The sequence below is a fragment of the Corvus moneduloides genome, chromosome 7, assembly GCF_009650955.1.
Source record: "Corvus moneduloides isolate bCorMon1 chromosome 7, bCorMon1.pri, whole genome shotgun sequence".
NCBI classification, from domain to species: Eukaryota; Metazoa; Chordata; class Aves; order Passeriformes; family Corvidae; genus Corvus; species Corvus moneduloides.
This window is the reverse complement of record NC_045482.1, coordinates 9920125-10030534: the sequence shown is the minus strand read 5'-3', so window position 1 is coordinate 10030534 and position 110410 is coordinate 9920125. Positions and strand designations below refer to the sequence as shown.

The window sequence follows — 110410 nt, the reverse complement described above, 5'->3', positions numbered from 1 at the left end:
CACAATATATCTCCTATCTCACTTCAGCTGCTCTCCATTTTCTTTTGAACTCTGAACCAATAATCACAATTCTTGGAAGGACTTTCTTTTATGCATATGCTAAAAGTATGCTTTTAACCAGGGACTTCTGCCTGCATGTTCTGTGAAAGACAGTGAAAAAGGGGACAGGGAAGCATGGTGGGAATTTTCTCCCCCTTTTGAAGTCCTGCAGGGATGTGCTGCTTTGGAGGGATAGCGCTGCCCACCACTGAGGCTGTGTTGAGTTGGATGGTGTGTGTGTGTCCATATGCAAACAAAGATGCTCCCCTTCCCTTAGCAGCTGTCTAGTCAGGAATCCAGCCACTGCCATCAGCTAATTTTTATACAGGATGCAGGTAGGGGAAGGGCAAAACCATAGCCTGTCACCTTGTCCTCTCAGTGCCGGGAAGGGCCAGAAAGTGTTGAGCTGGGAAGGAAGATGATGATCAGATGTGACTCCCAGCTTGCCAGAGCCCTGCACCACCCAGCCCTTGCTCTGCTTGTCCTGATCAGAGGCCTACACTGCAAGGAGCAGGCAGCAGATCTTCCCTTTCTCCTGGGAGGAAAGTCTCATCAGTCCTTGTTCTCCCCAAGAACTATAACTGTAGGATTAGGATTTTGTCTTTTTTTTTTTAATGTAACTTTCAATTTTTTGCATTAGTTGGAAGAACGTTGAATACAATATGTTCTGATCTTCTTGTCATGCTTATATACATTATCTACATTTTGTTCTTCATTTATAAACATTATCTGTGTACACTGTACTTCCCTCACAGTTCTGTAGTTGTTTTAAGTTGCATAAGCATGCAATCTCATTTAAGTCCTGGACACTTATCCATGTATACTGCCTCTGAAAACACTACTGCTGCCTTTTACTGTGTCATAAAATTGTGTTTATCTTAAAATAGAAATTCAAATTTTGTTCTAAACACCTTTGCAGGTGTTAAAATCAGTGTTTTAAATACCAATTCATCAAGTATTGGGAAGTCTGCCTCTCCTAACCAGCATGTTACAAGGATCGTGAGCCACTTGCAGGGATTTCTGGGGGATGTGTGGTGCTTCTGAGTGTGTGCAAAATTAGATGAGATAGATTTGGGGCAGCATTTCCTTTTTACTGCCTAGACCCACAATACCTTGTTATCCTGTTGGCTGCCTTCAAGTGTTGCACTGAGTAATTCTCTGGAGTGAAAGCTGATGCTGTTGTGGGAGATAATAACAAACTGGGGTGCTCTTTACACGCATGGGTATAAGGCCACCTTCTAAGGGTGAGAATTTTTATTTCCTAGGACTTTTCTGGTTGGTTCTCAGCTAGGGCCAGAAGCAATAAAGAGCAAAACTCTGGATAAGGAGACTCACATCCAGAGTTTGTGTTCCCTCTGTTCAAAAGGAGAAGAATAGCCAAAACAATTGGTTTGAAGGATTTAGGATTATTAGCACTGTGCTAAGGTTGCCAGGCCATTTCTTCTCATGTAAATATAAACACTGATCATAAATGGAAAAGTCTGCAAGAACTACAGATTAGGAACTTAAACGGTTAACTTGTTGGGCTTCATGCCCCCCCTCTCCAAAAGAGAAGGAAGGGGCCTATCATGGATGTGAACAAAGTAAATGTCAAGAAAAGGGAGAAAAATGAGTGAATGAATATTTGCATATGTAGAGGAGAGAAAATCTTGGGCAATTTTCTTATGGCGTTTCTTTGCTCTTGAGATGAATTTTAAATAACAGGAAGTAATTCCTTCTAGGGTTTTCTGTAAATGATGATTTATATATTTTTGCCTCAAGGCAATTCCTGTGATATATAGATAAAAATATATCAATATTTGTGCAGATACATCTGCTATAGTTGATTCATATTTCTTCAATTAAAAATATATTCTTGATGCAAACATTTTCTAAAAGTTGTCATGTTCCCTCATTCATCTCCCGTTGCATCCTCCAGTTTTCTTACACTTAACAAGTTATTTTTATTAAAAGAAAATGTTTGCAAATGTTCTGGGGATTTTTGTTAAGTAGTTAAGAGTCAGTAATAAATTAATGTATTTTTATATTGTTTCAATGTCAACTCATGAATTATGTTGACACTGCAATCCTGTAGACTCACTTCTAAAGGAAGCAACAAGTCTGGCAGAGGATCTTAACTCTCAAACAGCTTACACAAGTCAGTCCCAGTCACAGATAGTGACACTGTTCTGGAATACTGCAAGTCCCAGCTGCAGATTAATTGAAGATCTGTACCCTTTCCTTCATGGGTGTGATTTGTGGTAAAAAAGAGCAATGCCATTCATAACACAGTGCACCTATTCCAGCTTTCCATTTCCATACATCTGTGCTATTGAAAGCAAATCTGCTGTTCCTCTTTAGTGGGATACCCAGCCAGCCTTGGATGAAACAATGTTTTACACAAATCTGGAAGGAATATGTAAATATTCTTTTAACACCCTAAATAAAAGGAGCACAGTATTCAACTCTACAGCCAAATACAATGGTAGGTTATATATATATATAGATATATATTTCAATGGCTCCCATCTTTGGTATTTGTTTGTACTTTTGGCCAATTGTTCTTGAAGCATGTTCTTGTACTTTCTTGACTTTCTGTATGCTTTAAAATTAGGTACATATATAATTCAAACTAAGAAAAACACAAGCTGACTTTGATCAAAGAATAATAACTTTCTAGGGATTTCTCAAGCTCATAGCAATTTCCTCAAATGAATGCATAACATAAACAGATGAGTTTAAAAAACCTTACACTTTTTGGTTACAAGAGGCTGGATGTTGTACAACCTTTTTGCTGGTGTTTTCAAGACCTTTAGGAAAATTTTCATTCACCAGAATTGGGTTTTCCATCAGGAATGTTTTAGTTTATTTGAAAATAAATCTTGGGGAAGTTGGTGAGATGCCTGCATACTATCCCAGAAAATAAAAAAAAAAAATTTTTGGAAATACTCAAATGTTAGTCTTTCATACAAAGCTCTTTTTTGAACAGACTGCGTTCTGTCTTTCTGCTTCCCTTGTCTTTTTATAGATCACCATATTATGCTTCTGTATAGAGATAAAACATTTACTTCTCACTTTCATGTGATAAATAAAAGAACCGGCTTCCCATTTTCAGTAATTCTGCTTCCTCAGTCATTTCCAACTGTTAATTAATGAGTGCGATCAAATAATTTCTGTAACATTATTTTAAGACATTGCTCAGCATAATTTTGAACTCAGAAGTCATACCAGTTCTGCAGCAACCTGTCAGATGAACGCTGAAGTGATTGGCTCCCTTGGAGGTAATCCCTGTTGCCATCATGGATCCCTGTCAAGGAGAACAGAGCACAGTGGGCCTCACCAGCTCCTTGCTAAACTAGAGAGTAAAATAAGGACCATGCAAAAAGAGTGAAACACTGGTCGAAATAAAGTAAAGCAACATTAAACCCTTCTAAGCTTGTGCTTCTTTTGGGTCTTGCTAATGGGCATTTTAGTCCCTGACTCCCTGCCAGTAAGGTAAGTCAGGGTCATTCTGCCTCCTTCCCAGCTGTGCTGCTGGAGCAGACACAGGCTGCAGCCAGTTCCTGGCCAGCCATGGGTGTCAGGAACAGGAGTCTGTGCTCTGTTCCTGGATCCTGGGCTGTCCATCAGATGGTGTCTGAAGTGAGTGAGTTTGCCATGTGTTCTGGGAAGGAGTCATTGGAAGGAGCAGGACATTCAGTTTTCAAAGGATGGGGTTTGTGACTTGTGAAGTTTCTCACTATTACAGATAATCCTAAGTTTTAGTTTCTTTTGTTTCAAAGGTAACAGAGGAAGAGCTAAAATACACTATAAATTGAAATAAGGAGCAGGTCTCCAGATTCTTCGTAGGAGAGGTATTGCTGTTGTGCACAGGGTAGAATGTGCTGTACTTTCCCTTTTCTCATTCCATGAGCCTTTAGTGATGAACAGACATATATCTTAAAAGTATTGCATTTGCTTCAGTAAAGCTGGATGTAGTGATACCAGAAACGGGTTCTGCAGGCTGTTGAAGAGATTTTTCATTGAAACTGGCAGTCATATTGGGAACCAGCTGTTGGCTGTAGGTAGATCATTTTAAAGTATTTTTGAAAAAGCTAGAGGACAATTCTAAATTTCTATAGCACAAGCCAAGATAATTCCCTGAGCAGTCTAACCAAGAAAATTGCACAGGTCCTTGACACAATACTACCAGATTCGATACAGCTTTTCTCTGTGATCCCTTGTACTGCAGAATTAAAGAAAGTGTAATGAATTCTGTGTGGGTATTGTAATTGGTACGCAGGGTGTGAAGGAAAAAAGTATATAGAATACGGTCAGGTAAAGTCTCAGGAAATAGTAAAACGTCCCTGGTTTATGGAGCCTGTCAAGGTGCTCTACTGCAGCTGGCCATTGTATTGATAAAATACATTTTATGTGATCACAGGCAAGTTCTCTCTGTGTTGAGCAAATCCCTCTGAGCTTTATAGATACAGTCGTATTTATCTACATTAACGGCTGCTTGGAGACTTTGAGGTCTTTGTGTGAAACTCGTTACTGTAGGAAGTCAAAATATTATTATGCAATCTTAAGAATAAAACCTAACTCCAACTCCCTGGGTGTTACCAGCTCAGAGAACTTTACCCAGGTGAATGACATTGAAGTGATGTGAATACAATTGTTCTGATAAAGTAAATAAGCTACCACATTTGTGGTTTAAGAAGGATTTAAACAAGTAAGGTGCCAGCTTCTCCTATTCCAGTCAGTTTAACATGAAAGCAGAAGCTGCTCCCCACCTTTCAGGTAAGCCAAAGTATATTATATAGTGTGTTTTGAGTAATAATTATTCACAGCTTTGGCAAATAAAAATAGGGTACCCCTAATTTTGTATGAAACACATTCCAAATAAATACTAATCTTACTGTTAGAAACTTCTTCACTTAGGCTTTCTCTTAGAAGTCTACGTCTTGTACGTGACTAAGACATAGAATCTTCAAAAATTAATATTAAAATAGCTGTATGTTTTGGAACAATAAATTAGGAACTATGGTACATTATAATAAAAGTAGTCTTCATTTGCATCTGCTAATTAATTTCTACTTTATTACATCAACATTTGGGAGTAGTAGCCTTATTAACAGGAATGAGTTTGCTTATAGTCTGAAACTAAACACTGAACAAACTCAGTGAAGGTGACCCTTTTTCCTTTCAATTATCAAGGTTAATTATAAAATTAATTAGGTCAATTTTTTACCTTTGACTAGGAGAATTTACCTTCCTTCAGCTTTGACACAGAACCAAAATCTGCAGTGAAAGATTTTGCCTTCTCTACTAAACTCAGTAGTTTTGTAACATCCTTCCTAAAAACTCTTCCATGTTTTTGCTACTCAGAAGATGTCAGATTACTGAACTCAAATTAGAGACTGTGTATTTGCTTTATCTTGTCATTATCCTTTTCCTGGTCTAATTCAATAATGGAATCTGGTTTTATGAAATAGTTTAGCAATTTAACAGGAAACAGCTTAAAAAATATTTGGTTTCTGTTCTTTTCATGTACTGTCATTATAGTTGCAGTTATAATCTAGAGCACTGACATGAGTCATCAATAGAATATTACCTTTATTTCTGATTTGCTTTTTCCCATAATCAGCTTGATTTCTGTTCTTTGGCTCTTACAATTAAAGTAAGGAATATCTGAGGACATTCATTTTGCTCAGATTTTCTGCTGCTGTCTGGTACATTCTAAAAGCATTAACTATGGTTTAATCCTGAGTGGCACGAAGGCCCCAACTTCGTAGATGTGCTCAGGGTAAGCACAGGCATTCTCCTCAGGAGCTTGTAGGCCAAATAAACACGGGTTAATTGGCAAATACAAAAAGGTCTGGAAAACAAATAATTATCTCATTTACTGGTGGGTAACAGAAATTTTAATTGATCTGCCCTCTGTGACAAATCTGTGCCTGGATCAATAGTTTAATCTGAGTCTGAAATTTATTGCCTTAATGAGAAGGACACCTTATTTCAGCTGTAATATGACCCTTTCCTGATTAAGCAGACTGAGACAGCATTAGTAGTTAACTTCTGCAACCTTCTGCCTCTTAGCAATTAACAGAGGGACTAATTCTGCAAAGTAAGGAAGGCTTTCTGGGTGGTGGCAAAATATTTCTTCCATTGCCGAGGAGTTTGAAGTCTTGGTGATAATAATAACAATAATAATAGAGAAATTCTGATGTATTGTCTGCTTAAACATGAGAAATAAAAGTGCCAGGTCAAATAGGCAAGGATTAGGAATTGTTTGCATCCAGATCACAAAAGATAATTAAGCATCTTGACTCCACTTTGTCACTGGAAGGTATAAAGGCATCCTGATGGGACAGCTTCCAAAGGAAAATTCTGGTTGGTCTCCTTTAACTCTGATGATCCACTTGCTTTCTCTGCTCACACACTTCTGCTATTCCCACATTGCATATTTCTTCTCATTTTTATTTCAGACATAGCCTTCTTCTATGTCTCTCTGCTTTCAAAGCATTTGAGATTGTCTCTGTCAGGAGTACATCAATAGTGCCGTTGTAACCCTATCTCCCTCTTCTGTGCAGCTCCAATCTTCAGGGCCTGGCTGGTGCTTTACTGCAGCCCACTCATCATCAGCCTAAAGGGGTGTGTGCTGCTTCTCAGTACTGCACACAGAAGCACCTCTCAGCTGCACCTTTTCCAAGTGTGATTATTAGCCCCCTGCATCAGAAATGAGTTCAGAGAAGAAAAATGGACCCTGTTCTCCCTGGAGCACCCAACACTCCAAAATCCGAGTCATTGTCTGTAAAGGTCTCGTACCTTGGTGAGTAGCTCCTTTTGTTTAACCTGTCATAGCCATTCTAGGAGCAGAATGGCCTTTTTTATTTTAGCATGACTGACAGGCAGCCAGTAGGCTCATCAACCTCAGTGAACTCTGCTTCTATATGAAGATCCATTTGACAGAAACCTTGAACTCTTTCAGCATAACAAAAGTCACTAAAATATTTAATATTCTGCCTTAAGCAGGAGGAGCAGTCCAGAAAGCATCAACATTTCTGCTGGGCTATTTGCTTAATAGAAGAGAGATCCAACTAAATGTGATTGTTTTCCTTATCTCAAGGCTATCAGAGATAGGGATCTTTAGTTATCATAATCTCCCTATGAGCAGTTAAAAGAGGACTTTACACATATATAGATATGTATATATATAAAGAAAGTTGCAAGAAAAGTTTAAATAGAACTCCCTTAAAATTTCCTTTTCCCCATTTCTTGTCATTTTCTTCCATATAAAGAAAATTCATTTTTTAAATTGAGATCATCAAAATCTCCTTTCCCACTCAAATTATCATATCTTAGCTAGCTTTTAGCTATTGAGCATTCTGTTTTTCCTCCATCTACTAGTTTGCACCTTTGCATTATTTCCTGCTTTCACATCATCGCTCCATATTTGCACTCCTTTGCCTTCCTGTGGTTTCTCAACTGTCATATCTTCAATATAAGAAAATCCACTGTCTTTCTCCTTGGCTATTATAAACTACATATGTTATTTCCTTTCAGTATTAAAAGCAGGAGTGTAATAAAATTCAAATATTTGTTACTTCATCAGAGATGGAGACCAAATAAATATGTCCATAACTATGCCCTTACATTTCACTGCCCATGGCATTGGGTAATAAAAAAAGATAGAGCAAGTTGTTTTCTTTTGTGAGCAATACTCAAGAACATCACAGTCAGTAAAATACAGCAAACTGGCAGGTAATTGCTTGGAATTTTGTTGGGAAGTATCTCAGATTCACCTTTCTTTACACTGTGGTGAGAGTCTGTCTTCCCTGTGCCTAAAGCTCAAGCAATCTGCAGGTATCACCTGAGGGATTCCAGCTGAGGAGGCTGCACTCTGCTTTGGTGCCACTTGTTCTGCTGACCTGTTTCCTTTTGCTGGTGGAAATTAGGGTACACTGGCACACCATGTAATCACAGGGCTCTCTCTGTGCAGTACAAGTCACAGGAAAGGAGCTTACATTTTTCTTTTAATGAGTGAAACCTGTTGAAGCATGTAGGGTCCTGGCTTGTCAGCTCCCTGCTTCTGTGGCTTAGCTTTGGTGCCTTGCCTTGTCCTCAGATGAGTCCCAAAGGTCACTTGCCTACACACCAAGCAAATGTCTTGTTTGTTAGCAGAAGGGGAACACTTCTGCTAAACTGCTGTGTAACCCTAAAAATGGAGCTAGAGGTAATAAAATCATGATAATTTCAGTCATTTTTTTATTCTTGCACTGAGTAGTTAGCAAGAGCTTTGAGGCTTGGAAATATTCTTGCCAGGCTAGTCACTTCTTGCCATATTCAAAATGTTTTTGAATGCAGTAAACAAAGCCCTTTAAAAACTCAGGAAAAATGGAAATTTACGGTTATTTATGGAATTGCAATGGGTCAGTTCCATTTTCCCCATCTACATCTGTAGAGAGTCATGATCACAGTAATACAGGTATGGGTGAAATATTTGTGTATTGACAAGAGAGGATGAGCGTCCAGCATCAATTTACAGTGACCAAAACTGGGAACAGACTTGGGTTTGACTGGGAGTGAAGATAAACCCAGAGGCCTGGGCACCACTGCCTAACTCTGCAAACACAACTGAATTAAGGTGGAAGGAGTTGTATGATCAGTAGTACATGGACAACACCAAAATGAACACATCAGGTATATAAGCCTCCCAATCATAGCCAACTTATATTTTTTTCCCTGTAATTAAACCTTTGTTTTATGGTTTATTAACTCACCATGCCCACAGAGAGGTGCTTTTGCAGGGAAAGCCACCAAGAATTACAACTGTGTGACTAGAGTGCATGTTTTAAATACAAGTCAAGATAATTTTGCAAATGGACAGTGCCTTCTCATTGAAAATTTAATCACTCTGTACATGGGGTTGATAGCTCGAGCAGAGCTAATGTCTCCATTCATTTATCCTTTCATCTTGGGATGTTGCAGCTCAGTATGGAAGAACTGCAGAAATCAGTGCAGTGACTTAGGCAATTATCACAATATTTACTGTGTTTCATGTGAACAAGACTGATTTATATGGTCTGCAGGCAGCCTGAAGGAATGGCCTACTCAATTTCCTTTCCCCTGGTGCAAGTTCAGGATCAATGCAGAAGACAAAAGGACCTCTACTACCCCAGTACCCTGCATTCATTCTTCAGGCAGACTGACCTCCAGTTTGCTGCAGGGTACCAAAGAGCTGGTAGCAGGTACTGCACTAGAACAGTCTTCACAAACTCAGTCAGATGGTGCCTATTCTGCTGGATTTCACTGAGAAATGATGACCCAGAAGTAGCAATGAAGATTTCCTCTGCGCAGTGAATATTGCCCGTTCCTTTGAATATGTATTTTAAAGTTAGAAATTAATAGGAAACTTTACAGTGTTTTCCCTAAGTTATCTTAAAACCTGAAAGAATGCTTCTCTGTGTGACATACATTGCAAAAACACAGGCATTTGCCTGACATTCAGTGTCCTTTTAACTACCTGCTCTTGGCTGACTGCATTTAGCTGCTTTTCTTTATGACTACTAGAAGGTTCAGACATTTTATCGCTTCACTCCCAGTCTAAGATCCCTTTTTTTTGCAGCTCAGAGTAATTGTGTGAAACGGCTTTCCATTCACTTTTATCAAAATATGGAGCCCTGCTGGGGCAGCAGCAGATCAGCAACACGAGTGATCTCTCTGGGCTGATAGGATGCACCCACTGCTCCTCATGCCCTCATCCCTCAGCTCAGTGAAAGGGGGACTGCAGAAAACTCCACTAATACACAAATGCAACTTGTTCATTTGGGGGAGGGGAGCTTGCTTGTGGTTTGTTGTTGTGGTTTGTTGTTTTGAAAGGCAAAACAAAGCAACACAGCCTTGTTTGAGGGAGCATCAGAATTCAAATGCAGAATTCTTGTCAATTAGCCCCCCTTGGAGCAATGCACAGTTTGTTCCTTTAACGATATCCTACTACTTTTGTGGAATCTTAACTAAGAGGATGGCCTCATTTTTCTGTACCAACACATTCAAGAAGGAAAGTTGTATTGCAAATACAGTAGTGACACATGATGAGTGAAAAGAAGCCTGGACAACCTTGGTCTCTGAGTGAGAGAGGGAAAGATGAAGGGACAAACCCAAAGTCACCCTGAGCCTGTAGAAAGCTGGCTGTAAGCATAACCTAGACATGATGATCAGACAAGTCTGTGCATCTGTGGACAAATCTGGGGATAAAAATTAATGTACTTATTCTAAAGAGAAGGAGCTGTTAAAGAGAACTAGATATCTTCATTAGGAAAGGAAAACATACCTGAAAATTTTTAATGGGCACACCAAGAGACTGGAATTATAAAACATTCCTGACTAACTCACCAGGATATTGAGAAGAGTTTGTATTCTGCAACAGAACTTGGGACAATTTGTGCTACTTTCTTGTAATAAAACACCATAAAGAAAGAAATGGTAATTACATGCACTTCCTTTATATGCAGCTGACAGATACTTTTAAGTACTGCAACAGCTTGCTAATGCACCCCTAGTATTTGAATAAATACGTGAAGTAAATACGTTGATGAAACCTCTCCTAAACTGCCAGGTGGGCAAGGGGCTATTATGAAAGTATCATAACTTGCTCAGTTTTGTCTTTGTACAAGCTGTTGCTGAGCAGGTCTGTATGTGACTGGATCAGAGATCACGGGCAGACACAGAGGTTCAAGGAAAACTGCAGTTAGTTTCATGATAGAAATTCACATAGGCTGCACCAGAATATCAAGACCAAATATGCCAAGGTAAATTCCTGTGAGTTGCAATTTAGTTTTCAGTAATTTATATGAGACTACTACAACTGTAATCTTCCTCACCAATTTTTTTGGAGGTCATTTGGAGGGCAGTCTGAAGAACTATTTGTTGCTGACTCAAACATCACAATGTGAAAATCCTAGATTCAGTCTTACAAGATTGTGTGTTTTAAAAGATACTGCTATCAATTAGAGGACAAATTTCATGATTAAAAAAAAAATCCCACAGTGAAACCTGTAACTTTGTTTGTAAGGTGTAGTAATTCTCAGAGCAGACAGCATGTTAGAGACAGGCTATGCTGTATTTCTCCTCCCTGTCTCCTAAAGGAACCAGCACTGAATTGAGCACCTTTTGCATTCTGGGTTTCTCACAAATTCAAATAATGATCCCAATCTGATTTGTTTTCTTCTTCTCCACCCCCCTCCCAACCCACCTCCCCGAAACATCATAGCAATCTTAAAATTTCATGTCTCAAAGTCTCATTATTCTTCTGAGAGAGTGACTATTTTCCCATGTCATGGTAGCTCACAAGGCTGATAGTTTTCTTGGAGCAGGCCGTGTGGGGCCAGGCATGCAGCCTTGGCAGGGCATCATGCTTAGGTAACTTTGTCAGTGACAGGGTGGCTGAAGAAGCAAGAACCTTGTGGCGGTGCAGCTTCTCCTTCTCCTAATGTGCCATTTCCGAAGTCTTTTCCCATAGAACCAATCCCAGCACTCTAAATCTGAGACAGCAGTCAAAATATCAGTCAGGTTTTCCTTCAGAGGTATGATTTTCATTCCCCATCTGCTGATTAGAGATCTTAATTTTGTAACATTAGTCATTTAAAACACTTTTTCTTGGCATGAGATGTTTGTTTGTTATCTAAATGTAAGTGGGGTTATGGATGCTCTCAAAAGAACACTGACCTTTAAGCATATGTACAACATCTGTAGGAAGCAGCTGGAAAACCTATCACGTGCTTCTTCAGGTAAAAGTGCAAAGTAGTGCTCCTGCAAAGCCTTTTTCAAACCCCTTCTTTTCACATCATGCATCACAAAGCAGTGCTATTCATTAAAAGCTGAAAAAAATCCTCCATTGGCCTGAATATTCTAACACAGAGAATATAAGGTTGCACGGCTGCCCATAGGTGAAATCGGTAGTGCAAAAAAGAAAAAGAAAACACCCAATGAACCTTTTTTTTCTACTACTTTTAGCTTTCGAGTGATCATTTGCTAAATAACCTCTGTTTTAGCATCCATTTTTCTCCCTGCTAAATACGTGCTACTAAAATGACTCCTCCTGACTAATCACTCCTCAAGCATTTAAACACATTAGCTAATTGGCTTGAAGGGGTTAAAGCAAGTGGCTGGTAAACCGCAGATAATGCTGACAACATCCAGAGGTTCAGACAATTATCCAGAATTTACCCAAACCCATCTCAGCCTCCCCTGGCTAAAAGCTCAGTGAGGATTGCCATTTTTTATCATTTCAGGTTGGCCATAAAAAGCAGCAGGCCTTTTGCTTGTGCTGCTGCCTTCCAGTTTTCCTTAAGACTTTCCATATAGACAAATGTTTCTTTTATACACTTCAGATTATACAGGTGAAGAATCTACCTAAGTGGATGGCAGAATGGCTTTGGGTCCTGAGTTTAAGGCATCATATTCAGGACTTGCTTATGCAACTGCGTCATGTGGCCATGGCAAGGCACCCATGGGTGGGCACACTGTCACTAGTTCCCAATCCCTCGAGTGCAGCCACTGCAAGAGCATCCACTCACTGCTGGTGCCCGGGCTTATGGATATTTTCCTTGCAGGATACAGCTTGTGACACATGAGCCCTGCATGGGGACTAAACCAAACCAGTCTTAGGCAAGGGGAAAGGTCTATAGATTTGAATGAAAGAACAAGCCCTGACCCTCTCCAGCCCCCATTTCCTCCGGTATGTTCCTTTGGCTGGACTGAATATCCAGTAAATCGTTCCAAACAATGTTTTGTTTCCTGAGGCGATTATTCTCTCCTTGCCTTAAGAGAGCTTGCTTTAACCTTGGCCACAATTAAGAAAAACCGAGCCCAGTTTCCTGGGCTACAAAGGCATTTCTCTGCTCTCTGAGGCTCTTTGTGTGCTCCCTGCCCTTCTGTTTTACTCAGCCCTCAGGGTCACTGTGGCAAGCAGTCACCCTTTTCTCCCTCAGGACAACCTCCCATGTGTCCAGTACCAGGCTGGCTCCGAGGGGGATGTGTGGGTTTGCTGAGGGCCACCAAGCCCAGGCTCCTGAAGCAGGTGTAGCCCAGCTCAGCCTCTGTCAGAGCAGGGGCAGGAGAAGCCAGCGCCTTTTTGCCACACTGTGTAAGTATGGCCCAAAGCACAGAGCCTGGGTCACTTACTCAGCGTCTTGCACTCACACCCTTTGCCCCTGCTGCTAAAGTGGGGGTAAAAGACATTGAAGAATTTGACTGTCCCCTTTGCAAATATGTGAGCACTCTCCCCTCTTCCCCTCTCCCTGAACTCTGGGATTGTATTTCATCACTATCTGAGTGATCATAGAAAGTTTAACCTGCAAAATTATGTGCTGTAAATGACAACCATTTTCCTCTCAAGGTGAAAGACTTGGGGACAGAGAGAAAGAAAGAAAAAGAGAGAACCAGTTTCCATGACAACCCAATGAAACTTATACACCATAGGAAAATGTCATTTTCCGAAAAAGACAGAACTTCATGGACAAGTGGTACAGTACATCAGAAAGGAAATTGCAGTTTTAAATGAAAAGCTCATTTGCATTTATGGTTTTGAGTTTCATTCTCTAGTTACAAGACCCAATTGTAGACAATTTAGTAGTGAAAATTATATTCAACATTTCAGGTGAATAATGTAGATTATGATCTAGTTCAGCCAGAAGTTCATCGTGACAGACTCAGGTTCAGAGAACACAGGTGTGGATGGATTCTGCTTTAGCTGGGCTTATGCTGCAGCGTCAGAGAAGTTACTGACATTTTACACCCTCTAATAGACCTTGCAAAGTCAGGATCTGTCCCTAGCTGTTGAGATTCCTGCCACAGTTTGCAATTTCAGCACCTAAAGTTATACCTTCTAGATTCCATGTTACCTGATACCATCAATCACCATCCACTGTAAGCCACATTGCATAGGAGAGCATTTTATGATGAGCATTAGCGTCGTAATATAGCAAAGAGCATTGTTAATGAAGCATGGAAAAAGAATAAATTCAGCTAATGGGTATATGTGTCAAATTTCAATTAGGGATATGTTGGAAAGTGAAAGAGAGCGACGAGCATACAAATTAAACCTTTGACCTTCAGAGTAAAGGGAGAAAAACCTGAGAGAAAAGGGGGATGTTCAAAGATGTTTTCCTAGCTGAATGCTGAAAAGTCTGCGTACAAACTTTGAAGTATCGTTTTCTCTTTAATTAACATTATTTAAGAAGTGACTCAGAAAAATTCTGTTTTGATTCAGCTGGTTTGTTGACAGGTATATTACTGTTTGTGCTATTTACTGTGAGGGGGAGAGAGGAAGACTGGGAGCAGTTTATGGTGATGGAAGACAAAGGTGTTTGTGAAGCCTAGGCAGAGGATATTAAAGCTTATCCTTCCCTGCCTGTGAAGTGCTACTGGAAAGAACCTCCTTCTCACTCCTCTTAGGCTTTCAAACAGGTCTTAGCTGAGTCAAAGCATGTTTTAATGCATAATCTGATGTGTATGGCTTTTGAATGCAAATAAACAGTAAGTGGGAGTGGGGGGGTGCAGCAGGAGCTCAGCTGAGCAAGCTGCAAGGGTTGGATGTGGCTCAAGGCACCTGGGAATTGGTAGCTCACATTTGCTTTGATAGTGAAGGGAGCAATGGTTCAGATACGCAGCAGTGGGTTCATACAGGTGCTGCTGCAACCCTGTACACGTGATTTAACATCAGCTGCTCTACTAAAGCAGTGTGGGATGAATTCAGCTTGTTTAATAAGGAAAGTTGCCATTACTTGTACATATGTCAGGGTTTAATTCGACTCATCTGTCTGCATGAGGAGTGAGGGTCTGTTTCACAGAGCACTGAGGCTTGTGTGGAAAACTGCAAAGACCTGAACCTCCGTTGCCTGGGCAAAAGCCACCGTGCTGATAATTTTCTGACTTGTTGACTGCTAGAAAAAGCTTCCCAGCTTTGTGTGTGAACTTGTGTGTGAAGCACACCTGAGGACAGTGCTGGAACAGACACTTCTGCTTGTGCCCTACCAGATTAGAAACAGCAGGCAGGAAGTCACCTCTCATTGCCTGCCTAGCAAGGAAACAATACCCACTTGTATTATTCTCCCACAATCAATTATTACAATTAATACTTCAAGGTTCCAAAACCAGTAGAACACTTGGCCCGGAGACCAACCCTTGATAGATCTCATAATGCATTCTTGAGTTGTTGCCATGGGATTTCATTTCCCACAAAAGTCCAACATTTTGAGGATCACCCTTATCTTTTGCCTTTTTTTAATCACAAAAGCCTCTGGATCCTTGACGGTGCAAGTCTTTCCTCTCATCTCTAGATCTCTCCTGCCACCCCACTGTGCTGTGGGTGTGTGCAGCAGGTTTTAACACAGTGCAGAGCTCTAGTTTGTGTCAAATTCAATACAGAAGGCAAGATTATAGTTACCTGCTGGGTAGTAAAACCTTCAAAGGATAAGGGAAAAGAATATCTGTCTTGGGGACAGTTCAGTGTCAGGCAACCGCAGGCTCACCAGGAGGAGCCCATGTGGGCCTGGAAAGACCTTGATGCCCTCTAGTCAGGTCTTTCACCTGTGGGTTTGGTTTCCATTTACAGACATAGAGCAGATTTTTTAAACATCACAATCCCTCTTTGCCAAATAATTTTTGGATTTGTATTAAGTATATGTAAATGACTGCTATCAAAACCATATATTACATAAAAAACTCTGTTTTTCTTCTTTAAAAGCTCATGTAAAGACTAGAGAAATGTTGAATTTATCCTTCATTCTGAATTACTAACATTTTTCTTTGTAAGTTTTCAACTACGACAGGTATCTCAGAAATACTGCATGATTATTCTTAGCATTTGATAATGGATATATGGATAGCTAATTATCCTGTTAAATCATATGACATCACTTTTGTTTCATGACTGAACGATGTATGTCTCTGTAAGTAGATAATACAGGAGATTTTTAAATTACAGAATTTTCTTTGACAAATCCTGCAGCCTGAAACCTTAAATTCTCCAAATTCCTCTATGGCAGCACATATTTAAGACTGGTTTTCCCTCTTTAGTATTTATTTTCAGTTGCTAAAAAGAAAATATTTTCAGAAGGGTATTTTCTCTAGTCTAATGAACATCTACATGTTTATTTCCAACTACATTGGTTTTAATAGCATAAATAAGTAACATTATTCTTATTGGATAAATGTAATTCTGTGGAAGCATATTTCCAGTGTTAATATTCTCATTTACAGGTTAGAAAAGGAGGAATCTTCTGTGAACTTCCTGCAATATCTGTTTTCAGCTTCTGTTTAAGTGAAAATCCTTGCCAGAAAACTTGTCAATAAGATATTCAGGGAAATTTTATTTGCTTTAGTGTGTTGAACTAGGATTATAGGAAAACATAATCTGATTTTTGGACTTTTAAGACCAACCCCACAATGAATAGAGGCTTTATTTAAAAACAAACCCCACATAAGCTGATGTTCTCCAGGCACTGCAATGCTCAGATACTGCAAAGGAACTCAGATACCTGTGGGCAGATGCAGCAGGTTGGCACAGGGGAATGAGGTCCTCCAGTGTCTCATCTGGACCTGACACAAGGATGGAGCAAGGAAAGCGGGTGAGGGATCCAGCGCTGTTATTAACTCACAGTTTTAACGACTGCGTCGGTGTTACCTGGAGGAATTTGTTCCTGTTTTGGCAGATTCTTTCCAAATACCTCCAAGCTTCAGATAACTCCTTTTCCTTTGCACAAGCAGCAGAGATGCTGAGTGCTACAGGCTTAGTCCTGTCAGGCAAATTGCCCACAACTACAACAATTCTTGCTAAAGTCAGGGCTGGAGATCTTGACCCAAAGATACAGCCCATTTCTCTCTTGCTAGTGAGGATGGAGACCTGCCCTACTTGCCAGCTACGGATTTCCTTGCTAATTAGAAACAATATCTAATGCAATTTAAATCTGACATTGGGGTGGTGTCACCAGACATAGAGACATTCCTCAGTACATTAGAAGGAGGAGTTGGGTGAGTCAGAGAAGAAATTAGCCTGCTTTAATTTAGGGCTGGGTATGCACGCTGCACCAAGAGCTCGGTATGCTCAGAGTCAAATAGATTAAATGCAGCAATTTATTGCCAAGATGAAGGATTTAAGCACAGCGCATATGTGTTTATGTTTTACATCTCTAACCTTGCCTCTGTTGTGCATACTTTAAAATTGCATCAGTGAGAAGAGGATGAGTAAGGCTATCTTCAGGTATAAAATGGAGGGCTCAGGAAATTTAAAAGACAGAAAAAATGAAAAATATGAGGAGTCCTTCTACCACTCAAGGAATTTTTCAGGGACTTTCTGCTATTTGATGCAATATAGATTTCTACAATACATTGTTAGGAGAATGTCATAAAACATAGATTAATGATTGCATTTTCATCCTTTTGATGTGCCATTTAATGAGGTGTATTCCCTTTCATACTTGACATCAAAAAGACAACTCCTGGAATTCCTCACATCAAATGAATTTTTGTGTTAACAGGTATAATCATCTAGGCAGGAGAATGCTGCTTTTATATCCACTGTTTTGCAGCTGATTTGATATAGACAGTCTAGTACTAGTGTTTAGTCACTAGAGTAATTGAAAATGTATGTGCAAGTTCTGCAGTTGAGCCCACTCTGCTTCCCAACCCCAAATGAAAGGGAGCAAGATCTCCCTATCTGTAAGTTAGATTAAGGTCGCAATTCAAAGAAATTCTAAGCATGTCCAGCATACTTTTACTTTACAGAATTTGTAGCTTCCATTTTAATCAATATTCTCCTCTTTAAAGGGTCCTACTTTTAACAGTTCCAGCTTTTATGATTGTGTCTATAAAGTGAATACAATTATTCTGAAAGCACTTGGCAAAAAACTTGTTAGGTGGTATGTTGAAAAGATGTCCAGCTTTTCATAACAGTGGATTTGCTTCTGCGGGTAACTATGACTTTTACAAAACAATCACACCACAGGTATCTCGAACAAGTTTGGGCTTGCAGAAAAAATTAACTCCTAGAAAGACCAATACAGTAACTGGCTCTGCTGTTGAAATGGTTTCATTTCACTTGAAAACCATGAGCATATTGGTTTTTCAGTTCAGACAAGTTTTACAAGTTTTATCACTGATTGTGCCCTTGTACTAGTCCAGACACCTATCAATGTTGGGAGAACATGGAGAAACCTCCTTCCTTCAAAGTATTTGTTCCCATTACCTTCAAGCAGTTTTTTAGCTGTTGGCTGGCTACAAGTGCAAGGTTTGATTTTTTACACAGCGTACCTGTGATTCTGTCTGGTCAGGCTCTCACCCATCCAGGCACTGTCTTGGACTTGTTGCCAAGTTTGTGCCATGACAATTTTATTCCCTGCCATTTCTCAGGGCTTCAATAAGGTTTGAACCAGCATCCCAGTAGATAGCAGTGTTGCCTAAAAGTGTTGGGAATTTGTATGAAGAAAGCTTTCTACTATATATTCCTAAAACTTATGCTAGACCTTGAGACTATTCATTCAAACACAATATGGGCAAATTGCAGGATGTCTCCCAAAATATAAGCTGTAACAAATATGGATTTCGACATTCATTCCTACACATTTCTGCATTTAATCAACTCGTTCTTCTCTATGCCACCCAGTCATTTAGTGCTTAAATTCTAAAGACATTTTACAAGACCTGTGGAATTATTTTTTAAAATATAATGAGAGAGAAAGCTCTGTTTTGTTTCAGGAAAAAACAAATTCAAATAATGATCTCTAGTCTCTTTATAATGATTGGATATGCAAAAGCTGGTTTTAAATTCTGTTTCTCATCTCCAGCAGCAGGCTCAGCCGAAGGAACACAGGAGAATTCTTTACAGTGTTTTGCAGATACATCATTTTTCTGAACTAAGGTGAAGGTTGGTTTGCATAGAGCTGCATGCAAGTGAATAAGCACAGCCAGTAGTACTGCTATGCAATTTGTTCTTCTGTTGTTTCCAGGAGAGAGCACAAGTGCTTTTCTTTTTTTAAACAAATATTGGGATTATATTACTACATGCCTATTTGTCACTGACTAATTGCTCATCTCTGACCGTAGCTTCAGGTTCTAAATTTAACTACTGCTTTCCCAAACTGGTAATAGGAAGGGGTTATATGGCCAAAAAATGTCTCATATCTATTTATGAGCAAACCATGCTCAGAAATAAGGTTGAGAATTGTTTACTTGCTTTGGTAAATGTTCCCCAATTTTCTTAAGTTTAATATCAACAAGTCCTCTTCCCATGATAATGTACTTTTTATAAATATATATCTTATATGCATATATCTACACATATATATATAAATTTAATATATGAAATCCTGTAATGTTACACTGAGAACTAATGCTATCTACAGTGTTTGAAGATTTGAGCTACAAGTCCATTCTTCCCACAGACCTTAGACTGACAGGTGGCTTTGAAAGAGTTTTTAAATATATCTTTGGAGATTTAGAAATAGTTTTGTACCAGAAGGCAAAGATAAAGTAGCTTTTTCTGTGAAGCTTATCTTTCGATTGGCAATAAATAGTGTATGGCTCAGGGATTTTTGATCTAGTTTGGCCTATCCATTCTGTTATACCTGAATGGATTGCTTTAATATACTATTGAGATGAGCTCCCACTCTGGAAGGTCATTAAATGGTAATGAATCAGCAGCTTTTCTTATCCTGAACTGAAGCCCAGCAGCTCTCTGAGACTGCAGTGCCATCACCAGGGGTCAGTGGGGAGAGGCTGGGGGAAGCATTTCAGGTGAGGGACTGTGACCTGTGAGCATGGGCAGCCAGGAAACCTTCCCTTTATCAGCCATGCCACGTCTTTATCACACAATAGACTGCAAGCCATAGCTTTTTCCTGTGACTTTCTAATGCTGACTTCATTGAGAAGGGTGACATTTAAAGTCTCATATTTTTGTCTTTAATTTTGTTTGAGATACTCTTCTCCCTCCCACCCCCTCAAAGTTTTTTGTATTTTTTAACAAGCACCCTATATGAATACTGTCTGAGGTAAAGGTGACTTAACAGAGAAACAGAGTTTTGGTTTGTCTGTTTTTCCTGAAGGATTATATCATATAACCATCATAAAGAACAACCAAATATGATTGTTCTAGGCCATATATAATGACCTCTAATTGAAAATTTTGTGTACCCCACGTCACCCTTTCTAAGCATAAATGGATACTTAGTGAATAAGATGTCTGACTTGAACTGAAATGAAAATTAAGGTGAATCTTGGTGAGCCAGGACCCTGTATTGTATACTGATTGAAGTTTTTCATTATTTGATGTAGGTAAAATAGCTTTTATTTCAGGATAAATATTTATCCTGAAAAAAAATAAAATTACCTCTTTCTTTATTCTTCTGGGTAATATGTGTCCTGAAGAAGACAGTCTGTGGTGTTAAGAAATGCCAGCTAATAGATGGCATAGAAGACTGAAGGTGAATTACATGTGAATTTCTTTTACACAGAACTCTTCAAATGCTGGCAGTAACACAATCATTCTGATAAATAAGCCAAAGAGTAATTACTGAGCACTGGGATGGTTAGCTACCACCTGCAGGCATAATTCTACAAGACAAATGCACATGGACTTTGACAACAGATAAGATGTCTGATTTCCTACACAGCAGAAAACTCTCCCCTCCTTACTGCTTTACAATAACATTACTTGTTTGATTATTATCATTCATCTTTTGCATTATACAGAAAAGGAGTTCTAGTGGAGGTAAAATACCTTAGAAATGACCCACTCTTTCTTTTTTATAAGTAAAAGCTATTTGTCCTTATACTATGCTCTCATACAAAATTCTTTCAGTCTGAGAGATGGGCCACATTCCAGCTGAGACATAGGGCTCACTTTCAAGTCCAAAGGAAGTTTCTGTGGGTGATCTATCTTATTACAAGACAGAAACTGAGCTGGCTGCTGACGTCTCACCAAAGCTGAAATTCATCAGGTTTCTTCCATTCTGAGTTAAGCCACTGTATCTGATTTACAAAATAGGCTGGAGAAAAAAAAAATCATGTTTGGCTTGTTCAGATACCACCTATAAATATAGTTAATTTTATACAAGTTAAGCATGGTTGTAAGGTGCCAGGAAAGTACATGATGCATAAAGCAGGCCTTCCAGAAAATAATTCTACAGTAAATTGTATTTTTGCTTATAATGAAGCTATATATAAACTACACAATGAGGCAAGTCATGCCCATATCGAACTGTTGAGTAGCGTGCCAAACCTGCGATTATTACTTCATTTTTCTTGATTCCCTTATTTCCCACATAATTCTCTTGTTTTCCACTTTAAAAATGTTATTTTCTATACAAAGCTCATGAAGGTCAAGAAAGGTTTTACTACCAGTATATACTGCAAATAGACTGAATTCATTGTCTTGTCCTTTCAGTCTTACAGAGTAACAGCAGGATCAAGTTTACATGATCCACAAATGTTTCCCAGGGCACCCATTAGAGACTTGGTGTGATAAGCAGGTAGAGTCTGCATTTTAACTTCTGCTTCCTCTCTGGTGGTGGTAAGTTTTAAAAAACTTCAATATGGGGATTATTACCTAACCTAAGGAGGTGAATGCATTGACATTCTCCATTTCCATTCTGTCTCACTGCATGAGAATGAATGAGGTCTTGAGAAAGTGTCACTGGAGAGGGGGGGCACTGCAGCCACTTAGCAGCTATTCCTGGTAAGCTCTGTGCATCCTGGCAGATACAAGTGTGGTTTTCATAATGCCATGTGCCTGTTTACCTAACAAAGATTAAAGGCACATTTTAACAGACATTTGCTTTCTAAACTTGCTTATTAAAAGGAAACAATGACTTTTTTTTTTCCCAGGTGATATTTTAATATAATGGGAATCATCACAGTGAGCTATCACTTTCTGAGCAGGTGCTTAGCATCATTACCCTGTATTAGGAAATGTAAAGACATGATATATAAAAATGAATCTCTGGCGTCACGTACTTTCTACTAAATGAAAAATAATTCCCCTCCTGTCAGTGAAGCTTAACCAACATTAAATTAGTGCAAATGAAGTCAGAATCAGGCCTAGAGATTATTCTATATATTGAAGAAGAGATAGTGAAGTGTTTTACCTGTCATTTACTTAATTTTTTGTTTCCCCAAACTACTCATATTGGCATAAAGTACACTGAATATATTTTAAATATAAATACCAATTTACAAACCTGAGTACACTTCATCTGTGTAAGCCATGAGTTAGAACTTTCTTTCAGCACTAGGACTGTCATTAGCAAGGTATTTAAAGGAAAAATTATTATAGGATTACTGAAGAAAACAGTAGCAAAATATGCACAGCTAGAAGACCCTTCATTAAGGAAACATTGTGCAACAGCAACATATACTGACACCCCCAGCTAATTGTTGTTAGAGCAATGTGCATGATGGAAGGATATTCTCTATGTAACACTGTAAATCCAAACCCAAACTATTTTCTTGCTAAATTTCCTTCAAAGACAATAACTGCTAAAATAATTTTGATGTAAAAACCAATCATACAGTATTATACTCTTAGATTTGGTCTAAGTCTCAGTGTGTCTGTATGAATGTTCTTGATTATTGCTTGCTTGAATATAAATTTCTATTAAACACAAGGACATAGCTGGCACACAAAGTTCACATTTATAAATAGTTTCTTATTCCCACAAGCTCTAACAATCCTTGGAAAAACTTTGGCCTCAAACTACTAGCCATGCAATTAATTGTTTTTCTGTGGTGATTGGAAGCCTCAACACATTTTGCTGTTTTTTAATCAGAAACTGTTTCCAAATTAAGGATTCTTGCTCAGAATTTGTGCCTGAACTTTGTGCTTTCCAAGAAATTAATCTTAATAGGAAACAATCAAGTAAATGTATATGTGCTCCAAAATCCACGTAGTTTAGGAACTATGGAGATTTTTCATGTGAAAAGCTGCATCTCAAATTAATTTGACACATTGAAATGTTTCCCACCACTCTCCCTGTCCAGAACTGCTTGGGCAAGATGGTGTAGACAGAACAACATTTCTCTTAAAATGAGGTTTTGACTGCATAGATACCAGGATGGCCTCACACAAGGCTGTTTTTATCTTTTACTCTGGTGACAAGGTGCTAGTCCGATCACTGTAATTAGGGATTCAACACATTCTAATATTGGAAAGCAAACAGCATTCTTAGTGCAAACCTTTACTTGGGGAAAAAAAAGAAACAAACCACTCTAAGCTATAATTCTCAGAAGTCTTTGGGAGAACATTTTAAAGCTGGCAGAGCAGAGATAAATGCAAAGAAAAAAAAACACTTTGAAAGTATGTTTTGAGCAAAACATTTCAAAGTTCTACCAATAGAAAACCAATAAAGACTTCCATTACCACATTACTTCACAGTTGTAAATCTATGCATATAATTTTTCTTAAAAAACACTCAACCTCCTCTGGGGAGTCACCACCCGAGCAGTCTCAACAGCAGCCATCTGGGAGTTCAAGAGTTTGGGTGACAAATAAAGGAAACCCTGCAGCTGCTGACTCACTTCACACAAAGGTAAAGATGACCTGAGCAAGGTCCTGCCTTGAAATAAAATGAGGAAAGTCACAGAAATGGGCTGAGACAGGTTCTGTGTGACAGCTGATAGAACAAAGTTAACTATCTCCTGGGTTTTAAGCCATTGGTGAAAGGAAGAACATCCAGCAAAATATCTGTACCTCTCGCCAATCAGAATTGAGAAGATTCAGATATCTGAAAATATGAGAAAACAAGTCTAAAGAACAATCTGCAAGGTGGGTGCAGAGCAGACACTGACTTTTGGATAAAGAAGGTCAAGTCCCATTTGTCCTCAAATGCTGCATGGCCCTGTGCAATGGCAAGATCTTACAAGGAGATCAGTCAGCAACACAGAAGCTACTAATTTGGGAAATTATAAATATTGCCAAAAGCATTGCCAGAGAGCATTTATTTTTCATATGTTCCCACAACTGATAGGGTTATCTCCTCCAAGCCTACTTTCACAGTTATGCACCATGACATTCAAGAATAGTAGAAGAAAAGCATCATCCTTCACACAAGAATTTGGATTCTTCTAACTGCTCTCACAGTAAAACTTCATACAAGTTAAAAAGGCATCATGTAAGTTGAAACCATATCAGCCAAGAATTCATTCTGTTTTCTTAGAGAAATGATGGATTCAAAAGAACTAGTTCAGCTAGGGTATAAATTGGGTGTTTTGGAATCTTTGAAGTGATAATCTATAAGCATCAGAAAATACAGGCTTCCTCTAAAAAACAGTAGGATCACAACAATACTAATGGTTTGGGGACTTCTGAAGGGGAAAAAACCCCTGGATTCTGGAGATGAGTCTAATTTCTGCATGCATTATCCAGAGACCCTCTATCTTAGGAAAACGTCTTTGCAAAAGCAAAATGAAGTTAGGATATTTCCAGGGCAGTTTAGAAGTGCTTGGAGCTACTACTTCCATTAGCACGCAAAAGCTGAAAAAATAAAAGCAGGTGGTATAGTAAAATATTTTGTGGATCAGACAGCTGTTAGCATTGGACAGGTGCACTTGGTGCTGCTTTCCAAACCCAGTTGTATGCACATGGTCCTGAATGCTGCAAAACACAGAATCCCAGAATGGCCTGGGTTGGAAGGGACCTTAAAGGACATCTAATTCCAACCCTCCAGCCATGGGCAGGGATGCCACCCTCCAGACCACATTACTCAGGGCCCCATCTGACCTGGCCTTGAACAAATCTCTCTGTATATTCACAGGTTCCTCTCTCTTCAACATGAAGGGAGAGCAAGGCACAAATCTTAGTTTCATGGATCTTAGGTGTCACAATATTGAGGGCAACATCTCAAAAATCCCACTGAGACAGATTTCAGTTCCTGATTTCCCCAAGGTGAAGACACACTGCATCTAGGGTATTTATTGAGACTTTTTGCCTCGGGGTAGGATTTAGTATGATCGCTTTAAGATGAAGGCAGCTGCATAAAGGTAAATTTCCTCCCAGATTTAGAACTAGCTTGATGACGGGAATTATTGATTACTGATGAAATGCTAATACCATGCTAAATGTAATTTATTCAAGAGGTAGCCATGCTGTTAATGAACAGAAACATTACTATGCCTGAAACTTACAGGATGATGTAAAAAGTAAAGCTCATGGTCAAGGTGGTTTTACAAGGCATTTGAAGATATTTTTTAGTCAAAATAGTAGATGAAAATTCTGGGCTTCCATTTTAAACACTGTATTGTTCCAAATTCTTTATTTGGTTGGGACACAGGAAAGAAGTAGCATCACAAGTGGGCTGTTTACTGATCAGCCTGGTGTGGGGCCATCCACAGAGCCTGGGGCCGGGTTGGGGTCCACTCCCTGGGTTTGCACCAGCGAGCTCTGGGATGAGACTCGGAGCCCGAGTCCTGGGACATGAGCTGTGTAGGGGATTTAGTCAGTCTTGAAAGGGAGAGAAAAGCAGCTGACTTGCTGACAATGTGGTTTTTAGGGGAAATGTGTAGTTTTGTGAGAACTACAAAACAGTCAAATGGAGCTCTGAAAGGTCAAGGAACTTGAGGCAGCAAAGTCAACCCTTCTCTGTGGCACTAAAACTTAGCATGGAAATTTTTGCAGATGACTTTTACCTTTCTGAAAATAGAACCTGATAATGAAACTGTGGACTTGAATTTAATGATCCCAGTGTGAAAGGGCACCTATAAAATGATTTCTCCTTTTGTTGGTTGCTTCTAACCAACAGTTTAGAAAAACATAAACAATTTAGAGCAACAAAAGGCTTTTTTTTTTTCCCTGGCCTGAATGCAGTAATTGCTACATTTATTTTATGATTCTCTTTTTGGAGAAAATAAAATAAAATTGATGATGAGCAGAGCAGAGGGCATGTGGAGCCAAACAAGATAAGTGACAGATGGTCACTGAATGACCACACAAAGTCATAACATCAGAGATCCTGGAAAGGACTCTGGTCCAGGCAATGAGTAACATGGCATAGTTTCCTAAACTTAAATAGGTACTGTTGAAACATAACTCTAAAATCACCCTGAAGTATTTTTAAAACTCCTCAATATTGTGCCTGTAGGGGGAAGCTATTTTTTGTGTGTTGGCAGTGATTTCAAGAGTGAATTTTAGCAAGCTCAGCTGAGTTCCCTCACTGCACAGTATATAGTAATGTTCATTATGATTCTATCAAATATCATCCATTTTGTGCAGAATTAAATTTGTTCTAATTTTGAAATGAATTCGAACTCCTAATACCCAGGTGTGTCCTGGAATCAGATTTTCCTTGGTAATTACTCCACAACTCCTTGATGGTTAAATTTTTAAATTTTGTACAAAACTCTCATTGCATTTTGCATTACTTATTTTTTTATGGAAAATATTTAACAGAGCAACAAATGGGTCCTCTAGTCTATCTTATTTGTTAGAGGCCAAGGAACCACAACAATGGCCCACAAAGATTCCCCAAGCTCGCTCAGTGCTTTGCTCCTGAAGAAGCAGAATACCTTTCCAATCTCCAGGGCTGAAGCTCTGGAGAGTTTTGAGTGTTAAAAGTTTCTAATCTTTTATTCTGCTTCACTTATCTGGCAATACATATTCATGAGGAAGGTCATTATAGCAGCACCCAGTAGTGTGGCTCCAGTTTCGAGCAGTGGCACTCAGCGCTCAACAGCCAAACACACAGAAGAGCTTTGCAGAGCTGAGCACCACAGCAGCCAGGAGAAAGCGATATTCTGAAACCTAATGAAACCAAAAAAGTTTTCACCTGCATTATTGGGCTACCAGGGGGAAAAGAGCTGTCAAACTTATTTGTGTCTGTCTTCCTAGGGATTTTATAAAGGCATTTTGCCTTGAGAGTGCTCTGGCATACCTGTATTTTTCAAGTGCCAGAGGAGTGCTGCACAGGGCAAGTGGGGACAGTGGGACAAATGTCATGGATTCAAAGAGCCTGGTCACCAAATTTCAGAGAAGAGGGGGCTGTAAAACAGTGCAAGGATCACGTTTGTTCTTCTACAGCGGTGGTCTGTGACCACTCCAGACACTGGTGATAATACCAAAAAACTTTTGGTGCAAGACAAACTAGCAACTAAATGATACTCGAGTAACAATTAGATACAGAACTGAGATTTTAGAGGAAGCTCCTGGGGACTCCCTCACACCACCTGAGATTGAAGGAACTTTGCATGTACGGGCGTCACCCCAATGCTGTCCACTGGCCCCAAATGCAAGCACATACAAATGCAACATTACAGCATCCCTCCTGTAAATAGCACTTCTCAAATACCCAAGACCCCAACACTACTTTTCAGTTCACTGCCTCACATCAGTCTATTTGTTCTCTCAGTGCAGTATAAAACAATTTTTCAAGGGATTTATAGTTTCATGATAGTAAAACTGTATGCAGATTAAAGACTAATATATGCTAGATAAAACGTTTCTAGCATTCGAATAGGCATATTTGTTCATACTCCAATTAAGCATTTAATTCAAATTACTGTATCATTACTGTATCAATATCAACACATTTCAAGGTATATAACTGTAGGTGTGTTTGGATGCCTGGGTGGCAGTAAATGTATAACCAGTGTATTTCAATACCACAAACTGAATATTAATTTCTTATCACCTGTTTTGCCCAAGCATTAGTTTGACTCATGAGACGCAAGCACCTGTGAATGTATGAGAGTCAAAGAATAACACAGAGAGGCAAAGGAGAGCATTCCTACCCCCAGCACGGAGGAGGAAGGCCATTTCCTCCCATTCTCACATATTTCTACCTCAACAGGAGGAACATATAATGCTAATGCTGGAGGCCGCAATGCATTTTCCTGCAGGTGGCTACAGAAGCAAACGAAAAGGGAAAAAAATTGCAGGGACTCCCTTGTATGCAGTCTGGGGCTACTAGGGTGTGACTAGAGATCCCATTCCCACTGCCTTTCTAGGACCTGGCAGCTTCTGGAGGAATCCTGCCTCATGCTGGTATCTCATTTTGGGATAGCGGATCAGGTCTGGGTCCTGAGTGTTTTTTCCTTTCTTTATTGTCAGCTTTTATCTTCTTTGCTCTGTGGGATTGGCTGCCTCTGCACTGCAGTCAGGGTCCCCCACCTTTGTATTTCAGTGATTACAGGGTAAGATTTTATTGTATACGTATCACTGCTGTGGTCCTGGACAGAGTTTCTGTACCTTCCCTCACTTCTCTGTATTCTGCCTATAATATTGATCTGAAAGATTGTTTCTTCTCCTCTGAACATCACCTTCCCTGCTCTTGACTGTGCCAAGTGATTGTGCCTGACACATCTACCCTTGGCCTCCCAACCCCTCCCCAGGCAATGGCCAGCTCACTGCAGGGTCACCTGAAGTGCATCTGGAGCATCCCTATCAGCCTTGTGGCAACTTGATTTTAAGTGTTTTGGAAGGAAGAAGTGATTTTCCACAGCTAAGATAGCTTTTATCAGAATATTCTTAATATTAAACCATGCCATTCAACGAGTTAAAACTACCACCCTCTAGAGACTATTCAAAATTCAGTAACCTTGGCAACAAAATAAAAAGCAATTCTGATTTGTTTAAAATGATGAAAATACACCCTTACATATGTGAACATATTGTTAACAGATTAGTTTAGGTTGTTCTTATTTTCCTAATTGTATGGCTTAATCCTACATTTCCTCCTCTTGCTTCCTTAAGCATTCCAGTATTAGAAAATACCACATTTTATTCATATAAAATTTGTCCTACATCACAGAACATCACCTGATCAGGAAAAAAAACCAAGCACATCTCTCTGAAACAGAGTCAGAAAATGGTGCAGGAGCCTACAGACATTCTTATCAACTGACTATAAACAGAAGATAACAGTATGCACTCAGGTGATTTTTCAAGGCAAGCTAAGTAGTCACTCATTATTATTTTCATATCTTATCTTTTGAAGAGTCTCTAAACTTGCTCTGTCCCATGAAGAAGTATGCATTTCAGGGTAGGAATTGAAACAGGAACATTCCCTTCAAAGCTGAAGCCTTGTATAGCTCCAGAAGATGAGCTGTGCACTAGGAGACAAGTTGGTGAGTTTGGACAGTGCTGCTAAACATGGAAATATCTGGGACTAACAGGAAAAGGTTGGGTGGCTGTGTGCCCCAGCAGCCAGCACCACTGAGGTCACTGGTGCACTTCACCTCCACAGGGCTTCACAACTGAATTTGGCTGCCTGAGATTTTGTATTTGCTCTTGCAAATTATACTGAAGTATTACCCTCAATCACTTACGAGGCTCGAGGCAGTAAGTTCAGGCCATCTAACAGCAAACTGCTAAAAGTGCTGTATGTTTTCTTTTGCTAAGTTTGTGAAATAATTTGTTTCCCCAAGCTAGTAATAATATGGATTTGGAGCACAGCTTTCCCAGATTTATTTAATAAAAGGTTACCATTTTTCTTCTAGCAGAAACAATCAGAGAAAAGAAAGCTATTCTCCTCCACACAATGGAAAGCAGGATTATAGAATAAGCGCAAGGGAGATAAGAAAGGTGAATCAATTTAAATGACCTTTACTCAAGCTTCATTGAAAGAAATGAATAAGAGGATTTATCTACCAGAAAATAAAGCAGAAATAAGAAAATAATGATTAAACAGCAAACTAAAGGGAAAATTCTAATTATATTGAAAGAGATTTGCCAGGGTTCCTTAGTTTAAAATTAAAAACAGCTTAGACTATGTTAAAACATGTATAGATTAAAACTGAGCAAACATAATAAACTCAGTTGGACAGCTAAGCTAGGAGTAGGACAGAATACAGTGCTTGCAGCTGAGAAAGGGCTTTGCCTATTTGCACCATTAACCTTCTAAAATTTAGTCCTCCTACCTTATGGATCAACTGTTCTAGAGATTAATTGGCTTGCTAATACCATAAAATCCTATTATTTTGATTTCTCACATAGGACAGGAGCCTAAATAGTCCACTGCAAAGCTAGGAAAAAAAGCATATAAGTGGAATTCTAATGGTGCCACAAGCAATAGCTGTGGGGCTCAAGGCCCAGAGTGTCAGCTAAGCCCTACCCTGGTGTACGGGGTCCTCATCCTGACATTGGCCTGGCTGTGCCAAGCAGAGGCACTCCTGGGACAAATGTCAAGTGTGCAAATCCCTGCTCTCTGGAGCTGGTGGGTGCCAGAGAGCACCAACACCCCAGCAGCTCCTGGAGCCCACCCAGGACCTTTGCTGCCCCCAGTCAGCTCAACACTGCTGCTGAGCACCCTGAACAGCATCTGCCTTCCACAGAACCTTCTGTGGGGCTTTTTTTCCCCATAAATATTTTCTCATATTTGGAAAAAAACACCTTAAATTAGCAAACTGCATATGCAGTTCTTCGGTGCCTTTTTTGTTTGCTTAGCTCAAACCTTAAATCTTTGCTTCCTTTTGATATAACAATCAACCAACTAAAACCATTAATTACATGGTGATAAATTTCTTTCAGTGCACAGATACCAGGGTAATAGGTTTAAGCAAAGTCATGGAATTTGGCAGCTTTCCTTTCCTAGCAAGATTATGTCAGTTGCTCCTAAATCCATTGATCCAGTGAAACAGTAATTAGTTAATTTAATGAGAATCAAAGGATTTTAGCCTGCAGAATTTACAGTACTAACAAGACAGGTTATTTTTGGAAACTATTTCCAATAAAAACACTTCAATCAGCCAAAAAGAGTATTGTCTCTTGATTTAAAAAATGGAGAATCATTTATCGCTATCACCACAGGGTTAGGCTAATGCTGGAAAATATCCTGTGCTTACACTGGTGTTAGCTACAGTTAGACTGCCTGTTTTGTTTTAAGAACATTAATAAGAATCGTCTTTGTGAACATCTTCTTAGGGTGCAGCCATGTGCATGGATGGTTCTGCTTCTTCTCGTTAATTATTTTCCCCCAGTGAGGAGATTTCCGCTGGTGCCTGATTGCTGTGGCTGCCAGAGAGCTGCCAGGGGCAATACAGTGGGCAGGGGAAACAAGGCTCAACTGCAAAAGGCAGATTTGCTTCTCAGCGAGATACGCCCAAGAAATACTGGTTTCAGCTGAGGGGCTCCATACAAGCCAAACATGCAGGAAAACTGTGCTGAACTTGCACCGTCCTGGAGACTGCCTTTGCCATATCTGTAAAGCACAATTAATTGTTCTAACGAGACATCCCAAGCCTGGCATTTAATTTAACTCTGCAGAGGCGCAGCACTTCTGTTGTTAACACAAATAAGCAAAGAAACCAAAACCATTCTGCAAAAGAGCAAACCAAATAAAGCCAACCAGGAGCCAACTAAAGGAAAAATGCAGCCCATGAGCCTCTATTCATTCACCTGTGCTATGCAGGCACAAGTGTAAAAGCATCTGAGGCAGACAGACAGCTGGACATACCCCACGTCCCCCCATTCCCTCACACTCCTCCCAGATTTTGGCTGTGCAAGGGACTGCTGGTAAACAAATATTTTCTGTGGAGAAGTGTCTTCTGCAGCTGCAAGAAGTCAGGGGTAAGGTGGTCTCCACAAAGTGTGAACTACTGGAAATGCATACCTTTGCTTTTGTTAGACCATGCTTGCAGCACATGAGCTGTGCACAAAGGTGCTGTGGAAACTGGAGTTATCACTCATCTCTGGAACTGGCTCTAATTTTGGCTTTCACCACAAACTTCACGGCTTCTTTCATGGGTGATTTTGCTTATTCTCCAGCACCTGTGTTGCAAACAGCCTGAGCACTTCAGATGGCTCTAAGAAAGAAAAGTGAAGATGAGAAATATTTTGTGGCAAATATTATATTTATATATTATACACCTATATGTTATATATATAGGTGTATATATATTATATAATATTTATACCAAATATATTTTTGTGGCAAATATATATTTAGAGGGGCATAAGTTCCTGAGGTGTTGATTTAAAAGCATCTTCAGTTTCCAGTCACCTCCAGAATCACTGCATAATATCCCCATCACAGAACTAGTAAGTCAGTTTACACATAAATATAACAACTTTTTCTCTTGTATTTCTCTTTGCTTACATAAAACAGACATTTGAGTATAAAAATATTGTGATTAAATTGGGGGATTAGTTGGATACTTAAACACTTCCCCTACCAGAAAAATAAGAACTATTTAACCAAAAGAGTCAATGTCTTCTCTGAGGATGCTTTAAAAGATTATTTAAATCTTATAAATATTTAAAGACCTACATAGAAGTTAATGGATTTTTAAAGAAAAACAAAACAACATGTTCATGAGCAACACCATCTTATCTTCCACTAAACCAATTAAATAAAAGAGTAAATCCTATGTTGTGACTGTATTTGGAAAATTACCTTGGTTGAACTAGATTGCATCTCTGTTGAGATGCAGTCAGGATTTTGCTCGAAATAACACAGATGTATTTCAGCTTAAACAGGTAAAGCTCCTCCTACAGGAACATCATATGGCCTTAAAGAATCAATGTGAGGATGCAGTTTTCCCATCCGTCCCTTTCTTTGCTGCAAATAGCAGGCCCTGGCCAGTATCTGATTCCCATGCTCATTTTACATGCCTGAAGACCAGACCTTCATGGTTTAAAAGAGTAGTCATAATGTTTCTGAAGGGCTTAAAAGAGGAACTAAATCTGATTAACTTTGTAAATAAAACTACTCGGTGCAATCACTTGTTTCTCCCTGATGGTAGTTACTGAGTATACTGAATATTTAAAAGTTCGTTTTTACACAGATCCTTGGGCATTTGAAGGTGAGCACAAATGCAAGCCTGTGGAGTGCTGATTGGTTAGATGGGGGCTCACATGGTGTATCTTGGTCACTTGTGAGGAAAGCTCCCCAGTTTCTACAAAATCTCAGCTTTGACAGAAGGAAAATAAATACAAACACCTCCCACTTTTATCATTCAAACACACCTATTTCATTACTGTTCTCTGTGATAAATGAGCATTTTCCACTGGGTAATTAAGCTTGATTATGAAGACAAAAACATCATTTGCACATATTTTTAAGACAAAATAGTAGTCTGTTTTCATTTATTCAGCACAAAGCTGGTGTGCACCATGTCTAAGTGAGAGGAGAGAAAAGGCCTTGTTACCATTACCCTTGAATCTGTAGAAAGTTTAAAATAATGTGAATGATGTGGGTTTTTTTTGGTTTTTTTTAATGCTCTGCTTTATTCTCACTGAACGCATTGACAAATGTTAAGATGAAACCTCAGCTGAAGGAGATTCTGAAGAAATACTGGCGCCCTAGCAACACTGTTACTATGCACAAGGAGTACATAAAACCTTATTCCCCTAAACCACCATGTTTGAGAAGGGAATAAAATTTTATTTTCTTTTTAAATAAAGATAAGGTGCTTGCAAACGTTCCACGTACCTCTAAATACAGTGTAAGCACAATTTGAATAGAGATAGGATTCATAATATAGACTCGGAACGATGACTGTGGTACCGAGGCAGATAACTAGTGGAACCAGAGATACAGATCTTTTCTGTGAAAGGCATGTTTCCACCACTATGAATTGGGAGAAACAGAGCATTTGATTTTGATTCCAGAGAAATAAAGAGGACAATAGCATCCACAAAGGGGAGCTGCTATAATAAGGGAGGGCACGTGGATGGGGAAGGCTTTTGGCGGCCTAGTTATCGCCCAGGAGAGGCCTAGGCCTGCACAGAGAGGTGTTCCACAAAAGGCAGTCCTGCAAGAAAGCACAGTGAATAGGAGCGGAAAATGAATCTTTTCACTGGCCAGATGAAGGATGCACTCAGAACAATGCACCTCCAGGAATAAATCCTCTTTCTCCTCTCTCAGCAGCTTACTTAGGAACCAGAGCCCACAGAGTACTAATGATTGCAGTGAGCTAATGAATACGTGCTGCATTGGTTCAGCTTATGAAGCATCCAGCAATTTTTTAAAACAATGATTTATTCTCCAAACTCTTGCTAAGGAAGAATCATATCACTATACACCTCTAAGGAAATTCTTTGAATGTGTTGCTTTTAGTGATTGCATATTTTCTCTTTATTGACCAAAGTATTTGTGAGTGTGTGTACAGTGCAGTACAGCTCTCACCATGCTTGTGAAAACAATTTCACTATGATGCATAGGGTTGTATCCTTATACATTTGTTCACCAGAAAAAAGGGGGTTCTTTCTCTTCCAGCAGCACAAATGCACACAAAAAGCAGACTGGGCTGCTGAGAACTTAACTAAGGGTCATCCATGTTGATATCCTGGGAAGAGAGACCCAAGCTCTGTAGCACTCCATCACTGTGAACCTGGCAGGGCGCTGGCACTGACCAGCTGTAGTGCACAGTGAGTCATTTTGATCTTTGGAAATGGCTATTTTGCACCCATATTTCCCATGGAAACAGAGGTCTGAGTCCCAAATAGGTGTACTGTAGAGGCCCAGCACTGCTGCCATCACCACCTGGCAGGGACACGTACCCAACAGGTTCACCAGCTTCTGCCACATCCTGGCAGAAAGAATATGAACAAGCCTTAGGAAAAATGTGGGATTTTTTTTCCTCTAAAAAACCACCGTTTCCAGCAGCAGGCTTTGCAGCTTGTTTTACTTTTCCAGTTGAGCAGACCCAGTGTAGATGCAGCCTACGGTAGTGCTTTTCATTTTGTACACCCACATTCTCAAGTCTCTCTCATTGTTCGTGCTTTCGACAGAGGTTACCAATTATACTGCGTGTCTTACATGGCAACTGTTTACAGGAAAATTACATTGTTTACATATTTTTCCTACAGTTAACAAATTATCTTAAATGTCAAGTTGCTTGATACAGAAATAACGGAGCCTACTGTACATTTTAAAGCACTACAACTGTTGGTAAATTGCACTCAGCACAGAATTATAGACATTTAAACATCATTCGGAAGGAAAATACTTTCCCAAGGGATTCATCTGACATAATAAACTATGAAAATGAAGGCTTAACCATTTATAAATGTCAGCAGAACAAAACCACCCCATCTTTTGAGCACAATTAGTCACGTGCAGTTAACTGTTTAACACTTGCACTGTATATTGATCTCTTATTGCTTTCATGAAATTAATTTGATAGCTGTTCATTTATCATTAATTGTGCTGTGAGCCTCAGAGGGGATTGAGAGCACGAAGGAGGCTGTCTCACAGACTGGACCCAGCAGTTTTTGCCATAACGAGTAACATGTGAGCCACATCTATCATTCTGCATGTAAGAACCATCCATAACCATCATGCTTGTCCTCACCACTGTCTTCTGTGTCACTCTGGCAGCACTTTTTATCAGCTAGGGCCATTAGGCATTTAAAAAATCAGTGTTTTCTGTTTTCATACAGAGGTGTTGCCAGTCAGGGGCTGTGGCTGGCTTACAGGTGCAGTTCAGGGCAGCAATGAGCCAGCACCTGCTCCTCTGCTCAGCCACTGCTGCATGGTAGGAGTATCAGTACAGCAAGTCCACCTCAGCTCCACAGGCAGGTTGGTGAATCCCAAGAGCTTTAGATAATACCCACCACTCCAGGAAGTTGTTGGTGGTACACTTGTTTCACTGACCAGTGCCTTTTCTCCTCAAGGCTGATTCCCTGCCTTGAAGATGTTGTGACCCATCTGGAAACCTGCCATACTACATGGGTGTATGTATGGTTGCCACTTCCCCTCACTCTCCTAATAGTCTTCCATAAAAAAATTCAGCTCTAGTGGGTAAAAGTGCCTCATTTCAATGCCCTTGTTTTCCTCCTGGAGTCCCCTTTGCTCACATAATATACATGAGAAGAGATGGTCTCCTGCCTCCATGCCTACCACTTTGCTTTCCGACACTGCACTGCTGTGTTTCAGCAGATGGAGAGTATGGTCTCTTCCATAAAATAACAACTTGCTGGTACTTAGTACTTCTGATATAAATCCTTGTTGTTTCCAGAGTTACAATGATAAATCATAGATGTTTGCTCTGTCTTACCAATGAGTATCAATCTAACGTTTCAGAAGAGCCTCATTAGTGCTCTTGCCTGTATTCACCCTACTTAAATGGAGTAGCAAACGGGATGGACAATTCACACAAAGTTGCTCTAGTAAGCCATAACCCATCCTTGTATCACACTTCAGTGGTGTTTTTCTATGCTTTTCCAGCAGCAGATCATCAGCCACTGCAGAAGGAGCTTTATTATTAATTATGATGATAATGTGGTGTGATTTCCACTTGCTTCATACATATTACATATTTCAGATAGATAATAAGAAGTGTAAATACCTGAAGAAAAGGCATAATAGGTTATAATACCTAGACAGGGATTCCAGAAAGAAAGAAAAATACAGTTGTTGAGAAATATTTTGAGGAAATCTTAGCCAGTCTTAACAAAACCAACTGCAGAAACAGGAATTAGAACAGCCCCAAGAAGCATGTCATTTCCAAGTATTTCTTTTCAACTAACTCGTGGTTTAGAAGATGAGCGTCCTATGTAGACTGGCATTAAAAATGAGATTAAATTCGAGAAGGGAAAGGAGAAAGGGGGAAAAATGTTCAAAAAGAGGGAAAGGTGAAAGAGATGCAGGCATTAGAAGCAGTAAATTGTCACTCAAGTGACAGTGACAAGACCATGACAGGTAAATAGAAGGATTTTTTTCCCCAACAACAGAACCATTTCAAGAATATTTCAGTGTGTCTTCTTATTTACATTAATATCTATTTGATCATTACAGGCTATGAAAAATGACAGTAACAATTTTCTTCAGCTACAAGGACAGTCAGTGCTTATGAAGGAAGTTTGGTCTACAGCAGCCCCAAGTCCACAAATAGCTGATGACAATTGGCCAGTCCCAGTCAAGCCTCTGCTCTCCATGTGTCCCTGTTCTACAAGCTGAAGATTGTATTTGTTATAGCTTCTTTTCTCTGAGCTTTTTATATGGGATACCAGCTCATATATCAGATCACATTTTGTTATCTTTTATGGTAATGCTTGGGCCATATATCATGTTTTCTAGTAAGTCTTAGCTTTGCCAGCCCAGCAGACTATCATAATGTTACCTTTCAAAATACTGCTTTCAGCAGTGGATACACAGGGCTGCACCTTTCACGTGGGTTTTTTGTAGTTTATCAAAATGAAACATGACAACTACTGTAAATGATATTCCCATTTAGTGCTTAATGATACATCTGCTTCCAATCATCCACAAATTCTGATGGTTTGCTAAACAGATATTTTGTTTAGTGACATCTTCAGCCTATCAGCAATGGAAGCTGATGAGTTGGGATTATGAGCTAAAATAGCTCAGTTATTACAACAACAACAACAAAACTTACAAATACTGGATTTAACACCACGCTGACTTCCAGAAAAAAAGATTAGCTTTAAAATTTGAGCACTGCTATTGTTTTGCAATCTAAGGGAAAAAAAATGGTGCTCTGCCAACAATAACTTGACACAGAAGCAACCACTGTTGGACACATTCAGAATTTCATGGGATTTGAGGGGCAATAGAGCATAGAAAAACTTGTTGTTGCAGCCCCAATCTGTGCCCTGTTCCACAGTTTCTGGGCTGGTACCACTCTCTGCTGTCCAATGGGCAGCAGGGCTCAGCACCCAACATTTAGGCAATCACTTTCCAAGGACTTTTGACTGGCAGAACATGAAACTTACAGTAGACCTAAAGCAAGGTGTAATTTTTGTAAGTTAAGCTGTAAAAAAAAAGTTAAATGCAGTTTATTAATTTCTGTCTAAATTAACTTTATATTTATTCCTTCTGTTTCCCTCTTAGACTCTAGAATTTTTCAAAGACATTTTCTGAACTTTGATAGAATCAGTGGAAGTCTCAGTGGTGTAAATTAGCTCTTACCTCCACTGAGACAATAACCTGAAGGAGTTAAATATACACGGTTTTATTGTCAGGCGTACTCAGTAAAAAACCCACAGTTATCTTGTAACTGGTATCCTGACTGTATGTCCAGAAAAAAGAAAAAATCTCGTTTCATCACTGGCTTTTGGCCAGGCTGGTGTGTGGGAAGTGGGCACTGCCTCCTTTCTCCATTCCACTCACTCTGGAGGTCATCCTAGGGAGCACGTGGCTCTCTGGCCATCACTCACAAGCCTCACTCACACACCTCTCTGACAATGCATTAAGCTGTTACAGGCTGACCATGATCCTGATCATCCCGGGGACACGGCCTTATCAAAATAAAGTCAACTTCTGAATGACACTCCAAATATTAAGATATCTGAGGTGCTACAGGAAGAAGGCAGAAGGTTTACTTAATGTGAGCCTTTCAGCTGAATTTCCAACCACTGCCATCCTGATGTCTGGTTAAAGGAAGGAGACAAATCATTGTTTTTTATCTTACCTGTCACTCAGTCCATTTCCTCCTTAGAAAGCTGACAGCTCAAGAGTCACACCCTTAGAACAATGTTTTGGCACCTGTTCCAAGAGAGAAAATACCAATGCATTGTTTTGAAAGATACTTTGACATTTCATGAGAAATTTACGGTGTTTTAAATATTACTTCTTCTAAGTCAAAACTCTACAGCCACTTGAGAAGACCAAATCTACGCCCTTGCCCAAAGTCTCTAGCTCTGCTAAGTTCTCTTTCTGCCAGGATGATCTCTTCTTTCCTGACACCCCAGGAAGGCTGGGAATGAGGCAGTTGTGATGAGTGCAGGTGTTTCTACACATCCTCCCCTAGACTGGGGACTGAAAGCTGGATCCTGTCTCCCATCACACCCAGGCCACCAAAATGATGCCCATTTCCCTGTGCCGTGGCTGCCTTTGTCTCCAAAGTGACACTGGTGCTTTAGCTGTCACCTGAAGGTCATGCCTCAGCCCTCTGCTTCCTGACACGACTCCAGCCCCACTGCTGTGTGCCAGGGCACAGAGATGCTGCTTGGAGCTAAATCACCATGCTAACATTGCATTTGCCTTCATTTTCCACTTGCTGTTCTCCAAATTGATTTTACTTCTCTCCCTCCAGTTCAGCTGACAAATGAAGAAAAAAAGTAATAAAAACATCCATTACCTCAGACATGTCCCACGTAACTCTAGTTCTTCACTGCATTCTCAGACCCATCCTGGAATTGCATGCAAACCTCTGTTGTTATTAATGGAAATTCACAGGGACAAAAATCTCCAACTCAGCAGAAGAAGTTACATTAAAAAGAGTTTGTCCATGTAAAGCTCTTGATGAAAGGAAAATGTGACAGCCAAATTGCCTTCTCTCATCTGTGTTCCTCCTTGGCCTGGCACAGACTCCACAAGGTGAATGGAAGGGCTCCCGTTGATGTCAGCAGGCTAGGGATCCAGTTCTTGATGTCCATGCTTTGAGGGACAAGAGAGTAAAGAGCACCTTTGTACTGCCTCTGTCTAGGTAATTTGAATTGTGGCAGTGGAGTGAAACAGCACCTGTACCTGAAGGATAGAAAAGGAAATGTTAAAAAGGGGTTGTAAAGTGCTGCAAGACAGGGGGAACTGCCTGTCAGTGAAAATAATGAGGAGTCTAGGAGGTGTGTTTGGAGTGTTTTTTAGAGAATGTTTAAAGAGCTGCTGCCTCTTCTCTGTGTAAGTGTGGTGTTGATTTTAGTTAATGTGTACAGTGGACATGTATGTTCTTCCTTACTGAGCTGGAGATACCTGTTGCTCTCCAGCTCTCCTCCCTGGCCAGCAGCTTCTGCTGAACACAGCTCCCAACCTCTCTGTTCCCAAGAGCAGGACCTAACCACCACCTATCTGCATCTATATGCAGGGCAATTTCCCCCTTTCAGTCTCCCATGGGAATTGCCCCCACATACATTATCTGCAAGACCAGCCTGAACATGCTGCATATCCCTGACAATATAGGGAGCACATGCCTAGAGAGGATTAGCAAGGGCTTCATGCCACAGGGAGCTGCAGCTCCTGCAATTTTCCCTCAGGACAGGAGATCCAGTCTATCCTGCTGCTTGATCCTTAAAATAACCTCTATATTTTCCTGCTTGCAGGACTAGTTTGATTTTCTGAAGATTAAATTCTCTCTACATTAATGATGAAGGAAATCCACTTTCTTGCAAGAAGTTTCTTTAACATTTCCCTCAGCTGCAAACAAATGTAAGCTTTGAGAAGCTGTCTTTTAGCAGGAATGCCTGGGACTTGGAAATGCTCATACTCTTACTGGTATTACAGGTCACTGCCCTTCTCAGCACTTACCAGAGCTGAAACACTAAACAGCTTGTTATTTCAGTTTAGAAATGTGTCTGTGCTTGCACCCGCTAGTAACCCTAGTGTAGCAAGGAAAGATTAAACATTCAAGCAATTTAGCTTAGTTCCAGTTCATTTTCAATTAACAGGAGAAAATCCTCTCAGATGTAATAGGCTATTTTTGGTTGGAGGTTAGTTTATTTGTCAGACAAAAGTAAGCATTTGGGCTTACAAGCTAAACTCACTAATGTTGTTACAAATGTAGTTTATTAAATAAAAAACATTCAGAAAAAAGCACAGAAAATTAAAACACTGATTTCAAAGGTATTTCCCCTTTTCAGGAGGTTTTAAACTAGTAAATACCCCTAAATGAAATCCGTACAAACCATTTCAGGGAATAAATTCTAGTATTATTGTACAAGGTTTTATTTCCTAACCTCTAACCTTTCTGTATGTTCATTTGCTATACTTAGAATGTAAAACCTGCTCTGGACCAATTAAGCAAAGTCAGCTTGTCTTTTCTGATACCATGACAAGCTGGGACGGTTTATCCAAATGCCCATTTTCCCTAACATATTAGGCAAGATGAAGTCTTCTGAAGACATCTTCCTGATTTTACAGGCAAGACCAATAAGAATCCAAGGAAATAAGGAGGTTGGCTGGCCAACACCTTCCATTAAGGTTTAATATTGTGTCATCTTTTCACAAACTGATGTCAATTTGTTCGGGAAGGCAAAATTCCTGTTCATGTGGCAAATGAAGTCCAGCAGTTTCCACAGGTAGAAGATCAGAAAGTGCAAGGGTGAAGAGGAGAGCAGATGCACATCAGGATTTTTGAGTAAAATGTCATATAAATAACTAAATTTAAAAACACACATATCTCTGTTTAACTGGTTTTTCTATTAAGGAATCCTTTCCAAATGACCTTCCCCCCAAATCAATAAGAACTCAGACTAGAACTTCCAGCTTCACCCACTTCCAAGCTGCTTTTATGTGTTTCTTTTGTTTTCCCCTGTCTTTGAAAATTTATAAAACCATCCTTTAATATTTTTTTCATGGAATCATAGTGTTTTCTGTAAAAGACGGAAGCCATTGATGGGCATATACCAGTGAGCTGCATTTAGAAAGGTGGAATGAAAGAAGGAGGATAAGAAAAAAACTGTGAAAAATGCAGAAAGTCCCAGAACATTTATAAGCTGTCTGAAACACTTTTGATTTACACATCTGGCAAGAACTCTGGTAAAAAGTAATGAGAAAGTTACAGAGGTATGAGGAATCAGCAGTGCAGAGGACATTTTGCATTCATGAGAAATGCAGGAAAAAATTCCACCATTCTCATTGAAGCTGTTTTGACAGAATTAAAAAGGAATACTTTCACAAAACAAGAAAGCATCAGAGTCACCTTTCCTCCAGCAGTTCTCATTGACCAAGCATTTCCTCTTGCCTGGTGACAGAAGGAAAAACTGTGTATCCAGCTCCTTAGAGACACAATATGCTCCAGTTCCAGGGCAACCTGTGTTTAGGAAATCAATTGAAATGAGAACGACAAACATTTAAGATCATTGGGGAACTAATGATCCTCTTACAGCCCAAAGACACCACAATTACAATAATCTTTACACAAGACTGAGGACTGCAGCTCCTATCCTGAGGACACATGTGGGAGACCTCCCACGGGGCTGAGTGCTCCTGACAAGCCAAGGTGTCACAAGAGAGCTGTATCAGAGAGAAATGTAGGACAGCCACTCTTCTGGGGTGAAAGGGAGGTCTGGTCGGTGCCATGCTTATGATAAATGGACACATCTTATCTAGAAGGTATTTTAGTTCCTTTTTTGTCCTTTCTTCCTTATCCACCTGTACATTATTTTGGCATCTTTGTGCTTTGCCATCCCCCATTACAAAATGCAAAGATGAGGAGACAGGAAAATAACCACTCTGGGACATGGCTGGCTGCAACTAGGCACAAAGCCTTGTTATGGGGGCAGGTTTTTCCTACAGAAACCTGCTTCTTTGGGGTGCAGTTTCCCATACAAAGCTGCCTTGCTGCCCCGAGATCCAGCCTCTCCCATCACCTCCCCATGCCTGGCCATTTCTCAGACTCCAATAAGGAAATGCTAGTAAGGTTCAGATGTGGAGTTGGCAGCCATAAGTCCCAGTCATGCTCTGCCAGCCAGAAAGCTTCAGAAACCCAAACATGCTGAGATTTAAAGTATTTCCAGTGACAGAAGTTTGATTTTTCTTTGCTTTAGAAAATCTATTTAGTCCTTTTTAGTTGTTCTGGATAGGCAAACATCAATTAGAATCACACGCTTTTGGATTCACACCTGAGTCAGAAATTTTGCTCTAGTTTTCTAATTTTATCCACTTGTCCTGCATAGCTTGTTTATATCCTGTATTCTTCTAGCCCACTTCTGTTTGCTTCGTGATTTGTCTCTTAGCACATTGCTATGCCACCTTCCTAAAAATAAAAACTCTTAATTTTCCTATGAAGTGCTCTGCCACCCACCACTGCAATTTATAAAGACCTGTCACCACATTCAAGTGCCAATCTTCCTCAGTGAACAAGTACTGCTCAATGGTGCTATACATCCTTCTGAAACTTCAGATTGTGCACTAGATCTAACAGAGCCAGCCTAGGATAAGAACATTTTGAAGTCAAAATTGGATAGATTGGATTGGGTTGGAAGGAAGAAGCATCTTTCTGGCAGTCTATGTGTCCTGTGGACTGATTTTTCCATCTGTCTGCTGTCCCATAATCCACATTCACCCTTTATACAAGAATTCATCTCTGTTTTGCATCTGCAGAAACAGAGTGCCATAAATAATTTACCATTTCCCCACTTGAAAGTTGGCCTCTTTCTAGAAATTTGTGCAAACAAGAGGCATTTATCAGGTGCTTGATATATATTTTCCTCCTTATTCCTCTTGTTCAGAGCCTGCCTCCTCCCTCCCAAGCAAAACCAAAAACCAGTGACATACTTAGTCCAACAGGAAATTTCTATTATTTACTTCAAAGAGCATCAAATATGAATTTGAAGCCTGAATACTAAGGTGGTCCATTCTTGATGAAAATATTTCACTTGAGTAACTATTCTACAGAGTTATACTAACAGAATTGGCCAAAGCTTACTCTCCCTCCCCTTCAATGCCCCAATGTAGAATCACAATTTATGCCTTGTTGAAGACCACCTAGTCTCCAAAACATAGAATTAGATGGATAGTTAATAAACTATGCCAATGCTGAAACCACCTTTTGCCTTAATTACTGACTGAATAAAGACAAATTTGTAGAAATTTTTCTCTACAAAATAGGCAATTGCATTTAAGAATATTTATCACTCTTTAAATGTCCAGATAATAGAAACTGTGGTTAAAATTATGGTGTCACACCTCTTCTGTATTTCTAACATAAGTCAAGGTTTGCATAGTAAGTTATTTTAAGCAGTGAGCAGACTTCACTCAAAACTGATGCAGTTTGTCTTTCCTAATCAAAAAAACCTCACAGAAAATCCTATGACAATCACCACTGCAAATCCCCAGCACTACGCTTATGAAAGGAAACCAAATGACTTCTCAGAAAAGAAGATGGGCATCTCAGCAGAACCATTTTAATCTGAAAAGTAGCAAATTGAGTGACTGAGTGATTTGACTCCAAAGCAAAATTTATGCAGTGAGGACTTCTGGGAACAGCTGGGTAATGCTCTGTCCAGAGACCAGCTACTGGGATTGAGGGGGTTTTTTCCCTTAGAGATTCTTTGAAAAAAACCACAAACCACCCCAAATCTGAGACAGAAATCATAATTTTTCATTTATAAGAGGATTTCCTACAATTTTCTGATTAATTTTCTCATTTTAACCTTCCTACAGAGTTTGCGTCCTTTGACCTCTAATAGATTTTGCACATGGATTTTTCTTTACTGTAACTTAAAAATATTGAAATTCATGACAAGTTTTAGGAGAAGAGACCTAAGGTTTCCTTTTACAAAGTAAAAAGAGTTCGAGATGGAAAATGTTTTTCTGACTCAAGGAGAGCTCTTTTGTATATGAAGAATTTGAGTCTGATGTTACTCTCGTGCTGGAAAAAATGTAAAGTCTTTGAAGTCACTCCATCAAAGTCAAAAACTACACAGTAATAAAGAAGAAAATGAGCTGTTTATGTCTTCTTTTTTGTTTGTTTCTTGCCTTAATCTGAAAAAATAAAAAAAAAGTCACCAGATTTATGTTTGTTCTTTGTGTATATAAGGCATGACAAATACATTCAAATATGCAGACCAAATACAATTCTGATAAAAAATTCAGGATTCTTTCCTTTCATTTTCATGGACTGAGTTTCAGCTTTTTATTTTGATTTTTTTTGTTTTTTTGGAATTCACATTTTCCAGTGTGGTCTCCTTTATTTGGTTTATTAATATTTCTCATGTCTTGAACAGAAATGACAGGTTCTGCTGCACTTTTGACACTGAGAATCAAAAACATATCTTGAATCAAAGTAAACAAAGCTCACAAGTTTCTCTCCATTCTGTATCTTATGACATAAATGTGAGTCATAGCTTTGAAGCAATCATGAACTTGGATGCAGTGACTGTAAGGAACACATGAATAAAGGGGAAAAATTAAACTCAGAAGAGGATTGAAATAATTAAAATGAATTAACAATTTTCCAAGAAATTAAATTAAATTAATTTTTACAGAAAGAACTAGCAAGTGATTTCAAGTGTATACATACAATGGTAAAAGGAGAATATTGGTGTTTTACTCTAGGATGTTAATTCATTGGAAAAAACCCCAGAGTATTTAAAGTCTGAGTGGTTTTTGGTTTTGTTTTTTCTTTTTTTAAAATGATGTAAAATTAAGTAACAGTGATTAGGCTGAGAAAAACAAAGAGACAAGGCACACATTTTGGCAGGGGCTGAACATAGCTCTGCCAAATTTTTCTCCACATAAAGATCATACAAGCAAATTTTAAACTGAGAAAAAACATCAGAATGCGCTGTTGGGGCATGTGGTGCAAACACTGCCCCGCGTGGCAGAGGGCAGAGCAAATGGGAAAGCCAGAGCTGGCACCCCTGCTGGGCCCTTTCCAAGCTCTGCAAGGGTCACCACAAACTTGTTTTCTCCTTCAGTTTGGGTTTGAAGAAAGGAAAAGTTGCCTTTCCTTTCTTTGCTCTGCTATTTCTGTGCTTACAGTTAAGCACGCAGAAAGCACCTGGAATATTTTTCAGTGACTTCTGATGTCTCTGTGGAGAATTCCCCAAAGCTCCACTGGCTGAACCCTGGATGAACACGAATTTCCTTCCTCATGCCCTCCTGGAGATTTTCCTACCTCATTGGGTTGATTTAAGTTTTTTAACTCTACCAGACTAGCAGCAAATTACCCCCAACATGCTATTTTCAAGGCTTCATGCATGAAGGCATGTATCATTAACAAAATGTCTTTTCCCTGCAGAAGAGAGGTGTTCCAGGTATTCTGAGGCTTCAAATATACACTGAGCAAGTGGTTTCCCCTAGCTTCTCATATCTTTTGACTCTTACATTGTGCCCTCAAGAGCAGCTTTCCTGTTTCTGCCACGGCAAGGTACCAGCAAGGACATAAAAGTGCCAGCAGGAAGGTTACTGCAGCTGTACCCAGAGCAGCCAGGGACCTCATTTCATCCACCTGCATAGCTGGAGAGCTGGCACCAGCCACACCCTGAGTGCCTGAACTGTGCCTGGACTCAGGGCTGGTTTCAGGACACCAAGAGCAACTGTGCAGCCGGTGTGATGGAGAAAAGATTGAGAAGACTTTCCCTGTTTCAAATGTAGAAAATATTGTTCATCCAAGTAAATCATAAATATACTCTTAGAGAAAGCATCAGCTACTGTGCTCACAAGAAGAAAAGCAAGGGAAATTGCAGTAGGTGACATAATGGTCTAAAATCATGAGGGATAAGTTGGTGGGGTACCAGCAAGAACACTTAGAGTGGACATATCTTCATTTCTGAGGAATCTGTCCCTCTTAGGGGCTCAGCAACACTTGTAGTGCTTGGCACGCTTACCTAAATCAAACTGACTAGGGAAGTCAATTTGCTTTCATTTGGGCAGGGAGAAAGGACACGTTTTCATATCCCAGATCTCTTTGGGGATCTGAATTATCTTTCTCTCCTTGCAGTCCAAAGAAATATGTGTTCATTTCCTATGCCTGTGCATGGGTAGTGGCTCCTGGGGGAGGGAAAAAGATGTTCTCCTTGTTGCCTGGCTACCATTTTAGGAGTCCCCAGAGGTGTTGCGCTCCTGTGCACCCTCAGGAGGGCAACTGGCACACACGAGCACAAGTGGATCAGTGAAAGATACTGTTCAGAGGGAGGGGAACTTTGTAAGTGATCTGTCGTCATCACACACAGCACCTAGAGCTGCTTTTGCCAGCAAGATGCAAACAGCACGACTTTTGGAAGGGAACAGTCACGAAGCAGCCGTGCTGAATATACACACACCAGCTCTGCAACAGGGGTGGCAGCACGGCAGGAGCAGGAGGAAAAGTGCAAGTTTCAGTACTTCTTCTAAAGAGATATTTAAAGGAAAAAGAAGAGGCAGAAATGTCAAAGAAATGTCTTTTAATTATGACAGGGAAAAAGATTGTAGCTTTATCAACATGGAAGATGTAAAACCTATTTTGCAAAAGGGATTATTAAAAATATGACTTCAAGTACAAAAATGTTAAAAAGCCTCTCCCATTTCAAGATTTTCTAAAAATAAGCTGAGAGGAAGTTTTGTTTAAGAGCATAAATGCAATATAATTGAAAGAAGATTTGATTTCTAAGAATATAAAGGATAATCAAAATTGAAGAAACTCCAACAATCTTTTAATCCCAAATAGACTTAACAATTTCAAAACACATCTTCCCACATCACCTTTCTGGCCCACCCTTCAGTTTTGATATCAGTGGCATGTTTGCAAAGGCTATGGAGACTTCAGTGAAATTACCTCCTGTGATCAAAACAAGGATTTCCCTCACCTCCCATGTCTTGCTCCATCTGTGGTGGTAAACAGACAATATAAATAGACTGATCCTTTTCACTCTCCCTCTCGCTGACTAAAATGCAATCAATACTTCATCATGCTTTCTCCTGCACAGCAGTGCACAGGTTATTTAGCTCCTAAACACAACTATTGAGACTGTCAGTGTCAAAGGAAATGGCAGGAATGTCCTGCACTAATGCGATTCTGGCCCTAATGCGATGGCCTGTGAGAAAAGGTTGCCTCCATCCTTCTGATATCCAAACTGCATCAAGCCTTTACCAATACCTTTCTTTCTGGCCTGCAATTGCTTTCTTCTGTTGTGGGAACTGAAGAGGCTCAATAGTCCTTTAATAATCCCTAACTGAAGACCTCCAACAGTTACTTCAGCAGCTCACGTCCAAGAGGATCTCCTAGCGGGATCCTCTCAACGCATCACTGACAGAGCTGTGGCAAAGGGAAGAGGGATTCTGGACTCACGTGCCTCCTTCATTGTGCCCAGAGGAGGTCAGGGGAGAGGAGGGTCTGGAGCTCAGACTCCTTTTAGAAAGTTTTCTGTGAACTCCCTCCACTGCAGACCAAGTGTTAATTTTTGTGGTGTGGGGACTGGTGGCACACAGATCACTGTATGTTCTTGGGAAAAAGAGGAAGCCCACCCACTTCTGAATGGCTTACCTTTGCCTAGATCTCAGTTTCAGGATGAAGAAGGAGTTTAACAGGTGCACTCATGCTTAATTTGATTGAAACTCTTTCTTAAGGCTGTGAGATTTTCACTAAAGACCAGCTCTGTTGTGCTCCTTCTTCACAAAGAACAGGCATTTCTGGTGTTCAGTGCTATTACATTTCCTGGCAGTTTCTGTGTTCTCCAAAACATCTGCAAACCAGATCAGGTGATCTTGTCCACTGTGTGAAATATAATTGCAAGATGCACAACTCAGAAGCATAAACCCATGCTCAGAGAACCTCAACATTTGTGTGATGGCGTTATCATACTCTGCAAAGCTGTTGACAACTGCCAAATACATTTCATTTACATTGAAGTCTGAGAAAAACATAATTAGCACCTCATATTAAAAAGAAAGCAACATGCTGTTGACAGTAAGCCAGGAAGCTGATAAACACAACTTCCTCAAATTAAATTTTCCTGAAAAACCTAGATGAGCACATAAATTCTAGAGAGTCTGGTGTTAGCAGCTGTACAGCACAATCACGATGAAACTCCAAACCCTAACATTACCACTTTTAAAATATATATTTTCAGAAGATTTTCAAGCTATATCAAGTAAATATAGTGTTTTGGGTCGGGGGCCTTTGAGTAAGGGACGGTTTGCTAAAATTAACACCACTTAAACAAGAAGCACGTAGTTGCTGACAAACTCTTGTAATTCCAGATTTGGTTGCTATCCGAGTGTACTGCTCAATTCAACATCTGCTGTGACTTTCTTTTTGGAGCTATGTGGAAATGTAGCTTTTCAAAATTGAGATTCCTTTAACAGGCACAGTTCATAAATCTGAGAGAAGATGAAGGGACTGATTTCTACAAGTACACCAAAAGGATGACTATATTCTTTGATTTGGTCCCAAATGCTAGCCCCAGTTATACCAACATAAGGTTATAGTGGGTTCAAGTGCTTTCAGTGATGACAACTGCCCTAGCAGAATGTTACATTTCTTCTAAAACTGACAGCTGAAAGGAGTAAGGGAAATATTAAGAACAGAAACTCCCATTATCATTAATTCCAACAATTTTTGTGGATATCTAGGTATACCTGATAGCATGGTGCAGCTCAGCAGTGATTGCACAGACTTGTCTGTTGGCAGTTTGTGCAGAGGGTGAAGAAGGATTTTTCATTTCATGCATCATTTGCAACTGCCTTCAATAATTCAGCAAAGTCAATACATAGCCTTGATGCACAGTTAGGAGAAAAAGCCTGAAGCAAACAAAAGTAAGCAATCCAGAGAGTGACCAAGGATAGCTAAATCCTTTTAAGCTCTGTTCATTACTGCTTCCCTGCCCTTTTGCTACGTACTACATGAGAACATGTAACTGCTTGCACAAATCCATTGCAGTCATGGAATTTCCTTGACATAAACACATAAGCAACAGACTCCCCTGTATCCCACAGTCATTTTAAGGGATTTTGTAGTGCCTTTATTTGCTCAGACCATTCAGGGTTCAGACTGCTCATTCCCCCATAGTAGAGAACAGAGAGTAGCCTTAGGAGAACATTTAATTTCCAAGAGTAAGAAGAAACTGTCATTTAGACAGGTGTCTTTACCCTGACCTCTGCATCTCAAAAAGGAATGATAGATGTCAGGAAAAAATGTAATAATACAGAAAACAGGAATCACTGCAGAATGACCCCATAACCCATAGTCCTAGGTCAAAGAGGTCAAGAGTGACTTCCACAGAATGACCAAAAGCCCAAGTTTGATACATTTCCTACTTCCCAGGCGTCAAATTCCTCCCTCAAGGTTGGGCATGCCATGTAGCCATCCTAGAGCAGGCAAAGGGCTGAATCAACAAAGCCAGACCTCCTGTGAGACAAAGCACTTCTTTATCCTCTGTGGATTAGGTTGTTTTTTTAAATTCAGGAACACAACATTCAGCCTGCCATAGCATAAAGTACATGCATAAAGTCTTGTGACCTTGACAGCCTGGATGACTGCTGAAAAAATTACTAATGCTTCAGACTTAATAAGGGAGACAATCATTCCATGAACATGACAAGCACCTCTAGAAACCCCACAGAAAAGAGAAGAGCAGGAATGAGTCTAGGATATACATGCGGCAGTGCTTCTATGTGGAGAGGAGAGGAAACTCTCTTACCCATCACAGCACTACTCCATCACTAATGGCTTGCTTTCATTCTCAACCTGCTTTCCAGACACTGCTGGTAAAACAAGTCCTTCACTGCTGGGGCAACAGAAAGGAAAGCCTTGGTCAACCACTGCAAGCAGGAGGCAGGGCTGGACTCAGAGCCTGCTTGAGAAAAGACTCTTGCAGAAAAATGCAGGCAGTGATCTGGGGGTTAATTTTTCTCAAGGTTTTCTTTTGAAAGAGGTTTTCTTTCCTGCTAAGAATTCAGGGGTTTTTTTCAGCTCCTGCTCTGATCCCTTGCTTCAGCAGAACACAGCAAACACATTTCATTTCCTTTCCTGCCTAGTGGGATGCTGAGGAGATGTGATCTCTGAATTGGTATATGTTTCAGCTGGCCCATATTTGCAGCAAAATTTATGACACATGCCAGTGCCTCCAGTAGCTGATTGGATACAGCCAGGGAAATGGAGAAAGCCTCAACTCGCTGAGCTTCAAAAAATGCACTTCACTTAAATGATGTATCGTTGTTTTGTAGAAAAAAGGAACACCTGGCTTGTACAGTGAGGAAAAAGAACAAAATGCAACATTCATAAAATTGACTGAAAAGGGACTGGAGAATAAGGTTATTTTTGCTTCCACATGAGAGAACAAGGCACAAAACAAGGTCTGCAATTATAATCTGGCATATCTGTAGCTTTTGTTTGACATGATTGCATTGGCATGTCCACTAATTCAGTTTTAATCTTCATTAACAGATTCAGATTGTCTGATGCTTCCCATGTCACTTGGAAGAAGTATCAGGAAATTATTATTGATTTTCTTATGACACTACATAATTACTTCTTCAGATATAAAACTCATTTATACTGTATGAGTGAGATTTTGGTTTTGCTTTTCCCATTGTACATTTTCAGTGCAGATGTACTGGCTATACCCTCAAATAAATGAGAGCAAAACTGAATCTAGGAAAAAAAAGATATTTGTATGTAGCTTCAGTGCAGAAAAGATTTGCAAATAATTTTAGGTAATTTAGAGTTTAAAATTCTGAGTAAGGAACACACATTTAATTCAGCTAAAATAGGAGTTAACCCAACTTGTAACTGGGCAGAGAGGAGTGGAGAGGCATGAGAGGAGAGTGAATGAGAAGAGAGGGCCCAAAGGTAATCCCTTATCTATTGAGCTCCAATCAGAATATCAAATGCAAAGTCTGTATGTGTGGATCTGCTGGATAGATCTGTATTTATGTATACATACATAGAAGAATATGTAAATCAAGGTACATATTTTTAGCAACAGGATATGCTGTGCTACAACACACACTAATTTGCCTTTTCCTAAATGCTACAGAAAAGCAAATCCTGTAGCAAATTCAGCATGAAGATATAGATGCCATCTCATTCATTAAACCAGACCAGATCTTTGCTAACAAGTAAATAAACACAGCTGACTCTGAGTCCTATTTACATGTAGACTCCTGCACTCTGCACTGAGCAATAAAAAATTAGATTACTTTTAATGCTTGGTAAGTGTGTTAGGAGATCCTAGCACCACCATGAGTGATGTTCCTGGGAGGGCAGGGGCACCTTATGGCTGTCCACTACAAGCATGTAAAAAAATGGTTCTGGCACATGAGCTATTGCCTGGGAGCATTAATAGAGTTACTGCCTAGAAATCCTCATTGCAAATGAGCAGCTTCACCTAACTGGTCCAGCAGCACTAATACAATCAAAGTATACCCATCTTCGCTGGGAAAATGTGATGCCCATTTTGGTCTGTGCTGTTCTTGGAGATAAAACTCGAGCCTTTGTTCTTGGGAAGCAGAATCCATTATGATGTCTATCTTATAAAGAATAATTGCTTGCCAGTAAGTGCTGGTCCCAAAAGAAATATATTCTGAATTGATTAGTACTCAACCACCCATCCCTTCATAGAGTTGGGGAGTTCTGTAATACCTTTCATAACTTTTCAATTAGATTTTGATTTGGGAGCATTTTTGCCTCCCATCATGGAGGGAATTGTCTGGCAGAGTGCAGTGAAGAGCAGAAAGGAACTGTGAATCCTCCCAACCCACTGCTGTCTGGGGGGTTATGACAGGCTGTGGTGCCCAACACCATGGGTTTAAAAACTGCTAACATAGTATTTTCAAAATAAAAAGGGAATTAAACAGTACTGCTAAATGCATGCCATTACATCTGTCCCTTGGTTTTTAGTTTTAAACATTTGGTATGTGGGTTCCTCAGCATTCTGGTGCTTGGGGAGACACTCGTGCTGAGATAATTCAGTGACTGCGAGCATCACTGCTCTCCTATTTCCATGGCTACAGTTGAATGATCTGCTAAGAACAATTCCTGAGACTTCTCTGGGAAATCCTACTCTGTATATTGGTCTGTATAAACCAGGAGACAACCAAGGTCCTGGCAGTCTGAGCTGTGGGACCAGTAATTTTAGAGAATTTTATATGAGCAAAGTATTCTAATGCAGAAACCAGTCAGTTTCAAAATGATTTGCCAACCACAAAATGAAATAAACTGGCTGGATAATCTGTTCACAACAATTAATTCCACCAGTTTTACCACTTAATCTCCTGTCTCTCAAAAGGAGTCTGGAAAACTCAGTGTATTAATGCATACATTTTTTGAGAAGTATTATATGAGAAATGATCATCACAACATACCATCAACAAAGTTATAAAAGCACCTTGAGTTTCTATTTCAATAGAGAAAAGGAGATGGTCATATGCTAATCATACAAAAATATAATAACAGTGATTTCTTTGTATTAAAGAGAAAACAAGACAATTTCAAGAGGCAATTTGAAAATAGGATGCCAGGCACACTGCTTTCATCAAACCAAAGATGAATTGTTTAACGAAGGCCTGATGAGAAGACCAAAATTTAGCTGCTGTTTCATCACAGTAATTATAGCGAAAATTTGGAAAAAATATTTAAAAATCAGTACAGGCAAAGAAAATTCCTGACCTGCTGATTCCAAAACAGTAGCCTATTTCTGTCTTTTTCAAACAGCAACATGGTATAGCAGTTTCAAGACATTTTCAGGATAAAAGCCTGTTTCTTTCAAAAGCAATAACAAATATTTCATTAACTTTGGGAGAGAAGGAAAATGAAAGACCACTATTTTGCCTTTGTTTCTATCACTGTATTGATTATGACAGCTTTAAAGCCCCTTTCAAATGTGAAGAAATTTTCCTAAATAGCCTGATTCCTTTGCATAGTCTCCCTGTGGCGTGGATGTGCACAAGGATAACATAGTATGGGATATTGGGAGAACACATCCTGTGCAACCATCTCAGGATGTTCTTTCATACAGACAAATTGCCAGTGGAGCATCTTTAGAAGCAGCTTTCTGACTCAAGTCAGGGTGATTTTTCCTCTGATGCCATTTATTGATGATCTCAAAGCCTGTTTGCATCAGAAGGCAGTTCTGGCAAAGGAAACACAGAGTTGCAGTTCGGGCTGCAGGGAATGCTTCAGCACTTGCTGACACCCAGGAGATGCTGGACCTGATTTTCTTTTCTCCCTGCTAACAGAGAGCTCACTGATACAAATCCTCTCACATTCTCCAGGAGAAAATTTCTGAGAAAAATATGTGCAAACCAGCTTTCGACAAAGTTGGTCAGTATAGAAGAGATTAATAAAATGAGTAACAAATAAGAAAGAGAGTTTGACTCTCCCATGCCTTTGCTCCTGAGGAGGAGTAACAGCACACTGCCTCCCCCTGAAAGCCACGTCTCTGGCAGTGCCTGACAGCACAGGACTGTCCCTGAGGCAGGACACGGGCAGGTCACAGGTGAGCACTGCCTGAGGAGCTGCAGCAGCACCGGTGGGTGACACTCTGAGGAGAGGACCATGAGCTAGGGCAGCGCACCCTCCACTTGGGGATGACTCATGTCTCTATGCCACTTGACAGAAAATTAATGCCACCAGTGCACACGCCAAGGTCTTTACCGTAATTCCCATTTGATTTTCTCTGAAACTGAGTGATTGCTTTGAGGAAAAAGCACCTCCCTATCACCGCCTTCAGCAGCTCAGCTCTCAGGGAAGTGACTTCACTGCCAGGATATCTTTCAGACTTCAAGCAGACAGAGTGGGACACACCTTCTGAAGGACAGAAGGGTTGCCTTCAGCTTTTTCTAGCCACAAAAACCAGCACCCACATTATATTTAGCAAGTATTGCTGTGTACAGAAAGTAATTTTATATGAGCTGGCAAACAGTACTACCAACCCCTGCAAAAGGGCTGGAGATGAAGCCTCTGTATCTTTCAGCCTGTGGCCCAGCTCTCTGGCTACAGCCTTCCTGCTCTAGCCAACATGAGGTCTCCTGAGAAGGGAATTTGGCAGATTCAGCTTCCTCTCCTCCCATCCTGCCCTTCAGCTTCTGGCTGTGAGCTGAGCCTCCCCATCCCTCTGGCCTGACAACGGTCTTGGCCACTCACTCTTGTTTCAAAAAGGGCTTGATTTGTTGGCCAAAATAAGAGGTGGCTGCATAGATGTCCCTCAAAGAAGTTTTTAAGTTGTTTGGGTTTTTTGGTAGTGGGGTATTGAAAACGCATTTTACATTTGAGGAAGGATGAAAAGCTTGTAAAAGCGGTAATTCACGGGGAAATTAGAAAACAAACAAATCCAAACTCAGATTTTGTGCAGAATGGGAAATATATTGCTCCACTTCTGTCACTTAAGTAAAAGCCTAATCCTGCAAAAAAGACACCTCCCTTCATCCCAAACACTAAAGCCACAAGGGGTAGACTCAGCTTTGGGATCCTCGAATTTTTGTGGCAGTTGTCCCTCCCCAGTCCCTGCTGTGCTGTGTGCAATTGAATTGTTCCTCGGATTACTTGTGCTTTCCCTAGGACAATACTAAAAGTACGATAATCAACATAACTTCTTCTACAAGCAGTGACACAAGACTTTTCTCTATTTGGCATTCAGCTTCACAGCCTAATTAATTAGCATTTGTACAGCACTTTGAAAATATGAGATGCAATTGAAGTGCTAAGTATTATTATTAATATTAGCAGCACCACCATTTTGCTCTACTGAATGCATTTTCCAACAGCTTTGCTACAGAACTGATGTGCGATAGACATGAAATGCACTCAGAGCTCCTTCACCATGTTTGATTACAGTAAGCCAAGTGGCTGGCACAGCTGCATGGCTGTGCAGTTTTTTTCAGTCTATTAAAAAAATTAAATCCCATATAGCACAATTTGTTCTGAATCTGTCAGCAAGGTAGATAGATATTGCTTTGCAGGACAGTTTGGGAACTGTTTATGAAAAGGACTCTGAGGTGCTTGACTGCCGTAGGCTACCTCTCATTTGTATGTATCCAAATATGCCATCCAGAGAAAAAAAAATGCTTCATGAACTCTTGTAATTTTATCTTTCTCATTTAGCACAGAAACGGCTGGTAGTTAAAAGGCACAAACACTTCTAAACAGGTGACTGATCCCCGTTGCCCTCAATTTAAAATATAGCTGTAACTTATAAACTCAAGAGCTCCCGGGACACATCTTTCTTGATTTCCATTTTGGTAGCTGCTGTTTTTGGCAGTGCCAAGAGGATATCTGGCCTTAACCTTCTGAATCAGTTTCATTTCAAAATCAATGACTTTTACCCCATGCTGGCTATTTGCTGCTCTCATGCTTGCTAACATGCACGGGTTAGTAGCTGCAGTCATCATTTCTTCGCCCAGCTGCTTATACCCACTGCATTTTTATTTCTGAGCGAGCCAACCTGTTCTGCTCGAGGTAATATGCAGTAGCTGAGAGCTAAGTAACTCTTGGCTGCCTTAGGCCAAATAGAGTCTGTAAATGACTGGGAGACTAAATCATTAATTTCCTGCGGTTTGCTTGCTGTGGTGGTCCCAGAGGCTGTCACAGAACAGGACACGCACCCGAGACATCGCTGAGTTGGTGCCTGGGCTGAGCTGGGGCAAACCTGACTGCAGAGGAGGCAAGTTGCAGGTGCCATGCTTTGTGCAGGAGCACCTCAGGAACATTCTGGGAATCTCTCCTGACAGTCCTGCTCAGGAGTGCTGCCCATCTCTGAGGGCAGAGCTGACTGGTGGCAGCAGGGACTCTCTTTGGGGTCTGTTTTGGTACCACAGTGCCCATTCCTGCCTGGGTTTCGCAGTGGGAAGCAGAACCCCTGGACTTGCAAGAGATGGACCTCCCAAAGCCTTACCCAGCTACTGCAGGAGAAGGCACGAGGAGAGAGAGCAGGGGTCTGAACAGACATTTTTGGACATTTATGGCATAACTAAGTATTTTGCTTATTATGCTGCAAGAATTTCATGCATATTGATGCCTTCTTCATTCCATATATTCTTACTTCTCAGTTCCCACCTAATTCCAATTGTCATTGCCATGTTGGTAGGAGAGAGGACTTTTCACAGTTGCAAGGAAGCAATAAACGTCATTTAATTCAATAAAAATGAAAATGGGGCACCAAGGCAGAAAAATGGGAAGCAAAACTGGAAATTGTGATGCCACAGAAGTCATGGGCCCCAAGATTGCACCCCAGACTGTAGAAACTGCCCAGTATAATTAACAGGCAGGCATATACCCACAGCACAGCCAGGAGATGGGTCAAAGACTTTTTGGGATGAGTTAATTAAAGGATATAAGTCCAGGAAACCTGACAGCAGTTATTTTTCTGAAAGTCTTGAGCAGCTGATGGATCACTACAGACAGATAATGTCCCTCACAGCAATAGCAAAACAGAGCAACCTTGAACCAGGAGAGGCTGACAATTGTCATTAAAAACATGGTATTCAATCATAAAAGCATTTTGTGGTTTTAGTTCTTGGGAGTGTTCCACCCTCCTGTTCCAAATCCCCTGACACTAAGATAACAGATCCCTTCAAGATGCATAAGAGTGAAATACAAAGATCTTTCAAGTATCAAAGCTGTGTGCTGCAGCATGCAGCCAGCACTAAAGTGCTGATGAAGATTTGTTTGATAGCCTTCTGAATTCTAGGGATATTTCCAGAGCCAGAAGACATATTAGAGAGGCTGATTCATAAAGCAAAACCCAGATTCTTCATCCATTTCATGTGCAGGGTTCAAAGGAAAGACCCCGTGAAAATGTTACAAAGTACTAATAATACAAACCTCATGAAATGAAGGAAAAAAGAGAAATACCCAAGAAACAAAAAGCCTCCAGAAAAACATATAATAGAACTTAAACCCTGTGAAGCTGGTCTTTGAATACAAGATTGGCATAATGCATTTTGAATCTTCAGTCACACAAAAATGTCTTTTTGCATATGAAAGGTCTTTGTAATTTTTGCTATCATCACTATAAGCCTCAGATGCATTTGCTTTGATTTAGTAAACAATAAAAAAGAAAGAAAAAATTCTAAGTGCTTTTCTGTAGATGTGTAAAGATGCTTTTATTGCTTCTCCCCCCATACCAGTTGCAGAGGGAACTGCCATCCAAGACTGGGTTTTGATTGTTCTTTTTATTTTTCCTTAAAAAACTCCCACAAGCCCCAGACTCTCAACCTCGATGATTGAACTTTTCTGGGGAGAAAAGGGACTGAGGAAGGACAGACAGAAGTGAAAAGAAGTTAAAAAACTCCCCAAAAACAGGGGCAGTGGGGTATATTTAATAGCAGAACATGAAATAATTAAAAAATTAATAAAACAAAATATATGTCACTTTGTGTTGGTTTAACACAGCCTGGTTTTTGGTGGGGGTGGGAGAAGCCACAGAGGTGGCTTTGGGAGAAGCTCCTGGAAGTTTCTACTACGTCCAGCAGAGTCAATCGCTGAAGACTCTGACGATGGGCAAGTTACTGGCCCAATTAGAGAAGTTGGTACACCTCTGTGATGACATATTTACGAACGGAAACAAATGCAGGCATTCTCTTTTTTTCTTCCAAGGGGTGGGGTGGGGCGGGGCTGGCACCCAGCTGGGGCCCTCCTGAGGCTGGGAGTGGCCCCACGGCCGGGGCCATGTGGCCAGCGACAAAAGCATGGTGAACAATTCCCTGACATGGAGCACGGACGAGATCAACCTTTTCAGCACTGCAAAACTCTGTAAGAACTTTTCAATTTATAGAACTTGAAAACAATAATACCTATGGACAACAATTTTCTTCCGAGTCAGAGAAAAAGGAAAAGTGAGGACACATGAAGAGAACCAACATGGTGGCACCGAGGCCAGTGAAAAGGAGAGGGAGGAGGTGCCCCAAGCATTGAAACCGAAATCTCTCTGCGAGCCATGGTGAGGACTATAATACAACAAATTGTTTCCCTATAATCCATAAAGTGCATGGGGGAACACAGAGATCCACTTGCAGTCTGTGAGAAAAAGTGCTCATGCTGGAGCAAGGGGATGATGAAAAGCTGTAATCTAGTGAAAAAACTCAAACAGAGAGAGGACCCTTGCTTCCAGAAATAGAGAAAGAGAGCCCTTGCTTCCAAACTAGAGCAGCTTGTCCTTAAAAACTATACCCCATGAACTAAGCAACCCATGATGTGCAGTTCTGGGAAGACTGCACTGTTCATGGGAGAGACTCACAGCAGTTGGGTGGGACTGCTATTCGTGAAAATTAAGATCACACTAGAAAATTCACAGAAAACTGTCTCCCATGGGAAGGACCCCACGGCACAGCAGAAGAAGGAAACTCCTTTCCCTAAGTGTACTGGAGAAAGATTTTTAGAAAGTGAAAGACTGACCAAAACCTATGCTTTTTCTCCTTGCACGGTCAGTTGGAAAGAGGGAGGGGCTGGAAAGAAAATGAATGTTCTAAAGGTTTCTTTTAGTTCTCATTACCCCTTTTACTTTCAATTCTGTTAATAATAAATTTTCTTTATGCTGTTTAAATTTGGACCTGTTTTGCCTTTGAGTGTTTTTCCCCTAATCCTTAGCTCAACTCATGAAGCCTTCGTTTGTTTTCCCCTCCTCTGCTCAGCTATAGCAGAGGAAAATGAGTGAATAGTTCTTCGTGGGTGCCTAGCTTTTAGGCAGTGTCAAACCCTGATACACTTCCAAATTCAGCCAGGAGAAACTATTAATCATATTTTTTAAAGTACTGTGTTTTGAAACCAGTGGAGAAAGTGAATTTTGTAGGCTCAGAGTTTCCCATTTGAAAATTACTGGTCTTTGTAGTCGCTCAATAATTGTTTTCTGATAAATTATTTTTCCACCTTATTTGTATTTATTTAGTGTTTGAAAGAGGCATGGAAATGCTGCCCAGAAGAAAGGCTGTTCAGCTTCATGTTCCTTTAAAGAAAAATCTATAAAATGAAAGCCTGAACTTTGAGTCCCAGCAGAATCCCACACCAGGCCCCAGAAGCCAAGGGCAGATCCCCAGATCCAGGATGCTCCTATCTGCAGCCTGCAGCTTCTACCTGCTCCTCAGGTACCAGATAACCGAGCAAGAAAAACAGGGAGGTCTGGAATTCAGATGGAGAGCAGCAAATGGATCCTATGCTCTCTGCCCAAATGCCACAGCCATTCCCCAAGGGACTTTGCCTGGGGTGTGACAGAAAGGTGGGACCACAACTGTTTCATGGTCAACCACACAAAATAACTATCCTGCTTCTTCAGTGTGTTTTCATTCTCTGATATGATGTCTTAAAGCCTAAGCAGAACTCAAGAAGCTCATTTAACTTTAATGTATTTTATCCCTCTAACCAGAACAATTTTTTCTTCAATTACCTTTAACAGAAATCTAATCTAGCAAACAAGAACAGCAACAAAATATGTCATTACAAATGATTTTTACAATTTTGTTGTTGCTCTGATTTATTATGGTGTCAAGTTTTTCTAATTTTGTTTGCTGATTGCGCTTTTAGGAAAAAACGTCTTTGAATCGCAACAACTGCCAGCAACACCTATGTAAATATTCTGATGTAAAAAGGCAATTTCAATAGCCATTTAAACAGGCTAAAATACCTGCTTAGATACACAGAGTAATGAACTCAGGTCTGTTTACCAATGGTTTACAAAAAATAATACAATGTTCTACAAGACTATTACAATGTACAGCTGATAGCCAGAATTTAAAGTGGGATAAATGCTTTCTGGCAAGGTCATAAAAGGACTCAATGCTGGAAATGTAGTCTTTCATCACAGAACTATGCAGATAATTGCCAGGCAACAAACAATATGCTGGCAATGACCATTTTTTCTGTCCTGAAGAGATACAGGTGTATCTACCCTTACAAATGCTGTAGTGCAGAAGCAAAGGGTTTACAGAGGCAAATTTAGGTTGTGCATTTCTGCTGGGGCTTACCTGGACCTTACCTGGACCTTGGATGTGGATGAATGCTCTTCAGAGATGCGAGGGCTTCAGGACCCCTCCTGGAGGAGGCCTCCCAGGTCAGCTCCCCCAAAAAGCTGACCTGTGCATCCCTGACTGCGGCAAGAGGGAGTGATCCCATAATTTCCTTCAAAAGAGCTGTCTTGATCCAAAAGCAGACATGAAGTGCTCCTGCCTACAAAGCTAGCCCTGCCCAGCACTGCAGTGCCCTGGTGTGACAGCCAGATCACCTCTGTGGGTGTCAGCAGCACCACAATTGTGCCTGGCCCATCCCGGAGGGGGAAAGCCCTCCAGGACTCTCAAAGTCCTTGATTGCTCCTTCCAGACACAGAGAGGGATGGAGGCTCTCACCTCCAGCATACTCCCCTCTGCTTGGTCTCACACACAGCCCCACATGCCACGCACACTGAACATTTTTGGGACCATTTTAGGGAATCCCAGTGGATGAGTTAACCAGGCTGGCACAAAGCTCCTATTGCCCCCAGACCACCAGACTGGAAGCATCTCTCCTCCAGCCAAACAAACATTTAATTAAAAGGAAGATTCTCAAGACTCCAATTGCTGGAGAGCATCTACTAGAGGTATACATGCAACTTCGCAGGTTGTTTTTCTGGCCTTGATTTCTGTTATTGTGTCTCAACTGCAATAAAAATAATACATTGACTTTCATTTCAGACCCTGAAGAAATACAGAATGCAAAAACCAGGATAAATTACTTTTTCTTCAGATATAAATTTTAGTTCAAAAATGGATATTGATAAAAAGAAAATATTTCACTGACTGATGGTGACTGCTTCCAAATTTTCCCCCACAGGAAATGCTACTTTAAATAGAGTATAGAGCATACAGTATGGAAAGGGAGAAGGGAAAGCCATGGAAAGCTCCAGGAACTGCCTGTTTCCTCTGAAGGTGACACCACAGAAAGACCCACCCCTGGAGCACATGCAACACTTACTGGAAAATGCTCTTCTAAAATATATCTGCTCAAGTCTTGGGACATCAGGGTTTCCCAACCCTTCCAATACTCAGCTCCAGTTCACTGCTCAACTCAAATAAAACCAAACAAAAAAGTGCCCCACAGATTCTTTAGAGTATTAAATCATTTAATTTGCATGATGGCCAAAGACAATGAAGAGGAATGCTGTGTGGATTGCCAAAATAAATGTGCAACACTTGCAGTGAATTGTCAATTAAGAGCAACTCGATTAAATTAAAGTCTGCTAATCACTTTTTGGTGACTTTGTCAAATTTTGTTTGTATCAAAGTGATGATCTTTGCTTTGAAAGATTGAGCTAAATGATTAATAAAATCAGCTGGAGCTTGAATCTCTTTATTCAAAAATTTCTTTGATTTTTATCAGGGCTAAAAATCAAAGTTGAAATCCTGTTTCAGAGGGGTCTTTGTGTTTCTACTTTTAAACTTAAATTAAAATAGTGGTTATCAAAATTTTACTTCAAGAACTTGTCAGGAATTTTCTTTGTTCTTCCCCAAACCTCCAGAGCCTGTTTCTAACTACCCACTTTTGGTAAATAACTTATATACACAGTGCCAGATAGTTTCCTGATAAATATAAATATTTTACATTCAGATAGCTTCTTTTATTTCTACCCAGGTATATCAAGGTCGTTTTATTCTGTATTTGTTCATAAAACAATCATTTCCAGTCACATGGGAGGAGCATCAGCAAAGCCATACTAGAGACTTCCCAGCAGAGGGGGAAAAAAAAGAAACCAAACCATAATGCATCTCAAAGGTTTCTCCTTTGTTTATTCCCTAAGTGAAAATGTGGGGCTAGAAGCCACGTTTCTGAACTATACCTGTTTTCCTTAAATCAGGTGATCACAAAGGCTTTAGAAAATGCTCTCATGGAAAACAATTCATCTGCAGTCACCCTGCACTCTCTGAAAGTTGAAGCACATGAGAGAACAAGGGTGACAGAAGGCCAGTGGATACATTTAGCTTCTTTTTCAGATGCAGAAAAAGCCTAAACTCAGCTTCTCCAGGAAGAAGCAGGAGAAGAGAGTATTTATAGATGTTTGTTACCATGCAAAATAGGGTAAGAGTTGTGTTTGTTAGAGTCTCCACAACCACCTGGAAAAATAAGCACGCATTTGGTAAAGTGAAAGGGTCTTTCATGTCCCATTTCTTGGGGGTAAACCAGTTTTCCTAGAAATGTCCATAATTAGGCAAAATTTTTCACTTCATAAGCAGAGACACTGAACATAAGGTACCACATCCCCCAAGGTTCATACAGGCAAAAGCAGTTTAGTAGTTCTTCATATTCATTAAAGACCACCTTTAAACAATTTTTCATGTATATGTGCATTTATTACTGACATTGGTATATTACTGTAATGGTTTTTAAATCTTCATAGAGTAAAAAGCAACTGGAAAGATTCTTTAGAAAGCAACAAGAAAATCTGTCAGAATAATAAGCTATGGATTTTTACTGCTGGTCTAATGCTGGCTTTTAACTGCTAAGCAGTAATTTTCTGTTTGCAAGCCAAAAGCCAACTGTCCTGCTTAGTCCTGCAATCTAAAGAAATGCAAGGCCTTGGGATAGAGTATCATGTGCTTTTGCAGCTAAACTTAGTATGAAACAACACAGAGCCAAGCTTCCAGTTACCATCTGCTTAAGCTCAAATGCTAGTCAGTAGATAGAAATTTCTACCCACTTTTAAACTTGCTATTCAGCTTCCCAAAGGGAGGTTCGGCATCTCCAGTATTTATTGCCCCAAGGCAGAGAGGCCCCTGGATGCCTTTTATCCCTTCTAATTACGTCACCTGCTGTGCTCCCCACATCCATGCAGGGAAATCAGCGAACGCTGCCTCTCCTCTGCACCGCTTTTATGTGGCTCTCTGAGCAGGCACCACACAGAGAGGGCCATATGTTGGCCCTTTTTCACTAAGCTCAGTTTAATGCTCCCAGGCTTTTCTTAAAATACGCTGAACAAAGATAGCAGAGAGGACATTTGGAAATGCTTGATGGCAAAGTGGGAGCGTTCGATCCTTTTCTGCCATGTGTGCGATACTGATGTCACTCTCTATTTGCAGACTTCTTTAAGGACAGTTTTTTTGGAAGAGAGGTCACATTTTCCTTCCCCAGCAGTGGTGTTCTTGTAAAACAAATACATGACATACAGAGACTCTGAAATGTAACAGCACTGCCTGTGGTCTGGATGCTGTTGCGCAGAAGAAAACAGGTTGAGGCATTGAACATGAGACTACTTAGGTATTTTGCCTTTCAGAAAGTGATCTGACCTTTAAACAAATTTTCACTTGCAGCACTTTCATCTACAGCTTGTAGCCACCGATGATGAGCTTGACTTCTCCATTTTGCCTAAAGAGAAATAGAAAGTTCACGTGTATTTGAATGTAATGTATGAAAATTTTTAAGATGGCTTGAAACGTTGTTCTTCTCTGAACTAGTGGATCTAAGCTCTGGTGAATTTATATGACGCTTGACTTGATGGGCTGATGTTTTGAGTTTTTTTAATCACAGCTCCATTACTCAGAGTGAGATGAACTTGGAAAAAATAGTTTTGTTCTGAAATGATATCAAGAATTTGTGGGTGTGAGGGAGAAAAAGCAAAAAGAAAGTATAATTGCTATGAGCACTATTATGCCATAATGTGAACCAACACATCATAAGTTGCATAATCATGACATGGGAGTTACAAACTGGACACTGCATTTGAAGTAAGCATTCAATCAGACCTGCTCTTCAAGACCATATTAGCAAAGCAAACATCCTGGAAAAGCTGAGATTCAAATTTACTGAGAAACTGTTGCATTGTGTCTCAGCCACATACCTTTTTCTTTTTAAGCTAGACTACAGACAAGCTGTAATAGTGGTTTTTTATTGCCATCATTTGAACTTGACAGGCAACTGCCAGGTAAAATGAAAGGAGATTACCTTTTGGCAACTGCCCTCTCCATTTTCTAAAGTAAATGACCTTTGACCAGAGCAGCAGAGAAAATCACAGCAGTCTGATCTTAAATGTGAACCCTGTGGTGAAAGAGCAGTGGTTCATATTATAAGTAGGATGCATAAATGCTTTGAATCATCATCAGATTAGATGAAAAATGCCATTGTGTTCAAAAAGAACAGCTATTACACAAAGAAATGTAATAGAAAAAGGCTTAACAATGTCATAGAGACAAGCTAATGGGCTTCCCCATTTCTCTCAGATTCATGAAGATATTGTTTCCCTTGCTCACTTTCTCAATGCAGATAATTTTCCATAGATTAGCTTTTCATCTACTTTAATTAAAAAAAAGAGAGGCATGAATTGGCTGACACATAAAAGCAATCACTGTAATTTCTGTATGTTATCTTTGCACCCCCTCCAACAATCACCTGTATCTCTTCTAGGACCTACATTATACAACTTGAAATAATTTCCTTGACATTCTTCTTCCAGTTCTCCTGAGTGCCAACCTCAGACATCAGTCACCCATTTTCATCTGCTTGCAAATTAGTTTTAGGGCTTTCACCTGCCATCTTGCTTTCATCAATTGTTTCATTTTAGTAGGAATTTTTGGGTACCTCTCTTCAGACCAGAAGACTCATCCTCACCAGTCCTTCAATCTCTACTTCACTTTGGGGCACTTGTGCCCTTCCTAGTTGCTGGGATTTCACACTCAGCTGGAAACCAGATTATTTTATCAAAGGGTAACCCATCTGCTGTGCAAGCGAGGCAGCAGTTGATGATGTTTGTTGCAGTAACTGCAAAAAGCTCCCACACTGTTTGTGGAGACCGAGCCTCTGTGGTTTTCTCTCTGCAACAACTGTTAATAAGGCTGGTGATTCCCTGGCCCTTTCCAGGTGGCAGGTATGTGTTTTGTATAACAGCTTAAACTAGCAGAGATGATCCCAGCTGGCCAAGCAGAAATCTTGATCCTACAGCCACTCTGAGGAGTTACCAGGGGTAGCCACATGCATCATTGCTTTTATGGGAACAGTCCATTCTTTTTCCAAGTTAGATGATCCCTGTACCTATGGGAAGTTTGGATTTAAAAGGCAGAGCAGAAAGCAGCACTGGGTTCTGTGCTGCATCCCAAAGCATCCTAGCAGCTGGTGTGCAGCAGGGTCTCTCTTCTCTGCCCTCCCTGCTCAGATGTGTGCCTGCTAAAACTCCGCAGCAAGGAAAGTGGTCATTGCCGGTGCCAGGGGAACAAATGCCCATGTCCTTGTGCGTCCCTCTGAACATGCTGACATCCCATTTTTAAGTCAGAGCACGAGCAAGTTTCTTGTGTCAAGGGCAACAGTGGATACCTGAGGGGCAGCAAGAGAAACACAGGGCTGCCTTCTGTTCTCAACTCTCTGCTGAATACAAACACAGTAAAAAATTAAAAGATGGAAAAGGGTTTATTCCAAAGCTTTACTTCCAACAGCACATTAATGACCAAATTAAGACTGAACAGAGAACATGGCAAATTATTAAAATGCTAATGACATCACTGAAAGACATAAAAGATGAAGGATGCCCATTTTGTGCGTGGTTCAGTGATAGACACATTGACAGAAGCGATGCTAAGCAAAGACTGGCGGAGTCTTTCTTAATGTGATTTTAAATGCCTGATTTTTTTGTAGGAGTTTTCTGCCTCTGCTCTATGAAATACGATCTTTGTTGTTTCTATATAACATAATTGCCTTTAAGTTCTCCAGCACAGAAGACAAAACTTTAGTGAAGGCAAGCACAGCCTAGCAAGGGATGTTATTAGAGCCTGAACTGCACTGAGGAATTTCCAATACTGACTCTATTTCTGGGGAAAAATCATTGCTTGGAAAGAGCTGATGGGATCTGGGAAGCCCCTTACACTTCCTGCCCCACTCTGTCACTTCCTGGAATGTCAGACACAAATCTGTGCTAAGGCAGGTTTGAAATGGGATGTAAATTCTCAGAGTGGAAGTGGTGCTGTGAACACAATACAAGGTGGAAATGCCAGAGCAGGACTGTTCGAAGCACACCTGCGGGTGGCTCTGAACCCACATCTACCAAATGTTCTTCTACATTACAAAACCAATGCACTGCTTCAATTTTGCACCACAAGCAAATGAGAGCACAGCTACTTATCTCTGCACCATCAAGCATTTTGAATTAATGACATAACATCATCTACTGGGCACCTGATCTGCTGCCACACCGACTGGACACTGGAGATGAAAGCTGCATCTGTGAGATTGCTGATTTCTTTAATGCAGGTCAATATATCATAGACAGCCAGTGCATTACTTTCTAATCTAGACACAGGAGCTTTCTGGCATTCAGAGCAGCCCTTGCCCAGCTGCTGCTGAATGCTTGGAGGAATTCAAGTTTGAATAGTCATAAACAAGCATCACATAGCAGAGAAAGGCATCCTATCTGGTACCTCAGGTACGGTAGCACTGAAATATCAGCTGCAGCACTTTTTGCTTGGAAAGCAGCAAAGCAGCAGGGCAAGTTCAGTGCAGAAAGGAACAAAAAGCCAGAGAAAAAATATACAGAATGTTTGTGTACTTATGGCTGCCCTGCTTGAGTGTGGGTTGATGGATGATTGTGTGCCTGAGCCCCTGCTTCCCTACAGCAGCACCCACCTTCTCCAGACCTGCAATAGTGACAGTCCCTGCCACTTGTGCTGACACCCATTAGATCATCTAATCAAGATGATTTCACCAATTTGACTCAGACTGAAGGGAGTCAGGGATTTTTGTGTCTCTCAGACCTCACTGGATTAAGAACAGCAACATCATGTCAGGCAAAAACCCCTTTAGCTGCACATAATCACAGCACTACAGGACTCGCTTTGCACCAAGTCACATAAATGCTCTATTTGCAGGACAAAGAGGGAACACAAAAACCATTACTTCCACATACTGATTCCCTGAAAAAAATTACCTCCTAGTACTGCTTTATTTTCTTTGAAAGGAATTACACGTATTTTTCTTCATTACAAAAAGCTAAATCTTTGTATCCTCCCAGCTTCAGATAAATTCTCCCATGCAGCAACAGATAAAGGATGATCAGAAATTAAAATATGTGACTTGTATAAATACATAATGAAACAATTGGCAAAACATTACAAAAACTAATATCCCTACTGATAGAATACAGAATTTGAAGTCCCCTTTAATAAAACTAAACATTGGGTTTCTTCAGAAGAAAAAGCTTCTAAGAGTCTTAACAGCATTAAGAGAAGAGAATAAACTATTGTTAACTTAATTTACTTTATAAAAAAAGTTAATCCTGCAACAGTCATTTATATTTTTCTGACTCAAAGGTGCTACTATGATTCACTTTCATTCCCAACTCCATTTCAGTATAATGGAGTTTAGATGTGCCTGTGAGACTGTTGATTTATCAAGCTGTAAGTTGCATGTTGTACATTTTTAGACAAGTCACTTAAAATCTTTGCAATGGTACCTTGTTCTGGGAATCAGTCTATTTTTTTTTTCTCTTTTTGGAAAGGCAGAAGAAACCATATGGCAAAACTACATAGCATCCTCCCATAACTGTTCCAAAAAGCATAGGGACTTCTCTTGTCATCTTTTTAGTTTTTTACTAATTATAAAAGAGTTGTCAAATCCACTTTTCCAGTGCTGCTGCTGAAACCATTGCTAGCTTTTCCAAGGATACAAGTGATTTTTGGCTTGAAATTTTTTGGCTTACAAAGACCCCCTCCCTCCCCCCCCCAATGTCAATCTTTTAGCTTTTCACTGTCAGAAATCACAACCAATGGCTATAGACTTTGTCATATTTCAAAGTATGAAGCATCATTACAAGATGGATATTCGAACTTGGTGTGGCAACAGGCTTCAAAGAGTGGAAAATATTTTTTTGTTCTGTTGGCTTCACTGTTACTCCTCACTTTCACATCACCTGGAATAAACATCTAGCTTTTCCACAGCATGAACTGAAATGACAAATTAAATTGCTTCCCATTTGCTTCATCCTAACCTACCCATATGCACTCAGAAACTTACTGCATTTAAACACAAATTTCACAAGATATCCACGATTGCTTTTAAGAGACACAAAAAGATATTTTAAAAATGTCATGTTGCTTTTGAGAAAGGAAAAAAATATACTCAGTAGAATAATTTGAGACTCAACACAAATCCCATCCACATTGCAGGCATGGTGCAATGGGAAGTGAGGTTGCTTTTCTGAACTCTGCATAGCCATCCCAAAGGTCCTCATTTGCTAACTTATTCCATTCCACAGGGAAAATGTACTTGGCAAAACATCTAGCTCTTATCTCACAATTTCAATTCTTCTCTTGCTCTTATCTTACAGAAAGTGTCCTACAACTTAGATCACTCAGCAACACTTTCGCAGCAAGTGTAAGACAGAGACAGAGAAAAAGAATGAAGCTTATTACAGTCTAAGTACCACAAATTCTGGCTTTTGATTTATTTTTATACTTCTACAGCAGAGGCCAGAAAAAGGGAAAAAAGTTTGGAAAAGAGATTTTGGTATAGAATATTTCAAAACACAGTTCAGACATAATCTACATAAAACTTAAAAATAAAGCAAGGAGAAAAAAGTTGACTTTGACAAGCATAATCCCCTCTCCCAAAAGAGACATTACTCTGTTATATTTGAAAAACATATAAATAGCAGTTTCTTGAACACACTGGTATTATTAAAACCTTTTTCCCACCCCTAAAAAGAGGGAAAACTAGTGCAGTTTCAGGAAGTAACATGTTGGGTTTTCTTCTGATTTGCACAATTACTCCAAAACTTTCCCCTGCAACTTTATTCTATCACATAAGTTGGGAGGTGTGATCTGTCTACCAGTCTATGACTAGCCAAGACTAGGATGGGGAAATCTCAACGTTGTTTCAGAAATTGCTAGTATCAATGATCAATGAAATATTTCTTATTCGTCTTTAATACTTAGCCTACAGTGAAGAACCTGAGATAACCAACGGCCAATCAGGAAAGGTTTGAAAATCTCACGTTATTCATGCTTAATATTTTATCTGATCAATTTAACCAGTTGCAAAGCTACAACATTTCTTCCTCTCTGACGAGAGAGGGAACAAATTCCTAGCTCTCCTAGAAGCCATATAAAATTTTAATATGGCTGCTTCCTGAGTACCCACCTGCCGCAGCACAAACAGTAAAAATGTGAATAGGAAAAAAAACAATGTAATGCTGCTCCTGTTTTGATTTGTGTATGACACTTAAAAAAATAATAATGAGAAAATCAGTTATAACATGGCCTCTGTCTGCAGTTTTTTGTTTCCCTTTCTGAACAGATGCACCACTTGGGCCTTTACATATTAAGCAGAGACCAAAAATCTTCAAACCTATCACTGAAAAAAGGATTTTTCTTCAATTATGACTCCATATGTTTCCACTTCTAATAGCCCATGCAGCTGTATGTTAAACAAAAAGCTGTGAAACCCTTGACTAGATCAGACTAAGATGTTTCATTTTATGTAGCCTAAATATGTGCCTGTAAAGCTTCAACTTTCAGATTTCACTGAATTCAGCTATTAAAACTTAGGGAAGACAGAGAAGTCTCTCTCTGCACTCAAATACTATCTCAGGATTCTTGCTGAAGTCTTGCTTTCAGAAGGATTTCTGAATTCTGTCCACACAGAGAACTTTTTCCTTCAATGGAGGAAAAGCTGAGATTACCCTTAAATTTTACAACTTCTCTAAGACAATAATTGAGACAATCTACATAATAATTTTGTAGGACACCAATCTAATTTAAATATTTCAAGAAAATTAAAACTCTTGTACCTTCCCACTTTAGAGATTCTTCTGCTCTTTGGATATAGAGGATGCCTAAAGCTTTGAACCCAGAAAGTCTTAAATGAAGATAGAAAGCACTACTGCCCTTGATAAACAACACTTAAAAGAGTTTTGTGGAGTTTTAATTCTTTTCTAAAGGAAGAAAGACTAACATAGTAACTTAGTTGGTTCATGAACATGAGAAGAACATCCAAACCCAGGAAAAAACAGTCAGAGAAAAGTTAATCTTCTAAACACTTAAGCTTTAGGCTACTACTAAGCTATAAATACAAAACTCACAGGAAAAGGAAGAGACCTTCAGTCAGGGAGAAGGGAGAGCCATTCCAGCCTACATTTCCAGCACAAAATCTCTATCTTCTCCTTTATCAGCTCTCACTGGGCTGTGGGCCTCTCCTTTATAGCCTGCCAGTCCTCGTCATTCACATACTCATCGTTTGCTCCTGGTTTTCCTCCTCCCTGCAAACCAGCAGAAGTGACTTGCCCATAGGTGCATGCATTTTCTTGTTTGGGCTTTGCCTGTTTTCCAAGGAAGCATCACCTTAGGGAGTCAATTCACAAATGAGTCTGTATCTGGCTCACCTGTGTTAAGCAGTTTTTCCCTTTTTTTTTTTCTTTTGGTGGGTGGGGCAAGCATTAAACGATTTTTTTTTTTTGTCTAACTTTTACTGGATTTTGTCTGTTTCATATTTAACTTGTTACAATTTCTTGCAGAAGGCACTTTTCTTTCCCCTTACTCCAGAAATGCATTTCCCATTTCCCACACAGATAAGTGCTCTTCTGCTCTAGCTTTCTTGGCACACTTGCTGAAAACTTCGGAATGAAAAATAAATGAATAGGAGAGAGCATAACGCACTGTTCCTGACACACTTCAGCAGTTTTTCCCCAGAAGCCCTTGTGTGCTGGCCCCAGGCTGAGGCCACACACCACACCAGGCAAAAGCCACCTCAATTCTTTTTTCTTGGAACAGCACTATCTTTACACACTAAAAATTTCATTTTGTTTTACAGGCCCCTCCCCTGCACCAGCCTCCAGAGAAGATAAGTTTTATCAGTCCAGTGTCAGCAAAGTGATAAATAAGGGCATAGCCTGTTCCAGCATGAGCCAGATGCAGAGGCTTGCTTAGCAGCGCAGCCAAGTGCTTCAGCAGCTGATGATTGAAAGTGGAGGCTTAATGGAGTGAATTCGAACAAAGAATTAGAATAAACGCCACCTTTTGAAATAGAAAGCAAGCAGCTAAATGGCTTGGGTGAGACAGGAAAGCAGATGTAGAGCAGAGAAGCAGTTCTGCAAAGCCAGCCTGGATTCCAGGTTCCAGTTGAGTCATCTTTGTCAGCCAGAACAATGACAGCCTCTGTCCGGGTGGCCTCCTGTGTGTCAGCAAGTGATGGGGAAAACACAAGCTCCTCTTGCAAGAGCTGATTTACTGCAGGAAGTGGTTGTTTTCTGGTCTCCTGCAGAAATCTTCCTCTAATTAAGCATTTCCCTTTAGAACATGTCACCCCAATTACCTGGAGACATATACTAATCTTCAGACTGATGGATCTTCAGGCTTTAGCATGATAAGCGTAATCATCTGTGAAAGCTTGTCCCAGATAAAGGAGAAGGGAAGGGTTTTGTCCTTTCTCAATTAAAACACCTACAAAGTCTGGGAAGAGATTTTGCCCTGGTGCAACTGAGTTGAACCATGAGAGTACCACAGCAATACAAACCACTTCAAGTGGTACAAACATTGCAGCATTTCAAGAGAACTGGTGCATGGGGCTCTGTACATCCTCTTGCAGGAGTCCTTACCTGGTGGGATTGTTCCCTGAACCCGCACAGGCAGAAAGGACCACTGGGAAACAATGAGTTGAACAGACTGACCCCTGAAGCATCCCAACCTGAAACAAGAACTGGGCTTGCCCTGAGCATGGGATTAGCAGCAGGCTACATGCACAGGGCACAGGGGTGGGTGAATCCTCACTGTCTGCCAGAGGAGGCTGTAACTTGGCAGGAGAAATGAAAGGTCACACTGTCCAAGGGAAAATCCAGGGAAAACCAGGCCACTGGTGATGAAGAGATGAGTGAGAAGTCTGACCTGCACATCTCAGTGAGCCTCAGGGGCTAAATGCCAGCATTGGGAGGTGATGTTGGATTTGTGCAAGAACCTGGAGCAAGGTTGTGGTGCTACTTGAGAAGATGAAGCTCTGAACCCCAACCGCACACCAACAATGAGGCACACAGGCCCTGGCTGTGCCTGGCCATGATATAGCTGGGACTAACAGGACATAACCAGTAAAGTGTCTCTCTGTCATTTTTCTCCCAGTGGTTGCCTTGTAGAATGCGTTTGATGAATAACCATAAGCCAAGAAACAAACAGACCTTTGTGCAGCTTGAAGGCTGTCCATGAAAATAATGGGCCAAATTTTAGTACAGATGAATGCTCAAGCAGACTTTTTCATACTTTGCTAGCAGAAAATATTTGGCTGCTGCCTTTGGCAGCAAGGGTAGGGGCAGTGCCAGCTGCCATTCGGATAAGGCAGAGACTAATGGATTTCACCATCAAACAACCCTCACTGAAAGCTGTCCAGAGATGCCTGGATAGACAATATTCATTAGATAGAAAAGAGGAATTTCTCTTCTAGAAGAGAGAGCTGGAAAGCATATCATTCCTACACAGCTGAAGGGAAACAGATACTACTCTGGCCTGACTTCTCTTCCCTGCCTTTGAACACAGCAGCAGGGCTGCTGCCTTGTCTTGGCTGTGTCGACAAGTGGTAATTATAAATATCTGTCAGACCTTTGGTGTTAAAGTTTGCAGGTAGCTACCTGATCACATTTTGGAAACAACAGAGCATGTTTTGTACTTATCATGTTTTAAAATGGATCTTAAAATTTCCTTGGGAAATCAAATACAAGTCAAGAGACTGAAGTCAAGTCCAGTCCTTGTTAATTATGATTATAGCACCATTTGACTTGACACAAAGGAGAAATTGCATTCAAATCACTTCCAAATTGTTTGCAGCATGTATGAATCTACCTGAAACTAGCAAGATACCTTTGCATATTTGAGGAGGGAATTACTGTCTACATACCAATGCCCAGCACAGGTAATACACAGACATTCTTTTTAATGGCCAGGTTTATGCAGCTAATTCCTCACATTCAGCACCGAGTGTACAATAATCCTTTTGACAAATGAGTCAAGAGGCAGGGTGCTGCTGAGCATGATATGCCTTATTGCCTTGCACACATCTAGGACATGGAGATGAGAGAGGATTAATAGTCACAATTAGGAACGTAAGAGCAGACTGCGGATTGTAAAAATAATTAGCAGGTTCTGAAAAGAATTTCCAGCCCCACAAAAATGTTTTAGTGCGGAATACATTTGAAACGGAAACAATAAAAGAGACTCAGCCATGCTCTTCCCATAATGATACTTTTGGGACTGTTAGGACAGGATTTGAAAGCTTGCTGGCTCCTTAACACAGATGGCTCAATGCTCACAGACAGCCAGACACCATGGGCTGTTCTGGTGGTGGCAAGCAGCCACTTGGCTTCCCAGGGCAGTCTTGGTCACGCTGTACCTGTGCTCTTGCTCTTAGGGTTGTAGCACTTCATACTCCCGCAGGATTTATGCTCCCCAAGCCCTCTGCTCATAGAGGAAAACATCAGCAATGCTGCAGTATGTGAGCACCTGACCCACAGCAAGGATGGGGCAGGGTTCTTGATGCAGCACCTGGGCAGGTGTGTGGAAGGAGCTGCCCTCTGCTCTGGGACCAGGGCTGCCCCTGGTTCTTAGGAAGAGAGTAGCTGGACAAATCTCCTGTCCTTTGCTGAGTGTTTCCAGCATCCTAATTTAGTCCTGCTTTGCACTTATTTGCTAATAAAGGAAAATGTGGACACTCATCGGGAAGTTTCAATAATCCTGAAATTGGATTATAAATTTATGTTTTTAAAATACAGTAAGTACTATATTATCTTTGTTTGACTTTTGGCATTAGAGGAGCATGGGGTTTCTTCTTAAAATCACAACTGAGATGCCCCCATCTTTCAGGAGTGCTGGGTTTCAGCAGAGACCCTAGGGATTCAGAGGCCTTCAGTAAGGTGCAGAGGCTGGTGAAAGGAGCAGTATGGAAACAGCCAAATTTAGGGACCATGCTGAAGCTGCCTGGCAAGAAGCAATGCTGGCTGAAGGCTGAGCTGCAGGGTACCAGAGCTGCACTGCTCTATGCTGAGGCACCACCAGAGCAGAGCCCTGAGCTTCTGCCCTTTGCAGATCAGCCACTCTGCAGCTGCTTTCCAGGTGGGCTGTCTCTGGGATTTGAATAGCTAAAATGCCATTAAGAAGATCATGAATCATTCTTGCTCAGCAGTATTTGCCTTTCTTTTCTCTGTTTGAATACGTGACTGTTCAGATCCTTAAGAATCTGCAGTCCATAATTTATCTTTCCAGAAAACTCTCCTCTTATGGCTATCCTTTCACACTTTCCAGAAGACAGGAATGGTGAAAATACTCTGAGAAACCCAGTTAGAGAAAATTCAGGGTGTCTCTCAGATGACAGACTTTAACAGTAAAATGAAGGCTCACTGCCAGTAATTTCCCTCAGGTGCACCTTCCTTCTGGCAGGAGACAACATCCCTCCAGCCACGGACCAGGCAGGGATGTCTTTGCAAACTTTGCAGGTCTCTAACTTCGCAATGAATAAAAAATTCTGGCAGGAGAGGAGCGTGTAATGATCAAGTGTAATGAAATGGTGACAATACATCTCACCAATCAATAGGAACACTCTCTTTGTAAGAACGTATTCCTTATTTATAGATCAGCTAGCTTGTGCTGCAGAGGGGAGTCAACAGCTTTCAGTCTGATTTAGAAGAAAGACTAACTGATGATGTGAAATTACCTGGAATACTTAATCACAGAGATCAAAAAGGTTGGTTTGGATTTTGTTTCTTGTGTGTGTGTGTAAGTACAGCTTTAAAAACCGTATTATTCCAATATAACTCCCATTGTTGCTGTCAATGTGGAGTGTCTAAGTCCCTAATATATCTAACACAGATGTGCCAAAGGGCTACAATTAAATCACTCTGCAGTCATCTTCTGGTACCAATCAACTTTTTCTCCTCCTAATGAATAGACACATGCTGTTTTATACAGTCTGATTGACTGGTTGATATGAAAACATAAAGTGGCAGAAGCTGGTGAAAAGTATTCATTATTCACTGTGTTTGGAGCTGCAATAGACTGACTAATTGTTTCTGATTGTGGCAGCCACTCTTGTGCTGACTGATGAGTGCTACAGCACTGGCACAGAGGTGGTGTTAGACAAGATGGAAACTCATTTGTGAGACCTTCATGCAAGTTAAAGCATCCCCAATGTTTTATTTTAAATGGTGAACATGGCTTTGAATTCTACTGCAATTTCAGTAATTTTCTACTGCCTGGTCCACAGAATTCATCTTCCCACCTCTGGCACATTTCCAAGGATCCCTAAACCAGTATTATAGCTCAGGAAACTGAGACAGGGGAAAAGCAGGTTTTTCGGTCCCTTTAGGCAGCAAAGTCAAAGTGACCCACACACCACAGGAAGTGTCTGTCACACTCACACTTGGTACATACTTCAGGAGACTCTGCTTGTTCATCTCAATGTTGGAAATAGAAGAATTTTTTCCAGGGCTCAAATATGTTGCATTAAAAATGAAGGTTGGTGACAGGACCAGATGAGGAAGGAACCTCTCATCTGATGAAACACACCTCCTCAATATTTAAGTGATCTATAGAGACAGTAATGACCATACCCCTGTACTACTCGTCTGAAATCTCTGTGGGTCCCTGGGGTGGGGCAAACCTGTCCTGTTTATGCATTACTGGCAAACAACAGTGTGCATTTTGAAGTAATCATAGTAAAGGGCAAATGCAGTGAGAAATTAGTGGCTTCTAATTTGGGCTGGCTATGAAAGCAGTCATTTCCTGGTGAAGACGGACGTGGGAACACGTCCCCACACTCAGCACTCCCGTGGGAGGGCAGCACATCCCCATGGACACTGCTTTTTGGAACTAGGCAAAAGACTAAACAAAACCACCACCAAAGCAAACCACACCTTTTCACCCTGAAAGAAGATGAGAAAAAACATTGGAATTGAATCTCAGTGCTGGCTGAGTGTCTACATTTTGGTTGCAAGTACTCAACTTGCTTTTCCTGAATAGTAATAAACTTTCCTTGAGCAAAGCACTCAAAACAAGTGCTGGAATCAAATTTTGTGAAGGAATTATAAAAAGGAAATAAAAAAATTCCACTCATAATTTTCATTTGACAACCAGTGGTTCCCATAGAGGCAGTTTTAATACTACGTTGCAATGACACAATTCCTCAGTAGATAATCACAGCTTTAAATTAGTTAAAAATATTGCTGTGCTCTTTGGAGGGCTTTGCAAGTTTAACTGCAATTTTTCTGCTTTGCTTTTTTTTCATCTATTTTTGTTTGTTGGTAGGGACTGCCAAAGTTTGTGTAGATATTTAAGCCCAAGACAGCATCTTAGCTTAGCCATCTGTGAAAACAAAACTGAGTAAAAATATAGCTTTGAATAAATGAAGCACTGAGGGAATTTCATACTTGATATAAATAATTGCAGATATAGCTTGTTGCTATGCAGTTAAGAAAAACATTTCTCTTCTTGGTGAGGACTCATTTCTTTAAAAGGTTCCACTTTCAAACATGAAGACAAAGAAACATTAATATTTTTCCATCTTCCTCTTAAACTGTACATGTGAGATCGATGCCTTCCTGTCTCATTTAATAAAAAAGAACACAAAGGATCTGGAGAGAGGCAGAAGAGAGGAAGCAGAGGCTCCCAGCAGCTGATTCTCACTGACACCAACACTTCCCATGGCCTCAGACAAAGGCCAGGCGCTTCCAACTTGGGGTCCAGTCCAGTGGGGCTTAAAATTTGGGTGCCCTATGGAAGGTCCAAGCATGAGAAACAGAGGCTTCTAATTTATGGGTGGTAGAGGAGAGCTGTAAGGCATAAGCTTTGTGAAAGTGGCACTCACTTCCCAGGTGCAGCAAGAAAAGTCACTTTATAATCAGCCCACAGGAAAAACCCTGAGGACACAGAAAGGAAGGGAAAGCAAAGGCTTTTTCATTTCAGCTCTTGGAAGTTGACACATTTTGTTGCAGGGCAGTTATAAGGAAGGGTTGGTTTAGCAACCTGTCCTTGAACAATTCATCACATCTATGTGTTTAACCATAATCCTGAGCCATAAACCTCAGCTCCAAACCTAAGCAAAGCACAGACTTCTAGACGTAATACACAGAAATTACAGACTTGACTGTTTTGGAAGAAAAAGTGCCTTGTGATGGCCACCCTGAAAGCACAAAACCAGAGGCACCCTGCTGCTTTTGAAGGGCTCACGTGCCCTGGCTGCCACACACAGCCCCTGCCTGTGGCCAAACACCCTCATCTCTGTGGAGCCAGGAGCACACAGCTCTGCTGGAGGCTGCCTGATGCTAGTGCAGATACCCCAAACAGGGGAAAGGCTTAAATAACACAGCACAGCTCCTTCCCCATGTGCTGCCTTCATTTCAAGCCTGAGAAGGAAGACTGTGAGGATCAGAGCACCTGTGTAATAAGGCATAAAACCAACAGCTATTCTGCTTCCATCAATTCTGTGTTTGCATTTCAAGTCCTGTATGGCCTTTTCTGATCATTGCTTTAGACCTGCTTTGTAGCAGTGCACAGGGTTTCACTCTCAGTGAGGCCACAGCTCCCTGCATGCATGCTTGGAGTGCATATATGCGAGTACATTTACGCTTATGTACAGGGGGAAGAGCAAAACCAACAGCTTTTTTCAACCCCTGAAAAGCTCAAGGAAGCTTTTGCTTCCTTGTTTGTTTTGTTTCCCCGAGAAAAAAAAAAAAACACATTGGAATTTCTTGGCTGAAAGCTGTCATCTTCAATGAAAAGCTGATTATACTGTGGAAGTAAATAATAAAAGCATGATTCTGTCTGCTTGTCTGGGCTAAATTCTTGAAAAAAAACCCGCTCAGTTGGGACTCAATAATTGCCTCATGAAAAGCAGTGTTTTCTTAAGGAAATTGTGACAATTTGCTGTGGACCAAATTAACGAAGATATAATCTATCTTCCCGTTGAAGACGTCGAATTTGCATGCAAATAATTGAGGTGTGAGAACTGGTGGTGTCACACAGCTTTAATGATGATTTGCAGTAAAAATACCAGGAGAACAAACAGGGGCTCTACAGCTTCTGCAGGTTGCCAGTGCATTATTATTGGTTCTGACCTTCTAATTGCCTCTCTATTTTCTGCTCCTGGCTGCATGGTGAATAACACGAGTGCTCTTTCAACTCCTACGTGTTCCCCGGGTGCTCCCCCCTTTCTCTCTCAGAGAGAAATAAACTACCAATTTAATGACTAACTAGCTTGTACTCTCGGAAGAGTTTCCTTAGCTTTTGTAAAAAACCTTGAGCTTTGAACACTTTTCAAACAGAAATCAGTATTTCTGTCTCTCTTTCTCTCAACTCTCTGTACATGCCAGTGAGGAGCATTTTAGTTAGACCCCTGTCAGCGCCGCAGTACAGCCCCCCTGCCTCCTTCCTGCTGCTAGTGAGGAAAAATGCTACAGTGGCTGCTGCGGAGTAGTTAGAGCAGTAAACAGCTGATGCAGCGGGAGGAACGCGAAAGACCCGGGCGGGGGGCACGGTGCGGGTCACGCCTGGCACCCGGGGTGCAGTCGGGGATGCTGCGGGTGGGATGCGGGTGGGAAGCTGCACCGCTCCCGGGGTGACAGGCACCGTGCGACCCCTGTGCTGAAGGGAGCTCTTGAGACTGCGGGAGGCTCTTCCGAAGAAATACCGTCGTGTGAGTAAGTCCCAGAAGGAGCGGGAGGGCGGGAGCGGCAGAGGCCAGCCCGGGGGCCGCGGGCCGGTGCAATGCTGGCCCGCAGCCATGAGATGTCACTGCGGCCCCACGCAAAAGCGGCGGCGGGCTCATTTGTCAGACAGACCGGAAAGGCTGAGATGTGGCCACTGCGTGCCTTGCCTCTTTCCTCCCAGAAGTGCTTGGCTGTCGCCCTGGTCCCTTCCCCGTCGCTCCGGTGCAGCCCCAGCAGCGCTGTCCCTGCGCTGTCCCTGCCACAGCCGGTGCCACCGGGCAGGGCCGAGCGGCGCCTGCGGCGGCAGCGCCTTGGGCTGTGAGGGGATGAGACAGAGATGCAAGGCATTGCTGCAGCTCCTCAACTGCGGCTGCCTCATACCATCTTTTTCTGAAAAGAGACCACCAAGCTTCAGACGTTTCTCTGACAGGCTTAAGTGAAAATTATCTAGTCATTCCCTTCAGATTTGTAGCCTGACCTGACATTTTTAGAAACAGCAATGAGGGATTTTAAGCAGTGGTCTAATGTACCTGTCATGCCCCGCTTGCTTTAATTTAGTTTTTAGTCTCCAACCTTCTGATTCAGCAACTAGATTTAGTTGGAAGGGCAGAATCCTCAGTACTATTTTTTGACCTATCTAGTGCTAGGCTTGATGTTGTTCAGCTCTTCAGTGTTCAAAGTAAATTTAAACGTATGCTAGCAGGGAGAAGACTTCATTTTCTGGTGAGTTAAATAACTGCTTTCCTGACATATCCCATGTGCTGTCCTGAATGAAAAGTTCCATCCCAAGTAACTCAGGGACAGGTGTGCTTCATCAGCACTTAGGAATTCCTCCCTCGTCGAACTTTCAGGGCAATTGAATGGTTTTCACCCTAGGTGGAAAGTAAATGAGGTTTATCCCTGCAGCAAATCCTTCAGAAGACTGGCACTGTCTGCCATTACCTGAGGACTGCAGAGATACAGATAAGGAAAAGCAAGCCTAGGAAGCCTTACCAAGGCCTATAAATATGCCTCATATTAATAGCTGTTTATTAAAACAGGTTGTAAAACACATTTTCAAAGTTCAGACAGTGCCCACCTTAGCCACTAACGTCTCAGGAATATACTTAGATCAAAGTTTTATGACCTCTATTTATTACAGCAGATAGCACTACCTGAAAATACCCACTTTTAAAATCTTATTACTGTCAAATTCCTTATTTAGACCAGTGACTTGACATTCTTGCATGAGTGAACATTAAAGTTTTTGCCTTTTTAACCTCCTAATCCTGGTGCATAAATCTTTTATAACCAATTCAATTCTGTGTGTCTTTTTGGTGTTATTGGATTCTTATCTTTCATTCCAGTCTAGGTTTCTGATTTAATATATTAAAAACTTCAGCTCAGCTTTGCTTTCTTTATTAAGATACAAAAGAGGTCGACGGTTATAGAATGCTGATCAAAAAGCACAATTTTTTTTTTTCAAAGGAAAATTAAAAAGTTTTAATTTAAAAAGAAGGTTGTATCCCCCCCTCATGTGGCACCCCCTTATGACTGTCACACAAATGGAGAGAATTACTTCCGATTTTGAGCAAGTACATTTGCTCTCCCTTAGCTGCTTCTGCTCAGACAGTGAGGTCAAGCCCTGCAGCCCTAATTCTTCTGGGAGGTCTCAGGAAGTTCTTGCTTCTCCAGAGTGCTCCTGGAAAATCTGTCCCTGGGGACCTGCTGACAAGGATCAGAGTATAGAAGGACATGGACCTAAAATTCTCCTTTACTATCCTGTGTTGCCTTCTTCTCCTAGAACTTACATTACAGCTGGGTGAAAAAGCAAAATCAGAGCCCATTCCACCAGCAGAAAAAAGAAAAAAATTAAACCAAGCCCAAACCCTAAATATTCATATGTGTAGCAAAACCAGGTAAGTCTGATTTGTGTCTCGGGAGTGGTCTGTTTTAAAGGTTTTCTTATGACAAAAAAGGGCTGACAGCTAAAAGGTTTAAAAGTGATGAGACAATGATGGTACCACTGTGGTTATGAGTGTTTGTATTTGGAAAATTCTGGCTAGACCCACCACAGCAGTATGTCGGACTAACAGCCTGCCAGATTAGCTTGCAAAAGGCGGGTCTGATCCTTCACACGGGTACATCCAAGATGCCTAAGGGATGGATGAACTTGCAATGATAGCAGGATCACACTTCAAATTAAAAATTTATCCATTCAGAATTAAATACTCAAGCCACTATTGGACATAGAAAGAGGGGTGGTTAAAATACATCTTTTTTTAAAAGATGAAAGTGTAGAATATAGATATTTTTATCCACATTTAAATTAAATTGGCCTGCTTTAAATACAAAATCTCGTTCATGCCTAGAGTACACCTACGATCACATAAATTTGACCATCAAGAGGTTTTCCTTTCCTTTAAACAGGGAGGCTGTTTAAAATTTTATATATATATACACCCCCAATCCCCCTGTACCCTGCATGTCTGTTGTGTGACTTGACCACACCAAGCTCAAGGACCCTGGCAGCAGATGGAAAGAGCAAGATTGGGCAAACCCATATGAATTTCATTTTTTATTTGGATGCACAAAGCATAACCCAGACACAAAGAGTAATAAAGTACCAGTCACTATTAGTGCCTTGGACCCAGACTTAACTACTGACTTAGCTGGAAGTGATTTGTACTCAAGCTAGAGAGAATAAGGGGGCAAATGGGGTTTGTTTGCAGGAAAACCCTGACCAAGGAGGCTGCTAGCCCAGGGTGACATGGCAGCCAGCTGCCTCTGGGTGTCAGGAAGGAAATATGCACATGGCATTTCCATGCTAAATGCTGGGACACGACCACCCCAACGCTGCCTCACACACCTTTCCCAGATCACTTGTAAGAATCTCTGGAAATCAATCTGACAAATCTCCACGTGAGCTTTTTAGGTTACTTTACTTATTTTCTGATTTGTGATTCGTCCCTGTAAAAAACAAATTTGGAGCACATCTGGGTGACTCTTATCTCTGCACAGCTGCAGCGAGCCCAGGTAATCTGTACAGGCTATGGGAGACACCTGTGTCCTAGGATGCAGGTCTCCTAAGTGAAACTCAACTGTGATCTGATCCAAAAAATGGGATTCTACCAGCTTCATTGTGCTTCACACCCAGGGTGGTAAAATCCTGACAGATCTCACCATCATTCCATGTGGTGCTGCTATAATTAATTCCTGGTTCAGCTGCCAGTTATTGCAGATGCTCTTCTGCAGATAAAAGGGGACTTTCTCCCCATCCTCACCCTTCTTTTAATTTTGTGCAAGTTCCCTGACCTGGAAACCTGACATTTTCTGGTTCACACTTATGCACATTTCAGCTCTCCCCCTTGAGTCCTCTTTGGAATCTGTACTCACAGGAAAATGGCACAGGCAGTAGAGTCTGCACCCACCCAGAGGAAATGCAAACAACACAGCCCTGTCAGGATGGTCAGCCACAGTTATTCCCCCTTTACTACCTCAACTAATTTATTCCAGCATCCACTTCAAGCACTTGCTTTCCTCTACAGCATTTTCTATAGGCTACCCAGCTCCACGACTGCCCATGACAGCAAACAGAAAAGTTCCCCTCTGCTTTAACAGGGGAGAAATGCTGGGTGTCTTAAAACCCCCCAGAATCCAGTATTATATTTTCCTTGCTTCTTGAAAGAAAGGGGAAAAAAATAGGAAGTAGATTCTCTACAAGCTGACAAGCCTGCCTGCATTCAGAGCACTGCAGAAACTGCCAGAGAATACTGGATTTGTAGGAGAATAATTCTGACATACAGCTGCCAAGGTCAGTCAGCCTTGTGCACTGGGCTGGCAAGCCAAACTTACTTACATAAGTAATGGCCGTCGGCAGTCAACTTTAAATTTGGCACACACTTCTCCCCCCTCGCCCCAGTGTAAAAGGAAAAAACATATTAAACTTGTTCTGCCTTAAGCTGTTTTTCCCTCACTTGTTTATTTTCTCCATCTCTTCCAGCCTGAGATGCTCACAACTACTGCTACAAGTGTAAAATTCAGCTTTCAGCAAGGGCCTGATGGTTTTCCCAGCTTCTCTGCAGACTGCTGGGATGTTATCTCATTAATGGTGCAAGAGATGCCAATAGGAAGGGTCATGAAAATAAGTTGGGTCATCACAATCTAATGCTCCGATTTCATCATGCATTCCTTCTGTCCATCTCATGCCAGAACCTGATAGATATTTCATGCTCTTAGCAGCAGCAGCTGCTGCTTACAGTGGGATCACCACGGGGTGAGGTGGAGCACTCTGTTGTCACCTGGGCTAAGTGCACGGCAGACACAGGACACACACCTGTCCCTTGCAAGGCAGCGGCACACACGGGGCTCTTGCAGGAAGCCCTGCACTCCCAGGGCAGCTGGGGAAGGGCTAAGCACGCTGGGCTGGGCTGAAGTGGGGCTCTAGCCCAGGCTTGGGTCTGTGCAGGTCCCACCTGGGGCTGCTCAGGGCCGTTGGCACCACCCCCAACAACTATTTCCAAACTACAAACTCTCTCTCCCCAGAGATGGCAAGTTGCAAATGAAATAGCAAAGATAGGGAAGAAGTGGTTAACAGGAGCTTTAGGAGAAGAATAGAAGGATGTGGAAATAAGCCTCCACCATTTCTTACATTATCTGAGAGCTGTTCAGCCATGAATTGTCTGTAATAATTAGCATGAGAATATCTCCTTGATGACATTCATACTGCATAAAAGGGTCTGCATTTTCTCCATCAAAGTGCATATTTATGAACTGAATCTCCGAAAGACGGAGCCTTTGATAGTATTATTTTAATATTTTTTTGCGTATGATTTAGAAGCTTGAACTTCAAGAAGCCCTAATAATAAAAAAGACTATCAGGTTTCTGCTAGTCACCTCTGTTCCTAGTAAACACAAACACATATATGGAAGTCACTGTTTAAATATGAAAGTGATAGACTATGCAAGATAGAATGGCATGAATAAATTTACTTTTGTTCTTTAATGATCCTGAGAAGAGTACCTTAAAAAACTCAACCTTGGTTTTCTCAGTTCTCATTTGTTTCTTGACCATAGTGCCAAATTATTCTGAGTCACACTAAAAGCCCCTTTTTGTGTACATCTATGCATGTGCATGCTACTGCGCCTTTGTTATTCAATACCTTTTATTTTATACACCTGACTACTATAATTCCTCATAACAATCTGATCCAAACTGGACTCACCAAAGGCAGGATTGCAGGGCTGTGAGGACATACATGTGTCAGCAGCTTGAGTAGCTGGAGTAGCTTGAGTTTGGCACCTCTTCTCAGGTGTCAGACTTCCTGGAGGCTTGTCAACAGAGCCTGCCCAAAGCTGACACACTTGGAGGTGTTTCTGGTTAGTCCTGGTGCTATTTCCAGCCCTTTGTTTCAGCACCTACACCAAGTAAGCGCCTGCAAGTTTAAAGACTTAAAATCTGAAAGGCAGTTGGTAATTACTGAAATGTTTATAGAGAAAATGTTCCGTTTGGTTACTGTCTTTCCAGCAAAAATGTGCAAGCATGTGACAGCTGAGGTGGGGAGCCAGGGAGGAACTGATGTGTGAAGTTGTGTTCAAGAGATGTGAAGAGCCACCAAACCTACTGCCATGGGATGCCAGACTCATCTTCTCCCAAACCCAAGTCCTTCCCAACTGGCAGTGCCCATTAAAAGATATTTTTTCCCTGCAGGCTGTATCTGCTCCTCCTTTGGTTTGCAAGGCCTTGATGCCACTGGACATCAATCTGTCCATGCTGGCATTGGAGCTGCAGATCTACGAATGGCAACATGGAAAAGGTTTGGTTTCTCACCAGTTTTTAAAGGCTGCCAGTGTAACGTTTGGAACGTTGAGGAGAAAACAAAAGGAAACATTAGTGAGGTTTGGTTTTTAGAGTGATATTGAAAACAGTGCTGTTGTTACTACATGACACTGCCTGAAAACCTTCCCGCAAGGTTTCCACATGGAAAAGTTTCAAAGTTGTCAGTGTTAGGCAATTACAGTTCCTGCAGCTAAAGTCTTATTTTGTTAAAAAGCCAACTATTTTAACTTGTGTAGTTTCAACACATATATTAGACAAATCCTATGACATTTGGCATGTATTCCTAAAGCTTCATTTCTAAAATAATTTATGTCTTTTATTAGTTAACAATAAATAATCTGTATTTAATTCTTGAATGCAGATAGCACTACATTTTAGGCACCAACAAAATAATGAGAAGTGTGTTTCTTACTCTTAGGGATGAGAACACTCAGGATGGATATTGACTAAATCTCCATGCTAAAGAAAAGAACTAATATATGCTAAAAAGTAACTATTCAAGGCATCTCAATTTTTCAGATAATTGAACAGAATATTCTGAATAAAACAATCCACAAAAAAAAAAATCTCTTAATCCTTAAAAAAGTTCTGGAAATATTATGGTTTTGCCTGGCATAATCAAAATAGTAATAATAGTGCATGATTGTATTTGCAGGAAGATTAATAAAATTATCTTCCTTATCTTTCAGCTGTTATTTCTGTTCTTTAGATGTAAATTCTGTAGTGCAGGAATTGACCTTCAGTGGCCAAATATGCCCTTGCTCAAAATCTCTGAGTATTACAGGAATGAAATTTGTATGAAAAATAAATTTTATTTTTATTTGCGCTAATAAAGAGAGAGTAGTATAGAGACCAAGTATTATAACAGTGAAGTAATAAATGTTTTGAGATCTTCAGTGAAAAATGATGCATTTGCCCAATATCCCCTGCTAGAAGATTTAGCAAAAACCAACATATTCAACAGCAACAGCTGTTCAGAGCTAATCTAATCTTATAAAACACACAGTTGTATCTAAGTATGTGCCTCTTAATTAACAAGAGAACTAAATTTTATGAAGTGTATTTTTGATGGACTTCATAGAATCTGGCCCAGAGAAAAAGCTTAGGCCATCATATGCTCCTTTCATGTATCTATCTTAAGGACCATCAAAGGTTTAAAGCCTACGCTTCAATTCTGCCATGATGCCAACATTTTATAAACCATGCCATGACTTTCTAGAAATAACTCTTCCCACAATCTTTTACACTGTTATTGCTTGGCTGAAACCCCAGTGGGGATGATGGAAGTGAGCCTAGACGCTCGCTCTGCCCCCTGCTCTCTGTGTAAAGGACACCAGAAACCCCCTGCATGGGCTGGGGCAACCTGAATGTCCCCACTCTGAGGTCCCAACCTGGCCCCCACCACACCAGGGCTGTTTAGATCAAGCATTGCTTGGAGTAATCTAAAAATGCAGAAATTTAGCATATCTCCACTTTTTTTTTTTTTTCCATTCTGAAACAAGATAAGAAATTAATGGATGAAATCAGTCAGAGAGCGGATAATAAGGACAAAACATTGGCCTGTGCACCCCAAACACAAACCCTGTAAAATGCTTGTCCTGATCAGAAAACAACCACATCATTCAGAATGGGTAGAAGTGACTGGGTGTTTTCATAAAATGTTAATTCATCACCACCAGAAATTCATCTGGGAACACACACAACACAGTTTTGAAGGATGGCTTTTCTTGGATCTGAAACAAAGTTTCTGATCAGAAAAAAAGAAAGGATAATTGACGGTTCAGGTGTTTTCAAGGCACCTGGGAATCATCCCCACTCTATTCAAGTCTCCATTTTGCTTCTAAAAGGAAACTTTAAAATGTTCATCTGGGAGATTCACATTAGGTATTGTCTAATCTGAGATGGGTGAGATTTCACAAAAAGAGCTTCACAGAGTTTTAATTGCATCCTGACTTTGTGCGCAGGACATCTTTTGGATGCCTCAAAGAGCTGCTGTGACATGACAGGATGTTTTTTTGAAGACTGGCCCAGGCCCATGCTCCAGTCCACTTCTCTCCTTACCCCTCCTCCCTCAGCAAAGTGAGCAAGCTTATAGTCTCACACTTATAAGGTCATCAGAATAAAAATTCACCCACATGAAAGGAGGAAAATAAGTCCTAATACTGTTAGGACTGATTTAAAAATCACAGTTGTTTTGCTGATCATTCTTATTCATAATTCAGCTTATAACTATAAAAGATGAAGGGGAATATGCCCTACTTTTCCCTTTGTGATTTGACAGCACCTCTGTTGAGTAGCTTTGCCATGAAAACCAATGGTTGCTCAGTTTCCCCTGCTGTGTTTTTGGGTCTTCCACAACACAAAAGGAGAGAAGAAAATCTGGAGAAGGGGAGGAGAACACAAACAAAATGCCTCAGGAAATTACAGCCCTCAGGGTGACTTGTGCCAGCCCTTCTCTTGCTGTTTGCCTAGAAAATGATCAGTTCACAATGTGTTTTTCAATTAAAAGGAAGTGTTTGCTGTTATCAATGACTGGAGGACAAATCTGTCATCTAATGGCTGTGACTAAGAGTCCAAAGTCTGCAATCTCCACGGAGCAGGAGCCTTCAGACCATGTGAAAAGGGGACAATTGTCAAGTCAGAGCTGTGAAGGCAGAGAATGAGGGTGAAGTCTTTAATTGCTCATGTTGTCATTAGCACCCATTTATTCCTGCTAAAGACATAACCTCTGGAGGTAGCTCTGATGCCTGCAAATGCCAGTGTGATTCCATATGCACACATGCTGTGCACACCTGTATGGCCTCTGCCATCTCTGCAATTTGATGTCATCCCAACTACATCTACAAATCATCCCCCTAACCAGCCTCTGCCAGCAGGGTATCTGCACGGAGGCAGAGGTCAGGCAGCAGTGCAGAGGCATGGAAATAACCTGACAAAAAGCTCCTGTTCACTTATTCCTCGGCCAATATATCAAAGAGGAGCTGGGAAATCCATTTTCCCTCTCAAAACCTTCCTGGCTTCATACACTGTTCATTAATGCATCCCAGTGAGATCAGCCATGACTCTAAGGGGTTTTGTGTGTGCATATCCTTAGCCCTTTCCAAAGAAGTTGCTGCTTCCCATAGATGGGTCTGCAGTACCCTTTTCTGATTCATGAAGATTCTCTGCTGCTGCTTAGTGCATTTGTGTGTGGGTAGACCCATAAAGCCTGTGTTTGCTGCCCTGCCTGAGTGTGACTGTCCCACTTCTTAGGACCTTGCAGAGATACAATGTCACCCAGGAACCTTACCTCACGCTGGTTTATTTTGTGCTTTTGGCAGCTATCAATAAACATCCTCTGCTGCACAGACCCCAGAGCAGTAAATATCTCCTGACATGCAGGACACTCCCTCTCCTCTGCTCAGATCACCTGAAGCAGTGAGGCTCAGCTTACTGTCACCCACCTAGGATGCTGTTGCCTGTTTTCTCCATTTGCTGAACCTTTACTTTGTACTGGTTTCACTCACATTTTTCTTCAATTATGGAATCATTCTACCTGACAATACTGCTCGTTCAGTTTCTCCCTCTCTGTAATTTCACATGAATGCTCTCCATACCAAGTAGGATCTATTTTAAAATTCTTTTCCTCCGTGTTGTTTTCCATTTGTTTCTCTTGTGTATTCCGGCCAAGGAAAATCAGATTCTCCTACTTGCTCTTACTCACGCTACAAAACAGCTTATTCAGGAAAGAGCATTCTGCATGCATAAAACCACCAAAATCTGTGCTTTTATCAGGGAACAGTATTTGAATACACTGTACTGGGGTGTTTCACGTATCTTGTGTGATCTAAACCAAAAATACAATAGTGAGCTATTAAAATGCAGTCAGTAGTGCAGATTCCTGTGTTGTTTTTTGTTAAAGTAGTGTCCATTTATCCATTGATTCACAGCAAACTACTTACTTATACATTTTGACATCTCACAACTAAACCCAGTAATTTCATTTTGGTGAGCAGTTTCCCAGTCAGGCAGTGAGGACTGCTCCCAGAAACTCCTGCACCAAAGAACACCTTCTCCAGCAGGAATAGTTCATGGCCCCTCAGCAATCTCAGCGGCGGGATTATTTAGCACACACACTCTAAGACACATCTTCCAGCTGAAGTAGCCACCTGACACTCAGGGCTGGAGATCAGCCCAGGTAGATGCAAGGTCCCCCCTCTCTCCTGCTGAAAGGTTCCCCCCAGCAGTTCCAGAGGTCTGGCTGTAAAGCGTTCGGCGAAACAAGGACCGCTGGCGTTTCATTATTTCCTTACTCGGTATAAATTGATATGACAGTCTTCTCTATCCTTCAACTGTCTGACGGAATTTGGGGTCCCTTATAATAATGTGACATTGCCAAAACTCTCCCCAGCCCTGAAATATTCCAGACTATCTCCAGAGAGTAATTCACCAGGATGGAAATGGGCGCTCCTTCATCCACACCACAGACATTAGCACCACCTATTCCTGCTAGTCTGGCCCCATCCTGGGAGGGACACGTCCTCAGGAGCCCCTTCCCCCATTGAGGGGGTTGCTCTGTGCAGTGCATCATTTATCCCCCCCAGGTTCGGGACTGCTGCTCCTCGCTGCCCTGAGCCGACCACCCAGCTCTGCAGCATTCCCAGCGAGGGGTCAGCTCCTCGGCGGGATTTCCCAAATCTTGGTGTATTATTTCAAACCTTTGGAGGAGATGTGTTCCCAAGCTTACACGCTGGTCTCTCCCGCTCCCATCCACATAACAGATGACACCATTTAACTGCTAGAGCACACGATCCATCATTCCTTGCAGCACCACAGGTGCACTGGCTACGCCATATGGCAACTTCTTAGACTTGAACAGCCCCTTTGCATGTGTTCACAGCAAAGGGTATTTATTAATCTGCATCTGGTGTCACATGCTGATGTGCTTAAGACAGGTCAAGTTTTTTAAGCCTCTCCCCACCTGTCATTTTGAAAGTCATGGTTTGAGCTCAGCTGATGATCAGCTGTCAGGGGTTTACGGCCTGCATATGTCAAGCTTCTGTCTTTCATCTGAGCTGTGGTAATAAAATTTTAAATAAAAATTAGTGGTAATAATAAGACTTTTCTAAATTAACTCTAGAAAGTTTTGACATTTTTTCTAAGTGCAGGAACATTTACTTTAGTGATTTCTAGAACAGGGAGGGAGCCAGCTCCATCCTGACCTGTTTTGTGCCCTTACCATTGATCCAGGTCCCAGAGCAAAGTGGCAGCACTGTAAAGGGTGGCCAAGTCCCTGCTCCCAACGACAAGCACACACTTCTGATGGAACTGGAGACCACAACATCCCAGAAGCAATACTGGTAATGCTTCAGACAGCTCTTTACTGCAGCCTCTGTTCTCAGTTTCCTTCAGGACTTGAAAAATAAACTTCCTGCAGGAAGGCTTGCCCTAGATTTGTGCTCTGATTTGGGGGTCTCGAGGGGTTCAGAGAAGCATCAACAAAGTGTAACTTCAACCACAGGGCACTGAGCTCATGCTCCTCTATAGCTCCATCCCTGCTACATTCCAGCAGAAAAGAAACCTGTTGAACTCACTTAAACCCCCCCCAGCACATCAAACGCTAAAAAAAACCACCTCCAAAACAATATTAGTAGATCTGATTTTTATTCCATTGGAGACCTGCAATGTTCAAACTTTTAAAAACTCTATGTTTCCTCACGCAACACGAAGTAAAGGAGATCTACACAGTCCTTTGACTTTTTGCATCTATCAATTGCCCATCTCTTTCTTGGAAATTAAAACTGGGCACTGGTGATCATCTATTGTTTTAAAATAACACACATCTCTTTGATTTAGGCAGCAATCTCCTCTATGGTTTAGGCACTGATCATAATTCTGTGAAAGAACCAAGCAGAGGTGAGCTCTGCTGAAAACCTGAAGAGATTTGAAACAAAAAATTACTTTTTCATTTTATGGCAGGTCTTTATTAAAGTGATATTTCCCCTCATCTTATCCTTTGAAACCTGCTAGAATTTTAAACTTTATTTCTCCTTTTTTATTTAAGTGGACACTTACTTCAACATCTTTAAAGCTATTTAAAGTTCAGATATTAAACATGAATAATTGCCTTCTGATTTCAGTGCACGATGAAATAAAAACTGACAATGCATGTCTTCTGGTGACATTCACACCTGCATCTGTGACAGAGACTCGTAATTTGATGAAAATTAACTTTACTCTGGGCTAGAAGGGCGAGTTTTTAACCAGCTTCAGTATAATACCCTGCATCGCTTTTCTCCCTTACACGGGTCATGGGCTAGCAGGAGGAAAAGGAGTGGATGAATAGATGAAATCTGAACACTTTTCAGTCCTTTATCAGCTTGAAGCATCTCACTGATAGATAGAAAAAAAAAAAGTAGAAAATGGATGCCTGAGCGTCTTATCACAAAGTTCTTTAGACAAGCAATAGGAAGAGAGAAGCTCGTTGATCTCCATCATTTTAAAGCCCACAGTCCCTCTGCTACCTCCTGAAACAATTAGCAAAAAAAAAAAAAAAAAAAAAAATTCCTCCCTGAATCTCCCTCAGCCTCCTTCTTCCAGTCTAAGCACTGCTCACTGAAGAGATGCAAAGCTTGTGCCTGGGAAGAAGTGAACCTGAGAAGTCCAAGCTCTGGTGATCAGGGCATGCAAGAGAAACAACAATGGTGACATTGCTGTGTAAATGAGCCGTGAATTATTCAGGCCCTTTTGTGAACACAGTCAAGACCTGCGGGAGTTAAAGGACGGCTACCAAAGTAAAAAGTGTATTTTAATGAAATATAAATATTAGATGGAATATTACATGGAAATACTCTGGAGTCTTACACATCATTTCCAGGGAAGGAAAAGGCATATTTTTGAATCTCTTGAGGTGCCAATTCATTAATTAGTACGGATATGAAAGATATATGCTGAAATGCATCAGTCAAGCAATTATTGAGGAAGTATAATTTGAGAGCATAGTCTGGCAGTGATAAGTCACTTTTATGCTCATTTATATTCAGTTCACTGACATTTTATTTAGCGGGATCTAAACAAGTAGAAGCAAAGAAGAATCAAGTGGCTCCTGAACAAGGTCACCAAGGGATTTTTTTGGGACATGGCACGTTCCCCTTGCAGTGCAGTGGTGTGGCACAGACCCTGCTGCAAGACGCAGGGCTCCACCGCTGTTGCCCGACCTCCAGATCTTTGTGTGTGCCCTTTTCTGTCCTCATTCCCTGTCTGCTGCCAGTGCTGCTCAGCAAACCTCTTCCCTTGGGCAGACTGTGAGCAGAATTGTGTAGAGGATGGTAGTGCTACTGCCATGAGAAGACTGTGCCTTTTCTTTAAAACGTCTTCCTCTGAGGTTTGGAAAACTGTGAATTCACACATCCTCTAGCAGCCACTCCTGCTTCCAGAAATTCCATGTAATAAAGGCTGTGGAAGTCAGGTCAGGCTTTATTCCCCAAGTGCTGTCTGCATACTAGCTGTGTAAAAGCAGTAGGAATGAGGTTGATGTCAAGGACTTTTGTCCCTTTCCATGAGATTCTGCCCGATGTAGTTCATTTAGCTAAAATCTGAAGAGTATTTCAGTCTATGAAACTCGTCAAGGTTAGAATGATTTGTATTTACATTGTTTGATGCACAATATAAATATCTGCCTTACAGTTACCAATGCAGTTATTTTGTACCCGTTCCTTGGACAAGAGAAACAGTTAATTTGACTCTTTTATTATTATTTGTCTGCTGTAAATATCCCAATTTCCATCTAAAATATTATTTCTCTTGTGACTAGATTAGAAGGACATTTGTTAAAGTTATTTCCTTGCCAAGGAGAAGCCCATTATATTGGCTTTTCATGCACCATCATCTGTAAGAAGGTTATGGGATGAAGGCAAACTTTCACTCCCATTCCCATCAGGATCAAGTCCTTAGATAGAGACCCTTATTGTGCATCTGTGACATTGTACATGTTCACTGTGCTCTTTCAAGTGTGCTGTAAGCGCTGTTCCATCAGATTAATTTCGCTTTTAGCTTCTGAAGTGATTTTTCATGACTTTACACACCTACCCTTCAAGGGGAATGTGCATTCCTTGATATTTTCAGTACTGTATATTGCTTACAACATGCAGTGCTAAAACAATATGCAGGCTGAAGAGAACCCTGAAACCTTCTTAATTCGGGATCTCCTGTGAGGCAGTATTTTTTCGTGCAGCTTTGCTGGAAGAAATCAAATGACTTCTCCCACTTCTTTCATTCACTCCTTGAACTTTTCCATACATTTACTGGAGACTGATTTCCTGATCTACATTTTCCTTTGATACTGACAAAAGGAATCAAAAAGAAAGGCTTCCCTGCAAAGCAGAGTCAAGCAAAGGTTTCAACTCTGTCACATGGCACTTTCTATTTCATCACATTTGGCAGCCCAAGGTGTCACAGGCAAACATGACTCATCATCATGCTCCACAACACATGCAATAAATGACTTAATTTTCTCTTTTAGCACCCTCAAGGTAAAATGTGGTGCTGTAGGATAGGTTATCTTGATTAGCTTACCACTACAAAATTGAGACCACTTCCCAGCTTGTTCTTTTAATAACCTGCGCTTTTAAATCTCTGTATTTTACGTATTTGTTTGGAATTTGTCATTCCATTTCCTGACAAACTGAGAGCAAAGCATCTTTTGACTGTATGCCCAGTGTTTTCTGTATTTGTGGCTGAGGAGAAAGGTACTCAGGTATTTTGTGCCTGTAAACTACTGAATGACCTTGGTGCTGGGAAAAGGTTCTCACTATTTTCTGGTAAACTTACGGACTCTGAGGCCTGTACCCGGCTTTCTTTCAAAAACAGCTGAGTAGTCTGAACTTAAAATAACAGAATTGGGTCTGGCAATGTTGTGAACTGAAATATCAGGAAAGGAAGTATTTCTCCCCTGCTTTTCAGGAATATCACGTTTCTGTTTTCTGAGGTATGGGTTAAGTTGTGTCTTTTGTGTTAGACAGTCCTTTGTAGTGCTGCATTCAGTGTGTAAGTGGCTTGTAAGTGAGAAAGGCAATTCAGCCGGTGAGAACTTGGGCAATAGCAGCAGAATGCAGCAAGTCATTCAGAGAGGAGAAACTCAGCCAGACCTCTCTGGTGCATCTGTAACACAATTAAACCTCCATAACGACCTTCATTAGGCCCAGCATGTAAGTCAATACAAACAACTTTCAACTTGATGAACATTTTCCCTCTAAAAAGTAACCTTTCAGTTCTATTACTTTTGTACTGTTTTAGCCATATGCTAAATATTAGAATGCCTCATTCTCATTTACCCTTCACATATTAAGGTGAAAACTCTGACCTAGTGCATTCTAATTACGTGGCTTATTAGCTTCACATTATATCAGTAATGGTGTGATAGCCAACATAATTACTAGGACTTGAAAAATTATACTTTGCTGTACTATTTCATGAACTGTGAGACGGTTCTCTCTTCTTATTAACTTTCTTATTTAATGGGTCGACCAGATTTTTCATCTACCTAGACCATTGATCAAACTGATAATTTTAGATTTTAACTGCGATTGAGAAATTGCCCCCTAAAACAGTGAGATATATGTTTTTTTAGAAGAAAATACAGACATTTATTATTCTTCTGTGTTTCTTATTGACAGGCCACCACAATTAGGTAGTTACTGCATGCTGCTTGAATGCCGTTTTTAACTTAAAAAACTTTGTGAAATTTAGAGGGAAATTATTTTTGGTTCTTTTATTCTTTCAAATTTTTAGTTTTGTATTCATGAAGATACTGGTTTTCCTTTTTTTTTTTTTTTTTTTAAGGAAATAGAACTTCCACACCTTTTTCTTGTTTGAGTAAAATGTTGACTTTCAATCCAAACGTGGCACGATTGGCCATTAATTGTTCACCAGTTCAGCCTAGGAGTTGAGTCTGATTCTGAGGATTGCTCTGATCCCCAATATTTTTAGTTTCGAGTATGAAGATACGGAAGAGATTGGTTTGTTGTGTTGTTTATGGTTTGTTGTGTTGTTTATTTTTAATGGAGGCTCCTGCTGAAGGGGATAAGAGATTCCTGCGTGAGTGGTCACACAGCTGCCCTGAGGTGGTTTAAGCAGATTACTGTGTCAGGCCATCCTAAAGCCAAGCATCCCTAGTCCTGGCTGGCTGGGACCTGCAGTGCCTCCTGTGGAATGTGCTTTTTTGTCCTGAATTGAGATTCATCCCTGTGACTCGGCCACTAGCCCAGTGCTTCTGCCCACCGGGGAGAAATCCCAGCCAGTCTCACTGATGTCCACGTGTCCCTGACAGAGCGGCAGCTCTGAGGCATTTCTGGAATATTTGTCCTCAGACCCCAGAAGCAGAGGGTCAGTGCGCAAACGTAAGCCAGTCATTTTCAAGGAAATCATCTCGGAAGCCCCTGGACTGAATTAATCAGCAAACCATCGCTGCCACGCTTTTTGGAAGCACTCACAGTATAACCTCCTGGCTTTCGGCAGATGGACCTGCACTTTTGCAATACTGTGACAGCTGGAAGAGTTTGATGCTGTCTTGACTCAACATATCAGTCAGAAGCTTTCCCTGTGGGGAAACCTATGTGTGTTTTAGGCTTATTTAGTTGGAAAAGAAATGAAGCTGACTCTTTAGCAGTTTTTTGGTTTGTTTTTCCCTCTTTCCTTTTTTTTTCTAAGCAGGAAAAGAAAATGCATCATCTTTCACAGATTCCTAAGTGAAAGGGAGAGTTGTTGAGAGAGAAAATGACACAGGACTTTAGGTTCCCCCTGAGAATTTCACTGAAGGGATAAATCCCTTCATGGCTCATCCATCTGACCAGAAGACAAAGTGAAACTGTGCATCATCACCCATCAACAAAATCCATTCTCCCTGTGCAGCTGTGCTATCAAAAACACCTCCCATTTTCATGACTGCACCTTTAAGCCAAGAGGAGATGATTTAGAAATGGTCAGTGATTATTTAATAAATTATAGGAAATTACTTTTTTAATGTAGCAGAGAGTACCTGGAGATGTATTCTTCCTGCAAGATTTTAATGGGGTGCTACTTAATTCTATTGTGCTTGGTGCAATCAGTTTAATAGTTCTGATTTTTCTTGACCTCTCAGCATGAGGAACATTATTATAAAAGAAGGTATAATAAAAAACTTTTAAAGGTAATAGTAGAGACAAAAAGAGGTAAGAGGCAGTGTGAGACTGAATGTGTGGCACAAGTGTTAGCGTAGATCTACAGGTGGTCTGACACTTGCCTACTTGAGGGCTCAGCTCATGCTGCATTTGAGATTAAAGCCACAGCCCTCAATATTAAAGAGATGGAGGTGAAGGTTGAGAAATTTCAGTCCCAAATTGGATAAATTTGCCAAGTCTCTGACTGCAGTGCAACACTCATTTAGTTGCAGGTGAATTTAATAGACAGGGTGTTGAATGAGGAATTACTTCCCAGGGTAGTGTATTGAGTTAGGGAGAATCTGCCTAAAGCCAGAACAATGGGTTGCTTTTGTGCTAATTTGTGCTTTAAAAATTATTAAATGCACCTGCTATTTTATGTAATCTTATATATTTAAATTAATATGAAACTCAAACTGTGTTTTTGGAGTCCTTTCTTCACTAGTGTACGCCTATGTTATAATATGCATTGTGTAATATATAACTCTGTATCTTGTGGTTTCTTGATAATTTAAGCAAGAGAAGCTTTTAAATTAGCTATTAAATTACCATTCAGAGATTTGATCATCTTGTAATTTCCGTACAAAACCCTCTACAGGGGATAAATCTAGTTTAAATGTTCTCTTTTCCCCATGATTTTATACTCTAGCTGTAAGACGATACAACATTCCTGCATTTCTAACTCAAATACATTACAAGCACCTGAAAGGTTTTGGCTCAGTCTTGTCAAATAAGTCTATATTTCAATTGTAAATGTAACCAGAAGTAGGAAGAAAAACATGATTTCTGGTTTTGTTCAGTTCGCTTACCCTTAGCCACAGTGTGAGAGCTGAGTAATTTAGAAAAGCACAAATGGTGGTGGGGTTTTTAAATACTTCTAATTGTCTCCCCAAGTTCCCTTACTTAGTAGAAGAATTGAAATTCTGCATTTTATTTCTTATGACTTTTTTGTGGCAGATCTATGCTCACTGCTTTTTTGGGCAGGAAACTTGCAGAGTTTCCTTGATCTGAAGCAAGGGCTGAATTCCCTTCCTGCTCTCCATGTTTGGTGTCTCCTCTTGCTGCCTGTGGCAGGAAACCTGCACTGCTGTGAGCTGCTGGTGCTACCACAGCCTGGGTGCAGTGGGTTTGGGAGGGGGATCTGTGCAGCAGAGGAAAACAGAAAAAATATTCAGCTCATCTAGGGTCTGAGAGAGATTAGGAGTGGGGGACTCTGGGCCTTGTCTTCTTCCCACTGCTGCCATTCCAGCTGATCCCTGTTATGGCAGATCCAATTTCCCAGCTGCAGAGAGCAGCGCTCAGAAATATTTGCTGCATTAGGTGTTCCTCCCCTCTTCAACATTAGTGCACAAAACAGGGGCTGCTGTGACAAAGCACTCGATGCCACTGCGTGTGCCCACGCTGCTGAAAACAGATAACCCATGACCATGCAAACTATGAGAAAACCTGAAGGATAAAAATGAGGGTGGCCCAGTTCTATCTGTTTTGTGAGTTTTGCCTTGCAAGATGCTCTCAATCAAAGCTATTTGGGTTCTGCTTCTTACTGCAAAACACCTTTTAGTAATGTTATGCTGATGACAGAGAGCAGGGAATTGTCATCTTCTTCTTTAAAAAAACAAATATAAATAGAAAATACAATAAACCAGGGTTAACCTAGCCTGTAACAGTTAAAGTAGGAATGAAAAAACCAGAAATACTGTATCTGAAACTAGACTGATCTCATGCCCTTCTTTTGCAGCTTTATTGAGTTCATTTAGTAAAAGCAGAGATTTATGCTGTTGCTAAGTTTTTGAGCCTATAATTGCAAACTCGACAAGCAAGTTCAATATATACTTTTTTCTGATTTCCATAAATATTCAAAACTTAAACCCTAAATATCCTTTCATGATATGTGAACTTTGCTCCAGTATCTGCATTAGCCCAGCAGAACTGTCTCAAGTGATAGGACAAAGCTGTAATTTTGATACTGTGCTCCCCTGAGAACCAAGCAGCATTCAAAACTGCTTTTCAAATATGATTCCTTTCTCTGGGTTTACTGCTCTGTGTTGCCATGACCATTCACCATAGGCATGTGGTCTATTCTTTTGTCATTCCAGCTGCACCAAAAAAATATAATTCCACAGACTGTAAGCTGTGATCCACTGCTAGAGCAGAAGGATAAGGATGCTTTTGTCTACCTCTGTAATGGACTAATCTATTCCTGGGCAGGTTCCAGAGTGTATTTCCAATAAATTCTCACTATCAAAAATTGCCCAGACATATGTAACCCCCAAGGCTACCATTAATTTTGCTTTTATACAGATTATAGCAGACTAATTATTTGTTCCTCTTGAGGTTCCACAGACGGGGTGTATCTACATCTATTGTTAAAGACAAGCATGTGCCTCTCTAAGAAGAGTATTTACCTCTCAAGCTCTTCTTTCTTCCTTTGTTCTTCTCTTGTCCTCTAACACTCTCAGAAGTTATTGTTATTGGGTACTAATTTAATAAAAATGCAGGAGATTCTGACTGAAATGATAACCACCAAAGCTATTCAATTGTTTTTCTGTGTAACGACTCTGATTGAAATTCTGGTCACGGCAAAGTCGAAGGCAAAATTTCCTTGGCTTCTGCAGGGGACTGGAATTTTCATCTAAGGTGAATATTGTTTTTGATTTCGACACAAATATCTTGTAACAGTTTCTGATTCACAAGTCTCGTCTAGCATTATACCACATTAAACAAGCCAAGAAACCATAATAAAGGATATTGTCAAGTGGAGACTGAACATACATTCATTTCAGATACTGTATGCTAAATACAAATCCCTTTGCTTGGCAGGTAATATCTACCAGGAGATAATGTTATCAGGTGTGTCCTGTGTGCTGTAGAGATCATTGCTTTCGAGGCAGAGGAGGACAGCAAAAGAAACAGCAACACACCAGAAATGAAAGCAGCAGTGGAAGAGGAGAAGAGCTGTCTTAGGGAATGCCTTGTAAGTGATGTAGAGATTCTTCAAAAATACTTGAATTATTTTCTAATGCAGCCCTCCCCATAAGCAGGATCCATCCTTTCCAACTGACTCTTCAAACAAAACACATGCAAATTAACTCCCAGTTTCACTTTTTATATTCTGCATTTCCCTACATACCTATGAGGGAAAATGACCAAAACAGTCGAGTGAAAACACCTACAGCTTAACCAGCTAGTTAGCTCTCACTGTTTCTGGAAGCAGGTGAGAGTGACCTCTTTTGAACAGACCATTTCCTTGCAGCAGAAGGAGCTATCTTAGTATTGCCCTTTAAAGAAAAGCATAAAGAGATTTAAAATACACACATACATACATGTGTTTTTATATATGTGCATGTATCTTCCTACCTATTAATATATTTAGGTTATGTGTGGGAGTGGAGGAAGGGATTTTTCCTGTTCTAAGCAATTACCTACCCTATCAATATGTATATATTTCAGCACTTACTCTTTTCTCCCTATGAAGCCAGACCTTGAATATACTTGTTTATTTTTAAATAATCGCAAATTATCCATGAAACGTTAAATAGGATAATGAACTCATTAAGCATTAATTGCTAAGGCGAGCAGGTCTGGTGCCAGCCCGATCTGTAGCAGAGCTCTCACAGGGGGTATTCCCAAACTAGGGGAAACTTAGGAGAAGTAAAGAGAGCCAGCAGGAGTCCGCAGCTGATGGGGCCAGAAGGAACAGCAGCCAGATCCCCAACACAAATAGAAGTTCCCTTGGGGAGCAGAAGCAACCAGGGCATGGCACAGCAGGGTGGGTGCTGAAGCCCTGCCAGCTCCACCAGGGAGCAATGGGATCTGCCCAGCAGAAAGCCATGGCCTCGCCAAGCTCTGCACCCACCACAGCTGGGGCAGCTGCCCAGGCCAGAAAACACTGCCAGCCAGGTGCCAAGCTGTCCTAAAAGACAGTAAAAAATGCCTCTATAAACACATCAGCAACAAAAGAGGATCTAAGGAGGATTTCCAGCCTTTATGGCATCTGGGAGCAAACTGTAACAAAGGACAAGGGGAAAAGACTTAATGCCATCTTTGACTCTGTATTTACTAGTAAGACACTACATACTCAGTACTTATTACTGTTTTTTTCTCCAGGTATGCAGTCCTCTGGGCTGGAAGATGGATGGGGAGCAGAATGAAGCCCCTGTAATCCAAGGGGAAACGGCCAGTGACCTGTTACTCTACTTTGACATGCTCAAGTCTATGGGGCTGGATGGGATCCACCCAGGAGTACTGAGGGAGCCGGAGGAAGTGTTCACTGAGTACCTTTTCATCATTTATCAGAAGTCCTAACAAACCAGTCTGGGTGGCTGAGCCCAAGGAGCGGAGGTGAAAGGAGTTACACCCACTTGGTGGCCAGTCACAAGTGATGTTCCCAAGGATGTAGTATTGGAGCAAGTCCTGTTTAATATCTTTACTGACAATCTGGATGAGGGGATCGAGTGCACAGTCAGTCAGTTCGCAGTAGACACCAAGTTGTGTGGGAGTGCTGACCTGCTGGAGGGCAGAAAGGCTCTGCAGAGGGATCTGGGCAGTCTGGATTGATGGTCTGAGGACAATGGTATGAGGTTCAACAAGGCAAAGTGCCAGATCCTGTGCCTGGTTTACAATAATCCCACACAGTGCTACAGGCTGCAAGCATAGTGGCTGGAAAACATTCCAGTGGAAAAAGACCCCGTGGTGCTGGTGGACTCAGCTAAACATGAGCCAGCCTGTGTCCAGGTGGCCAAGGAGGCCTGTGACATCATGGCTTATCCAAAATAGTGTGGCCAGCAGGACTAGGGCTGTCCCACATGGGAAGGGGCTGCCCAGGCCCGTGGTGGAGTCACCCCCCCGGAGGTATTTAAGACAGCAGATGTGGCACTCGAGGACACCGTTTAGTGGTGGGCTTGGCTGTGCTGGGTTGATAGTTGGATTCAATGCTCTTAAAGGTCTTTTCCAATGTAAATGGTTTTACAATTTCAACCATGCAACACTGTTTGAGCAGGAAAGCAAGCTTTTCAACACACATTTCTTGTGAGTTACCACAAAACATAGAGTGATTTGAGGGAACTGGGAAGATCAGCAGTTAAGGTGTTGCACAGGACCTGGCGATGACAGGACATTTCATCATCCCCCTGCAGATGTGTCGGTGCTGCTGCTGAAGGATCCTGCCTCCCTCCACATCATTAGAGGAGTGATAAACCATCTCAGTGGGAGGGGAGGACAGTAAGCGCATGATGGGGCTGGGGGGACAGTGGGTGACACACCTAATGAAGGCCATTAACGTATCACAGTTAGATTTTCATGGAGCAAGAGAAAAGTCATTAGTCTTTTTGTGTGTGTCAGCTAGCAGAAAGACTATGGAGCAAAGTCACTTTTCCTCCAGGAATTTAATTCACACAGAAGAGAGATCTTATCTTGAGGTTCTTTTGTCACTTCTCCACAAAACACAAGGAGAGCAGTTACAGCAGCACCCGTCTGTTTGAAGATGCAGATAAAGTGCATGCACTTGTCAATTCAGGCATATTAGTTTAGATTAAAATTGCTTAAACTGAAAAGTCGGTGTAAATATTTTTCTTTAAAATACATTCACTTCTATAAACTTTGAGATTGGAACCATTAAATTGGACAGGAAAAAGAAAAATCTTGACAAAAAATAATCAGGTCAGGGAGAGTGTTCTGTTTGATACAAAGCCTTTTCTTGGTGAGAAGGATTACTTTAGTGAGAGGTATTACTCAGCATGATCTAATCAAATTTAGAAGAAAATGGTTAAGGTTTGTTGAAATTTACTTTGTACAGTTCTCGTGGCAGAAAACACTTATCTCACCAGAAATCCTACGTATGTTTGGGATCCTATCCTTACAGACAATGGTTGGATCAGTAACAAACATTTTGTTAATTCTTTCTTCTTTTGCAAAACTTATTGAAATTTTACTCAGCAATTTACTTCTTACTTGTCAGTCTCTGTGAGTAAAAGAAGTCTTTTGAACATTTTTAATACCAAAAAGAACAATTTTAATAATTAGCTGCTTAACAACCATCCTAAAATGAATTCTGAGTAACTGTAAGGTATTATCTTTCTATTAGACAATACCTTCTTTTGTGAGTATTTCATGAAGTAAGGGAATTAAATGACCAGTCTTTGACTCGAAATCTCAGATATCCTGAAGCCATACTTTCTGCTTCATCTGTGTCATGAAATCACATCAACCAGGGAAGGCTCCTGACAACTCAGAAGGGGGCAGGATTTGCATTTCTCTGTAGCCATTCAAAGCACGACAAACCTAGTCAATTTGTGAACATCAGAAATGGACTGTTACTGAACTAGGACGGTAAATTCAATCATACCCACGAGTGTATAGCATCCCAGTGCCTAGAGATGGGTGCTGTTAACCACAGCCTTTTTCATTTTCTATAAGACTATGTATTCAAAAATATGGGCAATTCATTGATATTTTATAATTTTTTGTGAAATAACTGACAGTGCTTGGGTGTTATCTTTAATAAACAAGCAGTAATAGCAGACAAAAAGGGCACTGCCATGGAATTCAGGTTGCTTAACCTTAGTTTTACCCCCTTGTAAAGACAAGCAGTAGTTAAATACAAATCTTTGACATACAAGAGAGCGCTCGGGATTCAGAGTTGCACGTCACTTCCAGTCGCAGGGATAGCTTTAGGTGCATCTTCTGTCCCTGACTGCCTTAGCTACCACTTCATCTTAAGAGATACTTTACCTCAAAACCCTGGGAAATGGAAGCACTGTTGGACAATGCTCTCCTCTCACCATTGCTCTCCTGTCTTAGGAATGCTTCAATCCTACACAATAACACACACCTGCTATAAAATTCACAACTAATCCTATTGATCTCAGTGATACTGTTCTCACCCACAGAGAAAACCAGCACCATGCTGAATTATGAAATTTGTGCCAGGATGGCATTCATGATATTGGACCAAATTCTCTAAGGCATCAATCCAGTAGAGGTCAACATAGTTTCTGTAGCCTGCACTGAGCATTATACAGTAGAAAAGCAATGCTCCAAACTCAAATCTTAACATGCAAAATTGTACTGCAATTTCAGGTCAGGAAAGCATCAAGAAGCAGCAGAAATGTTCTTAATAAGAGGATCCACATGATCCCTATTACACTGCACCATGTCTGGGAAATGTAAGGTGATGGTAACAGTTACTCATCCTCATCTAGCCTATAAGATACCTCAAAACACATAAACAATTCTGCTTCTTCCTCCTGATGGTCAGTAGCAATATATTTGGCACATGCTCTACAGATTTCAGCATTAAAAATGCTTTTTTTATGGTTTCCAGTAGTGAAACAGTGTGAGAAAGATTCAGTTATGGTAATCAGTGTTAATAACAATAAATTTATATTCATATAGTATTCAGATTAGAGAATTACACATGTTAATTCTTAGCATAAGTACTATACAGATTTAATTAAAAAATTAAGGAACTGGAGTCCAGTAATTTCTGAAATTATTTTCTGCTAATCCAGACCGCAAGAAAGCTCTTTGTTTGCTGGTCAAAACATGTTTGACCAGCAGGCTGTGAGGTGCATTTGTTTTTCCTTGAAGGCAAGGGAATATTACTTCTCTTGTGCTCAGAGCATGGGACAGTCCAGGTTTTCACTTTGCATTCAGTTTGCTGCTCTGCTCTGCCAAAATTCTGAAAAGAAGTCCCTCATACAAACATGAAGAGACAGACACTTTATTGACTTGTATCATTCATTTTTTCTCTAATGCAAATTCACTAAAAAGAGAAAGAAATAATAACTTCTCCTAAGAATTGCTGAGAAGTTGATTATTTTCTAAAACCCCAAATGAGTCTATTCAAAGTGAGGCTCAGAATCTGGAGATACAGATATCTGGATATGCAGATGGCAAATTATTTGTAGTTGATGGATTATCTAACCCAATAGTGCTGGGGAAGAACTTACTACAAAGAATAAACAGTTTTTCATCAAGCAATTTTTTTTCCTCTCAAGAAATTAATACAGTTCTTCAAAAATACTGAAAAATTGAAAATAGCAGTAGCCACAAAAATTAAAATATACTTCATAGGAACAGACTTGTTTTCCTAGACCTCTTTTTCACAAGCAGAGTGCTATCAGATGGCAATGTTACCAAATGTAAGTATGAGTAGCTGAAAGTGACCTCAGCCATACAATCTGCTCACTGAAAAATGAAAAAAACCGATTCCCTTCCATCTTGCCATCTTCCCTTACTGTAGAACTGGAAGTGCAAGTATTAAATACCACTCTCTAGTGACTGGCAGAAAGAATATTAATATCCCAGCTGAGAGGGCATTGCTGCCATGGCTTGGTGTCCTTTATAACGAGAGAATCGGCTGCAACTGATAACACTTGTGAGGAAGGAGATAGCAGCCAGCCTGTCCCATCTCATTCCCCATATGCTCCTGTAAATGTTTCTCCTTCACTTGTTAGTGCACTTATTCATGTCTACAAAGACTGGTCCTGGTCAAGTCCCATCCTCACTGCTGATGACCACAGGGCTCAGAGGGAATGGGTCCTTTGGCTCCAGACATCCTCTAACACTATGAAGAGATCCTTCAAGAATAGGTCAAAAGGAAGACATAGAAATGTTTTCGTTACAAAGCTCTAAAAATGTTTTGTTTGCCACTCTTCCATTCTCTCTCAGTGCCTGCACTCAGCTTGCTCATAAAATTGTCAACAAGACATCTGCATTTCCCTTTATTCCTCCAAGTCAGTTATAACGATAATAGCTCTGTCTGCCATCATCTCCAAACCCGACTAGGAAAAGAGATTACAGAGGCATCATTTAAGTGACTGTTCCATGCAGCTGATAGCCTATAATTTCTAAGAAAGGGTTGCCCTCAGATAGCTCAATCTTTGAAGGAATGAACTTGAAACATAAATAGACTCATTGATGAATGTAATATCTTGCTTAAGAAGGAAAAAAGGTGGAGGAAATACAATCGTCCCTAAAAGGAGCCTTAAACTGTCTGGAAAAAATTGTTTTGAATGGAAAACTCAAGATGGTAAACATACTGGAAAGGGCAGAGAGCAGAGCTCTACCTGTCTTGGGAAGACAATTTCATAGGGAAGATAAAGACTGGAAGCTGGCTTAGTTCACTCTAAGTGTTGCATCCTGCAGGGGGTTCAGAATTTAAGTATGATCCTAACAATGCGAATCCTGTACAAAACATCAGCTTACGAAATTATCTTAATAGGAGATTCACAGGTTTGAAAAGGAGCTCATCTTATTGGGGAGGCAGCATTCAAACCAGCACTTCAGCTCCCTGCTGCATCCATTGGGTGGGGGAAATGAGCAAGAATGATTATTCCAGCATTGCCATTTATATCTCTGCAGCAAGGCTTATATCAGCACTTACCCTGTAGAACCAGGATTTTGAAGAGTTTTATTACCACACCATCAAAAAGTTTTTTCAGGGTTATATTTGATTCATACAGACTGTGTGTGAGAGAAATCCTTATTTCACAAGTTTGGAAGATACAAAACTGACTTCTTATTAGGTTATGAATATAAATATTAAATAATTGGACATTTACAGGTTTTGGAGATTGCCATGTTGCTCTAAATCAGTACTGACTTCATAAATGAATTTGTACAATTGTCAAGTTACTACCATGGTCTACATCAATACTGATATAAATTAAACTGATAAATATTTATGTTATCATCATGCTCTGGAGTCCAGTATGACTTAATCAATAAATAGGGTTGTGATTTGTGCCAGGTAGCTAAAGAACAGAGACAGTTTCTGGCCTACACATTTTACTACACATGATGACAAGAATTTACCAACTAGTCTATAATTACTCAGCTGCTTGGTTGGGTTGAACTGGTAGAATATTTTTTTAACACAGGTGGGAATTACCTAGTTGCTCCCACAGCACAGGCAGCTCTGCCACAGTCCTTACCCAGCGTCCTTCAAGCAGGTATGGCCAAAACTGAGGCCAAAACATTGATCCCCTGACTTTAAAAAAAGCAAACGCAAGCAAAATACAGGTCTTTTAAAATTTTCACATCCTTTCAAATGACACTGAAAGCAGCTATTTAGGATACAGCTCACATATATGTCAATATGTATTTCTCGATGTGAAAACCTAGCAATGAGTTTAGTTGTTCTTTTACTTATTCATTCCAATTTCACATCTAGTTTCACAGAAATCCCTTCAAAAGACACAGCTTTGAGAATGTAGGTGCTAATTTAAACACGTACCACATCATGATGCTAATTAAGTTCCAAAATGTAATTTTTCTTGAAAAAGATATTCACAATTGTTGACCATTTCAAATCACTGCCAAATCCCCAAAGTGATCAATTTAAAATAATAATGAAAGTATCTGCCAAAACTGGGGACTGGAGGGGAAATATATTTAGAATGTACCGAATAAGGAGCAAAGACAATTTCCATGATTTATTTGCTCTGTAGCAGTACCTATGCATACCACGACAGTCCTTGCCCCAAGCACTGAGCAATTACAGTGCTATTAAAGCAAAATGCATTTAGTAGATGACAAGTCAGGCCTGCATGGGGAGCACATTGGACTGTACCACTACTCGCAAAGTACTGTTAAAATACTTCTCAAAATACCCCTTGAGCCACAAGCAAAAGCAATCCTCCCTCAAACCCTACCCATTCACAGCATGAAGCCCTGGAAAATGCACACAAAGTCTGGGACTTGATCTGCTCAACATTTTCTTAAAGCTCATACCAGCTTGTTGTGTGCCTCTGATGAGACTATTTTATCTTTTTAAGCCACGCACTCTTTTATTTATTAAACAACCACCACCCACATGGCCACTTTTTAATTTTCCTTTTGACACTAGACCTTCACATTCCTGACTATTTCTTCTCTGGAACAACCTTTCATCACTTTTATTACCTTGCTAAGAGAGGACATTCTTTCCCTTCACATCTTCTGCAGGCGGTCTTCATGCACATTTTCAAACCAGATTCATGCACTCTTAGTAATGTATCAGTCATTCACTGGCATCTCTGACAGCCTGTGAATTTATTGGGCACATAGTCTGCTCTGTGACTGGCAGAAAAAAGATGTGAAAACCATTTGCACAATTTAATACATAGCACATTCAACACTACATTCAATAACAAGCAGTGGTTTCTAACACTCAACAGGGAGGAAAGATGCCAAAACCTGGGAGTGCATTTTGGGCTCAGTGAGGGACGTTGAGCATTCTGCTCCAGTCCTGTGTTTGTGTCAGGGATCATTTGTATCTGGTGAGCAAGTGTCTTGCAAAGTCATTGATGAGTCAGCCTTAGCCACATGTTCAGCTGGCTGTCGTCCTGAGGATATTTGGGAATTCACTGAAACATCTTCTATGGACTCCCTCTGCTCCTACTAAAGAGTCCCACTGCTGGCAGTGTCCAGCTAATGCTTCATGCTGAGAGGCATTCTCGCTCTCAGCCAAGGGTGAACTGTTCAGTTTCTGCCTAGGAAAATTTCTTGGCTCACCCCTTCTGTAAAGACATTTTTTCTTGTTACTTCTATTTTCCTGCACGAGCTTGAAGTCTTGCTTAATATTCTGTTTATTTTCCACCTCCTTCCCTGGCCAAGGGGACAAGCCTGAGAAGAATGATTTTTTAAGAGATGTTTCTGTCATCCCAGCCACATCCCTTGCCTGCCTAAATCATTGCAACTGAGAGTTACTATCTTTGACTCTGCTTAGATTCTTCCACTCTGAATTTTTCTCTGTTAAATATTTTCTAATACAAACTCAAAATTTACTTCAGTGCTTTATTTTTGCAAGCATTTATTTGTTGTTTCTTCTTGGTAATGCCCTTTATAGCACTTCCATCTAAAATCAGTGCATGTTATAACACTTTTCTAAATCTGACCTTTATCTGGAGCTTGAATACCATCAGTAATTAAGAGCTGAAATTGTTTTATTGGGATAAACAAAAGATTGACTCGGCATATCTTAACTTTCCTTTTTCCCCCTCTTTCAGTCTGCCATATTTAAGTGAAATTATTAATCCCTATCATGAACACGCACTTGTCCATGACTAGCTGCTTGTCTGTAATCTTGGCTTTCTTTTTTCTACCACTTTCTCCAAGGGACCGTGTCTTCCCTGTATTGCCTGTGTCATATGACAGTCAAGCTACTTGCTTTTCTGGTAAGATGGTATAAACTATTTTAATTTATGTGTGTACTGGACAGCAATCATTCCACTTTTTCCAGAGCAATATTAAAAAAAACACTAATAGAAGTACTCCTCACCCTAAACTCCCACTGTTCACCCAGGGCAATAAATTTTAACTGTACACAATTTTTTTAAAGACGTGTAGAAGCACAATCTAATGTAAGACATGGACTATCTATTGTTATTGGTCTGTCTAAAATCAATGTATGTTTCATGGATGCTGAAAAGAAATCAGCAAGTCTTTTTTATTAGAAGCATCATTTAAAATGAACATTTACCTGATAGTTTGCTGGTTGCTGTCCTATAACACAAGCTTCAGAAAAGATCCTCCATACTTCTCATTAAAGAACTGGTAATAATAGAAACAACACAAACATCACAGGGATGTTGTCCTGATATATTAACTTTTTACTCTGGCTATGGTTTGCAAATTAATGTATTTTCTGTAGGAAAGCAGGAACTCTAAAGATGCAATGTCACTCACAGATCCCGGTGCAATATATGCAATATTTGTGCAGCCTGCAATGTAGCTGGTAAAGCCTTTAGATAGATATAGCTTCTAGGGGAAAAAAAAAAAAAATAAAATTAGGAATACTGGGTAAATGACCTGCCATGAGTCAGCACCTAAGCGGGCCAGCAAAATAATGATACTTTGGACCACGCCAAAAGAAAATGGAATAAAGGGATTGGGGTTGTATGAGATGATTCAGGCTGCTTGTACTTGGGAATAAGGCTGCCTGCTCTCCCAGCTCAAGGATAAGCAATAATACAAGGAAGTCTAATGGAGCCTTGCCAAAACTCATCTTTCTAAATGGCAACCTGAAAGCTCACTTCACATGAAAATCAATATATCACTGTTCAAGATGAAATACAGTCAAGTACCAAACAAACAGAAACACTTTTTTTTGAACGTGGGGGATTGTGCTTAAGGAAAATAGAGAAATAATCTTGCAAGAATATTGTATGCTAAAACTAGAGAATGTTTAACCTTTGAAAAAAATAATTAACAGGCCAAACTACCAGTCAGCATATATTGGCAAATAGCAGCTCATCATCAGGCAAGAAGGAAACACCAGTATTTAGAGATAATAAAATCTGAGAAAGGCCTTGGCCTGAGGTATGAACTCTGTGATACTCAGTATATTGCTGAGATATTTGACACAACAGCCTTCTGTTTGTAGGCCTCCAGATAAAGAAGATTCTCCCTTATTAAACAGAACTGTATTTCTGCTTATCCAGAAAACCTTCTCCTCCTGTAAGTACATTCATAAATGTACCATGGTCCACGCCAACTGTATTGTTTGCCACGGTAGTCGAAGTAGGAGGCTATTCAGACCTTTTCTTAATTGTGGAGATGCTTTTCTAATTCCCAGTCTGAGTTTGACTGGTCTCTTGCTTGTGTTGCCTGTCACCATGAGAAGATTCTGTGAGTGCCTGATATTTCTAACTAAAAAAAAATTTAAATTACATTCCCTAGCAGACCTTTTGCTGCCAGGCTGAAGCCCTGTTCTGTAAGATAGCCTTCCACTTCCAGAAGAAGTGCTGCAGATGAACCCCCCATAGGGTATGGTGCAGTGCCTCTATCGATAAAAATCTCCCTCAGTCTACCCCACGTTTAACTTGTCTCTTTTCAGGGTCTCATCCCACAAGATCCTGCTCTGATCAGCCTCTCCTGCCTTCAGTTGCTGTTCCCTGCCACAGCAAGAAACTGCTCACAGCAAAAAACTCCTGCACTGCAGCTTTGAATCTCACCTGAGTAGAATGATCTTCAAAGTTATCCACACTTCCTTCTGCAATAATCTCTCCCTTTGTATGGTCAATGCTGCTGTCAGTCCTCATCCAGGCCGGAGACACATCAGGAGACGGCCAGGGGAGAAGCACAGGCTCCTTATCACATACTTAAGCAGAGATGCATCCAGGAGGAGAGCAGAAAGTGAGCATAAAGGAGAGGAGCATGGAGAACAGGCATCCTAGGATGCACAGTGGAAATTCTGCCAATAAATTATAATTTTCTCAGAGATAAAGAGTTGCACAGGTTTCTGAGGCAGATCGATGTCAAAACCTCCAGCTTTCACTGCTGGACACACAAATCCATGGGCATTTTCTGGCCACGTGACCATTCTCAACCCAGCTCTTGAGGAAGCATTTCCTTACTTTACCCTGGGGTTGTTTTTGCCATTGCCTGGATTTGTTGGGGGCTGTTCCTTCAGTCTGCCCTCATCTCCTGGAAAGCCACTCTGCCACACAAAGGAGGCTCCCAGGGCCTCCAGAAAGGGGAGCAGCTCTAACACCAGACCAAGTCTCCCGCCTTGGATGCCCTGGGCAG

General features: G+C 40.7%; 1 long non-coding RNA gene across 2 annotated transcripts; it reads right to left on the bottom strand.

Annotated features, from left to right (window-relative positions):
- Positions 1–3245: 3245 nt before the first annotated feature.
- On the bottom strand, positions 3246–70482 carry LOC116446906. Of its 2 annotated transcripts, XR_004241432.1 has the most exons (7): positions 70316–70482; positions 63546–63624; positions 41581–41691; positions 39025–39413; positions 38356–38429; positions 31590–31782; positions 3246–3325 (listed from the first exon to the last, which is right to left on the bottom strand). It is a non-coding gene; the product is annotated as an uncharacterized LOC116446906 (long non-coding RNA). The 2 variants fall into 2 exon arrangements; XR_004241433.1 differs by lacking the exon at positions 63546–63624 and having other exon boundaries at positions 70316–70481.
- Positions 70483–110410: the final 39928 nt, after the last annotated feature.